Raw genomic sequence first — 144,179 nt, forward strand, 5'->3', positions numbered from 1 at the left:
TTAAATGATTAATTTGATTAATCTAAGAGTCAATGCAAGTTAGACATGCTATAGAAGAATTTTATCCCATCCACATGGCTGCTGTGGCAAGAAATCACATTCAAAGACCTTCTAGGTGTATGTGATCTGGCTGGAATGCAGACGTGCCCTGGGTTACACTATAATCCACCTGGAATACAAACACTTCATTAGTATACATCTTTAATCTCAAACAGTGGAAGTAAGGTTATTTTATAGAAGGAAGCAGCAACATATGAGTGTTTTTATCTAATTAGAGGGCAATTCAGTGAACACAATCAATTGGGAGTTCAGTCAGTTGAGATCTGTCACTGCATTTCACGGCATTTCAGTTCAATCAGTTTGGTACAGTCTAGTTGAGTTCAAGCAATGCAGTGTAGTGCAGGTGAGTTTAGTTCAGTCAGTTCAATTGAATGAATGCAGTGCAGCCGAGTTGAGTTCCTTGCTGAGTTTGTGCAGAGACAGGTGAAGCCAGAGAATACGAAGGACCTAGAAGATTACAACAGATTGTAATTGTTTCCAGGAGGCCAGCTAGAACAATTCTGTGAGAAGCCCAGAGAAGCCAGGGTGAATGAGTCAGCTTGGAGAGGCATTGGAACCAGCCAGCCAGAGTTCAGAAAGAACTAGACAGGGTGAGCTTACTGTTAATTCAGCAGTATTCCTCCAAAAAGATGATTACATCATAAGAATAAAGGATACTTTAACAGACTGCTTGTGGATTTACTGTTGACTATTCCAATATGTCACTTATACATTGTCCTCTGTCTGGATACCAGTTGTGTTATAACTTGGAAATGATTAGAATATAGATATAGAACACACACACACACACATAATTAAAAGTGTCCCTGGTAGTACCAAACCTTGTTGGAAGAAAAGCTAAATTCTTTCATCACTAATATAAAATAGAATATGTTTATTGACTGATTTATGATTCCTTACGTTCCTTACCCTGATTTATTTAGAAAAGAAAAATAACTTTATTAGCACAGTTTATTATGACAAACTATCTAATCATCAGTTGTTTCCATATTTGTCTACATTAACTAGACTGACTCTGAAACCTTTCCAAGGTTAGAATTTGAGAATACTTGTGTGTGTGTCTGTGTGTGTGTGGAGGGGGGGTGGTCTGTGCATGCATGTGTGTGAGCGTGTGCACGCACACCCAAGTGTGTGTATAACGCTACTGTTTTATTGTTTGCTCCAAGCCATACATAGTTACAGATTATCTTATAAGAAATTTTCCCACTTTAGATACAGGATGAAAAATCTCAGAATTCATGTGTATTCCCCCTCTCTTGTTTGTTTGATTAAATTAATAGAGGACCTCTCAGTCCTAAAACAGATACTGTGGTTTTCCTTAGAGCACCTGGATTTTTCAAGCAGAAAAGAATCACTTTTTACTGACACGTATTCCATACTCTTCTGTAAAGTAGAAGTTATATTTGCACATTCCAAAATTTAAGCTAAAATTACTATATTACTAAAAAACGTACTATTTTAATATTTTTGACTTAATTATTGTTAGCAGATATGGGAAATCCAAGAATATAAGCTTGAAAGTAGTCAACCTTATTAAATTGGTGTGAGACTTTTAATCAATACTCTTTATGTGTTAGGAATATCATTTCATGTTTAAGAGAAAAAAATGAAAGAAAAAGGAAGACATAAACAAAAGAAGGTTCCAAGTTGGAAAATGCAAGGGGTCAGTAGACCTGGGATGATCTGAGAATGGATACCTACGCAAATACAGTCAGTACCTGTTATACAATTGTTAGGAATTAAAAAAAAAAAAAAAAAAAAAAAAAAAAAAAAAAAAACAGAGTTGGTCCCATCATATATAAACATGAAAAGTTAATGACAGTAGAGAAAATCCACAGGCACTTTGGAAAGTTTCCAGAGTAAGTCCACTTAGTCTAGACAGATGTAGAAACAACTAAATTGTAGATGGTTTGCAATGATAAACTGTCTGTGCCAATAGAGTATTTTTAAAATAAATTCAGGAAAAACCCCCACAAGGAATCAGAAATTAGTCAGTAAAAATTACAGTTTTATGTCAGTGATGAAAGAATGTGTTTACCTCCCAAGAAGGTTTGGTAAAATCTGGGACTCTTTGCTTTGCACTGTCAGGGTAGAACTAGAGATCAATGCTACACACACACAGTAGAACACCTTACGGATCCTGCTCATCATCCGATTATATACATCTCCAAAAACAAGGGATCATAGAGCAGAAAACAGAACTAATACTGAGGTTGAAGAACTCTGATCTAAGGAAATAATTTCATATCCTTGAGTGTTATTAGGCCATTCAAATCAAATCTAACAGAATAGATATGCATTAAAGATTATCCAGAGAGTTAATATATAAAAATATGCACCCAAAAATATGAAATGGTTCAATCAATGGGATATTTTCAAGCATATCTTAAAAGATCTTTCCCTTAAAACATAAAATAATTACTTTCACATAGAAACAAGAAATTTTCAGATGAATTAGCAAACTATCAATACAGCTATCAAAAAGATAACAGACTATTAACTGATAACTTCAAGGTAAGGAGATAATGAGGAATGAGTGAAATGTGATTTAACTTAAAAAGGCAAGAGAATAGTATTGAAGAAAGAAAACAGAGAAAGAAGTGAATGAAAATCAAACCGTATGAATAATTGGATTGAATGTAAATGGATTAAAATTCTAGGTAAAAGTTAAATATTGTGTTACTAGGCAATAAAGACCTTGCAGAATTTTCCATAATTATCCAAAAATAATCTTAATTGATACCTAATTGATGAATCAACTGACTAAAGCATATAAAATGCATATAATTCTGATATGATGCATATAATATCCAACATACATTCTAATATATTAAGACGAAAAATTGTTAAGCACAAAAGGTATATGTTAGAGTTTAAGAGGCTTCTTTAGTAAAGCCATATTGGTAGATTTTAATACTCTCTTTTATAACTGATTTAAAAGTACACAAAGTATGCAAGAATATTAGAACAAGACTATTAAGAGACACATTGAGAAAACATGTAAAATATACACACTGAATCAAAATCACAAGTTCTTAAAGTTACAACAGGTGAAATAAGAGAGCACAGGCAAGCAAAATAACAACAACAACAACAAATAGGGATTTTGCCTGAGACTTTGCCAGGTTTGCAACACATCTTTCAAAAATAAGTGTAACAACTATAAGAAACATTGATTATATATTTAACAGTTGTGATATAGCTATGGAAATTACATTATATTTTTGAGGAGTAATTCATATTCTACTTCTTAACATCAGAGCTAAATAAGTTATTAATGAGGATCATGAGAAAAATGAATTTTAAGTCAATTCAACTTCTCTCACTTTTCATGACTTAGTATATCTGTTAAAGGGCTTGGAGAGATGGCTCGAGGTTAAAAGCACTTGACTGTTCTTCCAGATGTCCTGAGTTCAATTCCCAGCAACCACATGGTGGCTCACAACCATCTGTAATGGGATCATGTGCCCTCTTCTGGTGTGGCTGAAGACTTTGACAGGGTACTCACATATATAATATAAATAAATCTTTATATGTCTTGATCTGATTGTTGTACATATTCATTTATGTCCTGACCTGAATAAACATACCTTTTAAACAGTAATAATGCAGACACATATCAATTTTTATGTGTACATGTTTATCTCATGTCTGTTTTATTCTATTCTTTTGAAAGAAATACCATCATTTGGGGAAAAAATTAGGACACAGTAACTCTGAACTGTATTTTATAAATCTTAGATCAGAGATATTTAAAGTTTAAGGTAAATGACTGAATCAACTTTAGGAAACTAACTCAAGTTAAGAGCAGGAAACCCTTTACAAATGCAAATTTTAACTAACGCGATTTATTTTGGGCAAGAACTGTGTGAAGTACTGGCCACACATGATGGGATTTCCACTTTGTAATTTGCCATGAAATTCAATGACATTGTCACTAGTACATGGTTGACAGGATTCTCATGGGTGTATATGACAATCCATTAATTAATTATTTTCATTATGGATTTAGAACGTAATTAATTCTTGATAACCATCATCAGGCAGAAACACACGGTGTTTGCATTTTTCCTGGGGCAACTGCATCTCAGCTGTACTGATAAAAGATGAAAAATCAACTCAAAGCTCTGATGTCCTGGTGCTTCGGAGCAGCTTTCCTTATCGAGCTGCCTAGGTGTCTGAAAGGCACAGACCTGGGGTTCTACTGAGAGAAAGCAGCATCTGGCTGAGAAAATGGACAGAGAGAATTATGAATGAAATCAAGGTTTGCTATGGTGTGAAGAAATAAGGGGAGCTAACTACCAGTTTCGTTCTTTTGTGGTGGACTTATTTTCTTCCATCTTTTTAAGGGGCTCTGCAAATGCTTCTGGAAGCCATGCCGCTGCTATATCCCATCGCCTACATGGCCTTGTTTCCTGTTTAGACTCTTGTTTATTTCCTGTGCCACTGTTTACCCCGTGGAACATTCGTAACAGACCCGTATTTAGTTATCCTAATTGGGAAGTTTACGAGAAGAAAAACTATATAAAAATTAGAGAAAAACATGACCTTTATTATCTCACTGGAATAGAACAAAGAAAATATATTAGTGCATAGTTACTTACTTTGTTTAGAATGTTTTTAGAAGAAAATACAGAAGTGTTTAAAATATTTTGGGTATGTTTATGGTATAATGATATTTTACATATCATTAAAAATAAATTAATCCTGTAAAAATACAGGATTAGAATCAATAAAGTCAAATTTGGAAATGCATTAATGTAGGAAGGTACATCAGAAAATCTTTGGAATAAAATTGCTAGAAATATTATGTCAAATTTTCCAAGAAAAAATAGTATATTTTTGAGTATTTATTATCTTAGATCTAAAGGAAACTTTTTGTAAAATATGTAAACTTGAGAAATACTGAGAATGAAAGTATGGTTTAAAATATACAGGAATAGAAAAACAACAATTAATTTATTTATATAAACATGCTTGTGCCATGCTGGACTAAAGCAAATATTTGTAAGAGTTTAGATTAGAGAATATACCCACTGGAATTATTTGTTCTAAGAGAGTTATAAGGATTTTAACAACTTATGATGATACATTATTCAGATTCAAGCCACCCTTTAATTTGCAACAGACAATTGTGAATTTGAAGAAAAAGGAAATATTGGATGGTTTTTCAATTTTTCTTCAGAAAGCCTTCATTTATGCATTTCAGTTTGACTGATACACTGTGACTGCCTCCTTTGCATGATTTTTTTAATGTTCTTCTGTTTTCAGAGTAACAACCTATAACTGACCTGCCAAGGGACCTGCATTTAAGCCAGGTTATTTTTCCTTTCTAGCCACTCTATTTCATAAGAAATTGACCTTAGGTATTCAAAGGAAAAAATAATGAGGCGGGGTAAGCAGAAATGTATGATAGCAATCGTGGGACAATTTTCCTCTAAGAATAAAATGTTCCTTGCCCACAAAAACTAATCAAGGTGAATCAGTACTTATACAGATTGGAGTGGTCTTAATTTTTAATGTTTGAGAATATAACCTAAGATCTAGTGTATAAACTAGTCATCATGATTTGTAAACACAATGCTTAAAAAGTTTATTAGAAGGAGCTTGGATTATATTTGGGACAAATTATTGCAATAGTATTTATAAGTTTCCTGTGATGGTTTGAATTTGCTTGACCCATTAAATGGTATGTCCTTGTTGGAGTAGGAGAGGCTTTGTTGGAATAGGTGTGTCACTGTAGGTGTTGGCTTTAAGACCCTCCTTCTAGTTGCCTGGGAAACAGTCTTACCCCATTTGCCTTTGGACAAAAATGTAGAACTCTCAGCTCCTCCAGCCCCACATCTGCCTCGATACTGCTATGCTCCCACCTTGATGATAATGGACTAAACCTCTGAACCTGTAAGCTAGCTCCAATAAAATATTGTCCTTAGTAGAATGGCCTTGGTCATGGTGTCTGTTCACAGTAGTAAAACCATAACTAAGACATTTCCTTTGGTTGGAACCTAAGCATTGCAAACGACCAGCCTCTCTTAGTCAGGGTTTCTATTCCTGCACAAAACATTATAACCAAGAAGCAAGTTAGGGATGAAAGGGTTTATTCAGTTTAGACTTCCACATTGCTGTTCATCAACAAAGAAAGTCAGGACTGGAACTCACATAGGGTAGGAACCTGGAGGCCAGAGCTGATGCAGAAGCCATGGAGGGATGCTGCTTACTGAATTCCTCCCCCTGGCTTGCTCAGCTTGCTTTCTTATAGAACCCAGGACGACTAGACCCAAAATGACACGACCCACAATGGGTTGCTCCCTCCCCACTTGATCAGTAATTGAGAAAATGCCTTACAGGTGGATCTCATGGACGCATTTCCTCAAAGAAAGCTCTTTTCTCTGTGATAAGTCCAGCTTATGTAAAGTTGACATATCAACCAACACACAGACCAACAAACAGTACAGAAAGACCCATAGCCAAAAAAAAAAAGTGTGGGTATGGCTACGAGTAGATTTCTTTCTGTGTTTGTTTTGATTTTGTGTATTTCAGGCTAACTCAATGTCTAGATGAAGATAAACTTGAACATCTGATGGTCCTATCTACTGGAATGCTAGCATTACAGGAATAGATTTACACAACTGATTTGCACTTTCATTACTTAACACTGGAAATTTTCTATATTTATCTCTGTAATTGTTTTTATAGTTCAATTTATTTTTAATTTCTTATCACTTACTTCTATTTGGTTTTGGAAGTAAGAAATTACTTAACACAAAAAGTGAAATTGATTGCAGTACGTCTCAGTCTCCTACTGAGTTCATATTATCAGCTTCCCAATTGTGTCTGGAAGACACTGTTTATTTTATTAATCCACTCCTTCTGACTGTCACACCCATTCTATCCTCCATTCTATGATTATCCCTGAGCTTTGGGAGAGAAGAATGCAATATGTATGATTTATTAAAGACTGATCATTCTGTTTTATCTTATTTTCATCACAATGGGCAGTTTTGGGTCACTTGCAATCAACATCTACTTTCATAAAGGTTTTCAGATTAAAATGCAGAAATATATAATCTATGGGTATTAAAATAAGCCATTAAAAGTCCATTAAACACTATGTACATCTAGCAGCATAAGAGTAGTGGGTCTCTCCTAGTACCTAGGACCTCTTTACTCAGGATTTTAGTCAAATAATGCTTCTAGGTATGGATTTCATCTTGTAGAGTGAGGGTTAAATCAATTATAAAGTGGTTGGTTTCTCCTATAACATTCACTCCACTATTTTACCAGTGAGATATCTTTTCATTGCAGTCATTATTATACTTGGCAGGGTTTCATAGCTGGGTGTGAATTATAATTAATTTCTGCCTATAGTATGTTCACAGTATATTTCAGTACTGTGAAAGTTAGTCACTAATGGTCAGCTTACAGATCATTACCAGCTGGATGTTGGCAAATCTTACAATTCAGATTCGTGATGTCTAGAACTTAATGATAGTATGTTTTCAAAAATATATGTTTGGATATTAAATCCTTGCATAAATGTTGTCGTTTCATGAAATTACTGTTTCCCCAAAATATATCTTAATATGCATCCAAAGGATTTTGTCATTTTTTTTGGCTTATCTTTCTATCCAAGCCAATTATTAAATGAAACACATCTTTGATACTACTAGATCATGTTCATCTTATTTATATTCAGCATAAATATAAACTATGCATGATATACTCGTTCAAAATATCCATACATAAACATATAATTACCCTTCTACTAGACGTATTCTGCATAACTATGTAGAAGGAAGCACCACAATTACATTCAAAGTCGTATGAGATAGAAAAAAAGCATGATAAGACTCAACCAGATCTCCAAAAAATACAAGTTTATTATTTTTTTTTAATTTTTTCTATTATTGTGACTAAGAGCAAGGCAATGAGAGCCTGTGAGGAGCTACACAAGTCAGAATGCACAAAACAATAAAAGGGAGAAGCAACCAGGAACGGGAGAAATATCCAAGTCTAGGCATACATCAGAAACTTCCCATCATTCCAGTAACTGACATAAGGAATATAACTTAACAACTGTAATTAATTGAAAGGACTGAAAGATTAGGAACTGTGTGGAACAGCATCAGGATCACAAATGACAAAGTCTAAAGCGGATACATGGTGGCAGAAGTAGAAACAATGAAGGTTCTAAAAGAATGGGATCCAAGGATGGGATCCAAGGAAGGCCTGGAGTCCCCTGCAGCTGGAAATGTCCCACCTGAATTCCTCAGAAAGAAGGAAGTGATCCTTTGATTTTCACTTTCAGACACAAATTTCCATCATCCTGATCTATGAAGCTGACAAAAAGACCATTTGTTTTGCTCTAATTTGTCACATGTATTAGGGACAGGAACCTAAACAGCATGCACAAAGAAACATGCATATTTGGACATACACATTTGAAATCACCAGAATATATTTTAAAAGAAAACGTAACAATGTATGTTTTTGTGCTTCATTAGCTACATTAACTCTCTAGCTGTAACTCTCTCTCTCTCTCTCTCTCTCTGTGTGTGTGTGTGTGTGTGTGTGTGTGTGTGAGAGAGAGAGAGAGAGAGAGAGAGAGAGAGAGAGAGAGAGAGAGAGAAGGAAAGAAGGCTTACTTGTTCTTTTATTGTAATGGTTATTCTTTAACATTTTAAAATGATAATTTTAATTTGGATCCGATTCATTACTAAATATATATCATGATAAAATATATAGGTCATTTATTGATTTCTACCAAATTCTTCAACACACAAACTTGCATATTTTTTCTATACTTTTGATTCTCAAACTTCCATATGCAGAGTCATGGTGTACAAATAGAATTTAGTGCAAGTTAGAAACCAGTAACTATAATGAATATGGCTAAACATGATGGATTTTTACAGGAAATATAAAAAAAAAAATCAAAACTCAGTTCATGTTCACAGTTTAAAGTGGCAATATAATAATGTTTTGTATTAATAGGTTTTTTTAAACTTAAGATAGGAAGAGTAAATTTTGCATGTGGTTTATATAACACATTTTCAATTAAAAGTTTTCCTCTCCAATTTACTTCCAGCATTAGAAAATAACAAATTTCTCACAAAGTTTTTAGATTTAATTAATTTTTGTCCACAGGAATTCTAAATAACTCCAGAGTAAAAGCACTGATTTAATTTGTTGCTACTTATATTGGTTAAATATGAAGAAAAACAACCCTTGCCAACTCTTCTGAAAATAACTTCAATTCTCACCGACCCCTCACAATATGGTCCTTGCCCTGTTTTATTCTAAGTTTCTTTATGTTATGAATGTATGCCGAGTTTCTAATTTTATCAAAGAGTTCCCCATGGTTATAGACTGCCGACTTTTCTTTGATTAGTAAACGATTTCCAAACTCTGGGGTGCTTTCTGTGAATTCCTCAGGATTTCTTTCTAAATAAATAGAACAGAAGATGTGCATGCTCCAAATGAGATGACTGACAACAATTTGTTTTCACGTTCTAAGGAGCATTGTTTGCTGATGGAGACGTTTTCTTAAACACAACTCTTCTACGTTAAATGTACAGTGCATGTATTTGATCAGATGTTGTTTCTGGTTCACTTGTTGTTGTTGTTGTTCTTGTTCTTGTTATTTATTACATTTACAATCTCTTCCATTACCCATTACATTAATAATAGGATCATCATCTCACATCCCAATTCAGCATAAAAAACATAATTTATAACTTAACTATGGCAGGTACTTGGGAGCTTTCCTAGATTTCTTTGTTATTTCTTTTTTTTGTGCTTTTTTTAAATTTTTAATATTTTTTATTACATATTTTCCTCAATTACATTTCCAATGCTATCCCAAAAGTCCCCCATAGCGCCCCCCACTTCCCTCCCCACCCATTCCCATTCTTTTGGCCCTGGCATTCCCCTATATTGGGGCATATAAAGTTTGCAAGTCCAATGGGCCTCTCTTTCCAGTGATGGCCGAATAGGCCATCTTTCGATACATATGCAGCTAGAGACAAGAGCTCCGGGGTACTGGTTAGTTCATAATGTTGTTCCATCTATAGGGTTGCAGATCCCTTTAGCTCCTTGGGTACTTTCTCTAGCTTCTCCATTGGGAGCCCTGTGATACATCCAATAGCTGACTGTGAGCATCCACTCCTGTGTTTGTTGGCCCCTGCATAGTCTCACAAGAGACAGCTATCTTTGGGTCCTTTCAGCAAAATCTTGCTAGTGTATGCAATGGTGTCCGCGTTTAGAAGCTGATTATGGGATGGATCCCTGGATACGGCAGTCTCTAGATGGTCCATCCTTTCATCACAGCTCCAAGCTTTGTCTCTGTAACTCCTTCCATGGGTGTTTTGTTCCCAATTCTAAGAAGGGGCACAGTGTCCACATTTTGGTCTTCATTCTTCTTGAGTTTCATGCGTTTAGCAAATTGTATCTTATATCTTGGATATCCTAAGTTTTGGGCTAATATCCACTTATCAGTGAATACATATTGTGTGAGTTCCTTTGTGATTGTGTTATCTCACTCAAGATGATGCCCTCCAGGTCCATCCATTTGGCTAGGAATTTCATAAATTCATTCTTTTTAATAGCTGAGTAGTACTCCATTGTGTAGATGTACCATAATTTCTGTATCCATTCCTCTGTTGAGGGACATCTGGGTTCTTTCCAGCTTCTGGCTATTATAAATAGGGCTGCTATGAACATAGTGGAGCATGTGTCCTTCTTACCGGTTGGGAAATCTTCTGGATATATGCCCAGGAGAGGTATTGCTGGATCCTCCGGTAGTACTATGTCCAATTTTCTGAGGAACCGCCAGACTGATTTCCAGAGTGGTTGTACAAGCTTGCAATCCCACCAACAATGGAGGAGTATTCCTCTTTCTCCACATCCTTGCCAGCATCTGCTGTCACCTGAATTTTTGATCTTAGCCATTCTGACTGGTGTGAGGTGGAATCTCAGGGTTGTTTTGATTTGCATTTCCCTGATGATTAAGGATGTTGAACATTTTTTCAGGTGCTTCTCTGCCATTTGGTATTCTTCAGGTGAGAATTCTTTGTTCAGTTCTGAGCCCCATTTTTCAATGGGGTTATTTGACTTTCTGGAGTCTACCTTCTTGAGTTCCTTATATATATTGGATATTAGACCCTTATCTGATTTAGGATAGGTAAAGATCCTTTCCCAATCTGTTGGTGGTTTTTTTGTCTTATTGATGGTGTCTTTTGCCTTGCAGAAGCTTTGCAGTTTCATGAGGTCCCACTTGTCAATTCTCGATCTTACAGCACAAGTCATTGCTGTTCTATTCAAGAATTTTTCCCCTGTGCCCATATCTTCAAGGCTTTTCCCCACTTTCTCCTCTATAAGTTTCAGTGTCTCTGGTTTTATGTGAAGTTCCTTGATCCACTTAGACTTGACCTTAGTACAAGGAGATAGGAATAGATCGATTCGCATTCTTCTACATGAAAACAACCAGTTGTGCCAGCACCATTTGTTGAAAATGCTGTCTTTCTTCCACTGGATGGTTTTAGCTCCCTTGTCGAAGATCAAGTGACCGTAGGTGTGTGGGTTCATATCTGGGTCTTCAATTCTATTCCATTGGTCTTTTTGTCTGTCACTATACCAGTACCACGCCGTTTTTAATCACAATTGCTCTGTAGTAAAGCTTTAGGTCCGGCATGGTGATCCCACCAGAGGTTCTTTTATCCTTGAGAAGAGTTTTTGCTTTTATTTCTAAACACCCCAGTATTTAGTGATGTATTTGCTGATAGTTTGAAGGTGAGTGAACAGTGGAAGTAAATAGTGATTTTTATTTAAGGCTATCCTCAGTGTCTGTTATAGACAGGAGGCATGATTTCCCAATGTGATGAAATGAATTTAAGTTTACGAGTATATATTATAGGAAAATATTGTAACAGAATTAAGAGTTTTATTTGTAAAGGCAATGTAGTTCACAGCAGATATCACATGAGAAATATGCACTTTGGAATGTTATAGATAAAAAATTTGCATGTAATCCCACTATCTTTTTGACATGGTGACTAGCTTCTAAACATTGGTATGTCTTGAACGTCAAACCAAAGTCCATATTGCTTTTTAACAGTACATATCTAGAGTCATTCAGAAATTTGCTTCAATGCACATCATTATGAATCTTGTTGTTGTTTTGTTGTTGATGTTGTTGTTGATTCTAATTTGGCAATTCAGTGGCAGGGATTTGCTGTGTATCTTGGATTACTTCTGACTTTATATATAGATCATGATGTGCTCACACTTCCAAAAATTCTTTTACCTTTGTCATAACAGTGCTAGAAATAGAAACACCTGGCTGCAGGGGAGACTTTTGGCATCCAGACTTTCCTTCCTCTCATATCTCAATATTTTCCAAACCATTTTATGTTAATCATTTTGTTTGTTTATATTTCAAATGCTATCCTCTTCCCAATCTCCCCTTCACAAAACCCCCACCCCATGCCCCTCCCCTTTGCTTCTATGACAGTGCTCCTTCACCCACCCACCCACCCACCCACCCACTCCTGCCTCACTAATCTAGCATCCCCCCATCTCTGTGGGCATCAAATCTCCACAGGACCAAACACTTCCCTTCCCATCGATGCTAAATGAGGCATTCCTCTGCTACATGTAAACTGTTGAATCACAGACAATAAGGGATGGAAATAATGTGACCCTTATTGTTAGCTGGGTTATTAGCTTGGGGGAGTTTCTAGATAATGGTACAGGGAGAGAAACTTATAATGTTCTGTGGAACCACTGTGCTGAAGACGTGGAGATGAGAACGTGGGAGGCAAAGGCATCTGTAGTTTACCAAGTACTGAAGAGGAGCAAATTACACACCAAAAATATATTTGATACTTGAAGCAATCTCACAGTCATGCTCTGAGAATAGAGGCTTGTAACACTTACCTGTCTTCTGAGGAAGCTACCTTAGGTCATGGGCTAAATTATCTGAAATTATTAAAGGAAGGAGCTCAGCATTTCAGACAAGGCCTTAGGAAGGAATGAGATGATCATTTTTTTTCCTATAATGATGTAGGATATTGATATTCCAAGATGTTGTGATGTCTACAATAAGTAAGGTGTGTTTGTACCCTCTCTGTCTCTCTGTTGTTCTCTTTGTCTCTGTCTCTGTCTCTCTCCCTCCCTCCCTGACTCCCTGCTTCCCTGCCTCCTTCCCTCCCTTTTCTTTCTTTTCCATCTCTTTCTTAGTTTATTCTTTCCTATTTTCTCATCTGATTGTGTAAAAGAGATTAGGAAGGAGAATGGACAATGAAAACACCTTCAAATTCATAAACGAAATAGTCAAAATATAAAAATATATCATATTATGCACAGAATTAGAGAAAAAGATATCTTAAAGAAACTGATAAATTCTATAGAGTGCGGTATACAAGGAAACACCCTGAGAAGTTTGAAGTATGGTATTTGGTTGGCATAGGCTAAAAATCAGAGAGGCCCTGAATTTATAGCTAGCAACACCAACGTGAGAGAAGGAAATGAGATGAGAAGTCTAAGGTCAAGTTCAGGCAGGAAGTGAAAATATTGAGTTTCTCTTTTCTTTACCACCTTGCTCCCTCTTCACAGTCCATTGTCTTAGATGCTAAGAACTCTCATATATACATATAGAACACATATTTAATTCAGACATCCTTGGATGAACCAAATGGAAACATAGAATCTCACACAGCAAGATGGTAAAAGCTCCAAACCCTGTTGCTAATGAGAGAAGAAGAAATCCTGGTTAATGAAGGGGTATAGCCCTGTGTAAGTATTCCTTTCCTGTTAGGTCTTTCCTGGTAAATCTATACAAGTCCTAGAAATATCAAACTTTTCTAAACCATTGAATCAAGTACTGGAATAAGTATCCACAATGCTTGTGAAAATAAAATTCAGACCTACACTAGACAAAGTGTATATCGTTTCAAGTAATAAGTCAAAATGTAAGAGACAAGCAATAAACCAGGAAAACTGAAAGAATCTAGAATCTTGATGTGATTAAGAAGTGTAAACTGACAGAGCATAATTCTAAAGGAAAGTGAGTCATTCATCTCATAGCCTTGTTACACCTGAGCTGTATCCTGAGCTAATATCTCTATCACTGTATCTATTGCATGTAGCAGAATTTATTTTGTCATTTGTTTTAATTTAATCACAATAAAAATGTTGGTAGAAATAACACATTTCATGTACCTTTAAATATTTAAAATAACTCAATGAAATACAATAGAAATATAATATGAAGCATGAATTTAATGTACACAATTTTATAAATTTCAGCATGCCTTTAATCCTAGGAAGGCAGAGGTAAGTGGATCTCTGAATGCTAGGTCAGTCTGATCTACAAATTTCCATGACAGCCATGTATATACAAGCACTGTGTCAAAAAGTAAAGCAAAACAAATCAAACAAACAAACAAACAAACAAACAAAACCTCCAACAGTTTGATAAATATCTTTTGTGTAAAGCTTTGCAAGCATAAGTACAATCAACATAGTGCACTCACCAATAAAATGCTAGAAGTTTCTTTAGTTACTTTGTAGTTCTTCCTGTCCATGATAGGACAGTGTCATACTTGGCAGCCATTGATCTCGTTCTTAACACATAAAAATAATATGCATATATAAAAGACTCCCTTATCATAAACTAAATCCACACATTCCTAATACACAACCCTTCCGTTTATAGGAATCAGCAAACAAACAAACAAACAAAAACAAAAGCAAAAGAGAAAACAAACAAAGACAAAAAAAAAAAAAAAACTCAACTGAATCTACTGAAGACTAGGACAGATACTATACCTGCCCAAGCCTTGTTTAGCTACTAGACTCTTATGTATCTCATATAGTAAAGAGAATAGATCTAAAATGATTTATCCAAAAGTATCAGAATAATCATAATATTAACAAACAAGAAACAGAATTATATCATCACTGGCTTTCAACATGGAATCTGATAAATAGATATCACAATAATATTCAATAATATCTCTGCTAGTAAAGGCCAAAGAAGTTGAAATGCCTGTGCATGTCACCACTTAAGCACAACCTTCCTGAGCTGAACATGTCTGAAATCATGATCAAATCTAGATTAAGAAATGCTACTATAGGTATTCTATAAAAATCAAACTTTTACAAGCATGCCATACCGTTTACAAAGATCTAAATGGAAATAAGATTTGAAAATCTTACCAAGTCATGTATTTTTAAATATATAATGTGAAACTTTTATTTTATTTTACCAATTACTTATTGTGTATGTGTGCATGTGTGCATGCACCAAGTGTGAGATTGTACCAGTAGAGACCTGATAAATACATATGATTCTGTGCCATTGGAGAGAGACAAGGAGTGGTAGACCACGAAACGTGTTGCTAGGACATAACTCAAGTCAAGAAGAGTAGTAAAAGCTCTTTCTCATTGAACTATCTTTTCAGTTCCAGAATATCCAGTTTTAAATAATGAACTATCTACCAGGAGTTCCTCAAAATCCCATACATTATCTAAAAGATATATATTTAATAGCAGCCATGTGGTCCTGTGATATCAACATAAAAGACTCGAGTAAAATGGTGTGTTCTGTTCAATGATGAAATAGAAATCACATTCTTCTATATTCCTCAAAATTGAAATTAATAATTAAAAAAACACCTGGGATGTTGGGTTAGCAAGTATAATTTGCCTCACTGCTTCCCATGCAAATCCCTTCTCATTCGATTTGAAGAAATTTCAGGGGAATTGGTATTTTTAAAGTCTTTTTAAGTATCTCCCATTATTAAAAGAGTTTGACATGTACTGCAGTTGGCTTTATATTGAAAATTCCCCTTTAATAAGAAAATTATAATAATCTTTTCTCAAGAGAATGGAACCTCATACTAATAATTCATGCTTAGTATGTTAATTTTTGTCTATTTTCTCTGTTTCTCGTGTGGATTGAAAATAAAAGCATAGAAGACAGACTCTTAATTCTACATTCTTTATGCCTCATTTTTGTCTCACACGCTACAATGAATCCCAAGGTTTTAACTTCCCCCAAACCACTAGTCTCATGGAAAGAGTTCTCTCAAAGAGATTTCTAAAAATATCATCACTGGGCAAAGTATTACGAATCAACTCTCAGCCTTTGTTTTATCTTTATTTCAACCTAGAATTTTAAAAATCTATTACATTCCTTGTAGAATTCCATGTGTTAAAATAAAGCCAGGCACATAGGAATCTATAGGGATCTAGAATTAGTTGTCCTACAAGATCTAAGGGAGAACTCCCTGGGCCATGGCTCAGCTCTTCCAACAACAACCTGACAGCCAGACGGGCAAAGGCCACAAATGTTATGGAACACAAATGATCCCTGATTGCTATTGTCCCTTCTGAATTTCTTTGCCATGAGACCATTGCCAATATTGGTCATGCATACTGTTCATTATTCTACAATTTATCTGTGCATATTTTAATTCTAGGTAAATATGATCAAACCATATTTCCAGCATTCATAAATAGTTACAATGAAACACAGTATTTTAAACCTGTATGTAAGAATAACCAACTAAACAAAATATTTTAACTTAAAATAGCTTTAATTGCACCTTCATGGAGAAATTATGTATAATGGAAGGGTAAAGTTCACTGCTGGATTTCTCAAGTTAAGCAATTGCTTACAAAATTTTCGGTCAAGAATAATCATGGAAAAATAAAAGATTGTAAGGGCATTTTGTGGAATGTTTGTTTTATTATTTTAAAGTTGATCCATTTTTCTTCTAAATCTCTCCTCCATGCTAAATATCTCTTCATTCAAAAGGAATCTAGTCAAATAAAATATTACTGTAAAATGCTGCTATTATTCTGATTTTTAAAGATGAAATACACATAAAAATCTATTTTAATATATTCTCCTAAACTGTCAAAGGAATAAAGTATTTATGAATAAACGTTGTTGAAATTTTTTCAAAAGACCTTGTAAGATGCTTTTAAAACATTGCCACAGATAATCTGCTTTTATAATGTAATTCAATTCTTTTAAGTTACTAAACTTTGTATGTTTTAATTACAAGCAAACATATTGTCAAAGTCATCTGCATCAAAAGACAACTCTAAAATTAATTTATTGTGCATTCTATCTAGCAGTTGTTACTTGGTACTTTTATCAAAGGTAATGTGTTCAGTCTTGGAGTGAAGTTTATTAAGGCTCAGGAGCTCCTGAAGGAAGGTAGAGCATTCTACCTTGCAGAGAAACTCATTAAGAATCCAGAAGTTCTGTAAAGGGGTCCCTTAATGCTCAGGCTGTAAAATGCTCAGGAGCTTCAGAGAGTCCCCGAGACTCGAAATGTACTTCCCACGTACCTACCTACCTCTAAGCTTACATAAACAGAAACCCCTCCGGAGAGACAATGGTAAGCATGCAGAATTGCATGGAAGAGGCACAGACCAACCCAGGAGCAGGAGGAGACTCAGAACGACTGAGCAGTCTGGAGAAGACATTCTTTTTCCTCTCTACCTGTGTGTGGTGAGCTCAAGTGTTAAAGTGTTAGAGTGTTTATAAGGTAAACCTTTTTTTTTTTTTTTTTTTTTTTTTTTTTTTTTTTTTTTTTTTTTTTTTTATTGCAGCTGTGTTTAAGCTTTTGTGTGTGAAGCCAGAAAACTGAATGGTTCATCAAGATGGACATCAATAGTTCCCTATCTGGGTTTGTATACTGTGGATCAAATCACAGCAGGAATGATGTCACACATCACAATATTAAAGCAATTGTGCAGAAGGAAACAGTGGAAACCAAATGAAACTGAATGAAGGTCCAGGTTTCTTTCAAACTGTAAAAATAATAAAGATTCACAAATTTGGACCACTGATCTGAATTTTATACTTTAACCTAAAATAGACATATCCTTGACCTTTTAGTTTAAATTAAACCATAGCTAATATCAAAATTACATGGTGAATAATTACCATGTATTATAAAGTTCTACCTATTTTTACTGACTTAACTAAAAAATTTTATATCAATTAGACATAATTTATGTACAGCCACTTCTGTTTCTCTTTTTTGGTGGATTCAAATCAGTCTTGAATCTTGTGGATATTTGATAACTCTTTTGGTAGATAAGCTGATAGATAAATATGATAGATTAGCTTATCTTCTTTAACTGGCTAATATATCTTGCCAGAAGGTAAAATTACTTGAAATATACTGTTTTATCTGGATGTAACTAAATGATGTTTTTGCCTTAAAAGGTGTTACATGTATTGACTGATATGAAGTAAAACTATTAACAGGTAAAGGAGTGTTAGAACAATAACATAGGTGACAAAACTTGGTATAATATTAATTTTGTAGAATTTGCTCATGAGGCAATGGCAGGTTGTTTTAAGGAAGAATAGTAATTTCTAGAACCAGTTAGGAATGTAATGAGTCCAGTAATATTATTTATAGTAATCTGGGGGTTTTGTGACTAACATAATGCACATAAGTGGGGAAGTTTAGATATTACTATGGCTGTCTGGAGAAACAAACATTTACACAATGTAATGTTTTACTGTATTCTGCTGATGGAAGCAAGGACATAATAGCCAGTTTATAAGTGCACAGATTATAAGAATGAAGAAGGAAAGTACGGCATTACTATTATATTCTGTTCATTCTGATAAGAGTCTTCGTGTTTGGAATTGTGTTGGATGACATATCTTTTTTTTTTAAATAGGGTATTTTCTTCGTTTACATTTCCAATGCTATCCCAAAAGTCCCCCATACCCTCTAGAGAAAGTACCCAAGGAGCTAAAGGGGTCTGCAACCCTATAGGTGGAACAACAATATGGATGCCATATCTTAAATTAAAATTTCACTTTGAAGTTTTAAGAGTGATCATTTATTCCCTGTATGCAATTTCTAGATGAAATATTTGAAGCTAGAGATGAATTAGAAAAACAATCATTAAAACATTAAGATTCAGTTCTTCTTAGTCTTGGAGAGAGAGACAGAGACAGAGAGAGACAGAGAGAGACAGAGAGAGACAGAGAGACAGAGAGACAGAGAAAACATAGATGAATGCATGTAATCTCTTCCTCAACACAAGGCACTTTTGACCTCAGAACATCATCCCCAAATACCTTCTTGACCTAACCCCTCCAGATCATGAAGCAGAATAAATCACTTTCCTTTTTACTTTTTTAAAATTTTTTTAGATTACAACATTATTACATTTCTCCTTCACTTTCTTCTTTCCATACTCTCTGATATGCCCTTCTCATCCTCTTTTATATGTTTGTTCTCTCTCTTTTTTTTTATTAATTGCTATTGCATGCAAATATGTTTGTGTCTATTCTCAGCCTTTTTTTTTTTTTTTTTTTTTTTTTTGGGTTTTCAAGACAGGGTTTCTCTGTATAGCCCTGGCTGTCCTGGTACTCACTTTGTAGACTAGACTGGCCTAGAACTCAGAAATCCACCTGCCTCTGCCCCCTTAGTGCTGGGATTAAAGGCTTGTGCCACCACGCCCTGCACCTAGTCTCATCTTATCAAAATTTGTTATGCCATGTTTACTTGATATTTCTGGGAGGTCTGCTTTTCTCTGAAGGATAAAGGAGGATGAAGAGGACAGCCTGGTGTATACAGTGAGTTCCAGGAGAGCAAGGGCTATGTAGAGAAACCTCTTTTCCATATGCAGATACTCAGGAAATGTGTTACAGGTCTGGAGAAATGAGTCAGATGGTAAAGACTAGGCTCACAAGCAAAAACATAAGAAAATGTGTTACAATAATTAAATGGACTAATAAAGGAACAGCACCACAATAAAGTTTTATTTTCTGTTGAAACTTGAGAGTAATTACTTTTTTATAAAGTAAAAGATATTGATAAAATGAAAATTTTCCTTGATAAATTTTATATTTGTTTTTTCTTTAAATTATTTTGTAATAAGCTTTCTTTTTTGAGAATTCACCTTTTCATCAGAGAATGAAAAGTTCACACGGCCATGTGTATTCATTTACATGGGCTGTATAGCAGAAATGTTTCTAAAATTAGTGAGTTGTATAAAAACGTGTAGCAACAGTGTCTTTTTTTTTTTTTTGCCTACAGCCTGAATAGAGCATAATTTTCAACATTCATCATGATAGTCTGAAGATGCTAACAGACATCTTCTGGCAGAAGCAGTTTTATTTATTTAAAATCTCTGTAACTACCTACTCAGGAATTTTTCATTGAACTTTGCTGTCTTTGAAAAATATTCACATATGGAAGTCATCCACTTTATTTAACACTGCTAGTATGGGTTTATTTATTTTTCTCTTTTTATAGTTCCTTATGTCTTTCACAAGTGATCAGCTGACCTAAGACAATAATACGCCTATGAACTAAATTAATGTTATCACAGAGTCAGAAATTGAAGCACGTTTTTGTAGTCATAAAAAATAAAGGAAAAAATGGAAAATATAAAGATGATTTGTTTCAAGGATATGTATGTCTCTGAACAGATTATCTACCTGTCCCAAATATCTTTTTTGTGTCCCTTCAATAATTTTGTTGCCACTATGTTAGTTTTTCTCTCATACTGATATTTCTAAAGTACTTACTATTCGATCTTTTGAGACCCATAGAACATTTTTTTTAATTAATGAGGGCATTTGTATTTAGAGTAATAAGATTTTGTTACTCTTTAAAATCCCACTCAAACGCACATCTGAGGAGGGATTGTTGACAAATAACGTGTATGATATGATCCACATTCCTGAGACACTGCAATTCCACGTTAACTTCCTTTACATAGTCATAATAAACCTATTGGTTTGTTTTGCTATATTCATGAAGTTTCATTTTAATGACTATGCTATACTGATATTTGCCACAGTTGAGAGTCTTAGCAGTCTACTCTTCCCTGAGAATGAGAAGGCATACAAGTTTCTGTGTCCTGTATATGTTGCTTAGAAATCTAATGGTTTCCTTCCCTACCTTAATACCTGTCTCTCTAGCATGCTGTTGGCCCCAGTGACACATATAAAGTGAATCTTCCAGGACCAGAGTTTGCCAACAAGGCTGTAGGAGGTAATTAAACACTGACTTCTAAAGAATTTGTCATCAACCCTTGTTTGGTAACTTATGTAACTAGTTTCTGAAATAATTTCAGTCTTGAAAGAATGTTTATGTGGTCTATGTTGCGGGAAATATTATAAAATGAACCTGCCAACTCTCCGCTGGCCAGACCATGCTCCCATGCTCCTGTCAGCTAGAGGCCAACTGTGCCCGATCAATTGCTGTATTTCGAGCTCTAGTTCTCTTGTCCCTGGCGCTGCTAGTTCTTCCTCAGCCATAAACCCATGTAGTCAGCAATCCCACATTCCAGTAAATAAATGGAATGGCCAACCTCGTGCAATTGCATACCACCATACCAAGTAACACAATAGAATCAAGACTCTTAAAGCTTAATTAACCATTTAGATATATGTATCAGTAATATCACAATCTACAAGATGCCAATACAATAATTTCACAGCCAATTGATAATGATAAAGGCTTTATCCCAAAATTCCTAACCTTGTGAAATCAGAGCTACAGGAGGACTCTTTCTTCCCTTCCCTCTCGGAGAAGCCCCCCTCTCTCTCTGCCACTCTCAACCCCGCCTCCCTTTTTCCTGTACAATCACAGCGCTACTCTTCATGAATGAAATTGGACAGGGAAATCCTGTGGCAGGTCTAAATATTTGCTGAGAAGCTACTCAATACTATGGAATTTTTACTTTTCATCCTGTATAATTTAACACATTTGATTATCCCTTTTATGCATATGAGCATTTGTTTACATGTATGTATGCACACCATGTGTGTGCCTGGTGATCTAGAGGTTGTGGCCAGAATAAGACAGAACGTACGCTGTCATTGGGGTTATAGACATTTGTAAGCTACCATGTAGGTGCTGGAAACTGAACCCCGGACCTTTACAAGAGCACAAAGCCCCTTACAACTGAGCCACTTTCAAGTTCATATACTTTAGGACTGAAGGCGTTATGTATTCACTGTTTGAGGAGGATAGCTAGAGTCTTATCTGACTAGTTTAAGAAAATCATTCCATTTATGATTTTTATAGGTCATTTTGAAATATTCTTTTCAAGTTTTCCCTATTTTAAATCTTATTTTAAAGACGTCATAAAGTAGGGAACACTTACTCAACTGGGTTGAAAATGTCTTCAAATAGGAGAATCAACAGCTTTTAGACTGGATTCAGTTTGATATTCAAGGACTGATTTCTCAGAGGTTTTACTGTTAACCTATAACAGTGCTGTTGAGAATTGATACAATAGTTGTGACATAGTGTATAATACAAGAATGATTCATTTGGAGGTTTCCACTGAAGAAAAGAAACCAGGATATTTCCAACTACTTCTCTCTCTTTTCTCTTTCCAGACACCAGGTATATCTTCAGCCCTATGCTTTGAAAGAGTTTTTTTTTTTTTTTTTTTGACTGCCACTGGCCCCAAGATGCAAGGTATATCAGACATGGACTGATTCATACAAAATCAAGATTTTCCTCCACATTACATTCTTATATTAGGTATTTCTCCACAGTCACAGACAGGTGACTCGCAATATTAGTTATAGCTTCAAATAATTGATATATGATCAACTATTTTTTCCATGTGTTTGGGACAAATCACATCTTCCTTAATAATAAAGGATGTCTCAGAGAATACAGAAAGAAGAGATCAAGCCATGTTAATAAAATTGAAATACCTCCAGCACCATGTAACACAATAAGAAGCTCAAGACAACCTGTAAACAGAAATGGTTAATTAGGGGCTGACTTATAGCTTCAGAGGGTGAATATGTAATCACCATGGTGGCAAAGTGACAGATAGACATGGCTTTCAAGGACTAAGAACTTATAACATTAGCCTCCGACAGGAGAGAGAGAGAGAGAGAGAGAGAGAGAGAGAGAGAGAGAGAGAGAGAGAGAGAGAGAGAGAGAGAGAGAGAGAGAGAGAGACCTGGCATAGGCTTTTATAACCTCAAGATCCATTCCTAGTGACCCATTCCTGCAAGAAGGGCACATCTCATAATATTTCCTAACAGCTCTACTCACTGAACACACACACACAAAATATGAGTCTGTGATGACCATTCTCATTCAAAATACCAAAAATTATTACTATGGAAAATGTCTTTATTCTTTGATCTGTTATTACGGTGCCAATAATGACATGGGCTGAGTGAATTCAAAACTTCATTGTTGCTTGTATTCAAGTGAACTATGATTATTCATCTATCAGAGATGTCATGGTATTGGTAGTTCTAAGACTCATGAAACACGTTAATGCCGAGGTAGAAAGAATTTATACTAATTATATTAATTTTCTTCACACATGGCTCTCCATAAAAGAAATTTCTCTCCTATCATTCAAACAGTTCTAGTCTATTCTTTTCTCTGAAACAAAAATGATAACTCCATCCTAATAAAGTGAACAAGATTTAAGTGTGTTATTTAAGGGCTGTCTAAAAATATTGTTGCTTGTCAACTAGTATCTTTGATACTTAAGTGGAGATAAACTTAATATACAAGTTTGTCTGCTAACAAGATCAGGGCTAGATAAACTACTGTTAGGCAGAATTCAAATTGCTGTACATTATTGGTTAATTAAAACTAAAAATAAATTTAGCATTTCACCAAATTTATGTAACTACGTATTCAATTATAAGTCAGAGACAAGTTCATGAAGGCCAGCAAATTATAAGCTATTAAAAATATAAAGGAAAATCACATGCTGTGTTTTATTATTCACTATGCCCCAGCTTGTATTCATCTGTTGTTACTTATTTCTCTGCAATCAAAGCACTTTAATGAACAATAATGGAAATGTCTTTTATTTTGTTCCTATGGTTTGGAACTTAAAATAATTATCTCTTAGTAAAATATAGTTTAGAAGCAGCACAAGCATCTTTAATCTGATTCTAAGTTGCAATTATATATTGTCAAGAATAAAAAGTGATGGTGAAAATTAGAAATTATAATAATAAATTATAGAATGAATTTATAATATTATATGTAATTACAAATTAGAACTCTGGTTACCAGATATAAACTTGCGTCTTTACTTATGGTTTATAAATGCTCACTAAAATATTTCTATCGCATGAAGATGTGAATTAATTCTTGAAGAGGGAATTCAGATTAGATTCATCTTATAAAATAAGATACTTTGATTCTAAAAAGACTTGTGAGTTTCTATTTTTGTCACTTAAACAAAGAAAATAATATTATTTTGAGATTTGGAATAGAAAAAGTCATATTGTTTGCATGAACTCTGTATCTTCTTTACAAGGACCTTAATACAAAACTGTAACTATACACATGTGCAGTTTTAGGTCCTACCAGAAGAATCCAATATTGAGTTGGTCACATGAAATGCCATGTAGTAAAAGCAATTGATTATTTTAGGGATATTGAGCAACATTTTATAACAGTTATAGCTAGATCCTCCTATGCCCATATTGTTATTAGAGTTTTATCAAACAAGTATTGAAAGTGTACATTTTTATTGATTTAATTATTGACAAATAATGACAAACATGTTTAAGACATATAAGGAAAACTCCTCTCTATCATGAAATATCTGAAAAGTACTTCTAAATACTGTGAAGAAAAAGAGAAAAAATATATTGCTTTCTCAAAAAATTTGTTTTAAAGTCTGAAAATGTCACCTCAAATTCTCTCTCATCTAATATTTGCATATTCTTCCCCAAAAAGTTTATGTAAAATGGAAACTCCATCTTTTTCATTATGAAGATATATATATGGAATTATGTATATAAATATAAATGAACATGAATATATTAACTTTTATATAAGCCATATAATTTTGTAAGAAAGTTTTTATAATAATTTTATTTTAAAAGTTTAATTAAATCATTTATTCTTTCCAACACATGGAAAGTCATCATATTATCAACTTTATAATCCACTGAACTGCTCAGACCCAGAGCTGATTACAAGTGACTATTCACTGATTCAGATATATGTTCCTTCCAAAAGTGAGCATTTTTAATGAATCTTTCATAGTATCTACAATATTTCCTAACATATAGTTGATATCCAATCATTATTTCATTTAACATTCATGAATCTACTTTAGCTGACATTAGTAATAAGATTAAGTTAAAAGTTTTTAAGAACTTTTTATGTATGTATATACCAGCCTAATTAAAGTTTGAATTCTATTTTTCTTTTTTTTTTTAATTAATCATTCCATTCATTTACATCTCAAATGATATTCCACTTCCTGGTTACCACCACCACCACCAAACCCCCATTCTATGATGTCGCACTCCCTGGTTACCACTCCACCAACCCCCATCCTACATCTGCCCTCCCCCACCCTTTGCCTCTATGAGAGTGCTCTCCCACCCACCCATACTCTATTGTGCCACCATCCCAGCATCCCCTTACTTTGTGGCATCAAAGCTCCCCAGGACCAAATGCCTCCCCTCCCATTGCTGACAGGCAAGGCCATCCTCTGCTGCTTCATATGTATCTGAAGCCATGGATCACTCCAGGTACACTCCTTTGTTGGTGGTCCAGACTCTGTGAGAACTGGGTGATCAGGCCAACCTCTCTTGTTCTTATACTGGGGTTGCATTCACCCTCTGCTCCTCCAGTCCTTAGGCCAGCTCCCGCACCATGTTCCTTTTACATATTTATTGTTTGGTTTGATATAATTTGGTGAGCTAATAAAATCTCTTTCTCTCTCTCTCTCTCTCTCTCTCTATATATATATATATATATATATATATATATATATATATATATATATATATACTGAAAAAAAGAAAAATAGAATTCAAACTTTAATTAGGCTGGTATATACATACATAAAAAGTTCTTAAAAACTTTTAACTTAATCTTATTACTAATGTCAGCTAAAGTAGATTCATGATTGTTAAATGAAATTATGATTGGATATTAACTATATGTTAGGAAATATTGTAGATACTATGAAAGATTCATTAAAAATGCTCACTTTTGGAAGGAACATATATCTGAATCAGTGAATAGTTACTTGTAATCAGCTATGGGTCTGAGCAGTTCAGTATATATATATATATATATATATATATATATATATATATAGAGAGAGAGAGAGAGAGAGAGAGATGTGTGTGTGTTAGTATATAATATAATATGCTATATAATATTTTTTTCTTTTTCCAATTTTTATTAGGTATTTTCTTCATTTACGTTTCAAATGCTATCCCGAAAATCCCCTATACCCTCCATTTTTTAAATACTCATTTGCACTTTCCCCACAGAAAAGCTAAAGATTGAGCATTATCTGCTAATGTGTTTGGAACATTATGATTTGATGGGGTTCTAGCTCTATTTCCTTTGATAGAGCATCTTTATTGTTGTCCAATGGAAAGGTCTTGCTCTCTCTCTCTCTGTGTGTGTGTGTGTGTGTGTGTGTGTGTTTTCCTTTTGAGATTCTATTTTCACTTCACACCTGGCTCCCTCCCATTCTCCAGGTAACCCCTCAAAAATTCCTTTTCCCATCAGCCTATTCTTCTGAAAGTGTGGACATATCCCTGAGTGTCCCCCTAAACCACCCTGGCAGGTCAAGACTCTGAAGGGCAAGGCACATCCTCACCCACTAAGGCCAGACAAAGGCAGACAAGCTAAATCATATTCCACAGACAGGAAACAGTTTTTGGGAAAGCCACTGCTCCAGTGTTTCCAGACCCTCTTTAAGACAAAGTGGTGCATCTGTTACATATCTGCAGGGGGTAGGGGTCGTCCAGCTTGAGTATACTCTTTGGTTGGTGGTTTACTCTCTCAGAGTACCAAGGGTCCAGGTGAGTTGACTTGTTTGTCTTCCTGTAGAGTTCCTATGTTTTTAAAATCCCAAAAGAGTCTCAAAGCTCCATCAACTGTTTGGTTGTGGGTCTCTGCATCCTTCTGAGTGGGTCTCTGCATCATTCTTAGTCAGCTGCTGAGTGGAGCCTCTCAGTGGACAGACATCCTAGACTCCTTTCTGCAAACATATCAGAGTATCATAATAGTGTCAGGGAGTGGTGCTTGCCCATGAGATAGGTCTCAAATTGAGCCGGTGATTGTTTGGCCCTTCCCTCAGTCTTTGCTCTATCCCCAGTGCCCGTGTTTCTTGTAGATACAATAAATTTGGGGTCAAAAGTTTTGTGGGTAGGTTGGTGTCCCTATCCCTCCACTGAGGTTCCTACCTGGCTACAGGAAATGACCTCTTAAGGTTTCACAACCCCAAAGCTGTGAGTCACAACTAAGGCTACCCTATTGATTCTTGGGTACTTCCCGTATCCCATCTCTTTGTCATGTCCTCAAGATGCGCCCACACTTCCCACCTTTCCAATCATTCTCATGGCCATCTGGACATTACTCCTGTCCCTCTCCACACCTGATCATGAGCACCCTCCCACTACCACTCAGTTCCCTCCATCCATCTGCCTCCTATGACTACTGTATTCCCATTTCTCAGTAAGATTCAAGAATCCTCGAGTGGGCCTTCCTTCTTGTTTAGCTTCCTTGGTTTTGTGGATTGTAACATGGTTATCCTGTACTTTATAGTAAATATTCATTTAGAAGTGAGTACACACCATGCATTTCCTTTTGGAACTTGGTTACAGCACTCAAGATGATATTCTCAAGTTCCATGCATTTGCCTGCAAAATTCATGATATCTTTGCTTTTAATAGCTGAATACTGTTCCATTTTATAAATGTACCATTTTCTTTATCCATTCTTCAGTTGATTGATATCTAGGTTGTTCCCAGTTTCTGGCTATTAAATATAAAATTGCCATGAACATAGTTTAGCAAGTGTCTTTGTGGTATGGTGGAACAACTCTTGTGTATATTGCCCAGGGGTAGTGTTGCTGGTTGTACACGTTTGCCCTTCACCAGTAGTAGAGGGGTGTTCCCTGTGTTCAGCATCCTTGCCAGCATGTGCTATCACTTGCTAAATGGAAAGAAACTTAAAGCAATTCCACTAAACTCAGGGACAAGACAATGCTGTCCTCTCTCCTTATCTATTCAATGTAGTGCTTGAAGTTCTACCCAGAGAAAGACAACTAAAGGAGACCAAGAACATACAAATTGTAAAGGTAAAAGTCAAAATATCACTGTTTGTGGATGATATGATAGCATACATAAGTGATCCCCAAAACTCTACTAGAGAACTCCTACAACAAATAAATAACTTCAGTAAAGTGGCTGGATACAAAATTAACTCAAATAAATGAGTAGCTGTCCTTTATACAAATGATAAATGGGCCAAGAAAGAAATTAGGGGAACAACAGCCTTTACAATAGTTATGAATAATTTAAAAGACTTTGGTGTAACTCTTTCCAAGCAAGTGAAAGACCTATGTAACAAGAACTTCAAGTTGCTGAAGAAAGAAATTGAGAAAAATATCAGAAGATGGAAAGATCTCCCGTGCTTGCTGCTGCTTCTTCTTGAGTGCCCTATAATTTGGTGTTTAAATTGTCCAGAACAGATTTTAAAAACACTGTATGAATTTTGTAATTTTTTGTAGTACCTTAGTACTAATTCAGTTTTAGTCCATATAAGGATTACTTCTGCATGTATTCACTCCTTATTCCCATTCACATCTATTTTATTGTTTGGGTGTGCTACTGTTCCATATGACTTTCTCCAATATCTTCTTTACCAGTTAAATAATAATTGGCAAATTTAGATGTTATTGGCTGGGTGTGTTCCAAAATGCACATTAGCCTATTTTTGAAAAACAGTGTTATGAAAACAGATTTCATTTCCTTGATGTTCTTTGAAATATTCATGTTACTATTTGTATATAAATAGTATGTTCAATTTGTATATAAATATTTTGCATCAATTCATATTCAAGTTACACTTATTTATTCTTGCAAATATTATGACTAGATGACAGTAAAGAAATGTCAATATTGCTTTGAAAGCAGTGGGGTTTTTTGGTTGCTTGTTTGTTTATTTAGCATGAAGGTGTGTATGTGTATGTGTGTATGTTCCTGCCTGCATTTCTTTTGTACACAAAGAGATATCTAGAAAGTATGCACTCTCAGTTAATTGATTAGAGATGTCTATTTATCAATTCTGGGTTAATAGTTCCTAGAATTCACTTAATTTCCATTTTTAAAACTAAACATGCTGTGCTTCTGTGTACTGAAGTTTCAAGAAATGAATTGACTTGATTGGATTGAACATGTTCTTATAAGAAATACACAGTATGTTAAATGATGGCTGCTTTTCTAAAATACCATTTTTTTCTAAATGCATACTTTAAAGATTACCATCAATCAGTCATATTTATCATCCAAATGATCTTAGTTTTGTACTTACACCTTTAGAAATGATATGAAAATGAAGTCTTATGCTGTCATTCATAATTCAAGTTAATTTACTTAAAACTACTTATTAACATGAATTAAGTATTATACATACTGTTTTTAAACAAGAATATCTCTCAAAGCTCAAATACATATTCCCTTTTTTCCAATTTGCTACACAAATATGATCTTCAATTTGTATTTAAGAAACATATTGAAGTTCTTTATCTGATTGGAAGATGGTGTTGAATAAATAGTAATTATATCTCTGTGTTCCCTGCCTGCATTTGTGTCTAAATCAGTGTATTTAGCTATATTTTGTTAATTACATACAATGATTTGTTCTTTTTAGTTTTCTTCAATCATATTGATAGTCCACACTATGTAATTAAGAGAAATTATTTAGTACAACTTTAAAGAATAAACCAGTTATTCCTGGTGAATATTCAAATACTAAAGGAATTTAAATTGAATGCATCAATGTTAAATTTCATAATATGTGAGTTTTATAAATTGACTATTCATTTTCTCTTGCAGCACAATAAATAAAAGTTGTGTGGAAAAATAAGCACTATAGAAATGATAATTGAGGATCTTTAATATATACAACTCATCATAAAACACATATATAAATCAGTTACAAAGGCAATATTAGTATGGTTTATAAGTTATAACTGCAGCAGTGTTGGTTATCTTTAAAACCAGAACAGCAAAACTGATTTAGAGTTCTCAGGTTACAAGAATTGCTTATGGTGATATTCCTGGTATTACAACTGATTGAAACTTCTAAGCTGAGGATTGTAGATTAAACCTGCCTGCTTCCTCTCCTACATGGAATGTATGGAAAAAAAAAAAAGAGCTTCAAGATAGCAAGCGACCTGTGTTATACAACCAAGAGTTACAACTCAAGAGATATTCAGGAAGAGGATATAGAACATATCTGGGAGTGAAGATTCATGTAGTCTATGAACAACATCAAGAGAAGAGGAAATATGCCATGTTCTTGGTGTCCTCCCTACTTCAACTCTATTAGGACCTGGTGCAGGATAAGCTGATGAAAGAATGAAGATTCTGTTTAAAAGAATAATGGATCAGGCCTTAGAATGGTATTATGGTTTGAATCTGAAATTTCCACAAAAATATTTGCATTTTGATTGGGTGTTCCAGGAAAGTGGTGCTATTTTGGGTGATTTGTGTGACTTTTAGCAGTTTGGATGTGACTATTAAATTACCTTACTAAGGGTAGATTTTTTAGGGTTGTTGTGACTCTGGTTCTGAGTTTATCTCTCTACTTCATATTCTACCATGAAGTGAGCTGTCACTTCCACACCCTCCTGTGTTGACAGAAGGAACATCTCTTCTATTTCTTCCTTGCTATGAAAGACTGTTCCTTCCAAAGCCTAAGACAAAATAAATCCTTCTTTCTTTTGCTTGGTTCTGGTAGGCACATCCACACTATTCTGTCTTGACTTTCAATAGAACACCAAACTCAATTTGTCAGTGGCCTGTAGAACAAGAAAGTTTATTTATTTGGGAAAATTAGAATTCTAATATAGGAAAACACAGATACTAGCAGACTTGAAAATGTTCACAAATGTTGCCACTTGAAACCTTTATTCAATATGGGGACGGGTATTTAGAAGTACTATATGGGACTGTGAATTATGCTAAGTTAAGTTACTAGTAAGAAAATTATTTAGTCTTGATCCAATCTATAGAAACATGGAGATTGCTCAAATATTTGAAAAAAAAAATTAGGGATGTGAATGCATACCTTACTTGAACTAAGAATGTCATTCTCATCAATTATTTTCCTTAAAATTAATTTAAATCATTAGACTCATTCTGTTTATTTATTTATTTTTATTAGATATTTTCTTTATACAGATTTCAAATGCTATCCTGAAAGTTCCCTATACCCTCCCTCCACCCTGCTCCCATACCCACCCACTCCCTCTTCTTGGCCCTGGCATTCCCCTGTACTGGGGCATATAAAGTTTGCAATACCCAGGGGCCATTCTTCCCAATAATGGCCAACTAGGCCATCTTCTGCCACATATGCAGCTAGAGATATGAGCACTGGGGGTACTTGTTAGTTCAAATTGTTGCAAACACCTTCAGCTCCTTGGGTGCTTTCTCTAGCTTCTCCATTGAGGGCCCTGTGTTCCATCTTATAGATGACTGTGAGCATCCACTCCTGCATTTGCCAGGCACTGGCATAGCCTCATATGAGACAGCTATAACAGGGTCCCTTCAGCAAAATCTTTCTAGCATATGCAATAGTTTATGGGTTTGGTGGCTGATTATGACATGGATCCTTGGGTGGAGTAGTCTCTGGATAGTCCATCCTTTCATCTTATCTCCAAACTTTGTCTCTGTAACTCCTTCCATGGGTGTTTTGTTCCCTATTCTAAGGAGGAATGAAGCACCCATACAGTTTTTGAAAGTGTCCCTAATGGGATCTAAGAACTAGGACTCTCTGAGGTCTAGAGATTAGTCTCTATTATTTATGATCTTCTGCAAGAGGAAACATCTCTGATGATGACTGACTGAGACAACGTTGTATAGATGTTGTAGAATGTCATATCTATGTTCCTTGAGCAGAAAAATAGTAACTGGCTTTCCTCTAGGCCCATGGCTTAGTCACTTTAAGACTCATGGCCACCCAAACAGTGTTGAGCATGGATTCCTTCTAGGAGGCTGGGACTTATTCCATTCAGTATAGTTGGTTAACCCTGCAACATTTGTCCCACTGTCATAATAACAGATCATGCAGGCAGAACACCATTATAGATCAAAGGCGATATTGCAGACTTTATGGTTATTTTTCTCCTCTGAACGTATAGAGTACCTCCAAGTACTGTGGACACTGTTCAGTAGGAGTGAAGGCACTAGTTACACATCAGCTTGACTTCTCTGTATTCAATGAGATATGCCAGTGTTGCCTTCAACAACAGGGTCTTATCTTCAGTTTGTAAAAGCACAAAACAATTGCTTTCAAAAGAGTCTGATGGATTTGAGGGTTTCCATGAGGACCCTTTGGCCAATGGTTCAAATAGATGTAACCCATTTCTAACACTGGAGGTTTCCCTTGGTAGTGAACAATTGTCTAGTTGAGACATTGTTTCCCACCAGTATTTGATAACTCCATTTTTATGCCTTTTATCTATTAGTTGTTTATTAGTTAGTTACTTTCTACAATAGTAGCTTTCCCTAAGACCTTTCTAATAGTCTTTAATGCTAGCTGTCCCACCAGGAATCATTATGGTCACATATTCCCTGGTCTCTCCATAACTTTATACTGCATGTTCTATTTCCCCTTCCTTGGGTGATAACCCGCCCTTCATCATAATATCTTAATTGATACAAAACCTCTGTGGCTATACAGATTGTAGCATTCCTATTGGAGACACTGCTTTATGAGACCTTCTTGTAATCTTTCAGATTGTTTGCTCTATTACCCACATTTGTATTAATTAATCCTCTCTGGTTATTGGAACATTTTTTGCCTTCCCCTGATTTCCTCTTCTTGGAAGTGTCTCAGCTTAATAAAGTCATCCTCACCTGTTAACCATCAAGCCATTCTTTGTGAATCCTTTCCAGAGTTACTGAGGGCAGCATCCTTTCCTCCCATCTGCTCTTGAGTCCAGTATTAATGTTTCCATCATAGTACTTGACACTGTGTTATAATGGTGTCTTTAGAGCATGTCTCATTCACTAACTTAGGTGATTACAGGGAAGTGTTCAAGTGTGCAAGCATATAAATAAACTGTAGAAGCAAAAAATTGTTTCATAAAATTGGCTTAAATGAAGATTTTCTTTCATGCTGACATTCCAATTGTACTAAGATCATAGCAATTCAATGAATTCAATGTCCTGACACTGATTTCAACACAATACCAGTTCATTTACTTGCATTGTTGTTATTATTTTTTGGCAGTAATGCCACTTCAAGGGCAATTTTTAGAAAACTCAACTAATATTCTTGGCAGATATTTAACCTTATGGAAGAAAATCATTTATCTAGGACTTCAGTATTTTCATTTCAGTGACATTTAAAATGGAAATGAGCCCATTTTCTTTTCAGATCTTTGAATATGCTTTGGTTCAAAATTAAGCCAATTCAGTACTTATTTAAGTAGCACAAAATCAGAAAAAAAGACTTGAAAGGCAGATTTTTTCCCAATGATGTTATTATACTTAATGCAACCTGTGTGTGTTATCTTTTAACTATAAAACAGGTAATTGACAAAATGTGCACTCCAGACTTAAGAAAATGGCCCAGCAGGTAAAAATGGCCTGCTCGGCAAACATGATTCCTTGAGTTTGAATGTCTACCATTTACATAAACTGCCAGGCAGTAGCCTGCACCTGTGATATCAGACCTGTGGAGGACAGGGAGAGGAGAATCCTACGGGCTCCCTCCTTTTGGAGAGGCAGTCTTAAAGTAATAAGGCAGACTGTGTATTTAAGCCTTCAAGACAACTCACATTCTAAATATGTACTACAGAACAATTGTGATAAAAACCTGCATGATACTGGTATAGCAACAGACAAGTAGACTAATGGAATAGAATTGAAGACCCAAAAATGAACCCACACACCTATGGTCACTTCATCTTTGACAAGGGAGCTAAAACTGTCCAGTGGTAAAAAGACAGCATTTTCAACAAGTGGTGCTTTCACAACTGTCAGTTATCATGTAGAAAAATGTGAATTGATCCATTCCTATCTCCTTGTACTAAGGTCAAATCTAAGAGGATTAAGGATCTCCACATAAAACCAGAGACACTGATACTTATAGAGGAAAATGTAGGAAAAAGCCTCGAAGATATGGGTACAGGGGGAAAATTCCTGAATAGAACAGCAATGGCTTGTGCTCTAAGATTGAGAATTGACAAATGGGACCTCATAAAATTGCAAATCTTCTGCAAGGCAAAAAACACAGTCAATAAGACAAAAAAGGCCACCAACAGATTGGGAAAGGATCTTTCTTTACTTATCCTAAATCAGATAGGGGACTAATACCCAATATATATAAAGAACTCATGAAGGGGGACTCCAGAAAATCAAATAACCCCATTAAAAATGGGGCTCAGAGCTAAACAAAGAATTCTCATCTGAGGAATACCACATGGCTGAGAAGCACCTGAAAAAATGTTCAACATCCTTAATCATCAGGGAAATGCAAATCAAAACAGCCCTGTGATTCCACCTCACACCAGTCAGAATGGCTAAGATCAAAAATTGCAGTGATAGCAGATGCTGGCAAGGATGTGGAGAAAGAGGAACACTCCTCCATTGTTGGTGGGATTGCAAGCTTGTACAACCACTCTGGAAATCAGTCTGGTGGTTCCTCAGAAAACTGGATCCCACAATATCTCTTTTGGGCATATATCCAGAAGATGTTCCAACTGGTAAGAAGGACACATGCTCCACTATGTTCATAGCAGCCTTATTTATAATAGCCAGAAGCTGGAAAGAACCCAGATGTCCCTCAACAGAATGGATACAGAAAATGTGGTACATTTTCACAATGGAGTACTACTCAGCTATTAAAAAGAATGAATTTATGAAATTACTAGGCAAATGGATGGACCTGGAGGGCATCATCCTGAGTGAGGTAACCCAATCACAAAAGAACTCACACAATATGTACTCACTGATAAGTGGATATTAGCCCAGAAACTTAGAATACCCAAGATATAAGATACAATTTGCTAAACACATGAAACTCAAGAAGAACGAAGACCAAAGTGTAGACACTTTGCCCCTTCTTAGAATTGGGAACAAAACACCCATGGAAAGGAGTTACAGAGACAATGTTTGGAGCTGAGACAAAAGGATGGACCATCTAGAGACTGCCATATCCAGAGATCCATCCCATAATCAGCCTCCAAACGCTAACACCATTGCACACACTAGCAAGATTTTGCTGAAAGGAGCCAGATACAGCTGTCTCTTGTGAGACTATGCCGGGGCCTAGCAAACACAGAAGTGGGTGCTCAAAGTCAGCTATTGGATGGATCACAGGGCCCCCAATGTAGGAGCTAGAGAAAGGAGCCAAGGAGCTAAAGGGATCTGCAACCCTATAGATGGAACAACAATATGACGTAACCAGTACCCTCTTAGCTGGTGTCTCTTAGCTGCATATGTATTAGATGATGGCCTAGTAAGCTATCAGTGGAAAGAGAGGCCCATTGGTCGTGCAAACTTTATATGCCTCAGTACAGGGGAACACCAGGGCCAAGAAGTGGGAGTGGGTGTGTGGGGAAGTGGGTGCGGGAAAGTGTGGAGGACTTTTGGGATAGCATTGGATATGTAAATTAAATAAATACCTAATTTAAAAAAAAACAAAAAAAGAGAAAAGCTTAGTAAAATGCATTGAACAAAAACTACAGAAATTTTTAGGGAAAATTAAAGAAAACTTCAAGAAAAGAGAAAAAAAAAGAAAGAAAGAAAAGAAAAGAACATATCCCAAAACAACAGAATACAAACCAGTCTCTGATTTGAATATAATGTTGCTGTAGCTTAAGTTCTTTTCCCTCTGGGACATTGAATTGTCCACTGTGTTGTCATGATTTTCTACATGGAAGAGATTCATCTTGCCATTATATTTACTCTTTCCCATAGGTAGTCAAACAGAAAGCCCAAGAACATGACATGGTAAATTACAGTTTCACATATTCCTAATATTTCAACATTTTCTTAATCATGTTTAAACACCTTACATAGGCATCTAGGTGAAGTGGTACAGTGTTCCTGCCACAAGTTCCTTCTCTGAAATACAAATGTGATGTACACATGGAACAAGAAATTTCTTCTGTAAATTAGATCTAAGTTTCAAAAGCACTTTACTCATGGGCTTTGGATTTCCATTTCTTTTACTCACTCATTATTTCTTCAAGGTTTTCATGGGTGATTTTACAACATGTCCTGTTGTGGATTGTATCTTCTTCCTATCAAAGCGTCTCTAATTATTATGAAAAGCATGCCCACTCTAGGACATTTCATCTAAGGTCCCTCACTTTGAGTCCTGAGAGTCTCTCACCTCCCAGGTCTCTGGGAGAGGAAACTTGTAGAGCCCACGTCCAGCAGAAAGACAGGGCATTAAGTGATGGGGCTGCCATCCCACAGTCAAAACTCTAACCTATAATTGCTTCTGTCTGAAAGAACTGCAGGGACAGAAATGGAGAGGAGCTTGAGAAAAAGGAAGTCCAGAGACAGGCTCAAAGGGGGATCCAGCTCAAGGGGGCGCCCCAAGGCCCGACACTCTTACTGAGGCTATGGAGAGATCACAAAAAGGGACCTATCATGACTGCCTTCAGAGCAATCTGACAAGCAGCTGAAAGAGTCTGATGCAGATATTTGTACCCAACCAATGGACAGAAGCTACTGACACCTGTGGTTGAGTTAAGGAAAAAAAATGGAAGAATTTGAGGAGGGCAACCCTGTAGGAGGAACTGGAGTCTCAATTAACCTGGACCCCTGAGGTCTATCAGACACTGCATCACCAACCAGGCAGCATAAAGCAGCTGATATGAGGTCCCCAATACATATATAGCTGTGGACTGCATGTCTGAGTTCAGTCATTGAAGATGCACCTAACCCTTAAGAGACTGGAGACCTTCGGGAGTTTAGAAGTCTGGTTAAGTGGGAGTTTAGGGGTGGGGATATCTTCTCTTGGAGAGAGTGGGTTGGGGAGGAGGTATGGGATTGGGAACTGTCAGAAGGTGGACAAGGAGGATAAAATCTGGAGTGTTCAAAAAAAAGATTAAATAAAATAGAAAAATAAAATAAAAATATGCCCAAATATCTTTTAGAAGTTATGTTGGTGATACTTCATGGATATAGTTTCTGACATTCCTGGGAGACATAATCACAGCAAACTCCTCATTGTCTGCCTCTTATGATCTCTAAGGTGACCTGTTTTCTAAGATGTTTCTGAGCTGAGGTGAAGGAGTTGTTCCACATTTGTGACTGGGATCCACAACTCTGCGTTTTATATTGTTATTGTTTTCTGTAATGGGCTCGTGAACTTGTTAAGAGAAGTTTCCTTAAAGATGGTTAAGGACTACATTTATCTGTGGGAATAAGGACAAATATTTACAAGTAGTTAATTATTATGCTGGTTTAGTATAGTTTCAGTTGTAGGTTCTCCTCCAAGATCCAGGACTCCAGTTTTCTATGACTATGTAAAATTTTTGCAGCCATGGGGGAGCAATAATAAAATATTAAACAGGTGGGACTAACTGGTATAACACTAGCATATATATTAATATATATATATGCATATATATATATATTAGTATGTTAGAAAACAATTTTAATGCTATATTTGAGCATTTATGAGTTTTAGTTTTTGAAGAATAATTCATGAGAAATTAAATAACTTCTAATAATTACCATCTAATGATTAATGTACAAACTCCAATTATATTATTTAGCACAAGATGAATTGATGGTAGTACCTGATCCTCACTCCTTTTACTAATTTGAATTAAATATCTGAACAACTGTAAACATTTACTTTATTTTGGCAAAGGAGAATATATTCAAAGCAAGTTAAAATTACTTTATATCTGCAGCACACTTTTTAAGTCAATCTTAAACTGATCAAAAAGAAAGCAAGGTCTGAAAGAAATAGAAAAACAAGCTAGAAATTGTGTGAACATTCCTTTTCTTTAACTACTTATTTAAATTTTATGTAAATCCATTTTCTTAATTGCTATTTTAACAAGGGTCTCGCTATATTCAATGAAACAGTGAAAGCAAGGAATTAGAATAAAATTTAACCTGAAATTTCAGCCTGAATTGATATTAAGTTTGCACTAATACACTAATATTCATTGCTTCAATAATGTTGCATGTGAAATGTTAGGGGAGCAAATATCTGTACATATGTTGTGTCCCAGACAATGATAGAAGAGATACAGAAAAGTGCTCTTGACAGAAGAGTCTTGATGAAGTTCTGTCCACTGTAGAGACAGCATTGTGGAAACAAACTGGATCAGAGAGATACAGGTACAGGTGCTACTGGAGGAGAAAGGGGGCAGGTAGGTGGCAGTCAGGTAGGCCACATTTCCTGCCCACTATGTCATCATGATCAGAGAAACTTAGTCAAGATGATGTCTCAGGGACAGTTAACAGGTGTCTGCTAGAGTTTTCATAAATGCAAATTGTACTTATCAGCCCTCATATGAGTCTTCATTAAATATCTGTTGTATCCTTCTTAACTTGTAACCATTCTTTAAGCTGCAGATATAAACAAACACATGCAAAAATATAAAAACATATTTACTGTGTGCCATGAAATGTGTGACATGGAAGACATTATTAGTAATTAAAATCAGAATAAAGACTCAAAAAAACAAAAACCAAAAAAAACAAAAAAACAAACAAACAAAAAAGAAAAAAGAAAAGAAAGAAAGAAACAAGCATTTGCCTCAGCCAGATTGCCAAAATAGGAAGAATTGTCTGAAAAACTGATGCTTTGTAACTTTCTTCATCTTGGAAATTTATTATTATTTTATTGTTTCTGACATCGTGGAAAAACATAAACATGCTCTGTTTCTAACACAGTATATTCATAAATCTCACTTTTGGACAATGACAGTTTTTAACCACTTTTCTATTTTTAATGAAAATTATGTTTTCCTAAATAGTAACGAGGCAATAACTTAAATGAATTATGGATTCTGGAATGTAAAATAAATGAACAATAAAATTTGTCTATATTATCTCTATATAAATTGTGTCTGCATAAATAGGAGCATGAAATGTGAAACTAGAAAATTATTGCATATTAAAAGTGCTCATGACCCTGAAATATTTCTAACTAAATATGAATGAAGACGGTCCTGACAGCAGACACTTCCTTATCTTAAAATTTGGTCAGAGTTTCTGTGTTCTATGAGCCTGTAATAGGCACCTTTGCAAGTACCCTTCATCCTTTATGTTCTTAGATTTGTAATCGGTAGGAACTTTTCAGTTCATGTCTGCAATTGTAATATGTAAGCAAATTATATAGACAAGCATTACCTCGTGGTCTCAGGAAATAAAGAAAATGATTTGAGAAAGGCAGACTTTAAAGAGGTGAAGCAAAGGTTTTGGAGTAAAGAAATGAGAAGATTTTAAAGGAATTGAAGTATGGTCTCTTCCTACATTCTCTTTGCTACTAACTGTGGGAGCTTGTGAAACATCTTAATTTGTTCTGTTAACTATTCTTTAAAATGTTAAATATCTAATAAGAGGTATCTGACTCTGTCTCTTCTCATGACAAGTAAAATGAGCTACGACCCTATGGATTTATGTTATTCTCATATAGTCATTTTAGACTATTTCTTTTTTTAAATATTTTATTAGGTATTTTCCTCATTTACATTTCCAATGCTATCCCAAAAGTCCCCCATACCCTCCCACCCACTCCCCTACCCACCCACTCCCACTTTTTGGCCCTGGTGTTCCCCTGTACTGGGGCATATAAAGTTTGCAAGTTCGATGGGCCTCTCTTTCCAGAGATGGCTGACTAGGCCATCTTTTGATACATATGCAGCTAGAGACAAGAGCTCTGGGGTACTGGTTAGTTCATAATGTTGTTGCACCTATAGGGTTGCAGATCTCTTTAGCTCCTTGGATACTTTCTCTAGCTCCTCCATTGGGGACCCTGTGATCCATGCAATAGCTGACTGTGAGCATCCACTTCTGTGTTTGCTAGGCCCTGGCATAGTCTCACAAGAGACAGCTATATCTGTGTCCTTTCAGCAAAATCTTGCTAGTGTATGCAATGGTGTCAGTGTTTGGAAGCTGATTATGGGATGGATCCCCAGATATGGCAGTCTCTAGATGGTCCATCCTATCATCACAGCTCCACACTTTGTCTCTGTAACTCCTTCCATGGGTGTTTTGTTCCCAATTCTAAGAAGGGGCAAAGTGTCCACAATTTGGTCTTCGTTCTTCTTCTTTATGTGTTATATAGAAATTGGCATGAGGCTCATTCAGTAGACTACTTCTTTAAAATGTGAAACCCCTGGGTTTTATCGATAGCAATTCATAAGTCATTTTCAAACCTTTTATCTAAACTCTCAGGTCTTAGAGGCAGAAGAATCAAGAGTTGAGCATACTCTTCCTCTCCCTCTTTAGTTTGATACAAACTTGGGCTAAATAAGATTCTATCCACTGGCACATTATTATTACTATAAAAATGTGAAGTGAAAATGATACACTTCTCAAGCCACATAAGAAATCTGTTCAGGAAAGATGAAAGGATCAATAAAGAAGAGCTTGTTCACCACACAGGAACACATGATTATCTCAGTCTAGGCTCTCAAGATTCTCCCTTTGGCTTTGTGGACTATACTTAGTATAAGAGTCAGTTAAGTAACTGCTCCCAGATGTTCACAGGCGTTAATGAGAACAGAGAGGACTTAGAATACCATCTTTGCCCCATGTGATACCAGAAATTTCACAAAGATATGGGATAATGTATTCAAAACTAATCACCACAGGTCCTTCCTCTTCCTCTGTGGGCCTCTCTTTCCAGTGATGGCCTACTAGGCCATCTTTTGATACATATGCAGCTAGAGTCAAGAGCTGCAGGGTACTGGTTAGTTCATAAGGTTGTTCCACCTGTAGGGTTGCAGATCCCTTCAGCTCCTTTGCTACTTTCTCTAGCTCCTCCATTGGGGGCCCTGTGATCCATTCACTAGCTGACTGTGAGCATCCACTTCTGTGTTTGCAAGGCCCCGGCATAGTCTCACAAGAGACAGCTATATCTGGGTTCTTTCAGCAAGATCTTGCTAGTGAATGCAATGTTGTCAGCGTTTGGATGCTGATCATGGGATGGATCTCTGGATATGGCAGTCTCTAGATGGTCCATCCTTTCGTCACAGCTCCAAACTTTGTCTCTGTAACTCCTTCCATGGGTGTTCTGTTCCCAATTCTAAGGAGGGGCATAGTGTCCACACATCAGTCTTCATTCTTCTTGAGTTTCATGTGTTTATCAAACTGTGTTTTATATCTTGGGTATCCTAAGTTTTGGGCTAATATCCACTTATCAGTGAGTACATATTGTGTGAGTTCCTTTGTGATTGTGTTACCTCACTCAGGATGATGCCCTCCAGGTCCATCTTTTTGCCTAGGAATTTCATAAATTCATTCTTTTTAATAGCTGAGTAGTATTCCATTGTGTAAATGTACCACATTTTCTGTATCCATTCCTCTGTTGAGGGGCATCTGGGTTCTTTCCAGCTTCTGGCTATTATAAATAAGGCTGCTATGAACATAGTGGAGCATGTGTCCTTCTTACCGGTTGGGATATCTTCTGGATATATGCCCAGGAGAGGTATTACTGGATCCTCCGGTAGTACTATGTTCAATTTTCTGAGGAACCGCCAGACTGATTTCCAGAGTGGTTGTACAAGCTTGCAATCCCACCAACAATGGAGGAGTGTTCCTCTTTCTCCACATCCTCGCCAGCATCTGCTGTCACCTGAATTTTTGATCTTAGCCATTCTGACTGGTGTGAGGTAGAATCTCAGGGTTGTTTTGATTTGCATTTCCCTGATGATTAAGGATGTTGAACATTTTTTCAGGTGCTTCCCTGTCATTCGGTATTCCTCAGGTGAAAATTCTTTGTTCAGTTCTGAGCCCCATTTTTTAATGGGGTTATTTGATTTTCTGGAGTCCACCTTCTTGAGTTCTTTATATATATTGGATATTAGTCCCTTATCTGATTTAGGATAAGTAAAGATCCTTTCCCAATCTGTTGGTGGTCCTTTTGTCTTATTGACGGTGTCTTTTGCCTTGCAGAAGCTTTGCAGTTTCATGAGGTCCCATTTGTCAATTCTTGATCTTACAGCACAAGCCATTGCTGTTCTATTCAGGAATCTTTTCCCTGTGCCCATATCTTCAAGGCTTTTCCCCACTTTTTCCTCTATAAGTTTCAGTGTCTCTGGTTTTATGTGAAGTTCCTTGATCCACTTAGATTTGACCTTAGTACAAGGAGATAGGAATGGATAGATTCGCATTCTTCTACATGATAACAACCAGTTGTCCCAGCACCATTTGTTGAAAATGCTGTCTTTCTTCCACTGGATGGTTTTAGCTCCCTTGTCGAAGATCAAGTGACCATAGGTGTGTGGGTTCATTTCTGGGTCTTCAATTCTATTCTATTGGTCTACTTGTCTATCACTATACCAGTACCATGCAGTTTTTATCACAATTGCTCTGTAGTAACGCTTTAGGTCAAGCATGGTGATTCCACCAGAGGTTCTTTTATCCTTGAGAAGAGTTTTTGCTATCCTAGGTTTTTTGTTATTCCAGATGAAGTTGCAGATTGCTCTTTGTAATTCGTTGAAGAATTGAGTTGGAATTTTGATGGGGATTGCATTGAATCTGTAGATTGCTTTTGGCAAGATAGCCATTTTTACTATTAGAATATTTTCTTAAAGAAATCAATTAAGTTAATAAAACTGCAGGAGTTAAAAAGCATAAAATAAAATTTTTTATTTGTATAATTCTTTACGAAAACTTATTCCAACAAAACAAATTTGTTCTAGCATATATCTTGGAAAACACATATGCTCATAATTGATACCAAAGTCAAGAAAATAAGCAATTTGCAGACATTACTATCTCTTTAAAAATTACCTATGAATTATGTTATAGCAACATATTTAAAAATAGTGCATATATATATATATTTATATATATAGTAGGATTGTTTCTTAAGTATTAATTCATTCATTACTATTCTGAATAATTCAGTAAATTCATGATAGGGATTTTACCTGTAGAACTCAGTACAATTTCTTTCCTCTTCAATCTAGTGATCTGCCCTTTGACTTTAACTTGGAAGCTATTCTTATCCCTATGCTTACTTGTATTTCAAGGTGGCATCTTCTAAAACTAATGTGAGCTCTTTGTTTTAGAGATGGTGCTCTCAGTGTTCTTAAAATAGAAACCTGCAAAGATGCTCCATGCACACATTTCTTGATGTATTGTAGAAGTGAGCTGATGAGAAAAAGAATATTTCTACCTGACCAAAAAAACAACAACAACAACAACAACAAAAGAAATAAAACAAAAACAATACAAAACAAAAAAACTTGTATTCTCATTAATAATTTCAGAGTTTTTTAAATGGTTCTTTTCTATAAAGTATCTGTTCATTAGCAGGCAGAGCTGAACAACTCTGTGTGACCCTGAGCCATTTTGATGGAACCACATCTGTCTCCCGCAACATCATTGTGAAGATTTGATTTACTTTAATGGCAGTGACTATCAGATGAAGTGCAGAGAGAGCACGGTAACATGACTCATCACTTGCTGCATAATAATATTGTCATTAATCTGCGGGCTCAACTTCATACCAATTTATCATCTCAAACATACGCTTTTGTTTTCTGGTGTCTCGGATTTAATGTCTTTGACATTCAACATTGGATAAGCCAGGGCTTGTAGTCTCGATTTCAGGTATGACTGGGTAGAGAGTGACTTCTAATCTCCTTTCATTGAAGAATAAAACGTTAACTACTTCCATTCTGTGTCTTAGGAGGTGCCCTGTCTTGGTGGCATTTATTCAGAGGCTGCTTTCCAACTTTGGCTTTCTCAGTGTGTCTGAGTCTGTCTTTCATATGTGTGTCTCCAACCAACAGAGGATTCTGTCTCTATTCCTAAATGAATGTTGCAGTTGTATGCGAATAATAATTACATGTATTGTCATATCATGTATCTCCTACTCTACTGGATAACGACACCATAAATTCCCACTACTCAAAGGGAAGTGATAACTCAAAATGCATGGACCAGGGGCTGGAATCATATGGACCTAGGCTAGTGCTTAACTGTAGGAGTGTCTCCAGTTCTTCCCATACATGAACCTTGTTAGACCAGCTGTGAAGAGGAATTGTGCATGACTGAATGAGGATATATCACTTAAGTATTCATAAAACTATTCTTTAAAGCCCTTCGTACTTTGGCAAAAGCACTGCTCTGTTCTTTGTTACTTTTTTGGTGATATTTAGACAGCCTGATGAAGATAGAATTAAAATACATTCACCATTTCTTCCTTATCAGATATTAACACAATGCCTTCTACTTTTCAACTGAAATGGTTTTCCTCCCATTTTCAGAACAGATGTGAGCCATCTGTTTTTAATTTAAATTCCATATTAAATTACACCTTTAATTTTGAAGATAAGTAGGAAAAACATCTAAATCTAATTTGATTTGTGTATATAGTTTTTTTCATTAAATTTACTCTCTGTTAGATATGTCAAAACTTCATTATCTTGGATGTGGATGATGTAATGGAGAGATTAAAATTTTGTATACCGTCTACTCTATAAAGACGCACAGAGGCAAATCTGAATTAGACAAGCTTGGGCTGAGAGGTTCATTAAGCAATTTGGTTCATTTAACGTTTTGTGGCCATGTGATGCTTCCTATTTTAAAGGTAGAATAAAATTGAGACAAGATGTGAATTTGCTACTTCTTTAATTTATTATTCTGTGAATCTGTCTCAGCAGGTTCAGTGTTTTATAATTAGATTTTTTTCTTTGTATAATGAATCTACTCTTTTTAAATAAAGACTCTAAGACAATGCCGATCCATGGGATGAGAAATGCTACACATATTCCATTGTTAAAGACAAATTTATCTTCATGAATGGAGAATTTACCTTTCCTGGCAAAGAGAAAAACAATGTTGACCCACCACCACCACCACCCCTTTACACACAATATAAAAACATATAAAGCCTTACTTTTAAAAATGTCTTTATTATTCTACAAGTCTGATAGAGATTCCTCATCTTGTTTATTGCATACACTGCCAGCACAAATCTGATGTTGCACACATCCAGGTTTCACAAAGGATAAGAAAACAGAAAGCAGATTAGCACAAAGCAGAGTCTTTCTTGGCAGTCACAAAATTCCCTCTGGAAGACACACTGTTATCCTTTCGATGCCACTTCTGTATTCTGGCTTTTTGGAGATAGCCATAACCACAGCCCCGACTTTGGAGCAAGGAGCCCCATCATTCCAAATAACTGCCAAGGCTTTATAGATGGTGTTTTTCTACAACAGAAGTATTTTAGAGTCTATCTAAATCACATATGCCTCATATGGACTCATTTTCATCATGTTAATAGCATGGCCTATTCCAAAATATTGAATGAACACATCTTGGAGGAATAATTGAAACAATTGCCATTTGTAACTATTATTACAGTTAGAGTGCCCTGGGATCCCAATAACTAGCCAGATTCAGCTGTTTACCCTTGGTTGTCCAATTGAAGACACATGCAATAATAAAAAAGAAGAAAAGGAATGTTATTCAGTTTTGCTATATTGAGAGGAGAAACAAAAAAGTTCAGTGACATGATCACAAGTCTATTTCCAGTGTCAAACATGAGCTTTAGTTTTAGAGCACCAGATATATGAATAGCTGAATTGTCTTTGCCACAGTCAGTATTCCTGGCCTTATATCATCTCATTTTGCTCATACAAAGAAGTCTGATAAGATGTCTGAACTCTAAAATCTCTTTCCAAGAGACAAACTCCCCCTCTGGCTGACATTGGTCTTCAACCCAACTGTTTTCTTCTTCCAGTAAGAAGACCATGGGGTAAATTGTCTCAATAGTCTGATAGCCACTAGGATGACTCTAGAATATTTGCATTCCTGTCAGGGCAAGGCTAGGCAGGAATCAGCAAGACTTATGTTCTATCAGATATCAAGGAAATCATGATAGAAAATACACATAGGTTGTGTATATACACCGACACAGGGACACTTAACAGATTTCTACTCAAGAATGGGAACTAAGAAGAGGAAAAATTTGTAGGAGTGAGTTATGGCCCAAGGACTTGTCAGGCAGAATGCCCCTGTATATTAGGACATGTCAGGCAATAGTTGAGCCATTTATAGACATCTTCCCTGGTCATGGTGCCAAAGGCTATAAAAATTTGTGCTAGCTCATAGGCACAGAGAATCATCAAACTTTTCCAAGACCCTACCTACTAAATGTGAAAAGGCTATCAGCACCCTTTCACATTTGACTTCTGTCCCTGCCTTTTACAAGCTGGGCTTAAATGCTCCCAGAGAACAGACCAGCATGTAACTCTCTGAAACATAGAGTTATGTATTTGCATGGTAATAATAAAACAAAAACTGAAAAGTTAGGTAATGAAAATAGCAACAACATTTGCTTCCAACTTGTGATTAGAAATATGGTATACCAGGACACATTGTGTGGATTTCTCCTCATCAATTGAAACATTGGGAAATAATCAGAATATTATGTTATATTGCAGTATAGATGTTCATATAGAGGGGGCGTCTGTTTAGATAGAAATTAAAAACTATATATAGAAGGTGGAATAGCAGAGTGAGTGTGCAACTGGTTATCTACAGTAACCATGTAAAGAGATCAGCATTAGTGACTGCAAGGTCCCTGGGGTCAGGCTTTTTTCCTAGAGAGGCAAGTATAGAGACTTGCTGTGGGAGCCCAGCAGGTGCAGGCTAGCTTAGCTCAAAGTTAATGTGGCTTTTATAAAGTTAGCTAGAAAGTGCATTATAGAAGATGGGGTTATGCTATAAGATTATAGTGATTCTTTTAAGCCATTACCAGAGGAGATTCCTCATGGTCTGAGAATTTAGAAAATACCAAAGATTTCTGAAAGGGAAAGAGATGGCATCCCTCCTCTTTACCGATATCTTTTCTACCAATATTGGAGACTATTTTTTTCTGAGAAGTGGCATTGCTAAATGGGCATCAATTTTAATTATATGAATAATTAAAAGAAAACTTTCCACTGTGAGAAGTAGGAACAATAGAAATTCATTTCCTGGGACTCTGACAGAAGGAAATGACAAGAAGATACTGTCATTCTAATGTAACAGGGAATAAAAGAAAATCTGAGATTTATGGCAGGGGCTCAAAAATGAAACCAAGGTTTGGAAACAGCACCTGATGGCTATTGTGCAGTGACATCATTCCAATGGCAAAGAGTTTTGTGCAAAAAGTTCAGAAGGGATATATTGTCAACCTGCTGCATCAAAGAGGGGATTATTCAGAGACTCTTACTACATTACATTCTTCCCATGATCTCAAAGTCGCCAAACACTGCACAAGTCATTGTTATGCCTTTTCTATTGTGAGATGAGAGGCAGATGGAAGTCATAGACTGCAACCACAGTCCATTGTTCTTAAGCGCAATTCCCCTGGAATCTCTATGTACCTACCCAGAATGTAAATTAACTATTAGAAGAAGAAGAGTGCCAGGAATGTTTGCAAATTACCCAGAGGCTGTCTGTCTTCATCTAGAATTATTCTTGCTTGCTCCTAATGTTTTATTCTGACAAAAATAAACTCAGCTTTACAGTGCTTCGTTACTTAGGAAGTACATCAAAATATCCAATGAAACCTCAATCGCTCATGCATGCTGCCTATTGCCATTGTCCTTAGTATATGTGTTGGTTGATGGGCTTATGTGAGAGAAAACCTACAGCAAAAACAAAAGCTAACGAACAATAACTGGAGAATAGCTGTGTTTGTACTAATCATGACGATTTACTATGCTTAAGTATTCTGATTGATGTTCTTCAATATGAGTGAGGGACAAGAAAATTATGCAAAGATTCAATCTTCTTAATGACCATGTAACTACTCTCTTCTGTTTGGCATTCTGTATTTTCTCATTTGACGCTATAAAAACAATAATCAGAAGAAAATACAAGCCAGTTTTTCAATTTTATCATTCACTTTAAAATTCACTTTGAATCCTAAACCAAAATTTGAATTTATGCTGTTTGTTTGTTTGTTTGTTTTGGGGGGTTGTGTTTTGCTTTTGGATAGACCTTAGCTGGTTGATCACTGCAGGGTTCACAGAAATGATGAGTTGAGGGCATAAGAAGGCTCGGTGTGTACAGGGTTTACTGTATGAACATGAGGACCTAAATTCCATTCCCAGTATTTATAGAAAAAGCAGCATTCAGTGTTCCCTGACTGGAAGGATGCCTCAGAAAAAAGAAACCTGTTGATGTACATAGCTCAACTGGCCAACCAGTTTATAAAAATTAGCAAGATCCTGGTTCAGTAAGAGATCTTGTCTAAAACTAAACTAAAGTTAACTAAACTAAACTAAACTAAACAACTAAAACACAAACAAAGACAAAACAAACAAAAGCAAAGAAAAGGAAACTTAAGATTACATTTCCCATCCATCTATGGCCACCACACTTACAAGCTTTACACATTTCTGCATATGTACAAATATATATTTTCTTAAAGAGCAAAAGTTTAGTCAATCCACTCCCTTGAGTCTATACCATTTTGTAATTCTACTAGAACAAATAACAATTAATGTGCCTGTGCATTTTGTAGTACATTTGATATTTTCAGGGTTGTGGGTATTGAGCCCTGTATGCTGTACCTAGAGCTATATCTGTGTGTTTAACCTTCAATTCACAAGTGTTCTGTGACGTAGCATCTCTTCCCTTTAGTTATTTACCATTTACTAATCCTTAGTAAATTGCCTGTAAAGGCCCATAGTTTATTTTTCACTTGGGATCTGCATTTTCTATCTATGAATCTCAATGTTTATATTATATTATAACTAGTAGTACATTACATATGGGCCTCTAAAATATATTCTCCAATGTTGTAGATTAACTTTTCATTCCTTGCAGTAACTTCCTATAATAATGTAATGTAAATAAAGTCCAGGTTCTCAAGTCTTTCATTTAAGGGTTGAGTCTTTGGCAGTGTATCTAAAGGAATCCCAAACAAAACCCATAGTTATACATTTTCACAATGTGATTCTTTGCAATAAAGAAGTTGAAATGTATAAAAGAAAAATCCAAACTCATAGTTTATTAATTAAATAAACTGAATAACATCAAAATAATCAAATGCAAATTTTAATAATAAATATAATATATGCATCCTCTACTGTATTATAATATGGATATATTCATAGGGTTTTGTCAATTACCATAGGTTGCCCTAAGGATTTTTCCAGACTGTATGTGTTTAAATTTTTTTACATAGCTTATCAGAAATGAAGGAGCATGTAGTTTCTGTCAGTTAACTATCACTGGAGCAAGAAAATGTAACAGGCTTCAACTGGCTTACAAGTAATTCCTTCTAATTGATTTTTATTTAGTTGCTCATGTCACTAAACTGTAAGTCTAAAGGAATTGTATGAAAATGAATAAAACATTAGTTCAACTGCAAAATATTCACTAGTAAACCATTGGTGTTTAATATATATATATATATATATATATATATTATATATATTATATATACACTTCTGATTTAGTAGTACTGTGTGTGAAGTAGAAGCATGCATGGTCTGTTTCCAGCTGAAAACACAGGAGAAACACAACGCAAAGCTTTGTGCTTTCCTTTTGTCCGTAAATTTAGACTGATTCTGAACATGCTGATGTTGTGCGGCTTCTATTTGAATTTGTAGTAGGATGAATATCTGAAAATAGACAAGAGATAACACCCACATCGTGCTATAAAAGAAGTCAATAATGCTCTCTGGTTGTCAGCAATGTCAACAGTAAATCCAGGGTGCACTGCAGGAAATGTGGAAACGTTCCAAGGATAGAAAATTTGATTAGTCGTATATTATTATGCCTTTCATTACTGCCTCCCCCTCTATTTGTGATAAATTAAAGAAAAGGAAAAAGCAAAGAAAGGAAAAGAAAAGGAGAGGAGAGGAGAGGAGAGGAGAGGAGAGGAGAGGAGAGGAGAGGAGAGGAGAGAGGAGAGGAGAGGAGAGCAGAGGAGAGGAGAGGAGAGGAGAGGAGAGGAGAGGAGAGGAGAGGAGAGGAGAGGAGAGGAGAGGAGAGGAGAGGGGGAGAGGGAGAAGGGGAGAGAGGGGGAGAGGGGGAGAGAGAGGGGAGAAGGAAAGGAAAGGAAAGAAGGAGAAGAGATAGGGGAGAAGAAGAGGAGAGGGGAGAAGGAGAGGAGAGGGGGAGAGGGAGAGGGGGAGAGAGGGGGAGAGAGAGGGGAGAAGGAGAGGAAAGGGAAGAAGGAGAAGAGATGGGGGAGAAGGAGAGGAGAGGGGAGGGGAGGGGAGGAGAGGGGAGAGGGGAGGGGAGAGGGGAGGGGGAGGGGAGGAGAGGGGAGAGGGGAGGGGAGGAGAGGGGGAGGGGAGGAGAAAGAGAGAAAGAAAGAGAAAGAGAGAAAGAGAAAGAGAAAGAAAAGAGAGAGAGAAGAGAGAAGAGAAAGAGAAAGAGAGAGAAGAGAAAGAGAAGAGAGAGAGAGAGAGAGAGAGAGAGAGAGAGAGAAAGAGAAAGAAAGAGACTGGCCTATGCTGCTCCATTTTGACTATTTCTTTATCTATAGTTTCTCCTGGGAGGAACATAAGCCAATGAGAAGTCACCATGCTGGTGTTGCTGACACATTATAATGTCAGAATATTGGTACATATGGTTGTTCTATATGTGGCTTAAAAATACCCCTTTAGATAAGAGTAGAAATAAAACAACTTTCTTTAGTGCTATGCATAGATCTTGACCAGCTTGTCAGTAATGGAGTAACTGCCAACATATGGCAAAGGGGGCTTACATTTCCCTTCTGAAGGAAGATATGTTAGCTGAGCCATTTTGCGTGTAACTGCCTCACATAGAATCTTGCTTCAAAAACTGGGGCAAGGTAAACTGATCAAGTCTTGTTCCTATGTAGTTTAATGTGAAATGTTTCTTTTGTAATTTCTAGGCATGAAATTAATCCATTCAAGTGAGGACACCTCAGTAGCATCCATTTGCAGTCATTTAATTGGCCTGCAGGTTCACTATGGAAAATGGATGGAGTCAGAAGTTTCTGGTCTGAGCATGGTTTCTGATCTAGATTTACAGTGGAGCACTCTCCTGTTTCTGCTCTGTCAATTACAGTTTTCTCAGCCTACATTATCATCTGCCCTTCTTGTGAGAACTTTTCTGCTATTGTAATGAAAACCAGAAACACTGAGAATAAATTTTCATCTTTGACAAAAGTCCTGAACTACTTGGTGCACAGAGCACAAACTGTGCTCTGAAACACGTACACTAATTACATTTAATTTCTTAAACCATAACCAAAGATGCAGAAATCTCCTTGGTTATCTTCTTAATGAAACTAGAGAGAATTTCTATAGATTTTTAGATATGTCTGCTTCTGTTGTTTCTGGTTATAGAAAATGAAATTTGAACCAGCAATTTATATACAGAAAATCATCAGAGTGATTGTGAAAGAAAGTTATTTTGTGGTTAAGCTTTTATGGCTTTTTATGATTATCTCATCAAAGGATTTTGCTTTGAAGGCACTCTTGTTGTAGATAGGCTTGGCATACACATTTTGAGTGGACACAATAATGTTCAGAAGAATTTCGTGTCAATGGATGGGTTCAAGTCCATATAACCTACACAAATTGTGGCCTTGTGGCAGTATTTGTAATCCATAAGGAGAAACAATGAAGGGTAGGAGCTTCCTGACAGCATATCCAGTCAATTTCTTTTGGAAAGATTCAGTGGGTAATAATAATAATAATAATAATATCTCAGGTGATTGAGGAATAACTCTGACATTGGCCTATAACTTCCAAATATACACACATACATATACACCCACAAATACACCTATGAAAACAAAGAAAAGAATAAAATTAATACAATTAAAAATAAAATTAAGCAAATTTTAAAGATTCTAAAAGTAATTTACCAAGTTTTGCCAAAAACAAATGGATATTCAGCAAAATTACTTATTAATGTTTTATGTCTTATTTGTATCACATGCCAATTATTCATTTTAATAATTTTAAAATTCTGATTTAAACACATTCATTTTAGAATAACTTTAATAGGGAAAAGACGTTTCAAAATTCCCACATATAATTTTATAATTTATGTTTAAATATTCTTTATACATATATTCTATTTTTGATAGTTCACTCTTAGTTACAGATGCTCACGATGTAATATTTTGGTCCTTTCTATCCCATCCAAGAGGAGCATAAGGAAGGCAATGGTAAAAGAATCAAATCAAGTAAAAAATGTCATTTTCTAATATCACACATTTTTATAGGTATAGAGGAATATTCCAATTTATTTATTATCAATTTTTTTCATAACCGTGATGTAGTTCAGATTGAAATCATGAACAGTGTTGAAGACTTAGTTCCTAGCCTAAGATCCTGAGATTTGTTGGGCCCATTATTGACAGTTTTGTGAAGAGAAGTTGGATCCTTGAGAAAATTTTCCAAAAAGATGTCTATGTAACTTTGATCTTGTGCTAAAAATATGGCAAGAAGGAATGCATTCTATATTAGCTATGATAATGTCTTCAAGCCCTAAGGAAGAGAAGATATTCTAAAGGCAGATTCATGCATATTCTTAAATGACATTTCATGTGGTCTTGAGCTTGTGACCATATTGTGATGAAGAAGACAGTTATGGCAAAAGCTGTACGTAAATCCATTACATCATTAAAAAAAAAAAGTTTTGTGCTTGTTTTTTCTCACACAAATATTTAATAGGTGACCATTTTGATTCAAAAACCGCTTGGATTGTCAGCTACACTTCAAAACCATAATTGTGATAAATGAATTTTGACATGACATTGTATTCTCATTCTATTTATATGAAAGCAAAGGTACAAAGGTACAAAATTGTGTCTTCATGAATCAGGAAGTAATTGCACAATTCAAAAAGCTCAATTTTCTTCCTCTGTATACACCATTGCTATAAAAGAATAAAAATTATATTTACAAAAACTTTTTAACTAGTCACCCATATATACTTACCCATTTACCATGCACTGGAAAAGACCTATCTTCTTCAATTAACAAATGTCAAGGGACACAATCTTTGTTCTAGTCTCTATTTACTGATAAGAAACCAAATAATGAAAAATAAAACAGATTATCTAATATCAAGCAAGTCAGCAAAGGGTAGAACCAAAAATCCAGCCAGTATTTCAAACATCTTAAATGCATACAAAGAAACTTATCTACAACAGGAGCATTTTTTGTTTGTTTGTTTGTTTTCCTCCCTTTGGAGAGAAAAATCAAGATTCATTGAAATCATAGACTGCTATTCCAGAAATTGTAGGCAGTAAAAGAAAAATCACATAAGGGGAGGTTGAGATTTCTGTCTTCTTTCAGCAATGGAGAAAGGCTTCATTAGAGCACAACACTAGATGATCATTCCTTCAGTCTCTTCTTCATACTTTGTCTCTGTAACTCCTTCCATGGGTATTTTGTTACCCCTTCTAAGAAAGATCAAAGTATCCATACTTTGGTCTTCCTTTTTCTTGAGTTTCATAAGTTTTGTGAATTGTATTCTTGGGTATTTTCGAGTTTCTGAGCTAATATCCATTTATCAGTGAGTGAATATCATGTTTGTTCTTTTGTGATTGGGTTACCTCACTCAGGATGATATATTCCAGATCCATCCATTCGTCTAAGAATTTCATAAATTCATTGTTTTTAATACCTGCATAATTTTGTGGATGCCAACAAGAGCTTGCTGACAGGAGCCTAATATAGTTGTTTCCTGAGAGGCTCTGCCAGTGCCTGACAAATATAGAAGATGATGCTCACAGTCATTCACTGGACTAAGCATAGGTTCCCCAATGGAGAAGCTAGAGAAAGTACCCAAGGAGCTGAAGGGGTTTACTGTCTCACAGGAGGAACAACAATATTAACTAACTAGTAAGCCAGAGCTCCCTGGGACTATACCACAACCAAAGAAAACATATGGTGGGACTCATGGCTCTAGCTGCATATGTAGCAGAAGATGGCCTAGTCAGTCATTAATGGGACTAGAGGCCCTTGGTCCTGTGAAGGTTCTATGCCCTAGTATATGTTAATGTCAGTACCAGGAAGAGAGAGAGGGTAGGTTGGGGAGCAGGGGGAGAGAGAGGGAACAGGGGGTTTTCATACTGGAAACTAGGAAAAGGTATAATAATTGAAATGTAAATAAAGAAAATATCTAATAAAAAAAGAATACAACACTATTTATACTTTAATTTTATACTCTAGGCCTATAGAATTTGAAGCATATATATGTGTATGTATGTATGTATATATATATATATATATATATATATATAATTTAAAGAGCCCATCTTGTGATATTCTGTCAAGTTGGAGAAGGTATGGCATATCAGAACATTGACCAGTGAATAACTTTATGATTTTGGTGATTCTTTTTGAGGATGTAGTCGCATGGCATAAGATTCCCATGGTCCAGTGGATAACCCCACGTCTGTTCCCATATAGCAGCACTAACTGGACTTAGTGAGCTATTAAAAACTATTAAAAAAAATTATAAAGCTTTTCTTTTTTTTAAGAAGTATTTTTTAACAATGAGATTGTTTATTTATTTATTTATTTATTTTATTTACTTATTATATGTAAGTACACTGTAGCTGTCTTCAGACACTCCAGAAGAGAGAGTCAGATCTCATTACGGGTGCTTGTGAGCCACCGTGTGGTTGCTGGGATTTGAACTCTGGACCTTCAGAAGAGCAGTCGGGTGCTCTTACCCACTGAGCCATCTCACCAGCCCCTATAAAGCTTTTCATACTGGTTTATGAAAGCAGTTGAAGAGTATCTATAATCTATTTTGTCATATCCTTATACGAAACTGTCAAGAATAAAGAAATGCACCTTGTAAAAAAATACTTTGTCCATATTGTTTTTTGTTTATTTCTTTGTTTTTATGTCCACTGGTGGAAGAGCTTGAAGGTTGGTGTGAAGATTGTCCTGTTTTCATAAATTGTGAAGAAAATTCTTTGCTCACTGAACATGAAAGTGGTTTTGCTGAAAGTGGCACCCTTTCCCTTGGTTATATTTGACTCCACTCTGTGTATTTTACTTCAAATATTTCTCCTGATGCTGCTGATGCCTAGCAAAGCTGTATTACAGCAGTAGATGCCACAGAAGACAAGCCAAAACCAGGGCAAGGTGTTGGGAGGCAAAAGTTCACCACAGGTGTTATAGGTGTGACTAAGTTGTTCCTATAAATGTTGTAAATATTTAATCTGTCCACGATTTTAAATAGCATCTACACTTTTTCCTGACATAGTTGTCAATATCTATGATTCCGGATTTGCATATGTATGTGACTGTGTGCACGACCATTTCTTGATTTATATTACTATCATTAAACAGTTCTCTGGGGAGCTGAGGTCAGTGATAAGGACTTAATTTCTTTAAACCCTCAGAAGACTATTCTAAATTTTGTATCTGAGTGGATCAGTGTGGTGATAAGATTAATGGGCTGTTGCTCTCAGGATCTTTCTAGTGAGACGGACACTCTGGATGAGTATTATTTATGGATTTTATGTTACCATCTCACAGGGGAAAGCAGGAAAAGGACTTGCAAAGTTGTAAAGTAGAATCAATAGCAATGATAACCCCTCACACCGAAACGTTCAGGATGGTTCTGTGCATTTGTTTATGTGCAATAGATTAATACAGTGCCTCCCTTGGAACAACTTGGCACTTCCTGATGCTGTCTTCAACTTTTTTCTTCCTTCTCAACATCATATCTCATTTTCTTTTTTTCTCTTTTTTTATATCATATACAGAAAGTCCTGCTGGATTTCTTTTACTATTTAACTAGGTAGAGTCACTGAAATAAGACACAGGAGGTGGCAAGAACCCATTTACTTCACCTTGTGGATAGTTCAATACTAAGAGGAGAGCAAGAATAATGAATGGAATACATGTTTTTTGTTAAATTGGTGCTCCTTATTTCCTACATAGATTAAATTGTTTTGCATCTTTAAAAATAGTGCTGAATGAATTTATGTCCAGACAGATCATTACAAAGATATTTTAAAGACTCCCAAACTTCACACACAGAAAATTTCAATATAAACATCATTTGAGGAAACTAACAAATGATTATGTAATATTTTCCAGTCATACCCTGAGTCTCTATCAAATAAATTATATTCTTAGATCTAAGACATATTTAACTACTTTTAAATGTCCCATATAAATTATAGCATTGCTTTAAGATAAGCCACAAAAGGAAACTTAAGGTTTCTTCTTTTATGATCTACACCATAAAAAACATAAAATTTATTCTGACAATTTTATTAGCCACATATTCTACCTCTATCAAAATAAACAGTCGCACTAAATCTGCACAGATTCAAAATGTTTATTCATTTACTTAGACTTTTTTTTTCTTCTTATAATCCCTATGAGCTTCTTTATAAAGAAAAGACTAAAGGTGTCCTTTTTAAAAGTTTCCAAGCAATGTCACAACTAAAAGTAATATAATGGTTAGGGGATGAATGCTGCTGGAGACCAGGGAAACCTGTGACTTGACTAGTTTGTGGTTTTGATGGAGACGGATAGTCAACAACCAATTCCCAATGACAAATAAAAGATACTTGACTTGTCATTAGCGTCTTGGTAAGTAACATGCCAATCATGATGATGGTCTGAAGAACTAGAACTTTCGCTCCAATATCTGCACTGAGAGATTTTAGTTCTTGTGATTGTCTCTTAAAAGAATCTATTTTTAATATAATTATAATTAAGCTCTGTAAATAAAAATTATTCAAATAGAATAAAGAAGTTTCTGGCCATTTCATACCATGTAGACAAGAACATCAATTACATAATCTCATTTTCTATTTCTCCAGCTCTTCTCATTGCAACTAAATGTTTGGTGACCTGTATTCCAGTTGATCAGATGTTTTATAAATGTCCTTAATGATTTCTTATTTTAAGGAAACTACAATGGGAAGATAATTTTGAAATTTATGAGGTTGCTGGACTTCTTTGTCACTTGTCGCTTCCAAACAATGGTGGCCACGTTGCCATTAGAGAGTTAAAAGTCAGAGCTCAAAAAAACTCCCTTTTGACTTCTCTATTATTAGATATAGTTCTTCAATTTTATTTGTTATCACTTATTCAGGGATTATACTAGTTTGTATTCAGTAAATATATTTATATATAAATATATATATATACTAAATAACACTAAATAATAATATACTAAATATACTAATAATAATATACTAAATATACTACTAATATACTAAATATACAACACTAAATAATAATAAATATACTAAATAACACTAAAAGTTAATTATATATATAGTGTTATTTATTTTTCTGTCAGGATTTAACAACAAGGACAAAATTATTTCTGTTTGTGGCATGAATGTGACTCTAAAATAAGTACATATGTTTTTGATTATACTTTTAATGATGAAAAAGGTTATACGTGCTTGAGGCTGTAACAACCTCTTTCCTCAAAAGTTCTGGTGAAATGGGGGTAAAGTACAAATTTGTGCAAATAATTTGCAATAGTGCAATTTTGCAATAGTGCAAATAATTTGTATTTCATGTATTTGGAAATGTTTAAATACTTCTCTAGTTTATCATATAATATGTAAAAGATTGATTATTTTCTTATTACTTAGAAGTCTGATTCATGGTTAAATGAAATAATTATTTAATGTATATAAATCCTAGGTGATTAAAAATAACGTATTAATATTAGTAATTAAATTATAGAAACAATAGTTTCATTAACTTCATTTCTTACATTAGAAATACAGCCAGGCTTCTTAGTGCATGCCTTTAATCCAAGAATTTTGGAGACAGGAGGAGAAATATCTCTATGAGTTCTAGGTTAGCCTGATCTATACTGCGAACTTCGTAGAAAATAAATTAAAAAAAGAAAAAGAAAAAGAAAAAAGATTAAAGAAACCATGGAAGAAAAGTAGAAAGATGCCATTACATTCTTTGATACAAATAAAACTTGCAAAGTTATCAGCATTTACATACAAAGAACATGGCATGACTACATGGCGACTGTAGTAAAATGAGGGAAGGGGCAACAAATCCAATTCTAAGAACTAAGATAAATAACATGTAGTAATAAATAACAAGAATCCATTCAAAAAGACAACATTTCTTTCTGGAACAGAAAATTTGCTATTAATTTAATAAAGTATGATGTTTGAACCATGGAGGATTTACCATGCTGGATGAATCTACTACTGATTCATTGTCTAGCCCAAGACATATTTTTCAATTTATTATAAATTACCCAGCCTACAGTGCTCTCTATTAGTAGTGTAAAACACACTGAGGACTCCTTTGGTGTGCCTAACCCTGGTTGTCTTTCAGAAATTCAGTTAGGAAGTGTCTTCATCCTGGTAACTGCCATACTCTCATGAATCACTAAGATAATGTCACATCCACTTGTCCTGACATCCACTAAAGCAGCGATTGCAGAACTGGTGCTATATAGAAACACCAATTTTCTTTGTGCTTCTTTACCAAACAATAAACTGTTGTAGGAACGCTTGTATGTGTTGTGGCTCACGGGATTTGAATGTATGTTAATGCTGTGGCTAAAGTACTCACTCAACAAATAAATTTTACATAAATAAATTTTACATAAATAAATAAAAATTTATGATTAGACTGATATTTTCAAAATTAATGTTGTGAGATTAAGAGATACAAAACTGTAGAACTCACAGTTAAAACTGAAATTTAGTAAAAGAAGGAAGAGTGACTTTAATATTGATGTAACTCCAGTCTTAAATTATTACAATAATAGGCATTTTATCACGAATTCAGATTTAAATATATGTCTGATTTGTTTATGCGGCAATCGTGGTATGAATAAAATAACTCAAGATTGATATGAATGAATAGATTAAGAACAATCTTAACATTTCATGTGGTATTGTTTTCTTATTTAAAGACCTTGAAGTTCATATCCAAGCATGGTTATCAGAGGAATGTTCCTATAAATCTCTGGATTGTCGATCCATTTTCATCAAAGTTACTTCCTAGGGGAATGGATGATAGTAAATAGTATACTTATTTTATAACATATGTACATAGTATGTATATATATATATATATATGTATATATATATATATAAACATTTAATTCTTTACCAACTATGAAAATCTTACCTCTATATTTTGTGTCTTTGATTGTCAGAACTTGATCTATGTAGACCCAATGCCCTGGATTTATGATTAATGTTTTTCTAACAATAGTGGAGCATGCTTAATCTCTCACCAGCACTTGTCTGACTATCTATTGGCATTCACTGTACTGTCAAACTAGGCAAACACCAGCCTGAAAGTCACCCTTGACAATCACAATGTGTTCTGATAACTTAGCATGAATAAATATTTTCTACTTGAGACTACTAATCATCTCAGGCTAGGACCAGGAGACTTCTTAAGCAAAGGTTGCTTTAAAGACTTTAATGTGGAAGTTGCATTATTTATTTCATATATTAATGCTGACACAGTACAGCATATTTTTTTCTTGTCTTGAGATTCATCTATATATAGCTGTTATTTAAAGCCATGAGATTTAATGAAGTCTTCAAGGCAGTAAGGTTGACTAAAAGAGAAAAAAATGAAGAGCCTCCAGTCCCAGGGTTAACTATGAGTCATTCAAGCTTAAAAAAATACAAGAGGATAAAACAGAAATGGTACTGAGTATGCACAACTTCATAGAAATATGCAAGCTATTGAGATAGGTGATGATTGACAGACTCTAGAATATTCTCAGTATGGGGGATGATGCCCTGGGACTCTATCAAATAATTACCAGGTGAGAACTTAAGATTTTACTCTCTTGATTTCCAGGAAGTGTAAGTGGTTAACAGTGTAGTTAATATATAAAGGTCAATGATTTAATAAATCACACTAAGTAATGGAGTCTTGATTAAAACCATAAAAGCACAGTCCTGGGGAGTATGGGTTGCCGAATGGGTGGAGTAGTCTGATTAATGGAACCTCTTTGGGCAGCAGAGATGTTGGGGATTTGTCCATGTTCATCTGTATTGTTTACAAGAAACTTTGTTACTAAGAGTACCTGTGTTTAATTATGCCACCTTTGGTAGACCAGTGAATAGCTCTAGAACATGACTGAATTTGAAATAAGTTTCAGGGAAATTTCCATGTTACAACAGGTGGGGCAGAAACTGAGGCCCTAAGCTTAAAGCCAGATGGGAGGTCAGCATCAAATGTAAGTGAGATGGTAACAGAATTAAACTGTATTATAATGAATTGAACTGAATATGAAGTATATGTACAATATAAAATTAATACTCATATGGGAGAAACTCCATATGTCTTGAAAGAGCAGCGAAATGCTGGGTCTAGAGTTGAGCAAATTTTTTTTCAGTTTCTCTCTCATTGTATTCTGAATAGCATATAAAGAGAGTTAATGGTAAATCAAATATGATGTTCTAACACTGAAGAGACTAAGTCTTAGTTACTTTAAAAATATTAGGCCTGGCCAATTTGAGGAACATAGTACAAAATATACCTCAAATCTCTCAAGGTGATAAAATAGAAAAAAAGATGGAAGAAAAAAAATGTGAGTAATCAGAGCAAAGTAAGAGTAATAGTGGCAGCTGAATGTGGGGTGACATTAAAATCAGATCTTATAACATGTAATGGTAAATAATGGGGTAAAGAGAAATACAATTTAGCTTTAAACTTAACTTAGATAAAGTACTAAAGTACAAGATCTAAGATCTAATAGCAGGTCAAATTTTGGAATATGGTAGGAATTTTTGGCTGTAATTAAAATCAAAGATATTGGTAAAGAACATGTCTGTTTCTTTTTGTAAAAATCACATAAAGAATGTCACCGATACTGCAACACTGGCTAGTGACCTACGTTCTGCTTAATTTTGAGTTTTAACGGTTGTAGGAATGATGAACCTCCTTTGACACTTACATTCAACCCAGATCATACTCTCTTTCTCTCTGTTTTTTTAATTAGTCTTATTATAATTTCCCTAAAGTAATTATGGAAGTGATAGAAAAGTAAATATTATACTTATTTTCTATTTCACATCCAAACTGTATTTTAAATTACTTTTAGGCATGCCTATTCTACCTTGAGCTTTTCGTGATTAAAAGTTATATCTTCATTACCTGAATAAAACCATGAATGAAACTGTCTTTATGTGAGAATATTAATATTCTGAGAAAGTATTTTACAATTAATAGCTATTTTTACTTTATCCATATTGCAAATGTACAGTGCATATTTGTGCTGATAGAGAAAATCTAGACATGAATAAAAAGTGCTTTGCCTTATATTCATGCCGCTTTGATAACTCCTTTTCTAAAAAAATTAAATAAATAAAATAAAGAATTACCATAATGTGTGACATACTCCAGAGAACCTTTTTTACTGCACCCTTGTACGAAGCTTGTTTTTTATGACTGGCTTCTATTAAACAGTTATAAATCTCCCCTCCTTTAGCTTGGTATGGTTGACTACTCTTTGTCAATCACATATGTCAAGGGCAGACAGGCTGATTCAAAGTGCAGCCACGAGGCAAAAGACTCAAGCACATTTTGGTCCAATCTGGTGTTTACTAATCACTCCTTTTGAGACTAGAGGGAAAGGACTTCTTGATTTATCTATATACTCTCACACACATTTCTCTATGCAAATCAGTAGACTCAGAAGCTCTGGGTAAAATATCTTCACAAAATATTTTTTTCTCTTCCTAACACAAATCTTTAAATGCACTGACATTTGAGAGTGGGAAGGTATCTCTAAAGAGAGTACAATCCTGTGGTTGATAGGAAAGTGTTGTAAGAGGGGAGAAAAAGGCCATGGAATAAAAAAGCTTAAGAACTGTATTTTCTGAACTTTACCATGTAAATCCCTCCTATTATAGCTTGTCTTGCCTTAGATCTTTCTTCTCTATGGATATAGCATTTGAACTTTGTAAATTCATTCCATCTGCTGCATCATCCTTTTATCTGCTAGGCAAGTTTATTGTTTTTGCTTGTTTGTTTTGTTTTGTGCTTTTGTGTGTGTGTGTGTGTTTTGGGGGAATTTGGCGGGTTTTGTTGTTTTGTTTTATATTGTGCAGACTATAAAAACATGTCTCTGCATGCTGATTGCTGTGGCTGTCATATTTTTAACTGGAAATGTTTCTCAATTCAAATATCCCATTTTAACTTTTTTGTTTGACTATGTGTACACCTGGTGGGGAAACAAACATATTAAATTTATTTTATTTTATCATCTATTTTTTAAATCGAATCTAAAGAGTCTAAGGTCAACTTTGTTTCTAAAATTGTTGTTAAAAACAAACAAAGAAACAAAGACTGAAAAGGACAATCTGTAGTAGAACACAGTTTTTAATGGCATATAATAGAGTAATTCTGAGTTTGAACAGTTAGAAAATAAATAGTCCAATTGTGTGTTACCCCATTTCACACTGCTGTCTTGTTAGACAACAATACAATCTACAGTTTGTCATTCAGAAAGGTGGGACTCAAATAACTCTGCACTTAAGCAGACTTTCACTAGCTGTTAATTACAAAATAAACACAGACAATATGTTAAATTTTGTTTTGATTGAGAAACAACTATCGGGCATATGTCTGAACAAACTTGCATGAATCTGCAAGAGCATTGTTATATTCGTGCATGCTATTAAATATGGCTTAAGCTCCAGAAAGAATGTATTAACTTTAAAAATGTCCAACTCCTACAGAGATTATCAGATCAAAGCAATTACTACATGGGAGAAAACCATAAATAATACTCACCCATATCTGATTTGCATAATAGTTTTGTATAAATATTTTAAATTATGGTGTTTAGCTTGTTAGTACTTTAAGAACATGGTGAGTCTGTGCCAGCCTCTTCAGTCTCTTATCTCTTTTCCACATGCTGAGTGTGAAACCAGATTATACAACAATCTCAGACAACAATCTTCATTATGTTAAAGCATATTTGTTAATGTGTCTGAATGTTTTCCATATAAAGGAAGGTTAAGATGGGGTTTTTTTTGGGTAGTGAAACGTTTAGATTAAAAACAGATTTATAATTATATTAAATTAAGTGGCTAATTTATCCCAGTGAATTAAATGCCCAGATAACCACAGGAGACTAAGTAGTAAATTTAGACACAGTTAGGATTGTTACAGACGGAGATCATGAGATGTGGTGTTCACTACTGATTTTTGTCGCTCTGTTGGCTGTATATCTGTAACTACATTTCATCTATGGCAAGTGACTTTGATAATGCATATATTTAATTATAGTGTGGCTCTTCCAGAATGATAAATATGTTACTCCACAAATATGAAGCATTTGCAGGTGAAGTTTGTTTTAAAAGGATCACTAGGAAGTTAGAGAAACGTATATCTGCTTAAATTATTTTCTACTCTTACATGTTAAAAAATACATCATAGTTCGATAAATTGGTACATTATATGCCAGAGGATGATAGATAAATAGGATAGACACATGTGTGTGTGTGTGTGTGTGTGTGTGTGTGTGTGTGTGTGTGAGAGAGAGAGAGAGAGAGAGAGAGAGAGAGAGAGAGAGAGAGAGAGAGAGAGAGAGAGAGAGAGATGTTAGAAACATATTATATATAGGGCCACCTGACAGACACTTGATCTTTGATCTATTTCATTTAAGATGACTCCTTTTTCCTTTATTGAAAACAACTCCTTCCAACTAAAGTCATATACCTAGCAAGCTCAGATTTTATATACAGCTCCTTTATTGCTCAGGAGAAAATCTTGATCTATAATATCATTATAGCAGGCCACATTTTGGTATATTGCCGGAGGAAAATAATAACAACTAAGCTGTAAATCTTTCAATCTCTGAGGACATGTTAGGCTAATATTTGTCTCCTTTCAGTTGTCTATATTTTCCAAAGATCTTCAGCTGAAAACTTAGTTGTCAGGGCAAGAGTGCTAAGAGGTCAACTTTTTAAGTGATGATTAGGAAAAAATGAGCACAGTCCCAGGTGCTACGAGCACTTGTGGGTCCCTCACACAAGCCTGGCCTGGTACCCAGCAAGCCCAAGGCACGTGGTGGTAGTTGTTAGTTTATTTTCAGTCTATCTGATGCCCTCTTCTGCCTTCTACACATAGTACATGCAAATGGGGCACAGACATACATGCAGGCAAAATACCCACCACAAAATACACATATGTAAAAGTATTTTAAACAATAATTAAATGTCACAAAAGTTCTGACAACATGAAAGACGAAATGTCACCATCATGGGAAGTTTATTTTGCAAATGGAAATGTTAGGCCTTTCTGTAAGATATCCAATCCTCCTTCAACCATAGCCATGTTGGCATCTCTTTGAAACTATATGAATGCTTTGGTAGGATGTGACATTTTATATTACAAGGCCAAGGCTCTAGAACTGCGCACTAATCGCTTTTCTATTCTTTAGAAATTGTCACTATTCTACAAATAAAAAAATAAGATGACTTATCCAGCTATTTCATTTTATTTGAATAGTGACTGATTTAATAATTGCCTTATTTGTTGTGTAAATGAAAAGATTTATCATTTTGTACTTTGATCATTTCCAAAATCTTTTACTAAATATTTTTTCTTTAGTCATTCCATTCATTTACATCTCAAGTGGTATCTCCCTTCCAGGTTAACCCTCCACAACCCCCCCAATCTCATCTGCCTTATCGCCCCTCCCCTTTGCCTCTTGGTGGCTACTCCCCACCCACCCACCCCTGCCTAACTGCTCCAGCATTCCCCTGCACTATGGCATCAAACCTTCACATGACCAAGGGCCTTCCCTCCCATCAGTGTCAGACAAAGCCATCCCTGCTACATATGTATCTGGAGCCATGGATCCTTCCTTGTACACTTCTTGGTTGGTGTTTCTAAATTCTTTAATGGTGACAAAAACTATTTTTTTTTGACTCTATTGCAAAAATAGGATGAAATTATAACCCAATTTTTCCTGTAACGTGCAAACACAATAAAAATGCCTCCATCATTGATTTAACATTGTTAAATTGACTCTGGCATATTGCAGGATTCTAAAGTACACATTAAATTCTCTATTGCAGTTTTACTTGAATACATTTTACTTGAATGATCATTAAATAAACTCCATTTAAATCTTAGACTTTCCTTTACTTTATTGGGAAGGAGAAATTTAAAACCACAGTAGGTATAACTAGAATAGACTCTTGCAAATTCTTTATTTTATACATTAAATATAAACCCCAAAATAGTGTAATTCTAACATGAACAATTTCATAATCTTAGGTCACATACTTATTTCTTTTTTATTTTTTTGAACACATGCTTGAAAAATGTATTCTTTCTCATATGTTACATTCCCTTCCCAATTTCTCCAACATTGTCTCCTCCCCTTTCTCCCCACTCCCCTGGTTCCCCTTCCCCTCTTCCCCAGATCCATTTCTCCTGCATTTTCCTTTAAAAAAACAGGCAGGCTTCCCAGGGATATCAAACAAACATGGCATGTTATGATGAAGTAAGACTGGGAATATTCCCTCATACTAATAGTGGACAAGGAAAGCCAGTATGAGGAACTATGGGCCAATCTCATTTCTGATTCTTTATAAATTTCTGCTATTCTATGAATAAGAAAAAAGATGACTTAACCAGCTAATCCATTTGAATGCTTTTTTAAAAGGCTAATTTAAGAAGATAAATGCAAGAGATTAAGGGGTTCCTAAATATTTTTATGTATCATATTGTAGGGAGGTAAGTAATTTAATAACTTTTATAACTAAGCCTTCCTTTTGGTTTATGTCACATTTAGTAGAAATTTACATCTTTCATGTTTTCTCTACATTCTGGCATGTTGTACTGTCTTCTTTATCTAAGCCTCAATATAACTCATAACTGATAAAAATAGGGATGAAGACAATAATTTTATTAAAAAATAAATCTGCAGAATGGAAATATATTTGCCTACCATGTATGAAGGCTTTGTATTAATTCTAAACATCATAAAATTATATTTGGGCAGGCAAGCAATTGCCAAAAGTATTTGTATAACTTCAAATGGAAATACTTATTACAGTGAACTCCTTTTTTAAATTTGTTTGTTATGTGGAAGAAAGACATCCAAACCATACACCTATGACCATTTGCAGTTAAAGAATGGGATCAAATATAAAATATTGGTGTAGTGGCTCGTTTTTTGCTTTTCTGTGTTAGTTTCAAGTATGATGGAAATATGAGTCCAGCTCTTTTTGCTCTATCTTATGTTACATATGCTAACACTGAAAAAGTATAACATAAAAGCAAAATTCTAGGCCTTTAGGTCCAGGCTTGAGATAGTGACATTCCTCCACCCACCTGCTTCCTGGGTTCAAGGAGTATTCATTCAAAGAAAGTCACCCTGACCCACCCTGACCATTGCTGGAAACCAGCTATGCAAATATGCTATTGTTAGGGGCTCTTAGAAACTGTCTTGAGAAATAACCTGCACAATTACCAGGTATTCCTTGTGACTCTTAACTAGTATTTTTTGGTATTTTTCAACAACGCCCTTCCCACCCCCTTGAGTTGTGGTTTCTTCCTTTAAATACCCCCTTACCCAGCTCCTGGGGCCCCACGGTCCTCTACCCCTGTGTGGTATATGACTGTGGGCCCGAGAGCGCTCCTGAATTAAATAGTCCTCTTGCAGTTTGCAGCATGACCGTTTATCGTGAGTGATTTGGGGTGCCACCTCTCCTGAGTCAGAACGTGGGGGAGTCCTCACGTTGTGGGTCTTTCACACAGTGTACAGCACGTAAGTAAAATGGGAATGTCCTATATAGACTTTGAATATGACTACTCCATTATCGTAAGCATACTGCCATATTCAACACACACACACACACACACACATATACATATATATATATATATACATACAGATAGGCAAGAATATTTTTATTTATTAAAGTGTTTCATAACTGAATTTTATGTTCATTATCTCAATCCTGTGCACATGGTTCTGGGTAGTTAAGTATGATCTTGGGGGGTGGGGGTGCTTTCAATGTATGTGCTTATTCCAGTGTTGAATAATTCTGAGAATTCCCTGTTGTGGTTTTTCCCTGATTAGGAAGCCTGCCTTTTCACTTCAAAGGCCACCTGTGATTTTAGAGTGCAAAGAAAGTGCATGCCCATGAAGCAACATGCTGGACCCTTGAAGTTCAATTTAAGCATGCAAGGCGACGCCAAGGAGGGCTTGCTGCTGTAGTAGGTGCGGATATCTATATCCTCGGAGCTGGTAGGAGGTTCAGAGAAGCATTGGCTGAACCACAGGGTCCTTTTGATTCACAATGAGATACTACCTCTTTCAGAAGGAAAAGCCACCTGTTGTTTGTCAAAAGGTACTACTTACAGATTATTGCTTTACATATTAATGCAAAGAACCCTTGGAGGTAGTCTCTTGTGCAGCTGCCTTTCACCTGTCTCCAGTAGAACAAGTTCTTTTTTTTTTTTTTAACTGTTTTGTTCAGCCAGTAGAGAATGCTTCTTTCTTTAAAGAAATCAGCCTTCTGCTGGGGGCAGTGAAGGGGTGAAGCTATGGGGAGTATTGAGTTGCTTATTGCCAAGCACAGAAAAATGCTAATAAGATTCATGCTGAGAAAAGCTCTCACTCATCGGGAGGCATCATTGCAGACATTAAGCTGAGACTGTGAATTGCTGTTCATCCCAACTGGAGAAAGACGAGCATGAATTGTGCCAAAAAAATATCGCTTGTCACCATGCGAACTGCTGTCTGGGGGCATGGTGTTCATTGCATTGCTTTGGAAACAATTTACCTGGCAAACGTTATCTGTGACTGATTAGGTCAATCTGTGGTGTGCGATCAAGGTATGCATATCCAGAGCTGGTTGTGGTGAAATATAAAATACTACAGAATAAGTGCATGATTAAATTAACAATGCAATGAATAAATGCTGGAACATTAATTATATACATAATAATCTCTCTGGTAGCGCCTGGGAATGTCAATTCTATCTGAATAAGAGACAAAGGAAAGACAGAACAGGGGCTTTTCAAACGAAATTTTGTAACAGATTATGTCTTAGTTTTATTGCTGTGAAGAGACACAGTGACCACTGCAACTTTTATAAAAGACAACATTTAATTGGGGTTGGCTTATAACTTAGAGGCTTGCACCATTATTGTCATGATGGGAATCATGACAGCATGCTGGAAAGGTAGCTGAGAATTCCACCCCTGGGTTCACATGCAACAGAAAGTAAAAATGACACACTTCTTCTAACAACACCACAACTCCAAAGGGCCACATCTTCTAACAGCTCCACTCCATATAAACCTTTGGGAACCATTTTTATTCAAACTACCACATGCAAAATAAAATTCATACTCTTCATTTTTTGAAAGATGACAACACATTAGCATGCATGAATGCATGGACCAATTTTTGTAACAGGCTATAGATGATGAATTTTTCTAACTCAAAATAATATGGTTCCACATTTAACTCACTTAAATAGCTGAAAGTCTAACATCTCCGCCTTCATGTTGAATGTCTGTCTCTTCTGATTCCGCTGATGTCAGAGATAACTCATTGTCCTTAACGTTCAGTCAACATAGATTCTAGAGAAAAATTCAGCCTGAAAAGACAGATTCTTGCCTAGATGATCTATCATTGCCCATGATAATGAGTTCTAACCCTCCAGAAATTATCTTGAAGGAATCTTGTCTATCAGGCATGAGAGTAGTAAGGGTCTCTGAGGACTGTGTTTCAGATTCAGAAGTGAGATCATCTTAAACTTAGATACACACCTAGGGTCCTTATTCTATTCTTTCTTTATTTAATACTTTCAAACCACGTTTGTGCTCACTAGACCCCTTTATTAGTTCCTCTTTTAATATGGTCATCTTTAATAAGTTGTCTTTCTGCTTTTCATCATTATCCTTTTCTTTAAATAGCATGTTAAAGGCAAGTGACAGAGCCTACTTTTATAGATGGAAAGAGCCCACACTATGGGCTAAAATTTGTAATTTCATTTTATAAAAAATTAAACAGATAAACACATGGAATATCTCCCCAATCAAAATCAATGGAAGTGAACACTGTTATTTTTATAATTCCTTTTAATTTTACCTTTGGCACATTTTTTTATGTGTGTATACAAATGCATGTAGAACAGAAACCAGGGTGTACAGCCAATGAATACATGGGCTGAATGAATATGAATTCCTGTCATTGCTTAGGAGGCATGGATTAAGGTGCATGACTGAGCATAGTTCCAGGTGACTACTAATAGTCATTGGAATTACATGACTAGAAATGCAAAAGGAGTGCCCCATTCTATGTAAAGGTTTGCACATGCCTTTTAACACTGCCAAGTAGAAATTCATAGGGAAAAGTAGGTTGGGGTTTCGAAATTTGGAAGAATATATTTTTTGTTCATTTGCTAAGCAGCTTCTCTTAGCAAGTAATTCCACTTTCTTCTTTTACAAACATAGAGCCATGATATCATTAGAATGCATACCTATAATAATGTGGATGCTGCTTATTTATACACATAACTCATAATTCAGAAAAACGTGCAAGCATTCTAAGGCTTTATTCAGAAGAAGAAGAAAAGTGCAAGGGCAAGAAAATGGAGGGGTAGGGATTAAGGAGGAAAGCCAGAGGTGGGGGGTGTTGAGACAGAGGCAGAGATAGAAAGACAGAGACAGGAAGACACACAGAGACATATAGAGAAACAGACACACATACACACACACATGCATGCAGAGAGAGACAGACAGAGAAAGGTACTCACACATGGAAAGAGAGAGACAGAGAGACAAAAAGACAGAGACATAGAGACAGACACACATACACACATATACATGTGTGCTCATGCAGAGAGAGACAGAAAGAGATAGACATGCACATATGTGCAGAAAAAGAGAGAGAGAGAGAGAGAGAGAGAGAGAGACAGACAGACAGACAGACAGACAGACAGAGACACACAGAGAGAGAAGTTGATTATGAATTTGTTCTGTCTATAATTACAACTCTGAGCAGCATTATTAATCATTTCTTTTGCTTTTTGTTGGCTTTCAGATATATCATCTTCTGTTTATTCCATAAGAGTTGAGATAATTTAATACTTTTAAAAGTTCTAATTGGATATGAGTTTTTCCTAATTCCTTCCTGTTACTGACTGTATCTTATAAGTACAATGTTTTATGGGACTTCTGTATTTGGACACAAAAGTAAAATAGCATATAGTTTTTATTTATGCTAATCTACACAGAGTCAATGTGGTATACAGGTCTCAAATAGAACCTATGAGAAGATGGTAGGTAGAAAGAATGACATTTTACCCTCCCAATTACTATTACAAAATAATAGAATGATTGCTATTTTTCACAGACAGCATACTACTCTAAGAAATTGGAATGCTTTTTGTTCTTCCTTTTTTGGCATGCTTTAATTTTTTTCTTTTCTTTTCTTTTTTTTTTAATATTATAATTACATCATTTCCTTCATCCCTTTTGTCCTTTTACTCTACCTCCTGAGCTCTTTATTTTTTTTCTTCACTCCATTCCCCTACTGGTTTTCTTCCACTAGATTGAGATAGAATATAACACATGATTTAAATAATTTTTATTTTTAAAGATGTGTCTGAGAATATGGTTTTAGAAAAGATTCCATGTGCTTCTGAGTACGATGTGCATTCTTTGGTGTTTCAGTAGACTGCTCTATAAGTTGCAAGTATCTGCAAGTTATAAGTATCTGTTAAATTTATTCATTGTATAATAACTAACTCTGATGATTCTTGATAGTTTCTGTTCAGATGATCTTATTTAGACTGAAGAAGTTGGGTATCAAAATCACCTGCTATTAATGAATTGATAAATCTGTGCCTTTAAATCTGTGTTATATAGTTTTCGTTATTTTAAATGAAATTGGATACAATACAGTTTGGTTCATATCTTTTTGAATAATGATGTTTCTTTGGGTAGTGTTCCCTTCATTACATTCATGGGTCCATCTTTAACCTTACTGTTTAGGCTAGTTTGAAGTCTACTTTGTTAGATATTAACAAAGAGTTGTCTATTGCCTTCCTGGTCCCATTTTACTGTAGGAATATATTCTATCATTTTATTCTAAGGCAATGTTTATAATTAAAAGTAAGATGTATTACTTGTAGATAACATAGAAGGCATTCTTTGTTGATTCATTTAGTCAGCCTTTGCCTCTTGATTAGTGAATTGAGGCCACTGATATTTACAGTGCTTATTGAGATGTGTATGCTAATTATGATCATAACATAGTTGATTGTGGAATGTGTTTTTTGTATTCTCAGTGGTACTTTATGTTTAATAATAATGCTTTCACGTTTCTTTCTACAGTCTCATTGCTAGGTTTGTTCTTCACTGTGAAATATTGCTTCCTGTATTTTCTTTGAATTTTTGGATATAATTTTATTTTTAGGTTGTTTAGAATGTACAATGTTTTTCTTCCTCCTTCATTTATTGCAGAAGGTTATATGTGCTATATTATTGGAGCATAGACGTCATAGTCATTTGGAGCCTGGAATATATTGCCCAAGTTTTTCTTAAATGTTCTATAGACAAAACCATTTTTATTCAGAATATTTTTTGGAATGTGATTAGTGGTTTTTGTTTTGTTCTGCTCTTTTGTCCTTTTGAGTCTTTCAATATACATTCTTTGTCATGTATAATCTTTTGTTATATATAGTGTTTTAACTATAGACACTGTAAAATTTCTTTTCTTAGATTTTTTTTTTTATGTGATGTTTTGTGTGTGTCTTCGGTCTACATGAGTACATTTCCTTAGTTTGGCGACATTTTCTTTTATGATCTTGTCAAAAATAGTGGATAGCGTCTATGCCATTGGCTTCAGATTCTTCACCCTCATCTATACATATAACTTGGAGGTTTTGTTTTCTTGGTGGTTTCTCAGGTTTTCTACCTGGTCTTTTTCATTGTTCTAAAATATCTTTCATAGTCCTTATTCATTTGTTCTAGATCCTCTACTTTGTCTTTGTTTCATGCTCTAATGTCTTCTGGCTGCTTCATCCTGCTCTTAAGGCTTTCCTTTGTTTATGTATATGATTTATTGGGCTGTCAATTCCACTTGTTTTATCAGCTTGATTTCTTTTCAGTGTGTAACTATTCCATGATCAATTTCTGGGTTATATTTGTAATATCATTCATCCCTATTTTTAAGAATATAATGCAGTGGCATGCAGGGGTACTGGAGTACCTGGAGGGCCTGTGCCAAGGAGTACTCCTGAGAAATCACAACATGGCACGAACCTGGTACAAGGGATGTTTATCTGGAGGGAGGGAGGGAGGGGAGTGACAACCTGGAGAAAGTATAGTCAGCCAGCCATTTCCATGAGGGCAGAGGAGAAAGGACAGAGAAGCACAGAAGAGAGGAAGAAAGGCCAAATAGGAAGAAGTAGGAACAGAGAGTGTGTGTGAGAGAGGAGTAGGAGGGAGAGAGAGACAAGAGTGTGGAGGTGGGGGTAGCAAGCTGTCCTGTTATATGCTGCCCAACCACCTACATTGGGGCAGATTATGACATGGACCTACCAAGCTTTTGCTAGGTCTTTGTTGCTAGGTCTCTTAGAGGAGCCCAGCAGAATCACTTGCAAGCCAACACCTGTATTTATCTTTTCTTTTGAGTCGCTCAGATGTTTATTCTTTGTAATATTGTTTTCTTTAATTTTGTTTAGCTATTTTTGGGTGTCTTTATTTTTTACTCTCTTTACATCCCAATATTGTTTTCTCTCTCCTCCCAGTAACTCCCAAACAGAACCTACTCTCTCTCTCTCTCTCTCTCTCTCTCTCTCTCACACACACACACACACACACACACACAAACACACATCCTAATATGGACTTGTTTTATTAGTTCTAAGTATGAACAATGGAAAAAGTATGTTTGAATAGAACTAAAGGTATGCTGACACCTTTGGCCTAGAGGCTGTATAAGAAAGCTAGATGTGGTTCGACAATGCCTATGGGCTCGGTGGTAGGTAGAGAGAGTCCTGGAAGAACCCCAGAATTGCATGGTCTGACAAAACTGGTAGTTTAGGCATGTAATATTTCTTAGGTGTTACAGGGTGAAAGGATGTAAGGACGGGAGATCAGGAAGACTTGCCATACTAAAGCTTGGGGGAGAATATGAGAGCTATCTTCCTAGGCAAAAAGATCATATATTTTAAGCAATAAACCTCTTCTTCATGTGCTACTGAGAGTGAACTAGCCACTGTTGTGCAAGTTTATAAAATAGTAATGCATGTCAAATATAAATTGCTTATTTTTATAAAAAAAATTATAATTTTTGCTTAAATCCCACAAGGAAACCTGTTACATATAAGCTAGATAAAAAGTGAAAATGTATCAATTAAAATGTATTATCTTACGATCATTTTTAATTATTTAAAATGCATTGAATTATGTAATATTGGAAATAATATGGTTTACCTTGGCAAGTATGCCTTTGAATTTAAAAATGAGGTATGTTAGGATATAATTATGTAGAACAAATAGAAAAATGATTTAGGTCAATACGAGTGGCTAAATCTTTTTATACTTGTTGATTATCTATCTGGTTTATTAGTGAGTGATAGAATTATATATAATTGTATGATTATAATTATAAATTTGTATGCTTTTCTGTTTATATCTTTACTTCTGATATTTTTAGTTATTTCTGATGTTTCTAAAGGTAATACTATCAAATCCATTTAGAATTACTGTGTCTTCTTCATAAATCAACACTTTTATGATTATCAAATTAACTAAGATCTCTGATAATATTCATCATTTGAAAGCTGATTTTTACTCGCATAGCCATCCTGATTTTCTTTTGATGAATGTTTGCATACTAAATCATTATCAAACTGTTAATTTTATCCTATTATTGTCTTAATGAGAATAGATGGTGATACAAAGAACATTAAAGGGGCAATGAAAGGGAGAGGAACCTCCTCCCCTGGGATCAGTTTCAAACCTCCTGCCACATCAGAGTGACGAACTGCAGACCTATTTTTAAAAATTTCTAAAGTTTGCTTAATAGAAATAGTAGGAGCTAGAGAAAGTACCCAAGGAGCTGAAGGGGTTTGCAGCCCCATAGGAGGAACAACAATATGAACTAACTAGTATCTCCAGAGCTCCATGGGACTAAACCACCAACCAAAGAAAACACATGGAGGGACTCATGGCTCTAGTTGCATATGTAGCAGAGGATGGCCTAGTTGGTCATCAATGGGAGGAGAGGCCCTTGGTCCTGTGAAAGCTCTATGCTACAGTATAGGGGAATGCCAGGGCCAGGAAACATGAGTGGGTGGTTTGGTGGACAGAGGGAAGGGGAGGGGGTGGGGGTGGGGGATAGGGGGTTTTCAAAGGGAAACCAGGAAAGGGGATAACACTTGAAATGTAAATAAAGAAAATATCTAATAAAAAAACAAACAAAACAAAACAACAACAACAAAAATTTTAAAAAAAGATATAGAACTGTATACAATTCTTTATTCTAAATGCCTCCTTATTTGTGTTTTCTAGTTTCAAAATTAGTACTGTTTCTGTTTGCAACTAAGAGAGTAAAATGTGGTCATCTAATAACAACTATGAATTTGTGTATTTACAAATCATCTTTCAATTTTTGTTTTATGTATTTTTTCACTGATACCTATGAAACCCTTTTGTGTGATGAAGTAAATAATCTCTGCTCAATCTGAATTTAAGTCTCACAAAATCATTCTTCAGGCAACTTCGGGGAAATGAAGCTGAGTCTTAGGCTTCCATTTATACTGCTGATGAATATTTCTGTAGGATTCTTGCTTTTATAAAAATCCCTAGTGAAAATGTATGACTTTCAGAGCAGATATTCATATTGTTGTGTAGAATATCATTTTATATAAAAAATAAAGAAGCTCTACATTCCCCAGATCATTCCCATATGTATCCTTGTTTCTGTCTTTTTTTCACAATGTCTTAGTTTACATTATGCTTGAGATGAAGCTGTCTCTAACAGGCCCTCTGAGTACACTAATGACGCATGGTCAAGTTTCAAAAATTTGGTACCCTAGTGTTTGAGTGCTCTGCCACTACTTTGCTAATCTTACCATGCTGGATGAATTTCTACTGAGGTAGACATATTTGAGAAAGTTCATTTAATTTTGTTCATTAAAATTTCCCTCTGTTAACAGGAGACATAATTTAAGTTCATTTTCTGTTTCAAAGGTGATGTCAGCACTTTGGTTATGTGTTCAGCTATCACAAGTGAAAGTAGAATCTATGTCTGTGATACCATGTGTGGCATAGCTACAACATTTCTCTAGCAGTTGCTAGCTTTCCCTGGACTCTATCAGAAGAACCTATGTCTTAACATTTGAATGTATGAAGACAACTATGAACTAGTAGCTCTGAAGCTTTGATGGATCAATAGACTTTGAGTTTTACTTTTAGCAATAATGAGGATGACATTTTCATACTCCCTGAAGATCAGTGGGAAAACTGATTGAGAAATTCTTTACATAGATGAAGGAGGGCATTAAGGCAAACTGTATCACTTTCTGATGTGCCTGGAGACAACAAGAATTCCTGTTAATTCTACATAATACCTAGATCAGTGCAATTGTAAAATTACTGTTTTGTTTTGCTTTTTTTGTGATTCAGTGGAATCACATGAACACTATAAAGACAAAAAGTATTTATGACATTCAGAATGATGTTATTCGTTTTACTGAAATGTGGAAAGTTATTTTTCATTTATTTTAACAGAAAGGATTTTCTGTCACTCTCTGCAGTTCAAATTGCTGAGATTTGTATATGCATTTTCTTAATCGCTATAGAATGTCAAAGGTGAGAATATGGTGTTCGGTCATCCTTGGTGTCTTAGCCCTTTCAGTTTTTACATATATGCATGGTAGCCCTTCTCTGAGGTTTAGAAATGTTACTGGAGATTTTAGGAATACTTTCCTGATTGTCATGGAATACCAGGAAAATCAGAGGCCCTTTGGGTTTCTTATCTTATTTATAAAACAATTTAAGAGCATGCTCAAATAGAAGCTTAAGGACAATTTTATTACTGTTTCATAGTAAAACCCCAGGGCCAGAGAACTGTAATTCCTGGCATCTGACTAGAGGAAGAATTAAGCTGTGTGAGTTAAGGCAACCTCGATGTCAGCCACATGGTGGACAAGCAGCCTCGGGGAACAGAGGCTTAGGAAAAGAGATACGATGAAGCCAGGAAAGCTATCTTTTTTTCTGAGTAAGTCATAAACCCACTGGCATGTCTTATTAAGCAACTATACTTGGAACTTTAGGAAGATACAGTACAGTGTCTCTTTAGCATGACTCAGGGGCAGCGCTTCTTTCTTAGGGTGGTCCTTTGTGAAGATCGTTGCCTAGTACAACTGGAATGTTAGTTCTTCACAAAATTCAGGTGGTTGTTGTTGTTGTTGTTGATTTGTTTTTGTTTTTGGTGTTGTTTTGTTTTTCCTACAAAGGAAAGGAATTTTGTCACTGGGCCTTCAGTGACTCTGTGATAGATAGACATATATCCACCGTGTCCTCAGCCACTGTAACTTTACATGCTGAACAGTACAATCTCAGGGGTCGCACTTAATAGTCATTTTCACACGGCCTCTGCCCTCATACACTAGAAACATTTGAAACAAGCTAGGATTTATGTTTCATGTTATGGTTTAATATTCCAAGTGAATTTGTATGTATGTAAGTATGTGCAGTATGTGTGTGTGTGTACATGGGAGAGAGAGAGAGAAAGAGAGAGAGAGAGAGAGAGAGAGAGAGAGAGAGAGAGAGAGAGAGAGAGAGGAGAGAAAGAGAGAGCTCTTAAGTGTGCTGCTCCATGTAGATGTCAGAGGTTTATCTGGGATGTGGTTGTCTTCCCCAATCAGTTCTATGTCTTACTTTTTAAAGACAGGATTTTACACTGATTCTGGGGTTTACATCTTGGTTACAGCGGCTGTTAAAGGGTCCCCTGGTATCTGCTTTTCTCTACCTTCAGTGCTGGTGTTATATAAGAGGCTGACATTTTATATGAATGCTGGAGACCAGAAGTCAGATCCTCATACTGTGTGTGGCAAGTATCACTTTATCAGCTAAGTCACAGTCCCACCATAGTCCCAGCCCCTCAATGTCATTGTTACAAGATTTATTTATTTATATTTAGGGGTGGGTATATATTATGGGGCTTTTCCTGATATGCTTGCAGTTTAAATAAGACACAGAGATTTCTACATAGTTTAAAGCATATGCCCCTTATGCTGGGGCAGTCTCTCAGTTCATCTAAACTCATCCTAGCTTTTTCACTACCCCATAGTTCTCACTGTCTGCTTAAAGCTCTGTTCTCTCTCTTCTGTTCCTATCCCTGTCTCTTCTCTGTCCTGTCTTTTGGATTTTCCCACATCTTCATTTATCTGACAGGAAGTCCCACCCAAATACTTCCTGCCCCAGGTCTGGCCTTCAGAGATTTATTATACAAAAACCCTATTGTAGTCTGAACCAGTCACCAGCAAGGCATCATCCAATACATCTCTTCTTGTTGTCTTTAGGTAATGAGGGCTACCTAACCTTCATCGTATGAGCCCCTGAGGAACTACAGCATGAACATAAAGAAACCAAGTGATGAGCCATAGAAACACCAATAAGAAAATCTTGCTAGCACTTCACTCTCTGCCAGTACAAAATTAACAGTTGAAAATGCAGGGACACAGCTTCATACAATGTACTGGAAAGTCTCACCAATACATCTTCATACAATGCAATGGAAAGTCTTGCCAATATATCTCTACTTCTAATGAAAATTTGGAGATTTTAGTACCAAATCCTTACCTCATAAAATGTGGGAGACCATTCTTTCCATGGGTTCAAAATAAAATAAAATAAAAAATATCATCTATTCTCCTTGAGAATATTTATCAGCTCATGCAATGTTACTAAATCTTATGAGAACAACATAACTCAGTAGGATTAACCATCGGAAGAAACACTTGGTAACTAATCCATTGATGCCATTTTTACCTTATGTATGAATACCATATGGAATGAGTGCAGTTTATAGTTTTCCTATCCACTACGTGAAAGTGAATCTATTTCAGTACATATCACTGAGATGATGGTACAAAAAGACTCATAGTACAGTCAAGTTCACACATAGGGATATCTTATGGTGCCTAGCAAGTGAACATTTTGTTCTTAAGAAAATACTTTTTTCTTTCATATTAATCTAATTTTTGACAGTCTCTCACAAGTATATAATGCATTTTGGGGATCATCTCCCCTCATCTTCTCATCACTTTCCCAACATACCACTGCCAAACTTACATTTCTCCTACCTAGTTTTTCTTTGCTAAGTTAAATTATCATTATCATCATCATCACCACCATCATCATCATTTTGGTTTGTGTCTTTGGTAACCAAAAGGCTGAAACTGACAGGTAGCAGTATTTACATCTTCCCAGAGTCTCCTACTTAGGGAAGCATAGCCAAGTTTACCCAACATTTGAAGAAAATTCAATATGCACTCTATGTTGTGTTCACAGGTAGTGTGGTCAATATCTATAAGCAGAAAATAAGATTGGAGACAGTTAACTTCCACACACTCTTAAGCCAATAACTATAAGGAAAAACATTTTTATTTGAAATGCAACTAAGAAAAGGAGGGCCAGGCCAGGATCAGATCATAGATACAGAATATACGAATTAAGAGCAGCCTTGTACTCTGCCAAGTTCTGCATTCTTTCTTAAAGCAAGGTTGGGCTTTATAAAAAGCACTCTTAGGCCTGGCAGTGGTGGCGCACGCCTTTAATCCCAGCACTTGGAAGGCAGAGGCAGGTGGATTTCTGAGTGTGAGGCCAGCCTGGTCTGCAAAGTGAGTTCCAGGACAGCCAGGGCTATACGGAGAAACCCTGTCTCGAAAAACAACAACAACAACAACAACAACAGCAACAACAACAACAACAACATACAACAACAAAAAATTCTTGTCCAAAGGAAAGACATCAACAAAAAGTAGAGCAGAGACTGAAGAAAGGGCATCCAGGGACCGCCGCACCTGGGGAAATAACCTGTCTGCAGACACCAAACCCCAACACTGCTTCTGTTGTCAAGAGGTGCTTCCTGACAGGAACCTGGTATGTCTATTCCTTGGGAGGTTCCAACAGCACCTGATTGTTGCAGATTATAGATATCATAATCAACCATCAGACTGAGCTCAGGGACCCCTGTGGGGAAGCGGCGGAAGGACTGAAGGAGTGGAAGGGGATTGCAACCTCATAGGAATCATAATGCCTGCAAATTGGACCACCCAGTGCTCCCAGGGACTAGACCACCAACCAAGGAGTGGCAGGAAGGATTCTTGGCTCCAGATACACATGTAGCAGAGGATAGCCTTATCTGACATCAATGGGAGAGGATACCCTTGGTCCTGTGGAGGTTTGATGACCAGAGTAAGGGGATGCTGGAGTGATGGGGCTGAAGAGGGTGAGTTGGTGGAGGAGCACCCTCATAGAGGAAAAGAGAAGGGCAGAGAGGGCAGATATGGGATAGGGATTTTCAGAGGGGTAAGTGGGAACGGGGATATCATTTGAGATGTAAATGAATGGAATGATTAATAATTTTTTTAAAAGATTATGGATGAGAGTAGCTTCTGTATAGAAATGGCAGCAGGTGGACAAATTTTAAGGCTGCATGATAGATAATCAGAGATTCATTTTAGTATTTTCTTAATTTCTATATTTGAATTTTCCCCCAGTGACACACATATCACGATATCATTTAGCCATAGAACAAAGAATTATCAGCACTAGGAGGATGCCAACTGTAAAGGTTTGCATAATGTTCTAAATTACTAGTTCAATATGCAGACCAAATTGCCTAAAATTCAACAATCTCAAGAAATATGCCCATGAGGGACAAGGCAAATCTGTACTTTGGGCAATCATACAAAAAATACCTAACAAGACAAATAAATCACTTTTACAAAGTCTGTGGGGAAAAAAGAACTCTTACAGTGTAATAGGATGGTGACAGTTCATGAAAATGTAGAATCCAGAAGTCAGTGTCTGGAGCCTGCTTCCATCATTAGCCAGCTGTGGGCTTGTCGGAGTAATTTAACCCCTCCAAGTCCTGGTCACATCAGCGAAATGTCAGCAATAGCTAGCAGAATATTGCATTTAAGAGCTATTTGTGAAAGTTAAATTATGGCTATTATTCATTCCTATTTTGTATCTTTATTTAAATAGAAATGCATAACCAGCAACTCACTTATTCTGCAATCTGCAGACGAACTCAAATTGTTGCAAAATGTCTTCTCTTTATCTGTTGTGTTTCTTTTGCTTCTTTAGTTCACAGACAGCAGCAGTCAATTACTAACCTAGATCCGAGTGTGATAATACAATCACCCTGTATGATTTGTTCAGAACAAATAACAACCTGAATTGAGAAATAAATTGTTGAATCAAATGTATCAGAGCACTGAGTATTTCATAACAGTACATAGACGGCATTGTCCAATATATCAACCTATTCATTTCGCTGAAGATGCATAAAAGAACAATTCTCTTCATAATACATGTACATACATCATTGATTTTGTAAATTGTATTTCTTACCAAACAAGACAATATGGAAAGCTTCAGGGGAGATTGTTATGATGTTGAGAGACAGATGAACTTGGTATCAAAAAACTTGGTTTGAAATATTTACTTGTGTGGCTGTTCAATATCTGGCCTTGATTGGGCCTACAGCTCAGACCTACAGGTCTTCATCTGGAAAATTATCAGATTACTTATTTAATGACTGAATTCTAAAGGCTCTGCTAAGCGTTTAACTAGCTAATATATCCACCCATATCGATGAATATATACATTTACCGTAGGTGCTGAATCTCAAGGAATTCAATAAACATTTTATAATTTCATAAGATAATCATTTGCACATTGTCTCCTTCAAATAGAAATTTTACATTAGCTTTTAAATGGTCAAATACTTTGAAAAAAACTGTTTTATGAAAGATATGATCCTTTATGTAAGAGAAGTCCTTTATGTATGAGAAATGCATAAACTGCAAGTACTTACTTGGTGATTATGAAATGCAGCTTATTCTATTTTGTTGTAATAGAAACATTTTTCCTTAAAAAATGCTATAAAAGGCCACTCTTTCTCTAATCAGTACATGGGCTGTATTTTAATAAAACATAAGGTACATATTCTGTAAGCTGAGTAGGTTGTTTATTAATGTTTATCTACTATGTAAATCAATATATTAAGTAGACATTTGTTTTTTGCTTCTGCATTCCTTTGAAGTCCTTTATACATTAACAATAAATTACTTGAAGTATGTGACATTAGAAGCCTGGAGATGTGACTTTGTGAATTTGCTGCTAATTTCTGTGTTCAGCACACATTCAGGGATGCCCACCACTGTCTGCCTGCAGGTCTACCTCCAGTTTATCTGATCCTGATATCCTGTTCTTGTCTCTGAAGACATCCTCATTCACTTATACACACTCAAACACACCATACACACACACACACACACACAGCACATACACACACAGCACATACACAGACACACACACATACGCACATACATGTACACAAATACAGAGTTAAAATATAATGAAAATGAACTATAGAAAATATATTTATTTTGTTTGGTTTTATAGTTATCTACTTTATTTTATTTCATAAATTTACTTTTAGAGATAATTATGTTTAGGTAAAAATAGTATCAAAATATTTGTTCCTTGAATTGTATTTGCATAATGTTCCTTTACTAAGCTATTGTGTTGATCATCAGATAGAAAATGTGTTTAAAAGTTTTAAGTAAATAGTTTTAAAGACACAAGATGGCAGTGGTAGTCTTCATGAGTTATTGGAATGTGGCAATGTCTTTACAACCTTTGATGCACTTCTACTTTTCTTCCTATTATTAAAGACATTTAATTTTCCTGCATAAGCATTCACAATTCAGTCAGGCATTTCAGATCACAGAAGTATAGGTGATGAGCAAAGTTTCAAAATTTGAAGTAAAACCAGCAACAGACTTCTTCACCAGTTGAACCAGAGGATGTTGCAGCCTTTCCTTTATAAGGTTTATAATATCTAAAGTCATCCAACTTCCAGATAAATTCCAATATGTTTTCTTTTATTAAACATTTTATGAAGTACTTGATTAGTTTCTACAGAACTTGGTATGTGCATTTTAATAAAAGAAATCTATTTAAAAATATAACGTGCCCTGTACACCTAGCAGGTAAAATCTGGTAATAAATATTCAAAGAAAACTCTATAGTTGCGCTTTTCTGGGAACCAGTGTGATGATGTCTCATGATGCCTGATGGTACCAGATATTTTTCTTTACTTTGCAATGATCTCTGTTGGTGAAAGTCAGCTACATCCCGAAGTGGACGAATCACCTAGACAGCAGGAAGCAGTTTAAGAGACACACTGCCACTATTCCCTGTTCACTATAGGCTTCCCCTCCCCTTTTCTTCCCCTCTTTATGATAAGAAAAAGGGAGGTAGGTTGGTATCAGAAACTGGCTTAGCAGATTGGTTTGTGGGTGACAAAGATGTCACCCACAGGTGACAGGGACATGTGTTGCCATGGCAATCGCCATACATTCCCAGAATCCACTTGGCTTACCTCCCACCTTTACCTGTGAGTGGTTACATCACAACACAAATAAAAGGCAGGCCCTCCCGACCTCCACTTCTCTTTTTTCCCCTTCAGCTTGGTCACCACCTTTGAAGTCTTCCTTCACAATAAACATCCCATGTGGAACTGTCTTGGCCTGGTATGGTCTGTCCCAACAAGAGCAGCCATTCTAGCACAACAGACTCCTTCTTTTTCTTGATCAACAAATGCACCGTTTCCTTGTACAGTTCCTCTTTCTGTGGTATAGTCTTCGAATTCCACATTGCTAATTTTTTCTACTTCCTTGGCTTGCACATGTTAACACAGGATTCCACAACAAGGATAGAGTTACAGGTTATTTGCTATTCTTCAGATTCCAAGTTGTATAGGAATTGGAATTCAAATCTTAGTGAAATAAATCACATGCTTTTCATTTGAGAAAAGTTAAATGAAACCAAATGAAGTTATATCCAGAATCAGTACTCATCACAAGTATTCTTTTTTCCTTCTTTGACCCCCTTCCAATACGGAATCAACAACATCTTATGCTAATTGGTAATGTCTTGTGGCATAATAATGGAGTATTGTATACATTTTTCTGGTGTTGATTCTGTATGGCTTCTTTTATTTCTTTTTGTTACCTGTGGAAAATTAGGTAACACTTGGAAGACGTAAATGGACTCAACCTCTGCCTGCATGGTCCAGCTTCATGGTGTGAACCCATCAAGAGAACAGCTGAAGTCTGCTAGAACAGCAAATCAGAAAAGCAAGCTCAGATCTATATGAAAGCCTCAATATTAGTTCCTCTGTTCAAAGGGTTCATCTCATCTACAGTTTAAAAACGTACGAGGATTTCTCCATGTCAGCTTGTAGTAAAATGAGAATGGTGAAAAGATCCCGGGTAGCAGGGATAAAAACAAAACAAAACACAATTATCAATGGTCAGCATGTAACATCATTATTTAATTCCAACTGTTAATTCTAAGGAATTGTGAAGATTGTAAAAGTACAAATCCTAAAGAATAGTGATTTTCAATAATCATCAGGGAAAAACTGGGGTTGCAGTTGGCTAACCAATTTATAAACAAAAAGTGAGCATTAATCTGGAAAAGATCCTTGCCTTTAGGCTTGTCATTTGCATTATTATTATTATCTACTGGTATGATCAGGGCAGCATCATTGATCAGAACTCTGAGAAGCAATATGAAATATTTGGTTTATCATGGGATCTTTCTCTTTCAGAGTGCATATGACAAGTTTAAAGTAACCTGTGAGCAGAGTATTGAGTTAAATGACTCCACTTCAGTGGGAATTGTACAGAAGCATGAAAGCCTAAAATAAAAAATAAACTAGTTCATCGTAATTCTCGGAATCACAGGTATTTCCTCAGTAGATGTCTGGCCAAAGCCCTTTCTTCATGCTTGTGAATGTCAGCTACAGTTGGATGGCAGGACTCAGGATAAAACTCACTGTGGAGGAAGTTCATTTCAGATACTGATCTGAAGTTAATTTATCCAAACTATCTGATCAGAAAATCTTGCTGCAAATCTTTCAGAAACAAGATGACTACTTGTGAGATTTTTTTTTTTTGATAAGCATGGATTGTATCTGAGGAGAAAAAAAAAATATGACATTAGCAGTATTTTCAATGGTTTCATCTAAGACTAAGTAATATGTGACTGGAAGAAATATAAGCATATTTATCCACATGTGAGCAGGAACATCACATTTTTGCAGAAATGGTAAATGTAATGATTACTTTGTATCTAATGATGTATTAATTTTATTGTCCCAAGCTTCCATGTTTATCAAATTTATTCTACCGAGTTTCATTCACTAAACCTTGTGTAGATATTATTTAAATATGCTCTTAAATTTTGTTGTTGTTATTGTTGGTTTTTTGTTTGTTTGTTTGGGTTTTTGTTTCCATTTTCTTTCTTTGTTTCTTTTTTTCTTTGTTTCTTTCTTTCTATCTTTCTTTCTTTCTTTCTTTCTTTCTTTCTTTCTTTCTTTCTTTCTTTCTTTCTTTCTTTCTTGTTGTTTCTGTTTTCTATTTTTCCTGGCAGTTAAGAATTACATAGGATGATGGTATCATTGACTTAGAAGTACTTGTTCTGATTGGGAGAGGGCTTTGACAGCTTCAGTGAAAGCAGACTTAGAATTTTAGCTGACATATATGGATTAAAATGCCTCAGACAATGAAACCTATACATACTATGCATGTAAAGTTAAAAGTTAGTAAGGAAGTATTCCTATCAACTATCACATTTAGTAGTTTCTTTCCATTCACATTACTTAGACATATTAATACAATAAGGATATACAATAATTCAATAACATTTAATGAAGCAGTTATGTTTACGTTTTTCATTCTCTCATGTTATATATTTATTCCCAGATGTTGTTTCCTGCTTGTTCAAAAATGGACAGGATTGTAAGTTTTAAATTACTTCTAAATGTGATAAACCATCAATGTTTTCTCTCATCTATTGCCACACAAGAGAAATTAAGTGTCATTCCTTTGTCTACTAGAAACAGCAACATACACTATTACATTCCCTCATAACATGCTGATTTCAGTGAGGCTAAGCTCCTCAATATGATTTTTGAGTTATCAGATCATAAGGTTAGTTTAATAAGAATGATATCATTTTGGAGAACCTTATAACTACACTGGAATTTTTAAGAAACAATGTGTTTAATAATTTAAAGGAAAACTACTTTATAGTCACATATGGATATTTGATAATAAAATAAAATGATTTTCATTTGTATTTACAATTCTTAAAGCAAAAGATAAAAGTGATAATTTTATTGTCCTCTGTTCACCCTTAGAAGAGACCTTGCTAATATAGTTAATAAACAAGGATGAAATATCACCTCATAAACTTTAGTAATTAAATCATCCTTCTATGTAAGCAAGCAATTTGCAAAGTTTCAGTTTTATTATAGTATTTTTATTTTTAAGTATATGAAGTTTTCTATGCCATTCTTCCTTGATCATAAATATCTCTTTATGAGTACATATGGATATGTTGTACAGGTAGAAATAATTTATTGACTCAAAATAATAACTATGAATATTTACTTTAATATATCAATTAGTCCTTTGTGGGAAGAAAAGAATACTAGGAAAAGAAAATACATTTTTCTGGTGTGTTTTCTAATTGATGAAACATCTATTAAAAACAACCCAATGCATAATGTTTATATTACACCATCACAGATAATCACTGAAGAAGTCAAACCATGAATTCCATCAGGAATCTGGAAGAAAGAGCTAAACTAGAAACTAGGAAGGAATTCTGATTTCTGGCTCACTCCTCATTTGTTTGATCACCTGGCTTTATTTTATAAAAGCCAAGAATACTTGTTCATGAGTGGCCCAGCCTACAGTGGTGAGCTTTCCCATATCGATTATTAATGGGGAAAATAATGTATAGATTGTCTACAATTTAATCTGATGTAGGCAACCCTTCAATTGCTATGTCTTTTCTCTGTTGAAAGTGGCTTGAGTCATGTTCACAACAAAAGAAAACAAAACAAAACAAAAATGGCAGGTAAATTGGTTCGTTATCTAGGTAACATACAAAAAAATTGCTACTAATGCAAACTTTTTTCCTTTTTTCTTTATCCTGAATAGAATATAAGATATAATATATAATTTCACAATATAAAAGCCTTTACAAAATCAAAATTTTAACACTTAATGTTTTGTTTTGTTTTTTTTTTTTTACAGTCACTGTAAGAAGATTTGTGTCTCAGTCCTGTTGGTTTTAGAAGCTCTTGGTCATTTGCGTTCTCTATACCCTCTGGCTCTAACAATCTTCCTGCCTCTTCTTCCTCAGAGTTCCTTGAATAATTGGATAATGGCATCCTATTGAGGGTCAACATTTCTAAGGACTCTGACTCTGTACATTGTCCAATCGTGGGTTTTGCATTTGTTTCTATCTACTGTAGAAGGAAGTCTGCATGATGACTGAGAAGTCCAAAATGTCTCAAATGTGGGATCCTATAAAATATAAGTCAAATATTTTCCAATTCCAAGAAGGAAGAGCCAGGGTATACTTATAAACTCCAACTGTATAAACAACTCAGTTTCTAATATCTGGAAAAACAGTCCATGCTTTTCTGGAATCTAACAGGCCTGGGTAGTCTTAACTCTCTGGCTTTAAATTCAAGGGACATACAGATTGTCTAAACAAACAAAAATGAAAAACAAAACAAAACAAAAAACAACAACAAAAAACAAAAAAACTGATCTGTTCTATTTCAATTGCTGTTTTCCATGGTAGTCAAACTACTGTCCTGGCCTTCAGTATGCTGGGATCTACACTACAACTAAGGCCTTCTCAGTGGTGACCTCCTCCACTGTTCAGAGACTCCAATATGCCAGTCTGGCTACCACCTTGAAATGCTGTCTTGTCCTAACTTGATGACACCTTTCATGTGGTAAACCTCTGAAAATATATCTCAGAAGATTTAATCTCAATGGCACTCTTGTTAATCACAGATTTTTTTTCAGCCCTTCCTATCAATATTAATTGTCACAGTACAGCAAAGATTTTACTTTAGTGATTCCAGTGTCTTAATCACAGATAGTTCATCACACCCAACTCATTAGAAACCATGTGTTCTTAATTCAAAATTCAACACAAAAGTCCCCTTTAGAGTCTTAAAGGACTCTACTTTCCACTTCCTTTCTGAAACTCTAAGAGACAAGTATCCATTGTCTGTATTTCTTTCAAAATTATCTTCCAAGTCCGCATAAAACAGTTCACTTAGTGTTGAGTACTCAAATGGGTTTAACAAACCACAGTTCCAATGCTTCAACTATCTCCTTCCCTACACCCAATAATATTACCAGATTCATCACAGCAATATACAACTCCTGGCAACAATTGTCTGCCCTAATTTTCTCTCTGTTGCTGTACTAGAATACTTGGAATAAAAGCAACTTGGAAGGAATCAGCTTATTTATCTTACAGTTTCTGGCCACCAGTATCTTTCTGAAGTAAGCTAGGAGGACATAGATCTATTATCTTAGAAGAATAAAAAAAATAGAGTTACGAATTGTGAGTTTCAGACAATATTAGGAGAATTGAACCTACATTTCATTTGGACATGCTATATTTCCCAATTTTTTCTTTTTGTCTTGTTTTGTTTGTCTGTTTGTTTCTTTTGTTTTGTTTTATTTTTAATTCAGAAAAAGGCAACAAATTTACTGAAGATACAGAAATAGACTCATCAATATTGTTCTGATAAAAATTATGTCTTAAATTTTAGTTATATTCCAATATTTGAAAGTGACAGATGAAGTGTGTGATATTGAGATTGTGTTAGTCACAAATGGTATAATAGATTTGCCCTTAAGATTCCTGCTTTCCTTACACAATTTTACTATCATGGGGGAGATTTCCTATTTTGTTGTAAATAACTAGAAGTACTTTTGTTAAAGATTTTAAGTTTTAAATTCATTGTTATCAAATTTTACTTATATTTGTTGTTTCATATTTCCTTCTTTTTTATCTGCCATTTTAAAAATATTCACACAATCAAAAGAAAATGTATTTCACTTTGACTTTTTCTGAGCTTAAAAACCATTAGTTCTAGTTAAACATAAAATAAAACAGTGAGCAGGATTTCAGATGCCTATGTTGTGTGGTGAAAACCACAAATTATTGATTATAGGTTAGTTAATCAAGACTACATACAATTTTTGTCCATTACTGAATGAAGAAACTTTATTTTCCAATAATTTTCTTCTGAAATAAACAAGTAAAGTTCTCTTTGTTTGACTCTGGCTAAGTTTGGACTTGGGATATATTACATTTAATCAGAAGTTATAAAAGCTTACTTTCCACAGAAACGTTTATAGTGAGATGTACTTTTGTCGTGCATTAAGGAAAACATAATGTGTTTCACTTTGTATTTTATTTGTTCTGATGGAGCAGTAAATTTTTTTTTAATTTAATGTCTTTTCAACAGTACTTTGAGATTCCTGGAAATAAATCAAATAATTATCCATGTCTCTGTGAATAATTCCCAAGGTTTTTCTTTTATCAATATGACAGCCTTAAATTCACTAATTTTGCTTCATATCACCAAATATTTTCCCTAAGGATACTTTTTATCTTATCTTCTTTAATAAAGGTATCCTATCTATGCTATGTATCTAATTGCCTTTAGTATAGACAAGAATCATAAAAATTATATTGGAACAGTTTTCATAGATTTTTTCCTGAGACAATTTATATAAATTATTCAGTCTTTCTTATCTTCTTTAAACTTTTTCCATATTTTCCCCCTTCTTTATTAAACATTTGCATGATGGTTAAGCTTATAAAATCTTGCTCTGAAAACCTGATTACCTAAACTAGATCCTCAGCATGTATGTGATATTGGAAGGATAAACTGACTTTACAAAGTTTTTCTAATTCTTCCCTAACTCTTCTTGGCTTGTACCCCCAACATAGATGCATGCATGCATATCGCCCCCAACACACACACACACACACACACATAATTTAACACAATTTTAAAGAACAGTCTTTAGGGGCTAGAGTAAGGTCTCAGCAATTAAGATCCATTACAATTCTTTCAAAGTTCCTGTATATGGATTGGTTTACAGCATCCAAATGGTGGCTCAAAACTGTCTGTAATTCCATTCTCAGAGAATCAAATACCCACTTTTAGACCCTGAGAGCAATATATACATTTGACATACTTACATATGCAAGCAAAATACATGTACTAAAAATAAGAAATGATTTTTTTTTCATATTTTTATTGACTATTTGGGAATTTTATATCATGATCCTCAACCACACTCACTTCCTAGTTCTTTCACATCTGCCCCTGGCTCTTCTGATAGCTCATTTTCTACCAAAAAGGAGGAAGAGGGAAAAATAGTTAAATTATTGTTGCCCATATATTCACAGTAGAACAGGCAAACTCCTGGTGGCCAGCCAATTAAATTAAACTAAATCATTCCCCATTTGCACTCCTCTCAGAATCCATAAGTTGTGAAGAGATGAACTTCAGAATTCCTAAGACTATTTATAAGAGCTTTATTTACTGTTTCTTTTGGGGGATAGAGATGGAGGTATATTGCACTAGGGGTAGTCACCAAAGGCTTCTATGTCCCTCATTCCCAATTGTGACTCTGCCTGTATTCATCAACACCATGGCAAAAGTAATTTTCTTTTACTTTACAGCAAAACAGAAAACAGATAGTGGATACATTGTTTCTGGTAACTGCACAGACCATGGATTTAAACATGTAAGAAGGGTCTGTGATAAAAGCCATTTTATTGAAGAAGGAAGCAGCCAAATTTGCAAGTGACATCTACTTGAGGGGCAGACAACGTGGTGAAACAGAGAAAGATTTTTCAGTTCAGTTCATTGAGGGAGCTGAATTGAGTTGAGTGCAGTGCAATGGAGTTAATTTATTTATGATTTCATGCAGTTCATTGCAGGTCAGCAAAGGCAGTTGAAGCCAGAGAGTTAGTTCTTTTTTTATATTTTTATTTTTTTAATTAGGTATTTATTTCATTTACATTTCCAATGCTATCCCAAAAGTCCCCCGCACCCTCCCACACCCACTCCCCCACCCACCCACTCCCACCTAATGGCCCTGGCATTCCTCTGTACTGAGGCATGTAAGGTCTGCATAACCAATGGGCCTCTCTTTCCACAGATGGCCGACCAGGCCATCTTCTGATACATACGCAGCTAGAGACATGAGCTCTGGGGAGGGTACTGGTTAGTTTATATTGTTGTTCCATCTATAGGGTTGCAGATCCCTCCAGATCTCTGAGTACTTCCTCCAGCTACACCATTGAGGGCCCTGTGATCCATCCAATAGCTGACTATGAGCATCCAATTCTGTGTTTGGTAGGCCCGGGCATAATCTCATAAGAGAAAGTTATATCAGGGTCCTTTCAGCAAAATCGTGCTAGTGTATGCAATGGTGTCAGCGAATGGAGGCTGATTATGGGATGGATCCCTGGGTATGGCAGTCTCTAGATGGTCCATCCTTTGGTCTCAGATCCAAACTCTATCTCTGTAGCTTGTTCCATAGGTGCCTTGCTCCCAATTCCAAGAAGGGACGAAGTATCCACACCTTGGTATTTGTTCTTCCCAAGTTTCATGTGTTTTGCAAATTGTATCTTATATCTTAGGTATTCTAAGTTTCTAGGCTAATATTCACTTATCAGTGAGTACATGTCATGTGAGTTCTTTTGTGATTGAGTTACCTCACTCAGGATGATGCCCTCCAGGTCCATCCATTAGCCTAGGAATTTTACAAATTCATTCTTTTTAATAGCTGAGTAGTACTCGATTGTGTAAATGTACCACATTTTTTGTGTCCATTCCTCTGGGTTCTTGCCAGCTTTTGGCTATTATAAATAAGGCTGCTATGAACATAGCTGTGCATGTGTCCTTCTTACCAGTTGGAACATCTTCTGGATATATACCCAGGAGAGGTATTGCTGGATCCTCCGGTAGTACTAGGTCCAATTTTTTAAGGAACAGCCAGACTGATTTCCAGAGGGGTTCTACAAGTTGGCAATCCCACCAACAATCTTTCTCCACATCCTCGCCAGCATCTGCTGTCACCTGAATTTTTGATCTTAGCTATTCTGACTGGTGTGAGGTGGGATCTCAGGGTTGTTTTGATTTGTAGTTCCCTGATGATTAAAGATGTTGAACATTTTTTCAGGTGCTTCTCAGCCATTCAGGATTCCTCAGGTGAGAATTCTTTGTTGAGCTCTGAGCCCTATTTTTAATGGGGTAATTTGATTTTCTGGAGTTCAACTTCTTGAGTTCTTTATATATATTGGATATTAGTCCCCTATCTGATTTAGGATAGCAAAAGATCCTTTCCCAATCTGATGGCCTTTTTGTCTTATTGACTGTGTCTTTTGCCTTACAGAAGCTTTGAAATTTTATGAGGTCCCATTTGTGGATTCTCGATCTTAGAGCACAAGCCATTGCTATTCTATTCAGGAATTTTTCCCCTGTGCACATATCTTCAAGGCCTTCCCCCACTTCTCCTCTATAAGTTTCAGTGTCTCTGGTTTTATGTGGAGTTCCTTAATCCACTTAGATTTGACCTTAGTACAAGGAGATAGAAATGGATCAACTCGCATTCTTCTGCATGATACCTGCCAGTTGTGCCAGCACCATTTGTTGAAAATGCTGTCTTTTTTTCCACTACATGGTTTTAGCTCCCTTGTCAAAGATCAAGTGACCATAGGTGTGTGGGTTTATTTCTGGGTCTTCAATTCTATTCCATTGGTCTACTTGTCTGTCGCTATACCAGTACCATGCAAGTTTTATCTCAATTGCTCTGTAGTACAGCTTTAGGTCAGGCATGGTGATTCCACCAGAGGTTCTTTTATCCTTGAGAAAAGTTTTTGCTATCCTAGGTTTTTTGTTATTCCAGATGAATTTGGAGATTTCCCTTTCCAATTCATTGAAGAACTGAGTTGGCATTTTGATGGGGATTCCAATGAATCTATAGATTGTATTTGGCAAGATGGCCATTTTTACTATATTGATCCAGCCAATCCATGACCATGGGATATCTTTCAATCTTCTGAGATCTTCTTTAATTTCTTTCTTCAGAAACTTGATGTTCTTAACATACAGATCTTTCACTTCCTTAGTTAGAGTCACGTCAAGGTATTTTATATTATTTGTGAATATTGAGAAGGGTTTTGTTTCTCTAAATTCTTTCTCAGCCTGTTTATTCTTTGTGTAGAGAAAGGCCATTCACTTGTTTGAGTTAATTTTATAGCCAGATACTTCACTGAACCTGTTTATCAGGTTTAAGAGTTCTCTAGTGGAATTTTTAGGGTCACGTATATATACTATCATATCATCTGCAAAAAGTGATATTTTGACTTCTTCCTTTCCAATTTGTATCCCCTTGATCTCCTTTTGTTGTTGAATTGCTCTGGCTAGGACTTCAAGTACAATGTTGAATAGGTAGGGAGAAAGTGGGCAGCCTTGTCTAGTCCCTGATTTTAGTGGGATTGCTTCCAGCTTCTCACCATTTACTTTTATGTTGGCTACTGGTATGCTGTAGATTGCTTTTTATCATGTTTAGGTATGGTCCTTGAATTCCTGATCTTTCTAAGACTTTTATCATGAATGGGTGTTGTACTTTGTCAAATGCTTTCTCAGCAGCTAACGAGATGATCATGTGGTTTTTGTCTTTGAGTTTGTTTATATAGTGGATTACATTAATGGATTTCCGTATATTAAACCATTCCTGCATCCCTGGAATGAAACCTACTTGGTCAGGATGGATGACTGTTTTGATGTGTTCTTTGATTCAGTTAGTGAGAATTTTATTGAATATTTTTGCATCGATATTCAAAAGGGAAATTGGTCTAAAGTTCTCTATCTTTTTGGGTCTTACTTTGGTTTAGGTATCAGAGTAATTGTGGCTTCAAAGAATGCTTTGGGTAGAGTACATTCTGCTTCTATTTTGTGGAATAGTTTGTGAAGAACTGGAATTAGATCTTCTTTGAAGGTCTGATAGAACTCTGCGCTAAACCTACCTGGTCCTGGGCTCTTTTTGGTTGGGAGACTATTAATGACTGCTTCTATGTCCTTAGGAGATATAGACTGTTTAGGTCATTAACCTGATCCTGATTTAACTTTGGTACCTTGTATCTGTCTAGTAACTTGTTCATTTCATCCAGGTTTTCCACTTTTGTTGAGTATAGCCTTTTGTAGAAGGATCTGATGGTGTTTTGGATGTCTTCAGGATCTGTTGTTATGTCTCCCTTTTCATTTCTGATTTTGTTAATTAGGATGCTGTCCCTGTGCCCTTTAGTGAGTCTGGCTAAGGGTTTATCTATCTTGTTAATTTTCTCAAAGAACTAGCTCCTCATTTGGTTGATTCTTTGAATAGTTCTTCTTGTTTCCACTTGGTTGATTTCGCCCTGAGTTTGATTATTTCTTGCCTTCTACTCCTCTTGGGTGAATTTGCTTCCTTTACTTCTAGATCTTTTAGGTGTGTTGTCAAGCTGCTAGTGTGTGTTCTCTCTAGTTTCTTTTTGGTGGCACTCAGAGCTATCTGTTTCCCTGTTAGAAATGCTTTCATTGTGTCCCATAAGTTTGGGTATGCTGTGGCTTCATTTTTATTAAACTCCAAACAGTCTTTAATTTCTTTCTTTATTTCTTCCTTGACCAAGGTATCATTGAGAAGAGTGTTGTTCATTTTCCACGTGAATGTTGGCTTTCTATTATTTATATTGTTATTTAAGATCAGCCTTAGTCCATGGTGATCTGATAAGATGCATGGGACAAGTTCAATATTTTTATATCTCTTGAGACAAGTTTTGTGACCAAGTATATGGTCATTTTTGGAGAAGGTACCATGAGGTGCTGAGAAGAAAGTATGTCCTATTCTTTTAGGATAAAATGTTCTGTAGATATCTATTAGATCCATTTGTTTCATAACTTCTGTTAGTTTCACTTTGTACCTGTGTTGTTTCTGTTTCCATGATCTGTCCATTGATGAAAGTTGTGTGTTGAAGTTCCCCACTATTATTATGTGAGGTGCAATGTGTGCTTTATGCTTACTAAAGTTCCTTTAATGAATGTGGCTGCCCATGTATTTGAAGCATAGATATTCAGAATTGGGAGTTCCTCTTGGAAGATTTTATCTTTGATGAGTATCAAGTGCCCCTCATCTTTTTTGGTGACTTTGGGTAGGAAGTTGATTTTATTAGATATTAGAATGGCTACTCCAGCTTATTTCTTTAGACCATTTGCTTGGAAAATTGTTTTCCTGCATTTCATTATGAGGTAGTGTCTGTCTTTTTCCCTGAGATGGGTTTTCTGTAAGCAGCAGAAGGTTGGGTCCTGTTTGTGTAGCCAGTCTGTTAGTCTATGTCTTTTTATTGGGGAGTTAATTCCATTGATATTAAGAGATATTAAGGAAAAGTAATTGTTGCTTCCTATTATTTTTGTTGTTAGAGTTGGCATTCTGTTCTTGTGGCTGTCTTTCTTTAGGTTTGTTGAAGGACTACTTTCTTGCTGTTTCTAGGGTGTGGTTTCTGTCCTTGTATTGGCTTTTTTCTGTTATTATCCTTTGAAGGGCTGGATTCATGGAAAGATAATGTGTGAATTTTGTTTTGTCGTGGAATACATTGGTTTCTCCATCTATGGTAAATAAAAGTTTGGCTGGGTATGGTAGCATGGCCTGGCATTTGTGTTCTCTTAATGTCTGTATAACATCTGTCCAGGATCTTCTGGATTTCATAGTCTCTGGTGAAAAATCTGGTGTGATTCTGATAGGCCTGCTTTTATATATTACTTGACCTTTTTCCCTTACTAGTTTTAATATTCTATCTTTATTTAGTACATTTGTTGTTCTGATTATCATGTGTCAGGAGGAATTTCTTTTTGGTCCAGTTTATTTGAAGTTCTGTAGGCTTCTTGTATGTTCATGGGTATCTCTTTCTCTAGGTTTGGGAAGTTTTCTTCTATAATTTTGTTGAAGATATTTGCTGGCCCTTTGAGTTGAAAATCTTCATTCTCATCTACTCCTATTATCCATAGGTTTGGTCTTCTCATTGTGTCCTGGATTTCCTGGATGTTTTGAATTAGGATCTTTTTGCATTTTGCATTTTCTTTGATTGTTGTGCACATGTTCTCTATGGAATCTTCTGCACCTGAGATTCTCTCTTCCCTCTCTTGTATTCTGTTGCTGATGCTCACATCTTTGGTTCCAGATTTCTTTCCTAGAGTTCCTATCTCCAGCGTTGCCTCACTTTTGGTTTTCTTTATTGTGCCCACTTCCCTTTTTAGGCCTAGAATGTTTTTGTTCATTTCTATCACCTGTTTGAATGTGTTCTCCTCTTTTTCTTTAAGGACTTGTAACTTTGTAGCAGTGTTCTCCTGTATTTCTTTAAATGAGTTATTTAAGTCCTTCTTGATGTCCTCTACCATCATCATTAGATATTCCTTTAAAACTGGGTCTAGCTTTTTGGGTGTGTTGTGGTACCCAGGAATGGCTATGGTGGGTGTGCTGGGTTCTGATGATGGTGATTGGACTTGGTTTTTGTTAGTAAGTTTCATATGTCTGCCTTTCACCCTCTGTTAATCTCTGGAGTCAGTTTTTATAGTTGTCTCTGGTTAGAGCTTGTTCCTCCTGTGATTCTGTTAGACTCTACCAGCAGACCTGGGAGACTAGCTCTCTCCTGAGTTTCAATGGTTAGAGCACTCTCTGCAGGCAAGCTCTCCTCTTGCAGAGAAGATGCACAGATATCTATTGAAAGGATTTGCCTCCTGGCAGAAGATGAAGGCCCAAAACAGAACCTGTCCCAGAAGCTGTTAGCTTCTGTTGTCCACATTCTCACCTGTGCAGACCAGTCTTGGCAGGATCCAGGAATGAAGATGGCTCCTGCAGATGCTCCAGCAAATCTCTCCGGGGCAGGGTGGACACCTCTCCTTTGGCAGGGAAGGTGCCCGGATGTCTTCTGCCTGTCTCAGAAGCTGTTAGCTTCTGTTATCCACACTCTTACCTGTGCAGACTAGTCTTGGAGGGATCCAGGAAGGAAACTGGTTCTCATGGATGCTCTGGTGAATCCCTCCAGGGCAGGGTGGACAACTCTCCTATGGCAGGGAAGGTGCCTGGATGTCTGGATTCTGTGCAGACTAGTATTGGCAGGATCCGGGAACCAAGATGTCTCCAGCAGATGCTCTGGCAATGGCCTCCGGTGCAGGCAGACAACTCTCCTCTTGCAGATATATACTTCTGATTTAGTAGTACTGTGTGTCAAGTAGAAGCATGCATGGTCTGTTTCCAGCTGCAAACACAGGAGAAACACAATGCAAAGCTTTGTGCCTTCCTTTTGTCCATAAATTTAGACTGCTTCTGAACATGCTGATGTTGTGAGGCTTCTATTTGAATTTGTAGTAGGATGAATATCTGAAAATAGACAAGAAATAACACCCACATAGTGCTATAAAATAAGTCAATAATGCTCTCCAGTTGTCAGCAATGTCAACAGTAGATCCAGGGTGCACTGTAGGAAACATGGAAACTTTCCAAGGATTAGGAAATTGTATTAGTTGTATATTATTATGCCTTTCATTACTGCCTCCCCCTATATTTGGGATAAATTAAAAAGAAAAGAAAAAAGAAAAGAAAGGAAAAGAAAAGGAGAGGAGAGGAGGAGAAGGAAAAGGAGAGGGAGGGGGGAGGGGAAGAGAGGGGGAGGGGGAGAGAGGGTTGAGATGGAGAGGGGGAGAGGAGGAGAGAGTGGAGAGGAGGAGAGGGGAGAAGGAGAGGAGAGGGGAGAGGAGGGGAGGGGAGGGGAGGAGAAGGGGAGGAGAAGGGAAGGGAAGGGAAGGGAAGGAAGAGAAGAGAAAAGAGAAAAGAGAAAAGAGAAAAGAGAAAAGAGAAAAGAGAAAAGAGAAAAGAGAAAAGAGAAAAGAGAAAAGAGAAAAGAGAAAAGAGAAGAGAAAGAGAGAGAAGGAGAAAGGAATTATGCCTATGTAAGAAAAGACCATGAGAAAAGGTGAGAAGAGACTGGCCTATGCTGCTCCATTTTGACTATTTATCTATAGTTTCTCCTGGGAGAAACATAAGCCAATGAGAAGTCACCATGCTGGTGTTGCTGACACATTATAATGTCAGAATATTGGTACATATGGTTGTTCTATATGTGGCTTAAAAATGCCCATTTAGATGAGAGTAGAAATAAAACAACTTTCTTTAGTGCTGTGCATAGATCTTGACCAGCTTGTCAGTAATGGAGTAACTGCCAACATATGGCAAAGGGGACTTGCATTTCCCTTCTGAAGGAAGATAAGTTAGCTGAGCCATTTTGCATGTAAGTGCCTCACATAGAATCCTGCTTCAAAAACTGGGGCAAGGTAAACTGATCAAGTCTTGTTCCTATGTAGTTTAATGTGAAATGTTTCTTTTGTAATTTCTAGTAATGAAATTAATCCATTCAAGTGAGGACACCTCAGTAGCATCCATTTGCAGTCATTTAATTGGCCTGCAGGTTCACTATGGAAAATGGATGGAGTCAGAAGTTTCTGGTCTGAGCATGGTTTCTGATCTAGATTTACAGTGGAGCACTCTCCTGTTTCTGCTCTGTCAATTACAGTTTTCTCAGCCTACATTATCATCTGCCCTTCTTGTGAGAACTTTCCTGCTATTGTAATGAAAACAAAAAAACTGAGAATAAATTTTCATCTTTGCCCAAAGTCTTGAACTACTTGGTGCACAGAGCACAAACTGTGCTCTGAAACACATACACTAATTACATTTAATTTCTTAAACCATAACCAAAGATGCAGAAATCTCCTTGGTTATCTTGTTAATAAAACGAGAGAGAATTTCTATAGATTTATAGATATGTCTGCTTCTGTTGTTTCTGGTTAAAGAAAATGAAATTTGAACCAGCAATTTATATTCAGAAAATCATCAGAGTGATTGTGAAAGAAAGTTATTTTGTGGTTAAGCTTTTATGGCTTTTTATGATTATGTCATCAAAGGATTTTGCTTTGAAGACACTCTTGTTGTAAATAGGCTTGGCATACACATTTTGAGTGGACACAGTAATGTTCAGAACAATTTTATGTCAATGGATGGTTTCAAGTCCATATAACCTACACAAAATCTGGCCTTGTGGCAGCATTTGTACCCCATAAGGAGAACCAGTGAAGGTCAGGAGCTCACCTGACAGCATGCCCAGTCAATTTCTTATGGAAAGGTTCAGTGGGTGAAGCTTTGTAAAATAATAATAATAATTATAATTATTATTATTATTAATATCATAGGTGATTGAGAAATAACTCTGACATTGACCTATAACTTCCAAATATACACACATACATATACACCCACAAATACACCTATGAAAACAAAGAAAAAATGTAATTAATACAATTAAAAGTAAAATTAAGCAAATTTTAAAGATTCTAAAAGTAATTTACCAAGTTTTGCCGAATACAAATGGATATTCAGCAAAATTACTTATTAATGTTGTATGTTTTATTTGTATCGCATGCCAATTATTCATTTTAATAATTTTAAAATTCTGATTTAAACACATTCATTTTAGAATAACTTTAATATGGAAAAGACGTTTCAAAATTCCCACATGTAATTTTATAATTTATGTTTAAATATTCTTTATACATATATTCTATTTTTGATAGTTCACTCTTAGTTACAAATACTCACGATGTAATATTTTGGTCCTTTCTATCCCATCCAAGAGGAACATAAGGAAGGCAATGGTAAAAGAATCAAATCAAGTAAAAAATGTCATTTTTTAATATCACACATTAAATATATGTATAGAGTAATATTCCAATTTTTTATTATCAATTTTGTTCATAACAGTGATATAGTTTGGATTGAAATCACGAACAGTGTTGAAGACTTAGTTCCTAGCCTAAGATCCTGAGATTTGTTGGGCCCATTATTGACAGTTTTGTGAAGAGAAGTTGGATCCTTGAGAAAATTTTCCAAAAAGTGTTGGAAGCCACATGTGCCATTGCAGAGTGGCAGTTGGCTACTGCTGGACACCACGCATACATAGGCAGTAATGGTTCTATTGCCAAGATGAGGTTTTGAGAATTAACCAATCAGATGAGAGACAAGTTAACCAATCAGATGTAGGCATGCAAATGAGGTCATAAGCATAACCCAAGCACAACCAATCCGGGTGTGAGACACGCCTCTCCTAGGCCTATATAAGCAGCACCAGTTCTGGGCTTGGGGTCTCTTTGCCTCTACAATCAAGCTCTCCCAATAAACGTGTGCAGAAGGATCCTGTTGCAGCATCTTTCTTGCTGGCGAGTCAGGGTGCATGCAAGAAAAAAGATGTCTATGTAACTTTGATCTTGTGCTAAAAATATGGCAAGAAGGAATGCGTTCTATATTAGCTGTGATACTACCTTCAAAACCTAAGGAAGAGAAGATATTCTAAAGGCAGATTCATGCATATTCTTAAATGACATTTCATGTGGTGTTGAGCTTGTGACCATATTGTGATGAAGAAGACAGTTATGGCAAAAGCTGTACGTAAATCCATTACATCATTTTAAAGAAAAGTTTTGTGCTTGTTTTTTCTCACACAAATATTTAATAGCTGACCATTTTGATTCAAAACTTGCTTGGATTGTCAGCTGCACTTCAAAACCATAATTGTGATAAATGAATTTTAATGTCTTCTACCATCATCATGAGATATGCCTTTAAATCTGGGTGTAGCTTTTCAGGTGTGTTGGGGTACCCAGGACTGGCTGAGGTGGGAATGCTGGGTTCTGATGATGGTGAGTGGTCTTGGTTTCTGTTAGTAAGATTCTTACGTCTGCCTTTTGCTCTCTGTTAATCTCTGGAGTCAGTTTTTATAGTTGTCTCTGGTTAGAGCTTGTTCCTCCCGTGATTCTGTTAACCTCTACCAGCAGACCTGGGAGACTAGCTCTCTCCTGAGTTTCAGTGGTTAGAGCATTCTCTGTAGGCAATCTCTCCTCTTGCAGAGAAGGCACACAGATATATGTTGTTCAGACTTACCTCCTGACAGAAGATGAAGGCCTGAAACAAGGCCTGTCCCAGAAGCTGTTAGCTTCTGTAGTCCACACTCTCACCTGTGCAGACTAGTCTTGGCAGGATCCGGGAACCAAGATGTCTCCAGCAGATGTTTGAGCAATGGCTTCCCTGACTGGGTGGACACATTTCCTTTGGCAGGGAAAGTGCCAGGATATCTGATCTCCGAAATGGGGTCTGCCACAGAAGCTCTGTGGATCCCGCCTGTCCCAGAAGCTGTTAGCTTCTGTAGTCCACATTCTCACCTGTGCAGACTACAGACTCCCCTCTTGGTGGGATTCAGGAACCAGAGAGTTAGTACTTCAAACTAACCTTATCTACATTGTTTGGGATTAAATTATGTACTCTAGGTGTGTTTGTATTCTATCGACAGCAGCCGTGTTGCTGTATTAAAATTCCTCTACATCCAGGCAGTGGTGGTTAATGCCTTTAATCCCAGCATTTGGGAGGCAGAGGAAGGTGGATTTCTGAGTTCAAGTCCAGCCTGGGCTACAGAGTGAGTTCCAGGACAGCCAGGGCTATACAGAGAAACCCTGTCTCGAAAAACCAAAAAAAAAAAAAAAAATTTCCTCTACAATTTTTCTTTCATCTTCCTGTTCTATGATGATTATATGAAACCATCATAGATGGTGTGAAAGTTCTTTTCTCAGTTATTGACCAGATAAGGTATATAGTTCACCTCTAACTTTAGAGTTATTCTGCTAATTTATATTAGTGGCAAAAGCAGTACTAATATTAAATTTGAAGTTATAAAGGGTTGTGATAATAGTTATGTAAATGTAAAGCCAGCAAAGCAAGTGTACGGTTTGCATTAATCTCCTTTCTTCTTTTTCAGGATCTCTCCTTGTATTAGTCAGTAGTCACATATATATTTTATTTAAAAAATGCAAAAAAATAATTAAATGAGAGAGAAATATTTTACATACAGTTTTGCTTTTTAATTGTTTAATTTGTTAGTTTATTTTAAATATTCACATATAAGGCAATGACTCAACATGATACATTTCTACATACTTTCTTTTGTTGGCTCTTCTCTGACATGTCCTTACCAACATTTTTTGCTACTATATGATGATAGCCATTCTGAAATGGATGTGATGGTAATTAAAATATCTTGATTTACATTTGCTCAGTGGTTAAGAATGCTGAATGATTTCCAGAAATTATTGTTTATTCCTGTTTCTTCTTTTGAAAACTATGTGTTCATCCACAAATATGATTGGAATGATTCTCTGGGTGCTTAAAGTTTGTAGTTTTCTCTCTCTCTCTCTATATATATATATATATAAATATATATATATATATATATATATATATATATATATATATATATATGTGTGTGTGTGTGTGTGTGTGTGTGTGTGTGTGTATCCTAGAAGTATCTTTAAGGGATAGATATGTAATCTTGTCCTTATATATATGAACTCTGTAAGCATATTGTTTCTAACTCATCCACACCACCAAATATTTCTGATTTTTATGAGCACTTCTTTACAAGGATAATATACCTCATCGTCATTTTGTGAGAGTGTAACTGAAAGGCAATAACCATAACCATGGTCAGAATATAGAAGATTGTGAGCTTCTCCTGTGGAGCATATTGCATGACACCACAAATTTCAAGTCAAAGATTTCTTCTTTTACTTTTTGGATTATAATATAATTGTGTCAATTTCCTTTCTCTGTTTATATAATCCACCTCTATGCATGTTTTTCAGGAAAGCCCACAAGGTCTTGACTATACATAAATAACTCCAAGCAACTATGGAAAAGAACACAAAAATTGGCTATCCAGGCTTGTCAGGGCTGAATACATAAATACAAGACACAATATAACATCAAAGATTTTTGTTGGACCATTCATGCCAGAATAAACGATGTGCATGAGCCACTGCTGGTGCTTCCCTTTCCTAGCATATTTTTTTTTAAGATTTATTTATTTATTATATGTAAGTACACTGTAGCTGTCTTCAGACATTCCAGAAGAGGGCGCCAGATCTCGTTGTGGATGGTTGTGAGCCACCATGTGGTTGCTGGGATTTGAACTCTGGACCTTCGGAAGAGCAGTCGGGTGCTCTTACCCACTGAGCCATCTCACCAGCCCCCATATTTTTTTTATAAAGGCCTACTTCTACAAAATGTTAACATTCAATATTGGTTACCATTCAATAGCAAATTCGGATGAATATTTAAAATTTTTACATCTATATATATATATATATATATATATATATATCCTTTAGTTTTTGCAATGTAGCTCACAATTTGGTCCTTTTGGTACAACTTTAAAACATAAGCTGACACATCATTCGTATCAATATCTGACACTAGATTTACTCATCCATCCTGTAGATTTGAACAAATAAATAAGGACAAACACTAGCCAGTATAGGGTCACAGAGACTCTCGTGCAGTGAAGATTAAGGAACTCAACTTACTCTTCCAACATTCTCCAATTTTCAGTTGCTGATAACCATTATACTTTAACCATCTTCACAACTTATATATTCTTATAGAAGGTGACCCAGTCAGAATCACAGAATATGCAATCTTTCATTTTCTTTTTGTGTAGGAATATTCATTTTTGGTACTATCTTTATCTTTTTATAACCTAGTAGCTTATTTATCCTTACTGGTTTTACCAACTCTGTTAATCTTCTGAAGGGCATATAGGTTGTTTCCAAGTTCTTGCAATTATGGATGAGGCCTCCATAAAGCCTATATGGAGAATTTGTGTGTGCTTCGGATCTCAATTTAGTTAGCCAAATACCAAAGCATGTGATAGCAGTGTTTTATGATAAGCATTCATTTAGAATTTTAAAAGCCTGCATATTTCAGAATAGACTTTCTATAATTCCCTTGCAGTGAGTAAGAAAGAATTACCACAGTTCCACATTAACTTCAACTTCTTGTGATAGCACTAGATGATGGTCCTATTAGAATCTCTGCAAAAGTGGTATCTTATTTACATTTCGATTAATATGTCTCACTTGATGTGTTCTGTGAACCTCTTCTCATGTGTTCTCTCTCATTGTCATGTGTTCCTTAGGGAGCTCGCTATTCTAGGCTCTGGTTTGCCATATACTTAGTATGTTTGTGTATCCATTTTATACTTTGGAATTCTCTGTTTGGCTATGTGAATAACAATCCTGTAAAAGTAACATTTATTCACCTAATATAATTATCATTTCAGAGGCTTAATGCTGAATAAACTCAACCTTTTTAGTTCCTTCTGAATCCTGACTGTCTTGCCAAATTTGGTTTTTCTGGCTCAAACTCTCAAATCTGACTGATTCAATCTGAGTTCTCTCAGCTTCTCACTGAGTTGCTCTGCTTGACCTCATACAAACCTGGCAATATGTTCTCCTTTTCTGGCTCCTTATGCTCTGACTTTAACTGCCTTTTCTGATTTACCCTGCACATACTTGATGGAACTCACTAAGGAACGCAACTGAACTCAGCAGCACTGACCAAACTTCAGTGATTCAACTACATTCAATTTCACCGACTGAACGAACTCATTCAATTCTCTCCTTAAATAGCTTCTCTTCCCTGTGTAGTTCAGATGGGCCCAGCTTAACATTACAAATCCCATTTCACGTTCAGACTGAATTTTATGATGAAAGTGTCCCTAGAATGAGCACAACTACTGGTAAACCCCAACTTATTCCAGGAACCATGGCAACAACCATAATTACACTAAACAAACAGCAGCTCCACTCCTAGCAACAACCAAATAGTTCTTAAAGGGAAAGTTCCTAATGTCTCAAAGTAGATTGATGAATGTAGCAACCACTATTCATATCAAGCTGAAATCACTACTAGCCAATAGAAGTGTACCAAGCAAAGGTCAACCAATGATGTATGCCAAGTTGGAAATTCCCTTACCCTTCGACAATCATGATAAAAAGGCAAGGCTTCTATCAGATCAGTATATTCCATACCATCCATCGTGTTGGGAAGGTTGGAGGGTCCAGCTCAAACTTGAATAAGGATCTTGTGCTTTCACATACACGTTGGATTCCTGGTGGCCTTTGGTGGTCTGTGGGTAACCTGTGATTTGGACATAACAATTCTTGTGAGAGTTTGGCATATCCTATCATTACAAAACTTCCTCTGGCTTGTCACTTTGACTGCACCTCAATTAGACATTACTTCAAACTAATTCCTCTTGAAGGTATGTTCTCAGGGCATGTGTGTATCCCAGACAGGAGGATTAAGGTTGTTTAGCATGTCTGCATTCCAGATGAATCACACAGACCTAGGTCTTTGTGTATGATCTCCTGTCAGACCAGCCATGTTGCTGAATTAAAATTCTGCTATATTCTGTCAAAATGTCTTTTGTGATTTTTCTTCCAGTCTGTAGAACATAAGATTATTTCCAGAAAAACCCTGCTTCTTAATGCTTTTTTTTTTTTGGTTTGTTTTGGTTTGGTTTTTGGTCAGTCTTACTTTTGATCCAATATTGCTGTCTATACCCAAAGCCATTAAGAATTTGTCCTTCTAAGAATATTATGTCTTTTAATGTTGCATTACTATCATAAAAATCAAGTCAAACTTGTGAATGGAAGTGGCATTATCTACCAAGCCATCTCACCAGCATCCACCACTGAATATTCTTAAGTTTGTTTTGTTAATGAATAAATAAGTGATTGCAATATCCTATTGTGTCACTGACATTAAATCTTAGAATACACACACACACACATACATATATATATCAAACATGGTGCTGGTCTGAATAAGAATGTTTCCCCACTGTCTCAGGTATCTGAATGCTTGGTCACCATTTGATTACACTGTTTGGCGAGGGTTAAGAAATGCAACTTTGCTGAAGAAAATGTGTCACTGATGGTAGGCTTTGAAAGTTTAAAGACACAAGCCACTCCCAATCTTCTCCATTCTGCTTTGTTCTGGTAGTTCAAGTATTGTGCCTTCAGATTCCTGTTCTTGCTGCAATACCTGCTGCTTTCAGCTATCTTTCCCTGCCATGATGGACTGCTACTAAGCTCTTTCATAAATCAATTGCGTTGATCATGCTGTGTCTTCTCATCAACAGAAACGTGACTAACATGATTACATATCATATTGGCGCACTCTTTAATGGGTGCACTTTTCTTTATTTTCTGCTGCACAATGACCTCCCTTCCTCCTGTTTGATCAACTTTTTCAAAAATTGTAAAGCAATGTTAAAACCTGTGCGATAGAAATCATTCTCCTTACTTTAGGAGTATACTTTTATGTGACCCATCAGTGATGGTGCCTGTAGTTTCAATATATATTACAAAGAAACTACAAAAGTTTCTGTGTATGTGAACTGAAAACTGTTTTTTTTTCTTTTTTCAAAAGAATTTTTCTGAGATTCAAATGTACTAATTTTAAATGTCCTGCCTCACTGAAATTTCAAAGATATTTGCTTTATTAACTTTTGTGTTACACGGAAAGCAAAAGCATTCACATCATTTGGCGCTGTCTTTTAATTCACTTCTTCAGTCTTCGTTGGCTTCTTCAAGATTTCCTGTGGTTATTCAGAAGAGGTGAACATTCAAACATTCTAAGAGCCAGTAAATTGTAAAGCTGATTCTCTGTATTTTACAGCTGGCTCTCATAGACTTTGAGAACGATTATGGAGATTTCCCCAGCATTGCTTTTTAATATCGCCACTGGCCTTATTTCCTTCAGGGTTCAGTACACCGCCATGAGTTCATTACTGCCCAGCTATTTGCAGGGCTTACATTTAGAAACGGATTCAGAAATGTTTCCTTCCATACTTTGTCTACATTAGAAGTGTACTTGGAATCACGCGTCATGTTTCCACAGTACATTAAGTTGAATTTGCATATGAACATATGTGTCAAGAATAAAAAGGTTGGTATTTTTTATTGTTATTTTTGTTTTGTTTGTTTTGTTTTTTTGTTTCTTATTAGACATTTTATTTGTTTGCATTTCAACTGCTATGCCCTTCCTTGGTTTCCTGTCCGCAAAACCCCTAACTCATTCCACTTCCCCCTGTGTAAAGGTGTTTCCCCCGACATCCATGCACTCCCATCTCACTACCCTCAAATTCCCCTACACTGGGGCATTGAGCCTCCACAGGACCAAGGGCCTCCCTCCCATTGATGCCAGATTAGTCCATCCTCTGCTACACATGCAGCTGGAGCCATGGGACACTCCATGTATATTCTTTGGTTGGTAGTTTAATCCCTGGGAGCTCTGAGGGGTCTGGTTGGTTGATATTGTTGTTCTTCCTATGGGGTTAAGGTACTTAGTCTTTTGTTATGCCATTGGGGCAGTTTGACACTATGGACATAAATTGTTACAATTCTATTAACTAAACATGAAGTAAATTGGGACTTAGTAAATGGCAGAAATCATGAAGATATGAATTCAAATATCCTAAACTGAGCCTGAGTCCAATTATCTTTCTTGCCTAAATGAAATTTTGACTATATTTAAGTGTTTTGGTATTATTTAACTATGTATTACTATAATAATGTAAATGGCTTAAAAATATAGGGTTATATTTTCTTTGTGCTGCATGCCCTGTTATACTTAAAATTATGTTTCATTTTAGGTGACCAAATATGATCATTGTGCACACTGGGTGTATTCATGTAATATTTACTGCAATCTGCATAATATATTTCTTAGTTTGTTGTTTTAACATTTTCAAGAGTCATATTTATTTTTGCATACAAATCTTAACCTTAGTGTATCAAAGTAACCAATGAAACAAGGCTGAAAAATTCCAATCCAAACTAACTTTGAAATGATACAGGAAAAAAAAAAAAAGGTTGCCTTTGCATAACTAACGCAGAGGAATGTATCAACTGTACAAGTGTATACTAGAGTTTACTGGTGATATATTATTACTTTATAGATCAAGATTATAAAATAATGTTATATTTTACCATTCTTTATTTGATATAAATTAATATAACCTTAAGTAATTCTTCTACAGGTTTGTGGTGCATTTGTAATTTTGCCCCTTGTAAATAAAATTAAGGAGGATGTGTTGAATATAATTATGTTTAATTGTTTGTTAATATGTAAAGAACTGTTCAACTGGCACAGTGAATAGAGATAGGAAATACCTGAAGTCTTTGTCAGACCTGTGTTATCAAATGCTAAATGAATGTAGAGACTTTTAATATTATGAAATTATGAAAACATAAGAAAAGAGAGGACAGGTAGGTAGCAGCTTGTCTAGTAAATTCCTTAAAAGTACTCATTTTTAAATCCATAGTAGAAAACTATAAACAAAACAAAACAACAAATAGAAGCAGTCAGACCAAAAAATAAAAACAACAAACAAACAACAACAACAAAACAGAGCATGAGTAGACCTGAGTCTATTTTCTTTTAAATCCCTTGAGACCTGGGATGGGGTGAAACCCCAGAAGGTTTATGGGGATGACTCTAACTGAGACTCCTAGCACTGGAGTGAATATGAATCCTAAAGTGTCCACTTCCTGTAGCCAGCCAGGAATCCCAGGGAAGAATAACTACAGCAACCCACCCACAAAACCTTTAACTCAAAAATTGTCCTGCTTACAAAATGTTCAGGGACAAAGATAGAGCAGAGACTGAGGGAATGGCCAACCAATTACTGCCCAAACTGAAACCTATCCCATGGGCAAGAACCAATCCCTGATACAATTAATGATATTCTGTTATGATTGTAGGCAGGACCTTGGCAGAATTATTCTCTGAGGGGCTCTAACCAGCAGCCAATACAGAGATATCAGAGACTTACACCCAAGCATTAAATGGAGCTGGGGGGATCTTAAGGAAGTGTTGGGAGAAGGATTGAAGAACCAGAAAAGGACAGGGACTCCACAGGAAGACCAACAGAGTCAACTAAGAAGGACTGAATCACCAACCAGAGCGAGCTCTTGCTGGGCTTAGAACCCTGTATATGTGTAGCAGGTGAGTAACTTAGTCTTCATGTGGGAACCCCAACAACTGGAGCATGGGCAGTCCCTGAGCCTGTTGCCTGTCTGCCTATGGATCCTGTGCTTCTAATAGACTGTCTAGTGTTAAAGCAACTTGAAGTAAAGGTGGTGGTGGTGGTGGTGGTGGGTGAAGGTGACACTTAGAGAGGGGTTTGACCTTCTCATAAGAAGAGGAAGGTATAATGAGGAAAGGACTGCAAAATGGGGTACTGGGAGGAAAGTGAGGAGAGTAAGTGCCGATATTGAATAAATAAATAATACAAAATATGAGGATGTAGTTGTTGTTCCATATTCATCTAACATTTGTAAGGAAATAAAGATTCTATTAATTCTTTACTGCCTAGCTTTTCTATGTGAGATAAATTCAACTTGTGAGATTATACATAATAACCCCAAGACTTTGTAATTCTTAATGTCTATATCTTGAAGCTGGGAATATGAGAGAAAACCAGTCTTGTTTAAACTGAGCAAATAATATGTTGGTTGAATATGAGAGAATACGTTAACGACTTTTAAACTATTAGAATATGGTTAATTTTGAATAAATGTGTACTTCAGATTGTTATAATATTGAAGTGCAGGAAGAACACAAATAAAGCAGATAAACAAAGGGATAAAAACTGTGACCAAGCTGGACATGGTGGTGCATGCCTTTAATCCTAACACTTGGGAGGCAGAGGCAGGAGGCTTTCTGAGTTTGAGGACAGCCTGGTCTACAAAGTGAGTTCCAGGACAGCCAGAGCTATACAGAGAAACCCTGTCTCGAAAAACTAAAAAAATCAAGACAAAGAAACAAACAAAACAAAAAATGAAAAAAACCCTCTGTGACCTAAGGAGGATGTTCTCTTCCTGATCTAGATAGTGAATTTGTCAATATGTTCATTTGTATGTTAATTTGTTTCTTAGTTTTTTTTTAATTGGATATTTTCTTTATTTACATTTTAAAGGTTATCCCCTTTCCAGGTTCCCCCCTGGAAAAACCCTATCCTATCCCTCCTCCCTGTTTCTATAAGGGCGTTCCCCCATCCACCTACCCATTCCTGCCTCCCAGCCCTGGCATTCCCCTACACTGGAGCATCAAGCCTTCACAGGACCAAGGGCCTCTCCTCCCATTGATGTCTGACAAGGCCATCCTCTGCTACATATGTGGCTGGAGCAATGGATCCCTTCATGTGTACTCTTTGCTTGGTGGTTTAACCCCAGGGAACTCTGGGGGGTCTGGGTGGCTGATATTGTTCTTCCTATGAGGTTGCAAACCCCTTCAACTACTTCAATCCTTTCTCTAACTCCTCCATTGGAGACTCTGTGTTCAGTCCAATAGTTGTCTGGAATATTACCCTCTGTATTTTTCAGGCACTGGCAGAGCCTCTCAGGAGACAGCTATATCGGGTTCCTGTCAGCAAGCACTTGTTGGCATCTACAATAGTGCCTGAGTTTGGTAACTGTATATGGGATGGATCCCCAGGTGGGGCAGTCTCTGGATGGCCTTTCCTTCAGTCTCTCAAGCAAACAAGTCCTCACATAAAACTCTGAAATTTCTAGACAAGCTTTTAACTTTAGTGTAAATCTAATAGCATTTACAGAAATTTCTACAAGTAGCAATCTCTTCTCTATTTTAGGATTTAACAATATTTGTTATTGTTGCTCATGAGAAAATAGACTAAAGATTTTTGCTAAGAATTTTGGAATCTATTTGATCTTGCAAACCTTTTTGTTTCAGAATTATCTGTGTCGTAGTGTGCTACACAATTATATAACAATTTTCTTGTTACAATCATAACTTTTATTAAGTTGAATATTTTCACATGTATGTTTTCTAGTTTATTTATATATGATTTTTCTCATTAAATAAAATTTGTAAGTGTTGTTTACTTAAAATTGAATTCCTTGGTTATATTGTCTGAGAGATTTAGATAAAAGCACATCTTACCATTGCCAGCACAGGTGGCATATTGCATCTTTGTTTTTGTCAAAGTTGTGGGAAAACAATAGGAGTCATACACTCTAAATTTTACCCACAAAACTCATTCACAAATACATTCACATACTTACCCAAACTGTGAACAGTTAATAAAATATTGCTAAAGTTGCTATGGGTAAATATCCTGAAAAATGAAATAAATAAAGACACTATTATTTCCATCCCACAGTTCTGTAATAATATTTTTTGGGGAACTCTGAGGGACTCTTGTACCATGTCAGATTCAAGAATCAAGGGCAGGGAGGTGGGAATGGTTGGGTGGGTGGAGGAATCAAAGGTGGGAGGATGTGATAGGGCATTTCCCAGAGGGACGGAAACTGGGAAGGGGGAATAACATATGAAACGTAAGTAAAGTAAATATCCAATTAAAAATGAAGATGATAAGCCCATGGGGGGTAGTTGAATCAAGATCATTCACAACAGCCTAGAAAAAACAATAATAGACAATAATTTGCATAATCTTTGAAAACATCTGCTGAAACTATTTAGCATACATTCTTCATTGACTTATTTTGAACTCATTTTTTAAAGTAAATATTTCAATTGAGTAGCCACAGATGAGAGTTTAATATAATGTTTTAGAAACTCATTCTACTCACATAGCATATTCTTTTGTGGATTCTCTATAATGTCATTCCAAATGCTACCCATAGTCAAAGCGGAAATGACGCTCAAATTAAAACAAAAGAATTCCATTCCTAACCATTCCCCAAAGGCTGAGAAATATAATGTTAAATGGATGTGGTCTCTATTTATAAAATAAAAATCAGTCAAAGGGAAAGGTTAGAAACCTTATTCAAAGGAATAATTTTACCTAATAAGCACCATTATTAAAACAGTTGTAGTCTAATGTAGTCTAATCCTGCACTAAATTCACTTAAATAAATTATGCTACTTCATGTCTCAGTAAGAGGATTAATTTGTAGCTTCAATTTATTCAATCTCCCAGATACTTCTCGGAGAAATTTCCTGTATCTCCTATATTTTATGATATGCTAAGGTGTGAATACTTATCCTTCTTCCCAAATTCACATGTTGAATTCTTCACACTGAAAGTGATGTCATCATGGACTTTGGAGGTAAAACTATCCTTATGCTCATGACTCTCACTAATGCGCTGTCACTTTCTCATTGGCTTGAGAATGGCCTTTCCTACAGATTCCAGGATGTGGGTGCATAATGATAACATGTACTCTAAAGCCAGAATATCCTGTTAAAATATGGCAGGTCAAATAAGGGAGTAAGTAAATGAAGGATTGAGTTCTGAGTCTCCCACTCAGCTTGAGGTTTGTCATTCCAGAAGCCAGAGTCTCTAAATTCTCATCTCTGGACATCCTCAGTGCAGTCTTCCAGAATAGTGTCATTGTCAAGGAGACAGATCACAAACAGAAAATATTACTTCAAAGTAATTCTTGTTACTAAGAAGTTGTCTTAGTTGAGGTTTCCATTGATGTGAACAGACACCATGATCAAGGCAACTCTTATGAATGACAGTGTTTAATTGGGGCTAGTTTACAGTTTCAGAGGTTCACTATATTATCATCATGGTGGGAAATGTGGCAGAGTCCAGGCAGACATGGTAATGGAAGAGCTGAGCATTCTCTACTCAACACTCAAAAGCAGTCAAAAGCAGAGTGTCCTTTCCACGCTCGAAGGAGCTTGAGTATAGGATCTCAAAGCCCACCTCCACAGTGATGGACTTCTTCCAACAAAACTACACCTGTTGTAACAAGGACACATCTTAAAGGGGTCTTGTGGTCCAAGCATTCAAGCATTCAAACATATGAGTCTGTGGGGACAAAGCTATTTCAAACCACTCCAGAAGTCAAACAAATTTTCATGTAGTAAACTTAATTAAATAAACATTTTCTGTTCATTTCATGGCACGTAGAATTGTGGGTTCCTGTCAATATCTCAGACTGGCTTCAAACTAATGGTCTTCTTCCAGCCCCTCAAGTGCTGGGATAAAAAAAATAGCATGTATAATCACATCTGATTTCCACATAGCTTTCTATAGGATTTTATAGCTATCAGTTCGTTTTCTTTGTACCCATACATTCTCATGTAAAGTGAATATAGAGTCAATAAACTCTTTTTAGACCCACTTCATACATTGGTGGTTTAGGTTTCTTTGTTGTTGTTGAATTCCTAACAATGGGAGTCAGGGTGTCTTTTGTCTCTTTTGCCTGCTCCTGAGACATGTTTCTTTTCACTGGGTTGGTGTTCAGTCTTCATATGAAGATTTGTGCCAGGCCTTATTTTATCTTATACTATGGTTAGTTGAATTGATAATACTGGGAAGCCTGTCTTTTCTGAATAAAAATGGGAGAGCAATGGTCTGGGGAGAGGGCAGGTGAAAACGGAGTGACTGAAAGGGGAAGAGGGAGGGGAGACTGTCGTTGGCATGTTCAGCCTTCAGTGTCTCTCACTAATCCAAGTACTAGGCTGGTCTTCAGCAGGCAAACATGATCTGCGAGGGGTTACATTTTGGCCTGTAGGCACATCTAGCTTTTTACAAGGGTTTTGCTGTGTCTTAGTTAAGGTTTTACTGCTGTGAACAGACACCATGACCAAGGCAACTCTTATAAGGACAGCATTTAATTAGGGCTGGCTGACAGGTTCAGAAGTTCAGTCCATTATCATCAAGGTGGGAACATGACAGCATCCAGGTAGGCATGGCACAGGAGGAGCTGAGAGTTCCATATCTTCATCTGAAGGCTGCTAGTAGAATACTTACTTCCAGGCAGCTAGGATGAGGGTCTTAAAGCCCACACTCACAGTGACACACCTACTCCAACAGGGCCAGACCTTCTAGTAGTGCCACTCCCTTGGCCAAACATATACAAACCATCATATGTGGGCTTGAATTTAGGTCTTCATCCTTGATCTACAAGCACTCTTATCCAATATCTACATCACAGCAAGAGATAGCATTTTAAATTCAAAAGTCATCTTTTGAACTTTTACTATAATGAAGAATTTTACCACTGTTTCTGAAGCCTGTAATAGTCTGACTGTTGTCTATTGCTGCCTTATCATACTGTATTTTTCTGTTCTCTATACTTGGCATCAAGCTGAGTAGTTATACAATTAAAAAAAAATAAAACTCAAACTTAAGTGAGAAAGTTTGATTTATTTGTTGCAGAATGACTGTGCATTAAAATTTTCCTAATGGAAATGTTTTACATAGGAAGTACAAAATTAGGTAAGAACAGACTGAAACTCATAGTGTAGCTATAGATAAGTGGAAAAAGTGGAAATTATAAGTTGAGTGTCATTGGCAATCTTGAAAATTTCTTAACATCAAGTTACGAGTAATTTCAATAAAGATAGAGAAATGATATTTAACTTTATTTAAGTATATTTAACTTTAGGTAATGCTAATGAATTCTCTATAAAACTAATGTGTTTGATTTTATTTTTGGTAAATCACTTTTCTGAGACAATGTTTTACTATTTAGCTCAGACAATACTCAAGCTTGTAAACTAAAATACAAACATAATCTATTATACTCATCCAAATAGAATGAGTTTTGGTTGGTGAAATTCATAAATCTAAGAGATAAAAGTGGATCAAACTCGAAAAGGAAAGCAGTATGTAGCAAACTGCCTAAGTTTTCCATGTGAAATTCAGGCATGTTAGAAAAAGCAATGACAGGCATTTTTCATGTTCTTAGAGCTTATTATAAACTGTTCTCTAGAGAAATATTTCCCTGAGATATAACTTCAGATCTCTTTTAGAAGTTATGCAGAGATCCTGAGTAGTTCTGCAAAAAATGTATTCAAATCTCAGCTCCCTGAATCAATATATCTGGGTTTAGCTATATGTTGGAAAAGGGGATCAGTTAGGTGACCTACGAAGACCTCTAAACTATATAATTTTATGAGTTAGATTTTCCCTCCTTCAGTGAATTGAATCAATTTTAACTTTTAGTTCTAGTCATTGGAATAGGAAACACTATGTCTAGGGTCTTTGGAAAGGTCTAACTATTGAACAAATCCTTGACCCTTGGCAAATTGAGGACATCTCTTTTACTGTTTTCTTTAAATGACACTTCTAAAAAGACCCTTTGGGATCTTGTGACTATTAATAGTTTAAGGATTAAAATATAAGTGTTTCCATGAAATAAGAGGGAGATTCTTGTGTACCAATTTTTTTTATTACTTCTCTCCTTTTTCATTATGCTGTTGAACCTTAGAATAGATCTTTAAGTGAGAGGCCATTAACTTGAGAAAAATATCTACTGTCAATATGTTCAAGCACTGTGCAAGATGTGATGGATGTAGTGTAAATGATGAGGTGAGAGGAAATGGGTGGGAGGCCCGAGTCCCTGCCAATGATAAAGTTTGTTATCTCACCTGGTATTTTCTCTTCAAGAGAATAACTCATTTTAAGCATATCCTTTCCTTTCCATCCTTTGAAAACAATTAAGGTTTAAGATTAAAATTACCTTTAATTTGCACTGGTCCCAGGCTTTGACCCTTCAGCCCTCCCACAAGCACAATATGTTTCAGAACAATGAATAACAAGAAAATTATGTTCATGATATGCTAGGGATGAATGAGACTTCAAGTAAATAGAATGGGAGTTTGGAGTGGAAAAGAACAACATAGCAGGGCCCAGAGGGAAAATAATTTTTTTTTTCCACAAAGAAAATATGTAGCCGGCAACCTAACTTCAGAGCTGTTGAAAGAGAAATTGATTTTTAAAAGTGCAAAATCCTCACAGGAATGAGAAAAAGTTGTTAAATATCAATTTACATTAGATAAGGGTTTGGCAATATACTCCAAAAAAGAATCTAAAGCTTCATTCTATTACTGTAGTGAGCTTATGCTGCAGACGAAAGAAAAGAAATCAAACGTATTTATTTAATCCTTTTTGTCAGTAATACCCAGGGTGAGGAATTCATTTGTAGTCTTTTCATTGCTGTTGAGTCTTAGAACTTCACCTATATTAAAGTAAAATATTGAACCTTTTGATCCTACGACTTCAAGATATCGTCCATTTCCAGGACTGAAAGAAAGGAGGACTTTACATAATCATACTGAAAGGGGGCTCCTTTATGTGTGAACTGTCCAGCACAAAGACTTTTTCTATTTGTATATTTAAGAAATAGAGATTAAAGTTCTGTTTTTCAAATTAAGGGATTCTTTTTTTTTTTTTTTTTTTTTGTACACTGAGTTGCAAATGTTATCTTTAAATGTCTACATAATTTTAGAAATACTTAGAATTTTTTACATACTAAAGAGAGCAAGTTTTGAATTTTCCTAAATGTTATTTTCATGAAGGAAACGATTTTATTCAGATATATACGTTTTCACACACATACATGTATGCCTAAAACATAAATTTAACAGGGTGACAAATAATTTGTTTCTTTTGTGCTTAAGAAGAATAGAATGCTGATCATTGATTGAAAAAAACATGGGCATGCCTGCCTAGATGAAGAATAAAGTGTAGTCCCTGCTTCGGAGAGATTATTCGGTATATAAAAGCTTGCTGCACAGGAGTTATAGCCAAAACCCATAGTTGAGGGAAACAAGTGAAGCTTGAAAGCTGTCTACATGTGCGGGTATATGCCTTATAAACACACACACAGACACACTCACATGCATAGACAAACACATACACAGATATGTACACACACACATGCACAAATACACTCACATGTATGAACACACATGTACACAGACACATATACACATATACACACACACTCGCATGCATGGACACACACATACATAGACATGTACACACACACATGCGCAAGTAGATATTAACAGTGCACAGTAATCTGGAAAAAGAAAGTGCAGTTTCTTGTGTTTTTGGCAAACCCTGAACACGACGCCCTGCCCTGTTACCTTCTGAAACAACTGTTGGAGTCTTAAACTTTTCGTTATGATCACATACTATGTAGTAAAGTTTTAGTGCATTGAAAAAGATAGTTCTCTCAAGGACGAAAACAATAGACGCTTAATTACTGTAAAGACAGTTTATGAAATATTATGTCTAAGAATGTGTGCAATTTTATTTAATTTTTGTCAATCCTGCCTTCTTATGATGAGCAATACAGTTAACTGTTGAAATGCAGAGGTTAATGGCTCAGCAGAGTTCTGGTCACAGCATCCCTGTATCAACTTAAGTATCCTGCAAAAGCCTGTAACTCAAATTCTGTTGTCCAACAACCTATTTTGGGTTCTGCGTAGACACATACATCTATGCAAGCACATACTCACAAAGACACGCAAGAACAATAAAAGTTAGGATGAGGAAATAAATATTACCAAGTTATTAAAATATAAATATTTCTTATTTGGCTCATATAATGTTATAACTTTTTTCAAACATTAATAATAACTTATGTATCATTTATTTATATATTTGGTTGGTTCTGGGCTGAGCATACAGGTATGTGTATGCTAGTGGAAAGTGTGTATGGTTCAGAGAACAACAAGCCCAACTGGCGTCAGGTCATGTGTATTGATGGGAAGTATTATTACCTGCTGGGGCACTTCTCTTACCCTTCCATACATTGTTTAATATTTATGAGAAGGCATGGCAGTGTAATTCATGTGATTATTGCCTTGAAATACCCTTTTCATTATTACATTAGTATTTTGATGTCATTAATACCATTCTGTAATGTATGATAATCCCTTGAATAAATACAGAACATTGTAGACTTCATTCCAGAAATCTACAAAATGTTTTAAAGCCAAAATATCTGATATTCAATATTGTGTTAAAGAGTGTAATTTTTAAATTGTGATAGTTTTTTTTGCAGTGACAATTCATTAGATATTTTGTGTTATTGTTGTTTTTGTTTTGTTTTGTTTTGACAGAATTCACTAGGAGTAGAACATTGAAAAGGTTGGGAATCAGAAGGAGGAATTATTCCACATTGGCCTTTAAGGATTTTTTGGAGGACCTTAAATGAAACCAGGCTAAGGCAGTGCTGTAATAGAGGTCACCTTGAGAGAAGTCATGGTATTCAATACAGGATGCAACTGGGGCTGATGATTGATCAAATTGTATGAGACGTGTGCTTTTACTATGTTTTCTATGTCCTGGGGTTTTGCTGCTCTTATTGTTGTTGTTGTTTATTTGTTTGTTTGTTTGGTATGAATATTTTGTTTTGTTTTGCTTGTTGTTTTTCTTTTTTTTTTCAATCTCTATTTAAAAAACCAAAGGAAGCAAAGTGGCATCTATTTTTTTTTTTTAAGTTTGCCATAAATGTCAGGTAACATTTATGTGGTGAGAAGACAGAAAGATGAGGAGTGGGGTTGTATGTACCAGGTGTCTGAAAGCAGAGTGTCAGTTAAGTCTAATTTTTAAGTGGAAAGCCCTATTTCTGTTTTTGTTTTCATTGAAAATATATTCTCCTCTCATACAGTGTATCCTATTTCCAGTGTATCCTCCCCCTACTCCTCTCGGCTTCCCATCACTTCCCCTCTTTTCCTAAACCATACCTACTGTGTTCCCTCTGAAGAAAAGAGCAGCCCTCTAAGAGACAGCCAGACAGGACACAAAATTCCTACAATAAAGAAAGACTTTTTTAAATGTATGTTTTGAAAGCAACAATCATAAAAAAAAATAGGTTATAGTGAAAATGTGAATGTGAAGTACAGAAGCTTACTGCAGTGAAAATTATCTCAGAATGAACACAATATAAACATGATTAGACTAATCACAGCAGGCATATATTTATGTAGTAGCTACATAACCTTAATCTCTCAAATGAAGTTCAGAAAATAGGAAAATAAATATAAAATTGGTACACCAGTGGATAGTGAGATAAACGAGAAAGAGAGAGACATATAATTTCTTTTCTCTGAAAAATTACAGGCAATTAAAACTTTTAGAGACAGCCTCCTTGTATGTTGAAGCTGGACAAAATTTATTTTGTGCAATTAAATAAATAGGCACACTTTAAGGGGTGACCTCAGAGAGGAGCAGATGAGAAGGCATAGATTAAGCTACATTTAGAGAGTCTAAATGTGGAGGCAGTGCACAGACTTGGTATGGAGACCATAATTTGCCTCATTGAATACATTAATTGTGGCAAAGGATACTAGCTAAACTCCTCAGATTTATTCTCCCTTTCTGCTGGGCAGAGCTGTTTCTAGAATGGTCCACCTGCCAGGCACTGCATCTCCCTGCCTCCAGTAAAACCTTGACAGCATTACACATGGGAGCAGGTGGTAGGATATCACTTGCCACTAAACAGTAAATGCCCAATCAATGATTTTTCCAGTGGATATTTTTATCTGTTGCCCAACTACTAGATATGTGTTATCTATAAAGTTCTCTGTGGATATGAGCTGTGGTCCAACCACTGGAGTCTCTTGTCTTAGTGTCACTAAGTAGTCAAGTGATAAACAGGATGGCCACCACTTTATAAATGGTAACATGTACTACTAATAAAACCAAACAAGTTCAGGGCACTGATATTGAGTGTTCAGGGTGGATTGTTGTAGTAATGAATACCAATTCTTTCAGTCTTACAGAATTTGTCTCTGACCAAAAAGAATAGAGTGGTAGGATAAAGAAAAACAATGTCAAGAATAACGACACATAGAAACTGTTAGCCTTTACATATGCCAAATATATACATGTACATTACAAAATTATGATGTGCATGAAAAGTAACCAGATAATTTTGTTTATTAGCTTTATTTAATACATTTTTGCCTGTGGGTGTGTTAATATGTAGGTGGGTGTGCATAAGAGCATGCATGCATGACACAGCACATATGTGGAAGTCGGAGAAGAACAAGTGGTAGTTGCTTGTGTGGGCTCCAGGGATAAAATCCAGGTTGTCAGATTTGCTGAATCATCCCAGCAGCTACTCATTCATTAAAAGTTCAACCCAAGAATGCAGTAATTAACATGTCTTCAGACTCCATATCTAATCCTAATTAGGTTTTATTTCCAAGGCATTTGTAATAATTTCCAATTTGTTGTCTTCCTTAAAGTCTTCAAAAAATTATGATTACATGGGAGAGAGAGAGATAAGAATATCAATGTTATCAAGACATAGGGAGTTGGTTTGTTAGTAAATTTTAATTTATATGAAAAGACATATGATTTGTGTGTAGTTTAGTTTGTTGCTACAGTCACCTGGAAGATTTATTTTTCTTTTCAAAAGTTGTGTTTTCAGTTATAGAGATACACATGACCCCTTTTAATTCCAAATTTTCTATTGAATTAAATATTTTTTACTATTAGTAGGTTTATTTTAAATGATGAATAGTAAATTATTACATATATATTCTCTTTTTTTTTATGTGTGTGTCTGTGTGCATGTTTTTCTGTGTGTTTTCAGGTGCTCAGGCACATGAATGTCTGCATGTAGGAGACAGAAGTCAATGTTGACTGTGTTCTTCAGTCAGTTCATATTATTATTATTATTATTATTATTATTATTTATTTTGGTTATTTGATACTGGGTTTCTCTGTGTAGCCCTGACTGTCCTGGAACTCACTCTAGACCAGGCTGTCCTTGAACTCATAAATCTGCCTGCCTCTGCCTCTCAAGTGCTAGGATTAAAGGCATGTGCCACAACTGCCTGGCTGTATTATTTTTTGAGATAAGGTCTCAGTGACACAAGTGGCCACTTGTCCAGCTTGACTGGCTGTCAGTGAGCTACAAGGATTAGCCTGTCTCTTCATGCCCTGCATTGTGCATGGATAGTGCGATCCCAACTCCTGACTTACTTCCAGTGGCAAACCTGTCACAGAGAAGTTCTTTCCACGGTATCACTTTATCTTTAAGTAATAATTTCTGGGCTTTATTTACCTTTTCAATTATCTAGATTTTTCTTAAAAGTTCACATAGTTTCCAGTATGTTGTTCTTTGTCACAAAATATTCCCTTTTGTTGTAGATTTATTGAAGATCTGAGTCAGAGCAAGACAATGGGACAATGACCTTCACTAAGCTGTAGCTTTCTCAAGATCCACAGCTGAAAATAGCTCTTGGGATTTCTTAATATTGAGAGCATCTGAGATTCCAATTTTCCCAGCTTTAGAGGCTGAAATACTTTCCTTTATAATTTAAAGAAAAAAAATCAGTTTTCTTCTGTCTCTTAATAGCCTCCCCCAATTACTTTGAAATCTTGTGGGAAAAATTTGGCTCTTTGATGATGCAGACTATACTTCTGTAGTGGATTTTTACCTATCTCCTAAAAGATTATAGAGTTTAAAATGGCTTATGAGTTCTTCAGCCACATGAAGGAAGATGGATTTGAAGAGGTCTTGCAATATGAACTGGTTACATTTGAGTATTCTCAAGCTTCCTCTTTCTTCAGTTAGCCTAATGAAGTTCAAACAACTTATAGATGTTGTTACTTTTGTTTCTCATCTTCAAAGAAATTCTTTCAGGGGCTATTCTCAACATATAGTTAAGCTCCAACTTAATTCCAGAACATTGCATCCTTTCGTCTAAGAAATAGTATTTGTTAGAGATAGAAGAGTCAGCTTACCTTAAGAAGGATATCATCCTGAGTAAGGTAACCCAATCACAAAAGAACTCGCACAATATGTACTCACTGACAAGTGGATATTAGCCCAGAAAGTTAGAATACCCAAGATATAAGATACAATTTGCTGAACACATGAAACTCAAGAAGAACGAAGATCAAAGTGTGGACACTTTGCCCCTTCTTAGAATTGGGAACAAAACACCCATGGAAGGAGTTACAGAGACAAAGTTTGGAGCTTAGATGAAAGGATGGACCATCTAGAGACTGCCATATCCAAGGATCCATCCTATAATCAGCTTCCAAAAGCTGACACCATTGCATACACTAGCAAGATTTTGCTGAAAGGACCCAGATATGGCTGTCTCTTGTGAGACTATGCCGAGTCCTGGCAAACACAGAAGTGGATGCTCACATTCAGCTATTGGATGGATCACAGGGCCCCCAATGGAGGAGCTAGAGAAAGCACCCAAGGAGCTGAAAGGATCTGCAATCCTATAAGAGGAACAACAATATGAACTACCCAGTACCTCCCAGAGCTTGTGTCTCTAGCTGCATATGAATCAGAAGATGGCCTAGTTGGCCATCAGTGGAAAGAGAGCCCCATTGATCTTGCAAACTTTATATGCCTCAGTACAGGGGAATGCCAGGGCCAAGAAGTGGGTGTGGGTGGGTGGGGAGTAAGTGGGGAGCATGTGGAGCACTTCTGGGATAGCATTGGAAATGTAAACGAAATAAATTCCCAATTTTAAAAAAAGAAGGATATCAGTCACAGCTGGAGAGGCATTGAAAATATGGATGCTATGTCATATGTGTATCAGTATGTGGCAGAGAGGAGAGGCTATGATTATGTTCAGGGATCTGTGAATGATTGGTAGCCAAATTTCCTGAAAAAAAAATAATAAGAGAGAGAAACAGAGAGGGGGAGGGAAGGATGGAGGGAGGGAGGGAAAGAGGGAGGGAGGGAGAGAGAGAGAGAGAGAGAGAGAGAGAGAGAGAGAGAGAGAGAGAGAGAGAGAGAGAGAGAGAGAGAGAAAGTTTGCACAGGGATGGCTCACCAGTTATTTCCTGCTCACTGATCTCTGAGACAACCACTAGCATGGTATTGTGCAGGCCCAGTGGGTATCCAAAGTGGGGATCAAGATACCAGCAAAACCTGTCCTGGTTCTTCAGGTTCACACAGGAATGAGCCTAGACAACCATACTGATGCCTTGGGGTCTGTACAGGAAGCTAGCCTGAGATGATCACCAGTTTGTTGCTATACAGGCCTTGGAATGCAGACCATACCTGAGATGACACTTTCCTGATGTCACAATTCACAATCAAGGCACTCCTGAGACAATCTGAGACACTCAGAAACCCCAGGGATCACTAAGAGAAGCACTTAAGTAGTGGATACGTGGAAGAGAAAGAAAAGAAGAAGAAAGAAGAATGGCAGAACTGGAGAGTAGAGGATAGTGGAGAATAGTGATGAACAGCCTGATGTGAGTAGCTAGTGATACCATCTAGAACCATGGTGGTGGCATGGTCTGTGCTACCTCCTGGGTCATGTCTGGGTCTATGTTCCTGAAGCAGTAGGGGTCTGTTAAACAACCAAAGACTGAGTGGAAGTCCTTTATCTGGGCTACAGTCTGGTGACATGCTGATATCTTAGGGCTGTGCTCAACTGGTCCCACCCCTCACCTGGGCATCAAGGAAGAGCTGGTCCTGGGGCTGTGAAAACAGCGGACATGACTCTGCTACAGTAGTCAGGGGATCAGGCCTGTGTATTGTGGGAGCTGCAGATGAGCAGTGACATGGTTGAAAAAAATACCTCCCACCCCCTTGACACAAGGCAGCCAGGAAAGCTGGACCACAGGAGCTGGCCCTGGCCCTCACCTACTATAACACTGGGGGAGCAGCTCCCGCACCTCACCTGAGAAGCTTAGTAAAGTGGGCCTTGGATGCAGAGCTGTGAGTGAGCTGACCAAAAGGAGCTTGGAAGGTCCAGCCCTAACTCTTTTCCACTGTGTGGTGGTGTTTTTGAGGAAGAGCTCTTCCTCCTCACCCTTTTGCCCTTACCATCAGCTGTGGGCAGAAGTGATGAACCCAAAGTGGTCATGAGTGCAAGAGAGCTATCCTGCCCTTCACTGTTGCTACACTTGGGGAGAAGACCCATCTCACCTGGGCAGCACAGTAGAGCTGGGCTCGGGTGAGCTGGCCCTGAAAGAGTGAACAGGTGAAATCAGGCCCCTTATCATGTCTGCCATGTGGCAGCATGGGTGAGGGAAAGATGCCTCCCTCATCCCTTTATACCTAAGAGAAGTAGGAGGGGTGATCCTGGCATCATGACAGCAGCAGAGCTGTCCGTCCCCTTCACCTGCTGCAGCACAGTAGAGCTGGTCCTGGACATGGGGGTTGCGGGTGAATTTACCAGGAGACTGTGAGAACAGGAAATATGTGCTTGCTTCTTGTCTGTTCTGGGGTGGCATCAACAAGGAAGAGATTCCCTTTGCCATCTGTCATTAGCTAAGCAGAAAAATCTGGTTATGGGGTCATGAGAGTGGGGAACTGGCCATGTCCTCCACCAGCTGCTACACTTGAGAGATTAGGGTCTGCACCCCTCCTGGGCAGCAGGCCAGAGCTGGCCCTGGTTGCAAGGGTTTCTGGTGAGCCATACGGACTGTGTAACAGACAGGCTTAGATTCAGAGCTTTGAATTGGCCCACCTTAGCATCTATCCCATTGATGAATTGTTGGAATGAAGGATGGAGCTGGCCCCACAGATCCAACACTACAGGATCTCCAGGACACAGGGCAACAACAGGATATCCTAGAGGAGTCCCGGTGAGGTTCCAGTATGGAATAGTAGAATGCAGATGGCTCATACTAGACCATGGCAACATTGCAATGAACATTTGCAAGCAAAGAAGTGTGGACAGAAAGTGTACTGTGGAACATACTGTGACTTTTTTTTTTCTTTCTTTCTCTATTGCAGGAAGAGTGTAAGGGCAAAGTTTAAGAATGGGGTAAGCAGGAGCTTAGTGGGATTAGGGTGATGATGTAATGTTTACAAAGAACGAATAAAAAGTTAAAAGAAAAACATATAAAATAAAACAAGTAAAAATGATATAAGTCTTGAAATTCCAGTTTTCTGAATACTTGGGCTAAACTGGTCCCTTCCATAACACTCAGCCCTCGCCTTTGTTTACTGACACGAAGTGGTCTTTGTGTTCACTTTTCACTACCAATTTTTGAACCATAAGGAAAGCTAAATTTAACTTATATTCTTTGCTGGTTGCTGGGTTGATTGAGATGGAGTCTAACCTTGTAGTCTTAGAGGACAAGAACTATTCAAAGCATACTAGTTTTGAACTCTCACCGATTTTTCCCAATTATTCTGGGACTACAAACATTCATCAATATTCCTGCTATAGCAATTGTTCCTGTGTCTTTTGTTTTGTTTTGTTTTTCTTAATTTATTTATGGTACATCAATCTTTATATCCCTTACACCTTGGTACATATTTTGCCTTTCACTATTTTACTATGCTTTTAGAGAAATTTTGTACTAATTGACTTCTATGACTGTAGCACATATGCTATGTTTTAAACATTTCTTATCATTTTTCTTTTTTATTCTTTTTTTTCTTTGTTGACCAATTCAAGTCTAAACTTAAGCTTTAATGGGACAATATTAGCATCTGGGCTTTTCAATGGGTAGTTTGTCTCGAAAAGCTTTCCTATCATAATTGGGATAAGCATAGTGTTCATAGCGTTCAGGGACCTGGCCTTTCCTGCCCTTTCCCCATGTCCATGTAAAGGCATGGGGTTCATCTCTGGAGAATGTATTCTTCCTCAGGCCCAATACCTGTGTGGCTCATGACTGACGATTGTTAGAGTGATTGCTCAACAAACTTCCTTGGAAACAAAGAGCATCTCCTAACAAAGACTAAGTATATTAGGCCACTTTATTTTGATTTCCATGCACTTATATATATATATACTATGAGAAATAAATATTCAATCATTTATGACTTATCCAACTCATACTATATACTATTATGATGATAAAAGGGTTACAACAATGTGGGAGTTCAGGTAGTTATTAAATATAATATAAGGAAAGTAACACAAAATTACATTATTTTTGCTTCATGGAAGTTTCTCAGTTTTGTAGTTAATATTTGTCTTAGTCAGGGTTTCTATTCCTACACAAACATCATGACCAAGAAGCAGTTGTGGAGGAAAGGGGTTTTTCAGCTTACACTGTCCACATTGCTGTTGAAAGGATGTCAGGACTTGAACTCAAGCAGGTCAGGAAGCAGGAGCTGATGCAGAGGCCTTGGAGGGATGGCTCTTACCGGCTTGCTTCCCCTGTCTTGCTCAGCCTGTTCTCTTATAGAACCCAAGACTACCAGTCCAGAGATGGTCCCACCCACAAGGGGTCCTTCCCCCTTGATCACTAATTGAGAAAATGCCCCACAGCTGGATCTCATGGAGGCACTTCCCCAACTGAAGCTTCTTTCTCTATGATAACTCCAGCTTGTGTCATGTTGACACACAAAACCAGCCAGTACAATAATTTTTTTATTTATTGATTGAATATAGTTCAGCATTTAAAGTGGAAAAAGGTAGAATTTAAATGTGTAGACTCCAAAATGTTTTATGGCAAAGAAAAAAATATAATATGGACAGAATTTTGCACAGGTGCACATATCTATGTTAAATACTTATGAATCAGATTTTAAAAATCCGATGATTTCTATAAAATACTATAATGTAAAATAAAAAATATTTCTGAATTTCAAAATGCTGTGAGAAAAACATAAACTCTAAATTGAAAAATACTACCTCTCTAAATATAAACTTTATCTTGTATAATAAAAGACTTTTATTATTTCTTTGAGTATTTTGTACAATGTGCTTTGATCATTTTTATGCTTTCCCAGGATTCCCAGACTCACTGACCGGCTCCTATCCCATCCAGTATTTTATGGGTTTTGTTTGATTGTTTGTTTTCCTGTTGAGGCTTAGTGCTGCTTCCTAGATGTTTTTGGGTGTGTGTGTCCTTTAATGGAATATGATCAAAGTAGCAGGAGCTACACTCTCAGAAGAGCTGTCCTTTTACCCAGCAGCTTACAACTTCCAGTAGTCCCTAGGCTAGGGGTAGAGGTTGCTGCTCAACTAGCCTCTCCATAATATGATTCTATCTGGTTTAAATCTCCACATGTCCTGTTCATAGTGATGCTGTAGACTTCTTTCATTTTAATTTCAGAAGATGTGGCCATTATGGAAAAATACTATTTCTACCAAAACCAAGAAATGCAAATTTTATCTAAATGTCGAATTGTACACTTAGTGTTTTTCTTCACTTTTTTTCGTCTTGTTTTTAGTCATTATAATTTCCAAAATTGGTCAATGAGGAATGAATTTATTTGACTGCTCTTGACAAGAATCAGTAATTGGGGGATGCATGCGAAAGGACATGGCTTTCCCCCTCCTTGGCTCCCAGAGCTGCCAAGAGTTTGATGCAGCTGATGCATTTGCATTTCTAACATCTGCTGCATTTATCATTAAATCCCTCCCACGAGTTTATGCCCGAAGCTGCAAAATAGAAACATTAGCTGCAAAAAAAACAACCCTCAAATTAAAGGATAAAATTAAAGCTTTGAAAATAGATATTACCACCTATCATCTTCCATAGTAGTCAGAAACACAGCCCCCAGCTCTACATAAAATACATCAAACTCCTTAATAGTGAAAGAAATTTAAATCATCATACATTATTCTAGGAAAGCCAAGCGTATGTTGTTGAATTAAATAAAGACTAAGAGGATAAAACACTGTGCTTCATAAATGTAATATGTTTATCAAAGATCTTGATTTGAGATAAGTGTTGTTTCTTCAGAATTACATATCTAGGTAAGTACAATTCTAAATGACTTTTGAAAATTTTTAAACAACATACTATTTGAAGGTGATACACTCTGATATATAATATATGTATTAGATATAAAGAAGAGTTTAAGTGAAACATTATAGAAAGCAAATGAAAAATATCAGGAGATACTTATATACGTTACATTCCATGAATATACTTAATTTTAAAGTCCATTTTCTACTATAAAATGAATATTATTCATGTATGCCATCTCTTTTCCTGCCATTTATTTAAAACATACTTGCTAAGCTCATATTAACATTGGGAAACACTCAAAAATAAGTCAAGAATATGTGACTACCATGAAGGAAACCACTTCATCATTGTCTAACACAAAAATTACTATGTACAGTAATAGGACCCACCTTGGTTTTGAACTACTTGCTTTGAAAGATTTATACTGGCATTCCTTCACTGATATGTTCGGTTCAACCTTTGCATTCATTTAGAGAGTTTTGAGTTTTTTTTTTTTTTCACTGATATTATGGACTGTACTTTAAGGTTTCATCTTTCTTCTCAGCTGACCTGTGTGATCACTCCCTGTCATTCTGGTGAGAACTACCCTTTATAGTATAGCAATCCATCATGATTTAGGGTAACTGGCTTACAGCACCTTTCCAAAGTGAGTGTTAAATGTTTTGCAGAATTTTGAAATATATCTGTCCTAGGGTTTAAATATGAATCACCCGCTGCTCTGAACTATTTCCTTATTCCCCAACTGGTGATGTTAGTTTAGAAAGGTATATACACTTGAAACATGAACCCTACCTGGTGGAAACATATAAAATTAAACAGCCCCTAATATGACAGCATGGTTCTGTTGCTATTAGTTGAGCTACATTATGTACCTTCCTGGCACTGTGCACTGAGATCCTCTGAAGTTTTAAGACAAAATAAATCTTTCCTTCTGCAAGATGTTTTTGATATTTATGTGAAGAGAACTAATATTTATGACATAATAATTTATAAATATAAATATAGTGTTATAGGGTTTTATCTTTCCTACAATTGCTAAAATGTCAAATCTCTCTTTTTAACCTGTAAAATTATTAGTTTAAATTGAACTTCATTAAAATTCATCTCAACTCTATTTTAATAACATTTAGGTCTTCCTTTTTCGTAATTCTATTGATTAACAAAATTTACTTTTTTATCTGATTATCATAGATTTAAATTATCTACTAATAAATATAGGGTTCACAGAATATTGAAAGACATATCAAATTTTATGTCTCAAAATTTTTTAGTGTCTAAAATCAATGGCAAGCTTAATGCTTTCTAAATTAGACAGCACTGTTTTAATTTTAAAAGTCAGCAATATAATTACTCCTTAAGCAAAAGGCCACAGAGAGGAAAATTGGATGATACTTAAATTGAGCATATGAAAAAATTAATTTGCGTTAAAAATCTAGCAATTAGACACTTCCACAACAGCAGGAGAGATTCAGATTTCAAGTGTTCTACTCCTTCCGATGGAAACTCCACCACATTCATTTATGTTAAAATAAAATGTTAAGTCTGTGAAAACTATAGGAAATAACTATAATTACAAAATCAAAATGTATTTAATGTTAAGATACTTCTAAGAAGTTTCTATTTCTACTAAATTCTTAGTCTTTTATCTTCAATTTAATGCAAAATAATCCAGAGCAAAATGTGTGGACCTCTTCAAAATTGAAAACAGAGAGATCTCTTTAAAATTCTCATGGTTTCTCAGTTGACTCCATAGTATAGAGTACAGAGTGTCAAACTACACTGGAACCAAATTTAGAAAAAAAAAAAGAAAAGAAAAGAAAAGAAAAAAACCAATGCTTTTACCCTAAACTCTATAATGTCCAGTATTGTCAAAAAAATTTTGTGTAGTATTAGAATAGAACCTCAAATTAAATTATTTAATAATATATGATCCTGCAACATGAATCTTAAATCTTCCAATAATATAATGTTCTTTAAACCCACACTTTCAAAGGTTTGTGGGCAGCACAAACACTTGATGCATTGAGAGAGAGAAAGAAAGAGAGAGAGAGAGAGAGAGAGAGAGAGAGAGAGAGAGAGGCATAGACATAGAACTCAAAAGTCAAAAGTCTTGAAAAGAAACTCAGGCAGGAGGTAGTGCCAAAGGTATATAATGCCTCATCTAGACTGGACAAGAAATAAAATGTAACTATTTGATTGAGCAATGCATAGGTTTATGGGGGTCACATTTATGAACCATTTAGTGACACAGTAAAATTAAATGCTTAAGCAGACTCGGTGTAGAAAACCGATGAGGTAGTCAACTGAATCATAAATGAGTTTGGATAACCTCATTTAGACTGACTGGAAAATGTGTATTCCCTACAGCACTCAGCTGAAGTTTTGGCTATAGTGAATCTATACCTTATAAAATGATTAGATAAAAATTTCTACAGTTGTTCTAAGTAAAATTATGATATAAATTCAATTTATAGGACTATAAAAGGTAAGTCATTACACCTGTACCTCATTTTTTACATGTGGGCTTGACACCACTCTAGTTCAAACTATATCAGCACGGCAATATTATAGCTTTTAGAATAAAGTGTAAAGCTCACCATTTGGATGGTGTTGCGGCTTCCTCAGTGGTACTGCCTGAGGATGCCTTTCCCCAGTCTGGGCTGCCTAGTCTGGCCTCATTAGGAGAGAATGTGCCTGGTTCTGCTATGACTTTATGTACCAGATTAGGTTGGTACCATGGAGAGGGACACTTTCTTCTCAGGAGAGAAGGGGAAGGAGGAATGGAGGGATGGAATGTGAGGTGGGACTGGGAGGAGAGGAGGCAGTGGGGCTGTGATCCAGATGTAAAGGGAAAAAGTAAATAAATTTAGGGAAAAAAGAATAATAGAAGGATACAGAGGTATCAGTGTACGTTGCCTTAAGATGGGATAGAAGTTAAGTAATAGAATTTGTCATTTTCTATTGGCTAGGTAAGTAAACACATACAGGAAATGTAGATGACATCTGGAACTTAAGCCATGATGAAACTTAATAATCACGATCTCAGTGGTAACATTAGAGATGATTATAGAAACTTTCATTTTTAGTTCATTTGCTAGTTTCCTTACCATTTATTTATTTATTTATTTATTTATTTACTCATTTATTTCTCCTAGGAAATGTTATTTTCCTTTATAGTACTTAATCAAAGATTAATTTTTCACAGGCAAAGTTGAAATAATTTAATTTTCATGAGCTATAAGATTAATCTTATGGGATTGCAAATAATAATAATAATAACACTATAAATGCCAAATAATTTGTTTTTATTAATTGATCAAGATTTTGAGCTCAGGGACTTCTTTATGCTGTGCAAGCTCTTTGCCACTTTTGAATTTTTGGACTTTCTCTTCCCTATTGTATCTTTGTTATTAATTTGTGCTCTACTTCTCTACTTAAACACACTCTAGCTTAGTAATATACTTTAAAATACAAATATTGTTTTTTTATTTTCTTGTGTTAAATCTTAGTTTTGGGACTTATAAACTTTTGGTAAGACTTCTAAGACTGGACATGTTCTTGTCATATATTTAATTATTTGTGTATGTGTGTATTTAACTCTGTGTGTGTATGTGCACATTTATGCAGGGCAAGGAACATGTGTGGCCATCAGTAGGCAGCATGGTGAATCTTTGTCTCCTTCAACCCTGTTGTTCAGTGTGAGCAAACTCAGGTGGCCAGGCTTCCAAGCACGCAACTTTATCCAATCAATGAGTCACCTTGCAAATTTTGTAAATCTTTACAATGGGTGATTTTGCTAAGCCATTTTGGTCTATGGGAATACAAATATTAACTATCAATTAGGACCCTGCTAATTTAGTACTTGTCCCGTGGTCTAATGCGGAGCTCTTCTTTGAAGTTAAGGCTTAGTAGTTGGTATCTTTCCTTAAGCAATGGTTGCTGATGGACAATGTGCTGAATGTCTTCAACTTTGTGAGAAATCATTCGTAGCATATTTTGTGCCTTTAAAGCTGTCTTCACCTACCAGTTGAACTATTTATTTTCTAATACATTAAAAAGTGACAACCAACCAACTCTCTAATGCATATGAAATTCTTAATCTAATTCGGAAAATGTAGTCGTTATAATTGAAAACCAAATGGACAGTCCTTCAGAGAAATGAAATGTGATAACCTTATGAAGAAAACATGTAAGAGGTAAATTTTTTATAATTCTTCAATTAATTGGAGAAGTGTATGAAATGCATATGAAAAATACTTCTGTGTACTAAGAAAATTAGAAAATATCTCCTGTGACCTTTACCTTCAAGTCTTCTTGTTACAATAATGTTACGCTAAATAAAAATAGAGATTTTTATTTTTTGCAGGGGTGTGTGATATGGATACAAAGCCGATCATAAAATACAGAAGAGAATAAGATGGAGATAATGAAATCACGTGACTGTTTTAAAATAGAGAATTTCCTCAGTAATGAGAGATGATAAAAAAGGGGAGAAAGGTAAAGAAGCTATAGGTTTTACCGTCTGGGAGCTGCTGGATTCAAAGTGAAGGAAGCTTGTGAAAACAAGCAAGGCCAGTGCGAATGAACAGCAAGCACTAAGGCAACCAGGAGCCCGAGACTGCAGTCCTACCACTGAGCAGGGATTGTGCTCCGTTACCAACCTCACAGAGGCTAGAGTATAACTCTTCTCCAGGAATTCAAAATGACATCTCAGCTTGACCAGCAGTTAATTAAGCTTATCATAAATTAACTAGGTTTCACTTAAGCCCATCTGGTCTTCCAATTACAGAGATTTTACGATAATATATTGGTTTACTTTTGAGCCACTATGTCTGTGGTGATTTGATATTAATGATAGAATATATATATAGGAAGAAAGAAAGGAAGGAAGGAAGGAAGGAAGGAAGGAAGGAAGGAAGGAAGGAAGGAAGGAAGGAAGGAAGGATAGGAAGGAAGGAAGGAAGGAAGGAAGGAAGGAAGGAAGGAAGGAAGGAAGGAAGGAAAAAGAACAAAAAATACTGAAGTAATTCTCTGCAAAGACAACCATTGTAGTATTTTACCAGTTTCAAAATATAGCAGTTAATTATGTGTCATATAGCCGGACAGTGGTGGTGCATACCTTTAATCTCAGCACTTGGGAGGCAGAGATAGGCAGGTTTCTGAGTTTGAGGTCAGCCTGGTCTACAGAGTAAGTTCCAGGACAGCCAAGGCTATACAGAGAAACTCTGTTTAGAAAAACAAACAAACAAATAGAATTATGTGTCATGCAATTACAGTTTGGACATAAACAGTGTGTGGACGGTTTCTGTCTCCATCAGCTCTATATTCTACAGAGGCATTATTATCCTGTGGAGATGAAGCCTGTGAAACCCACTACTATTTTCCAACTTACAATTTTTGCACTTCAGCCCCCATGGGGCTACCCTGGTCACCTTCTCTTAGCAATTCAGTTATTTCTCTCGCTATGTCTAAATGAGTTTAGAGTAATTTTAAGATAAAAATACAGATCACTTATTCCTTCATTGGTGAAAAGCAAGCCAGTGAGGTTTAAATGTCCTGGTATCCCAAGCCTCTCTACTGAAGAATTAGCAAGTTTAAGGTTTTGAAACATTAAGGGAAATACATAAAGAATAGTCACTGCTTTTTATTGTAGACTTTACTCATTGTCCAAAATCATTTCCGTTCTCCCAGCATTGCCATGATTTCCTCACAGTCTGATGAAATTTCACAAAATCCTTTCATAAAATATGTGAATTACTCTAGACAATACAGGAATAGTAGTAACAAAAGCTCATTTTCATAGCTTTAAGAGGCAGAAAAAAACTTCCCATAATCCTTTGGAAGCATGAAAATAAGATCCTATGGGATAATTATAAAATAACAGCTTAGATACAGGGTTAGGCTTTATTTTTGTAGTGGTTTAAACAATGAAAAATGGACTCAAGTCTGTCTTTTTGTAAATATGGGTCCAAATTGTGTTATACAGTCAATTTTAAAATCCATATTCCACCAGATAAGCAATCATTTAGATACAAAAATTGCTTTTGTCTTTTCATCTATATAGATTAAGATACTCCCAGTCATACAATCAATAAAAACACATTTGTAAATCATTTACTTCTGTTATATAACAATACTATCTTAATTATTGAGGCTTCTCAGAAATGAAAAACACAATGATAAAAATTATTTCATCTGTGACATACATTGTTAAATTCAAGCAAATGCACTTCCATGTTTTGAGCACTGGGATTGTGAGAAGTAGAAAATAACTATGTAATCCAGGTACCATTCATCAGAATAAGGAGCTATCTTTAAATAATATATTAAAGATCAGGCTCTGCCTCATTGACTAAGTAATCAATTTCTCAGTGAGACGATTTAGTCGTTTTTACGGATGAGTTTAACCTATAGGAAGATTTAGAAATATATGTCTACTTAAGAAAATACATTTTAGAGTACAATGCAGTGAAAGCTAAGCAGGAAAAATTTGATGTTCAATTTTGACTATCAAATGCGTGAGTGTGTGTGTGTGTGTGTGTGTGAACACTAAAACCTAGATAAATCAGTTGTACTTTTGAAATGCCATATATTTCCCTAAAAAATTTCTGAGATTGTGAATTAGATCATGTTATTTTCTTTTTTAATGCAGCAAAGAATATTACTATAATACTTTCTGTAAATCATTCTATTTGGAATATTTTCCATATTCAGCCTATAGAAATATGAACATTACACTAAGTGTTTGTGACAATTTCAAATAATTATGTCTTTAATATTTCAAAGGTTTACAAATAATTTTAATCAAATGCGTGTCTAGTCATTGCGTTTAAGCCTTTCAAGTTCACAGATCATCTGTCTCTGTTAAGTTCTCTTCCTTAGGAAAACTTCTTCGAAGTCCACAGTGCATGCAACAGCTGTTCGCTATCACAATTCCCAGTGAACACAAGCAACATGTGGCCTGCTGGTGAGAGCAATCAGACTTTGAACTGGGCCAGTTAATTGCACTCATTTTGCCTGAAGCCTTCCTGATGATTTTTGTGAGTATAAACAGCATACAGCAGAGTAATAACCGGTAAGTGGCAACTATTTTTTCCTTTTTGGGAAAGCCTTAAGACAGGCATGGTTTTAGTTTCATTTCCACTATGATGGATTTCAAATATGTCAGTATCACATAGCAAGCACTTGGAAGTATTTTTCATTTTCTGAACAAAAACAACATACTCAGAAACTACAAAAAGACAAATAGGTTTCTTTGATTATCTAATTTAAACACTGGAAAACACTCTGAGCCTTTTTCTTAAGCTCAAAGTTCATCTCCTTGCCCTTGTCATTTGAGGGACATCACTCTAAGAATATCAGTTATTACGGAACTTTTATTGCATACCTCAGATTCTGTTAATGTGGACTAATTCCAGGCTTCCCTTTAGTATAGGACCGTTGCTGTATCTCTTAAAATTTTAATATAACCGTTCTCATTTTTCTTCTTTACTTGAGATTCTAATATGTCATGCTTATTACATAGCACATTAATTGCTCTTTCAAATTAACTGGACTTGTTAGGATTAAACACAGTGGTGTTTGAATGTAATACAGTCTTTAGTTTTTTTTTTCTTTAAAGGAAATGCAAGGTTTGTTTGCAATTATTGAAGAAAGTAGTTAAAAATCTGCTATATCAGAAATGAGTTAATAATTTCAATGTTGAATATTAGTGGAAAATGTATACATGTATAAAAGAACCTAAAAGTCATCCATATATTATTTCTGTGTATGTATTTATAGTGTGAGCATACATTTTATTTATATCCCATATACAGCCACCAAATCTGGACACTGTTGTGGATGCTAGGAAGTGCTTGCTGATGGAAACCTGATATAGTTGTCTCCTGAGAGGCCCTGCAAGAGCCTGACAAATACAGAGGCAAAAGCTCACAGTCAACCAAGAGACTGAGCTCAGGGATGCCAGATGGAGGAGTTGGAGAAAGGACTGAAGGAGCTGAGGGGATTTGCAGCCCCAGGGAGGGAGCAATAGTGTCAACAAGCCAAACCCCCCAGGAGCTCCTGGGGACTGGACCACCAATCAAAGAATACACATGGATGGAATCATGGCACTGGCCATATATGTGGCAGAGGATGGCCTTGTTGGACATCAGTGAGAGGAGAGGCCTTTGGGACTGAGGGTGTTTGATGCTCGAGTGTAGGTTGGTAGGGAAGGAGTGGGTGGGTGAGGGAGCACCCTCATAGAGGCTGGGAGGTGGGGATGAGATAGGGGTCTACAAAGGGGAGACCTGGAAAGGGGGAAAATTTGAAATGTAAATAAAGAAATTATCCAACCAAACAAAAAAATTAAAAATCAATGTCAGAAAACTCAATAAATAAATAGGTTAATTTCTTTTTGAAAGCATAGTCTTGTATTATTGTTTTAGAATATCTCACATATTGTATGTTCCCAGTGACAACTTCTACTTCATCTACTAATATAACTAGGAATTTATATCCCTAGAATATTTTGTAGTTTTAATATATCTGAGAGGACATCTCATCTAGCACCATCACTTTTTTTTTTTTTTTTTTTGGCAAAGTTAATTACTTAAAGCTTCCAATTTGCTGTTACAGATAATTAATTCATGTAGACTATAAAATCACTCTACAATATATGTTACAGATAAGCTTTCTGTTATTTCTTCACAAGTGTCTGTATAATATCTGTACATTACAAAGTACAGTGACAAGTCGAGAAAAATTTGTACTTTATTTATTAAAATATATTCTGCATTTTTGGTTTATCCTTTTCTTTGCTTCTGTTTTTTTTCATTTCCTGTTGAATACAGGTTAATAAACAACTTAACATATCTATATATTTATTTATTTTTTTTATTACATATTTTCCTCAATTACATTTCCAATGCTATCCCAAAAGTCCCCCATACCGCCCCCCAATTCCCTACCCTCCCATTCCCATTCTTTTGGCCCTGGCATTCCCCTATATTGGGGCATATAAAGTTTGCAAGTCCAATGGGCCTCTCTTTCCAGTGATGGTTGACTAGGCCATCTTTCGATACATATGCAGCTAGAGACAAGAGCTCCGGGGTACTGGTTAGTTCATCATGTTGTTCCAACTATAGGGTTGCAGATCCCTTTAGCTCATTGGGTTCTTTCTCTAGCTTCTCCATTGGGAGCCCTGTGATATATCCAATAGCTGACTGTGAGCATCCACTCCTGTGTTTGCTAGGCACCTGCATAGTCTCACAAGAGACAGCTATCTTTGGGTCCTTTCAGCAAAATCTTGCTAGTGTATGCAATGGTGTCAGCGTTTAGAAGCTGATTATGGGATGGATCCCTGGATACTGCAGTCTCTAGATGGTCCATCCTTTCATCACAGCTCCAAACTTTGTCTCTGTAACTCCTTCCATGGGTGTTTTGTTCCCAATTCTAAGAAGGGGCACAGTGTCCACATTTTGGTCTTTATTCTTCTTGAGTTTCATGAGTTTAGCAAATTGTATTTTATATCTTGGGTATCCTAAGTTTTGGGCTAATATCCACTTATCAGTGAATACATATTGTGTGAGTTCCTTTGTGATTGTGTTACCTCACTCAAGATGATGCCCTCCAGGTCCATCCATTTGCTAGGAATTTCATCAATTCATTCTTTTTAATAGCTGAGTAGTACTCCATTGTGTAAATGTACCATAATTTCTGTATCCATTCCTCTGTTGAGGGACATCTGGGTTCTTTCCAGCTTCTGGCTATTATAAATAGGGCTGCTATGAACATAGTGGAGCATGTGTCCTTCTTACCGGTTGGGACATCTTCTGGATATATGCCCAGAAGAGGTATTGCTGGATCCTCCGGTAGTACTATGTCCAATTTTCTGAGGAACCGCCAGACTGATTTCCAGAGTGGTTGTACAAGCTTGCAATCCCACCAACAATGGAGGAGTGTTCCTCTTTCTCCACATCCTCGCCAGCATCTGCTGTCACCTGAATTTTTGATCTTAGCCATTCTGACTGGTGTGAGGTGGAATCTCAGGGTTGTTTTGATTTGCATTTCCCTGATGATTAAGGATGTTGAACATTTTTTCAGGTGCTTCTCTGCCATTTGGTATTTTTCAGGTGAGAATTCTTTGTTCAATTCTGAGCCCCATTTTTTAATGGGGTTATTTGACTTTCTGGAGTCCACCTTCTTGAGTTCCTTATATATATTGGATATTAGACCCTTATCTGATTTAGGATAGGTAAAGATCCTTTCCCAATCTGTTGGTGGTTTTTTTGTCTTATTGATGGTGTCTTTTGCCTTGCAGAAGCTTTGCAGTTTCATGAGGTCCCACTTGTCAATTCTCGATCTTACAGCACAAGCCATTGCTGTTCTATTCAAGAATTTTTCCCCTGTGCCCATATCTTCAAGGCTTTTCCCCACTTTCTCCTCTATAAGTTTCAGTGTCTCTGGTTTTATGTGAAGTTCCTTGATCCACTTAGACTTGACCTTAGTACAAGGAGATAGGAATGGATTGATTCGCATTCTTCTACATGATAACAACCAGTTGTGCCAGCACCATTTGTTGAAAATGCTGTCTTTCTTCCACTGGATGGTTTTAGCTCCCTTGTCGAAGATCAAGTGACCGTAGGTGTGTGGGTTCATTTCTGGGTCTTCAATTCTATTCCGTTGGTCTATTTGTCTGTCACTATACCAGTACCATGCAGTTTTTATCACAATTGCTCTGTAGTAAAGCTTTAGGTCTGGCATGGTGATTCCACCATAGGTTCTTTTATCCTTGAGAAGAGTTTTTGCTATCCTAGGTTTTTTGTTATTCCAGATGAATTTGCAGATTGCACTTTCTAATTCGTTGAAGAATTGAGTTGGAATTTTGATGGGGATCGCATTGAATCTGTAGATTGCTTTTGGCAAGATAGCCATTTTTACAATGTTGATCCTGCCAATCCATGAGCATGGAAGATCTTTCCATCTTCTGAGATCTTCTAGAATTTCTTTCTTCAGAGACTTGAAGTTCTTATTATACAGATCTTTCACTTCCTTAGTTAGAGTCACGCCAAGATATTTTATATAATTTGTGACTATTGAGAAGGGTGTTGTTTCCCTAATTTCTTTCTCAGCCTGTTTATTCTTTGTGTAGAGAAAGGCCATTGATTTGTTTGAGTTAATTTTATATCCAGCTACTTCACCGAAGCTGTTTATCAGGTTTAGGAGTTCTCTGGTGGAATTTTTAGGGTCACATATCTATATATTTAAATTAGCGAAAAAATTGTGTATTGCTGATTGAAAATTGAATCTGTCAAATCTGTCAATATAAGAATTTCAAAACTAATTTATACAATACTGTTTTATATATCAATTGCCATATTATAAATTATCAGCAAACATGTTTGATAGCAGCTTGTTTATCTTAGTTTCAGTGGGTCCAAACAAGCTCAAGTTCTGTGTCAATCAGGCTATTTTCAAGAATGTAGCTAAAAAGGCAATCACTGAAAAACTGTTCGTGTCAACATAGTTTATCATTATGTTTTGGTTCACTTTTTTTTTAATTTGCAAAGGGGTATCATTTTGATCACTATATAATATTTTATTGACACAATAAATTATTGAACTCCCTCACATTTATTGAATTATTGGTTATTGATTTGATGAGATAAAGGAAATGCTCACAGAGGTGGAAGGTGATCTGCACAGATGAATACTTGAATTTTCACACTTGTTCTAACCTTAAAGTTTAGCATCCTTCTATGGCTTCCACCTTCTTTGCTTTCTATATTTGACACTATATATTTCTAAGTATTAACACCCACAATTTCACTACCCAACTTCTTTTTTGAATTCAATATTTAAAACTCCAGTCGTGACTAGAGGAAAATTTCTTACAACCTCAAACATCACAAAATAAACCCCCTCTATTGCATACAAAAGGCCATTAAATATGCCAGCCTTGTACTTTTTAATTAAAGTGAGAAGGACTAAACTAGATGGATTTTCTTTTATGATATAATCCAAATGAATTGCCGTTCTTCTCCTAAATAAGATACTCATTAATACAATATTGGAAATTCTGCTCATAAGAATCTAAAAAGATGTCAAATTCATTAATGTGTAATCTAGTAATATAAGCTATTATGATATTTTGCATTTAAAATATAAAAAGATACATTATTAAAGGTTTTTTACTAAACTAGCCAATTTCCTATTCAGAAAACATTAAAATATAATTCTGATATAAGAATCATTATTTCCTTTCAAATGAAATTATGTGATTTTTATTTTATGCTTTGGGAGAGCACTCAAAATTACATTTTCGTGGGAAAAAAATTGTCAGCTCATGTATTGGACTTCAGAGTCATGAGACTTTCAGTAAACACTTTTATTCTGATGGCTTTATTGAGATAGTCATAAGGAAAAATTATATTTTATAATTTAATCACATCCCAATGTTTTCATAGAGGCAAATATCAGAAGTTTAAATCTAAAATGCTGCTAGTTTTCTTTTTATCTCACCGGGTTTATTAATTTGCAACATATACATGCACTACTGGCATGTTTATTTATAATATAGTTTGATGATATTAATTTATTTAAAGTGACTAGATTACAACAGAGATGAAGCAATTACTCCAATCAACTTAACTTAAAATGAGACTGTCATAATAAAATATGCCTGCTTGAAAAGCCATTTCAGACTCATTATCCTGGTTTGATAACTTTTCATGTGCAATTACACCAGTCCATCTAATGTAAGCCTCTAATGTGTCATGGGTAGGAAGAAGGGCTTGCCTTTGGAATGCTGAGTGATCCACAGGTTTTTATTTATGTAATTAGTAATGGAAGTAGGTTGACATTTGACGATGTCCTGAATCCACACATTCTCCAATGGCCTTCTTGAATTTTAATCTAATTAAAATGCAAATTTTTGTATTTCATTTTTCTTGCTTTACACCCCTTCTACATTAAAGAGGTTCAAAAATATTTTTCCCCAAATAAAGTCTTAGATTACAGGAAAATACACGCATGAAAGTATGAATAAAATAGCAGCAAAAAGTGACAAAAGCAATGAATGTCATGTCATGTAAATTGTCTTAACAATGACAGCTCTTTGAAGTAAAATCCTAATCTAAACCTTCACCACAAAACTGTTAGGACTTAGTGGCTTGCAATTCTTAGAGATAACTTCATGTGCAGTCTACCTCTTGACAAACCTCTAAGCTAGTGACTATGAGTCACGTAATATTCATCTACTGAAATTAGAGCATATACTAAGTGGAAATGTCCATGTTGATGTGATAAACATCTGGAATTTTAAGCAAAAATGTAAACCAATTTTATCCTACTGAGTTGCCACATCCAGTCATGATAGGAGGTTCTGTGCCAGTCTTATTTTATCTTCTTAGGCCATATTTGGTGGCTATCTCTGGGAAGCATACTAGTGATTTTGTTGTTGTTGTTGACTGGGGGAAACAGAGTTAGAGATAGGGACTGGGTGGGTTGAGAAAAGAGGATACTGCCGCCTAGGTATAATGTAGGAGAGAATAATAACTTTTAAAGAGTTCAAGTAAAAGATTCTCCATGAAATGTTTTTATCTTGTCATATCCAAAATAATGTACCTATGGATGTGCTGCTATAGTTTTCTATTTTTTTTTTTTGGTAGACATCTCCTCAAAGGTCTAAATATGCAGATAAAACGTGATTATTCTGGTAAACCTGCTGAAAAAGCTTCGGCATGGAAAACCATACTTACCTTTTAAAGAAGACATCCAAAGCAAAACTCAAGCATCCTGTAGTTATCCTCATTTGAGAGATCATATAGGAGTATCGTGTAATCATAAATATGAGTTCTAGGGATATATAATCATTTAAGAGAATATTTTAGTATACCAAGACAATAATCAGGAGGACCAGTTCACATCAAAGGAGAGGGAAATGGGTATGCGTATCCATATTGAAGAAGTAGAAATGAGGGAAGGAGGAAAGAGTGAGGGAGAGAGAGAAAAAAAGGGAGAGGGAGAGAGAGGGGGGAGGGGAACACTGTCTGGAAAGTGTGTATCAGAGAAAGCTATATGTGTTTCTTCAGAACTGTGTCCTAGTGTGAGTAGCAAGCAAGGCATAATAGTAAATAATTTAAGAGAATGTTTACATGGCCATTCTTTTATTTTGAGGGTCTCTGTGAAATTCAAGAGAAACCGATGATGTTTTAATTATGTCACATCTTTCAAATAGTGCTAATCTGGAATGAAGGGAAAGGGAAATGACAAAACAAAAAGCCATTGGGCTCTCAAAATCTCATGGACATGATACAAAATGGTAAGACTAATTAGTGTCCAAGATGGCTCTGTTTTTATTAAGAAGGGAAAGATGATCTTTAAGTTGTAGCTACATGGCTACAGGTAGAACTAAGATGGAGCTGTGTTTCAGATCTTGAATGTCCCTGCTAAAACTGTGTGTGGTCCAGCTTGTGATAAGATGTTGCAGCATAGGTAGGGCATCTTATTCTTACAATAAAACTTGTTATTTTCCTAGCGTTGGTCTGAATCGTTGACAGAGCTCAGCTTTCATGGTATATGAGGTTAGTTTCTAGATGATTATCTAAGAGACCTGTAATCTGTCCGAGAGTTACTGACAGCATTCGTTAAATTTATTTCTCAGTTTGTTCACATAAAATCATGCTGGTGAGGATGTGGAGAAAGAGGAACACTCCTCCATTGTTGGTGGGATTGCAAACTTGTACAACCACTATGGAAATCAGTCTGGCGGTTCCTCGGAAAATTGGACATAGTACTACCGGAGGATCCCACAATACCTCTCCTGGGTATATATCCAGAAGATGTTCCAATCGGTAAGAAGGACACATGCTCCACTATGTTCATAGCAGCCTTATTTATAATAGCCAGAAGCTGGAAAGAACCCAGATGTCCCTCAACAGAGGAATGGATACAGAAATTATGGTACATTTACACAATGGAGTACTACTCAGCTATTAAAAAGAATGAATTTATGAAATTCCTAGGCAAATGGTTGGACCTGGAGGGCATCATCCTGAATGAAGTAAGACAATCACAAAAGAACTCAAATGATATATACTCACTGATAAGTGGTTATTAGCCCAGAAACTTAGTATACCCGAGATATAAGATACAATTTGCAAAACACATGAAACTGAAGAAGAACGAAGACCAAAGTGTGGACACTTTGCCCCTTCTTAGAATTGGAAACAATCACCCATGGAAGGAGTTACAGAGACAAAGTTTGGAGCGGAGAAAAAAGGATGGACCATCTAGAGACTGTCATATCCAGGGATCCATCCCATAATTAGCCTCCAAACGATGACACCATTGCATACACTAGCAAGCATTTGCTAAAAGGACCCAGACATAGCTGTCTCTTGTGAGACTATGCAAACACATAAGTGGATGCTCACAGTCAGCTATTGGATGGATCACAGAGCCCCCAATGGAGGAGCTAGAGAAAGTATTAAAGGAGCTAAAGAGATCTGCAACCCTGTAGGTGCAACAACATTATGAACTAACCAGTACCCCGGAGCTCTTGAATCTAGCTGCATATGTATCAAAAGATGGCCTAGTCATCCATCAATGGAAAGAGAGGCCCATTGGACTTGCAAACTTTATATGCCCCAGTACAGGGGAATGCCAGGGCCAAAAAATGGGAATGGGTGGGTAAGGAAGTTGGGGGCAGGGTATGGGGGACTTTTGGGATAGCATTGGAAATGTAACTGAGGAAAATACGTAATAAAAAATATTTAAAAAAATCATTTTGTGTTGAGTCAACATTCTTCATATGAACAGAATGATTATATAAGACAACGGAAATACTTGGACTCTATCAATTATTTTTGTAAGATTTTCATTGATTACTACCTTTTATTGCTAATATGGGAAAAGAATATTTTGTGTTTATGACAAGTTTAACAAAATCTTCTTTGATTGAATTTATTTAACCAAGCTGAATGAATAAATTTTATTTTTTAATAGTTTGCTTCTTTTGTATCTATCACAATTGCATATACATACAAATCTGTAAGGGACAATGTCAGTTATTTTATATTGAAAAACTGTCATTTCAACTTTAGATGGAAAACCATCATAATACGTCATTACAATTTTATTTCGGTTGTTCTATGTGTACTTTTACATAGGTTTGTAAGTATAAATGATGATAATACATTTATTTTAGAAATAAATATCAATGATTTAAACTTTTCCAAGAAAAGTAAACATCAAAAAGTTTTATTTGAAAACATAATTTTTGTGTATATATATATATACACACACACACACACACACATACACACATATATATATATATATATATATATATATATGATCATATATTTTGACTTTTTTTGTATCCAGTTAAATTTAAAGGATAAGGAATTACTATCAAAATGATTCTTTATTCAAGAAAATACTGGTCAATTTTATCATTAATAATATAAGGAGGGGACACCAGAATAAAAAAGATAACATGATTTAGTACCAAATAGATGGAAAAAGAGGAAAAACTAAATTGCTAAGGTCAGTAATGACTTTCAGGAGGATTCATAAAATATTAAGAGCAGTGACACTAAACCACACTGTCCCCTTACATATTTACAGGCTTTTATTACTGAGGAGTCTATATTTAAGTGTAGTAATAAAAATGAAAATTACCTCATTTCTTGGCAGAATTCATAAATGTTAAATAAGGAAAATGTGATTTAACTAATCAAATAGAGTTACAATTTCTCTGTTCTTTCCTAAACATGACATTTCCTTCTGAGTGTCTTTAAGACAGGGTGACACTGTGTTCATCAATTTCTTTGATGTGCAACTTAATTGGAAAACCATTCATTCATTTTTGAATCTGCATTAAAACTAAAATATCAGCTTTCATATAGGCAAAACAATGACTTACATGTATCCATCTTCAGACAGTATTACTTAGAACTTTTAAAGAAATAACTGTTGTCTCCAAAATATAAATATATTTATAACACCTGTACTGTTTAATACTAATTTGAAATATTTTGTTTTAAAAGGATGAAATTACATTTTCATAAGCCATAAGTACTCAAACATATAGATTTTATAAGAAACTTCCTTTGATGACTGAGTTTTTCTCTTTTGCCTCATGTATTTTTCTAAATATGAAACAAAGAACAACAACAAAACTCCATTTCTTTTGGTAGGCATTTACCTATATAGATTCAAAAAATAAACATGACCAATGCGTTACGTTGAGAAAAAAAAAAAAACAGACACATCTATAAGTGATATATTATTTGTCTTAATTTATTGAAAAGCTTATCACCAGTAGAACATAATCAAAGAAAATATCAATTCAGCAGCTGATGTCAAGGATGGTATTTCACATGCTGTACTAACTCCCAATGCTG

The 144,179-nt window shown here is 35.9% G+C and overlaps 1 long non-coding RNA gene and 1 pseudogene across 1 annotated transcript; both read left to right on the forward strand.

Annotated features, from left to right (window-relative positions):
- Positions 1-25,459: 25,459 nt before the first annotated feature.
- On the forward strand, positions 25,460-78,088 carry LOC147000674 (uncharacterized). The gene is made up of 4 exons (XR_015045767.1): positions 25,460-25,609; positions 67,313-67,583; positions 77,195-77,314; positions 77,787-78,088. It is a non-coding gene; the product is annotated as an uncharacterized LOC147000674 (long non-coding RNA).
- Positions 78,089-121,662: 43,574 nt separating this feature from the next.
- Positions 121,663-121,778, forward strand: LOC147000675 (small nucleolar RNA SNORA17; annotated as a pseudogene).
- Positions 121,779-144,179: the final 22,401 nt, after the last annotated feature.

The sequence above is a fragment of the Mus caroli genome, unplaced genomic scaffold (genome assembly GCF_978045245.1).
Source record: "Mus caroli unplaced genomic scaffold, Mus_caroli_1 scaffold_17, whole genome shotgun sequence".
Classification (NCBI taxonomy): domain Eukaryota; kingdom Metazoa; phylum Chordata; class Mammalia; order Rodentia; family Muridae; genus Mus; species Mus caroli.